We start from the raw sequence: 144,179 nt of genomic DNA, 5'->3' as shown, positions 1-144,179 counted from the left end.
TCTTGCTGCGGCGGTGGGGTGGACTTTTTCTTTAGAGTGTGAATGGTTTTGTGTTGGATCATCCCTTTTTCTTACTGCCCCTGTAGTGGGTTGGGATTCTTCTTTGGTGCATGAGTTCGTTCCTTTTGCTGGCTACTCCTGGAGTAATTCTGTTCTTAGTCCCGGCACTTCTCACAGCCTTATTGCTTTTTTCAGTTGGCTGCCCATTGTTGAGGTCCTGATTTGCTGGCTGTATTGTGGAGGTGGGCTGGGCAAGCTCATCCACTGGTGATTTTATTTGCTCAATTGCCGAGGTTTCCCGGCTTAAAGCTTTGCATACCTCCCATGAGGACGGACCCACATTTATTTTTTGCTTGATGATCGCTTTTAAGTCCTCGATAACCTCCCCAAGGAGCTCGAGTAGTATGCTCAGCTTCTACAGGACTGGGTAACACTTGCATCTGGGGGTAAGTTTCATTTTGAGCTCTTTTGATTAGCTTATTCAGGTCAGCAATTTTGTCATTGATTCTGGACACGTGGGCTGCTACAGTATTCAATACCTCAATTTTTACTACTGTGCGTGCTATCGTCAGCTGATAGCAACTCGAGACAGCTGTCCAGAGTTTTCGGTATCTCTTTCTAGTCCAGAAAAAGAAAAATGCACCCTTCATATGTCCCAGTAAGCTATGTGTCACCAAATTCACCATGTCATGTGTATGAGCTTTAGTTTAAGGTTTATTGACAATACAGCAATGCTTGTTATAAATAACTAAATCCTTTGAATATTGAACTGGATTTGAGTGACATTATAGTTTGGTAGGGTAATAAGATATTATTTTACTTTTTTTAAAACCTCAGCAATTCACTGAAAAAAAACAAAAGTTATAGCAGCGTTATGCTTAGGCGAAAATGTCAGTTAAAAATAAAATCATAAAATAAATAACACTGTTATTCACCAGTTATAGTTTACTGACTTAACTATAATTTGCTCTGCCACCATGAACTGATTATGACCATGAATATTACCTCAAGTGTGACACGTTCAATTACATCATTGATGACATCATTGGGGGAGCATTTTTAGGAAGCACAGAAGTGGTGAAAGGCCTACCTGGCTGGCATCAATTAAAATTACCCCCTTCATTTCAATCACATAGTTCTCACTCACTACCAATGACTTTGGAAGTTTCTTTGGAAAGCAATGGTTAAAATAAAATAACTTTTCATCCATTCCTTATATGATGCTTTACCTAACCTGTTTTACTGATGGCTTTTTAAATGTTTTAAATGCTATGTGCTAAGTGATTTATGGTCAGGACGCAGCGCGTTTATGAATGTTGTTCGACAGGCACGCACCTGTATTGTTGCATGCAGACTATAATTACTCTTTGGGAGGGAGGGAGGGAGACGAGCCAAAACCGAGACCAATTTTTTGTGTGTAAAAGACTGCTTCATAGAAACAGGTGCATATCACAAATTCCTACCTAGGCAACCGCCTTACAAACTAAAATCTCATTATACATCAACTAACTGATGCCCCACCTCCCTCTAGTGTTCAACAGTCAGTGTACATGGCCTTAGTTAGGTCTCTGGGCCCTATTACACGACCAATGCCACAAAAGAACCCCATGGTCTACAAGAAAAGGAAAAGTGCAACCGGAGTCTCCTTTTTAAATGTGGATGTAAGTTTAACATTACACAATAGGCTTTATTAGTGGTGAAAACATATATTCCAAACAATACAATTTTGAAGAGGAGTTTATTCCAGTCATAACCTAAAGTCAACTCAGCTGACTCTTCAATTACTGTCACCAAGCTCCAACATTCCAAACAAGTACAATCAATAGTAAATAAAGGGAAGGGGACACAGAATAAACCAAAATAACAATTAAATTCTAATAACTTCATGAATACACATTACATATAAATAATATCACATTACTAAATTGTGCATAGCAAAAAATATATCAATACAACACATCTCCATCCCATAACCTTTTAGTGGGAAACATACTTTTTGCCCCACGTAGTAGTGGTGACGGATAACACAGGTCACTTCAGGTTGCTCATGACCCTATGAAGAGGTATCATCAAGGACACAGTTTTATCCCATGGTGGCCGCCATACATTTCGAAATTCTGTCTGTACGCCCCACACTTCCATCCTCTAACTCCACCACATTGGTACTGACTTAACTTATTTAAATCAGTTTAGAAAATTCACTGTTTCTGCTTGCTAGACCAACAGGGGGCCTGACCACAACCTGGTCCCCCATCTCCCAGCTTCCACTCCATGCTTCCTATCGTACCTTTGTGTGTACCTCATTTGATGGCTTTTGATATGCTCACTTACTGTCCTGGTTCACGTCCTCAGGATTAGGGTGATGCTAATAATGGTCCACCTCTCAATAGCTCTAAGTCTGACTTGCTTATACCAGTACAGACGATTGAAGTTATTAAGTGGGGGAAGGAAAGGTAGGGTTCAGCAGGGAGGAAGATCTGTAGAAAAAGCAGACACACTTTAATACACAGTCTTAACCTATCCAGAGTGAAACCAAAAAGGTACCTGCAAAATAAAATACGATTCCACCTAATGAGCAAGAGTTACAAAGATTATTGGAGCAATTCGAATAGTGCGCTATATGAAGCTGTGAGGAAGATAAGAACACTTACCATATCCACCTCATCTTGTACCTTGATTCAACTCTATTCTTTCCTCTACTCCCTACATGCCCATAATCCTGAAAAGCCTGACATCACAGGGGAGGTGGAGAAAAGCTCATGCTATTTGTCCATACACAACCCCTTGTTAAAAGGCAAAAGAAATAACAGGACATGCTCAAAAGAAATTCAAGGCTTCTTGTAGGACAAAGAAAAAGATTTATTGTACTATAACAGTTCATTACTTATTAGGCATCATAAGTAATAAGAAAGCTATTAAACTTGGTCACATTCAAAAGTTACCATAAACAGGTGAGTAAATAACTTAGAAAAGAATCCAGTCTTGCTTGGAAATCTCCGAGGAAACAAATGCTCCACAACAATCAGGAAAAATAAATCATGCTTTCACCTCAGTTCGGAATTAGGCATCTTTAAATCTCTTTCCCGCTTGAGTTACCATGGTGAAACTCTCCAACAGGAAAGACGAAGACATAGTCAAGTGGAATACCACAGCTTTACTAACACTGCGGTATACTGGGACAGAGTTCAAAATAGTGCGAGGAAGAACTAAACAGTGCTAACAGCACCCTTACCACACAGGGACCGGAGTCCTCCCACATCTATTCACCACAGGGAAATGTTCAAAATAATCTGCAGCATCCAACGACCAAGAAGAGAATATAAACCCAACAGGAGGACTCGTAGATGCCTGTGTGTCACCTCCTGTTTGTGAAGGCTGAATGGAGATGTAGTTCCTTCCTTCTTCGTAGGGCGGTTAGGTTGTATTGCGCATGGCAGTGTTCCAGCCTGTACAAGGGTCATAACCTGATAGGATTTGACACTTACTTCATCATGGTGGGTTCACCCAACCAATTGGGAAACAACTTTGTACCAGGTAATCTACCTTTGAGCATGGTAAAAGGCTCAACTCCTGTGATTGAGTTTGAAGCAATATAAGACCAAAGCAATTTTTCACACCAGTGTGAACTGGCACTTCAGATATTCGTGCAGACTGAATACATTGTTTTAACTTCCGATTTACCCTCTCTACTAGACCATTGGCTTTAGGGCAATAATAGGCTGTCTTTAACCGGTTCGGTGCAAGTTATGTCCAAGGGACGCCACCGCATAATCCCTCTGCTGAAAACAGCAGAGGGATTCCTTTTTTCCCTCAGGAGGTGGGGAAGAGCTTTCCCAACCTCCTGAGGCATTTATTTATTTCTTTATTGTAATGACGATTGCACGTATGGCATGCTGACGTCATTACATTGAAACAGAAATGAGCAGATCGACTTGTTTCAGTGCTTTGGTGCTCATGGGGCTATCTCAGCCCCCGGAGCACTGAATCACACGGGAGAGTTATTGTTGGAAAGGGGAGAATCTGCCCTTCCATTGGTACCCCTCCCTAGTGGATCCCTGCTTGGGGATCGCCACTGGAGGGTGATCCCCCAGGAGGGATCCACCCACTAGGCATTAGGGAGGGGGGAGCAGTCCCTTGGGCAAGGGCTTTTGCTCACCCCATAATAATTTGTGCATAGTCACTCTTTCTGCACCCCTGGGAGGAAGATAGATGGGGCAGTAGCCCTCAATCTGTGCCCCTCCTCCCTAGGCAGAAAGCACACAGGACACCAAGGATTCTTTTTTTTAATGCATAAGGGTGGGGGCTGCCCTAAATGGGCAATATAATGTCCGCACACCTCCCAAAAATTTGCAACAGTATTTCCGCCCCCCCTGGGATGCAGATGGGGGCAATAGCCAGTGATCTGCCCCCTGGGGGGCAGAGAGTCCAGTAGGCACCTGGGATGTTTTTTTTATATATAAAAGAGGGGTGGGCTGCCCTCCAATGTCCCCACCCTAACACAAAAGGGACAATCTTTCTGCCCCCTCCCTGGATGCAGATGAGGGTTTACCCACGAAATGCCCCCCTAGGGGGTGCAAAGCTCACTAGACACCAGGGATAAAAAACAAATGTATACGTAGGGGTGGGGACTGCCCTAAAAAGGCACTATAATGCCCCAATCAAATATTTGCCACCATCTTTCTGCCCCCCCCCCCAGGGGTGCAGATGGGGGCAATAGCCCCCGATCAGCCCCCGAGAGGCAGAAAGCCCACTAGGCACCAGGGATAATAGTTTTTTTTTTTAAACAAAAGAGGTGTGAGGGCTGCCCACAATGGGCATGCAAATGCCCCCACCCCAAAAACAAAAGCGACAATCTTTCTGCCCCACTCTGGGGACAGATGGGTGTTATTACCCCCGATCTGCTCCCTGGCGGAGCAAAAAGCCCACTAGACAGCAGGGATTTTTTTCTTCCTAAAAGAAAGGTGGGGGCTGCCCATAATGGGAGCCAATGTCCCCACCCACTCCCACAAAAATAGCCCTAGTCCTTCTGCCCTCCCCCCCCTTGTAGGGACAGAAAGCCCACTAGGCACCATAGATATGTGTATGGACATGTCAGGATGTGGCCCCTTAGGCTAGGGTTGCTCCACTCTTTTTTGTGAAGACATTTTGGCTGCTTCTGCCCCCCTTGCGAGCAGACCAGCAATATGTTTAGGCACATCTGCTCCAAAGGGGGGCATAAAACTACTAGACACTAGCAAAGGTTTCTGTTTGTGTGTGTGAACTGGAGTTCGACTGCGGTCTGTTTTTACTTGCGTTTGCTGGCTGTGTGTGAACCTGCAATTTTCTGGCAATGTGTGTGGACTTGTGCTTAGCTGGCAGTGTGTGTGTGTACTAGCGCTTGGCTGGCAGTGTGAGTGGACTGTCACTTGTTAGCGGTGTGCATGGACGACACATGTCTGGCAGTGCGTGTGGACCATTACTTGCCTGGTGGTGTGCATGGAGGGCGCTTGGCTGTTGGTGTGGCTTGCGTGGATCTTCCAGCGTTTTATTACCCAGAATCCCCTGCAAACCTCAAATTTAGCTAACATTTCAGTTTCCTTCCATTTCTGTGTGGAAATTTGTCAGATCACTGCACTAGCACAAACGTCACACCACCCAGCGTTTCCCTCAGTCTACTGAAAAAATGGTACCTCACTTGTGTGGGTGCCCAAAGCAGAGAACCTAAAAACTTATCAAATGAAAAACTGAGGGGGAACCAAAATGGGTCCAAAAGGGCAGGTTTTTTCCCATACATATTTACGCTGACACTGCTTCCGTCACCCACCCAAATGAAGTATCATTTTTATTGGGAGACTGAGGGGAATGCTGGGTGGTGGGAAATTTGTGCCGGCGCGGTGATGTCACAACCATCCCACACAGAAATGTGTGGAAAATTTGACTTTTTAACTAGGTTTGCAGGGGATTCTGGGTAAGACGACGTTGGGCGATCCACACAAGCCACACACCCCTGGACTTACCTGGGTGTCTAGTTTTCAGAAATGTCTGGGTTTGGTAGGTTTCCCTAGATGCCACCAATCCCCAGACCAAAAACGCAAGTGCCCCCATCTATGACAAAACAACCTGTTTATGTAAGGGAGGCATCTGCCTTTTTTGTCTCGAGCTCAGCGGCCATCTAGGGAAATCTTCCAAACCCAGACATTTCTAAAAATTAAACATCCAGGGGAGTGCAGGGAGGTGTGGCTAGCATCGATCCCCCAACAAGTTCTTACCCAGAATCCCTGCAACCCTTAATTTTAGCTACAAAAATCAAGTTTTCCTCATAGTTCTGTGTGGTAAAGTTGTAGAATACCTGGGCCCGCACAAATTTCCTACCACCCAGCATTACCACAGGTCTCCTGATAAAAATGCTACCTCACTGGTGTTGGTGGTCCAAGTGGGAAGAGCCCAAAAAGTATTGTGGAGGTTTCAAAATTATGGATCACAAAATGACCTAGTTTGGCAAGGTCACCTGCGTTTTTGGTTCCAGGCTTGGTGGCTATTTAGGGAAACCTACCAAACCCAGACCTTTCAGAAAGCTAGGCACCTGGGGGAGTTCAGGGAGGTATGATTGCATGGATCCCACAACGTTTTCTTACCCAGAATCACCTGCAAACCTCAAATTTAGCTAAAGAAATCACATTTTCCTCATATTTCTGTGTGGGAAAGTTGTGGGATCCATTAGACGACACAAATTTCCTACCACCCAGCGTTCCCCAGGTTTACCCATAAAAATGGTACCTCACTTGTGTGAGTGGGCCAAGTACCAGCGACAGGGAATTGCCCAAAACATATTGTGGAAGCATCCAAATTAATCATTACAAAGTGGCTTGGTTTTGCAATGGCTTGCGTTTTTGGTCCCTGGCTCGGCGGCAATTAAGGGAAACCTATCAAACCCAGCCATTTCTGAATACTAGACACCCAGGGTAGTTCACAAAGGTGTGGCTTGCATGGATCTGCAATGTTTCCTACCCAGAATCCCCTGCAAACCTCAAATTTAGCTAAAGAAATTACATTTTCCTCACATTTCCTTCTAGAATCAGCACATCAGCACAACCCAGCGTTCCCCTCGGTCTCCCGAGTAAAATGGTACCTCACTTGTGGGGATGGGCCAGGGGCCTGTGGCTGGGAAGAGATTGAGGGGATATCACAGCGAGCTCAAAGCGCTATATTTCTTTTTATATACATTTTTAGGCGATTCTGCATTGGACAAACAAGCAAGTGAGGTATCATTTTTATTGAGAGACCAAAGGGAACGCTGGGTAGTAGGAAAGTGTGATTTGTTTAGCTACATTTGAGGTTTGCAGGCTATTGTGGGTAGAAAAACAAAGGGGGATCCATGCAAGTCACAACTCCCTGGACTCACCCAGGTGTCTAGTTTTGAGAAACGTCTGGGTTTGGTAGGTGTCCCTAGATGGCCGCCCAGCCGAGGACCATAAATGCAAGTGCCTCCCCTGCAAAACCTGCTTTTTGTGATACATAATTCTGATGTCTCCACAATACATTTTGGGCCCTTCCCTGTCGTGGGTACTTGGCCCACCCACACAAGCAAGGTACCATTCTTATTGGGAGAACTGGGGGAATGCTGGGTGGTAGGAAATTTGTGTTGGCCTGGAGATCCCACAACTTTCCCACACAGAAATGTGATTTTTTTTTAAAGCTAAATTTGAGGTTTGCAGGGGATTCTTGGTAAGAAAACATTGATCGTTCCATGTAATCTACACCTCCCTGGACTCCCCCGGGTGTCTAGTTTTCAGTAATGTCTGGATTTGGTATGTTTCCCCTAGATGGCTGTCGAGCCTGGGACCAAAAGAGCAGGTCACTCCTTTGCAAAACCAGGTTGTTTCATGAAAATAATTTTAATGTCTCCACAATAAGTTTTGGGCCATTTCCTGTGCAGGCCCTGGGCCTACCCACACAAGTGAGGAACCATTTCTATCAGCAGACTCGGGGGAATGCTGGTGGGTGGACGTTTGTGGCTCCCCACGGATTCCAGAACTTTCCATCAAAGAAATGTGAGGAAAATGTATTTTTTTTAACAATGTTTGAGGTTTTCAAGGGATTCTGGGTAATAGAACCTGGTGAGAGTCACACAAGTCACACCATCCTGGATTGCAAAAACAACAAGTGATGGACTGAATGTGGATCAATGTCACACACTCCCCCAGTCAAAAGATCTGGGCCCAAATCCATCGTTTTTTTGCACTCCACACCACCCTGGGTTAGACAATGGCGATATGCAAATCAGCTCTGACCCTGTTGCCCCATGGGAACAGTCCAGTCCGAACTACAAAAGCCATGTCCTTCCCAGAACGGAATCAAGCATCCGAGGACCGGACCGGTTTCGAGGTAACACCTCTCTTCAGCCCGGCTAGCTTGACTCCAAGTGGTGTGGAGTGCCTGGGACCCACGTCTGGGCATCCCCAGCGCACTTAGGGCGGCAATTGCAAAAACAACAAGTGATGGACTGAATGTGGATCAATGTCACACACTCCCCCAGTCAAAAGATCTGGGCCCACCATCCTGGATTCCCCGGGGTGTCTAGTTTTAAAAACATACAGGTTTGCTAGGTTTCTCTAGGTGCCGGCTGAGCTAGGACCCAAATCCCACAACTAGGCATTTTGCTAAAAAAGGGTCAGTTTTCTGTGGGAAAACGTGATGGGTCCACATTATGTATTGGGCAGTTTCCTGTCGTAGCCATTAGGCCTACCCACACAAGTGGGGTAGCAATTTTATCGGGAGACCTAGGGGAACACAGAATAGTTGAACAAGTGTTATTACCAGTTGTCTTTCTCTGCATTTCTACCTTCCAAATGTAAGACAGTAGGTAAAAAGGAAGACATTTTGAAAAATGCCCTCTAATTCACATGCAAGTATGGCTACCTACAAATTCAGACATGTTCAAATAACCACGGTTTCTAAACTTCATATCTTGTTCCCATTTCGGAAATACATAGGTTTCCATGATGCCTATTTTTCACTCTTTATATTTTGCCAAATGAATTGCTGTATACCCGGTACACAATGAAAAACTATTGCAAGGTGCAACTCAGTTGTTGGCTCTGGGTACCTCAGGTTCTTGGTGAGCCTATAAGCCCTATATATCCCCGCAACTAGAAGGGTCCCACAGACGTAATGGTATATTGCTTTTAAAAATCTGCCATAGTTAGAAGAGGTTACATGTGAAACTGTAGGCACAAATAGCAGGTTTTTTTAAAGAATATTTTTATTGAAATTTTTGTAGACACAATATACATATAAATACAAACACTTCTAGCATTTCCTGAAAGCTGGGAAGATGGTGATTTTAGCACCACAAACCCTTTGTTGATAACATTTGCAGGTAAAAAAGGATAAGCTTTCTTCTGCAGCACTTTTTCCCATCCCCCCAAAAAACCTATATTTAGCTGTATTTGCCTACTTTATTGGTCCCCTCCAGGGAAATCTACAAACCCCTGGTACCTTTAGAATCCTGAGGATGTTGGAAGAAAAGAACGCAAATTTGGCGTGTATACCTTATGTGGACAAAACATTGTGGTGGCCTACGCTCGAACTACCCCGAATAATCAAAAAGGGCATGTCACGGGGGAGAGTGCCCGGCAGCGAAGGGGTTAAATAAACAATGGATAAATCTTCCAAAAACGTCTTCATTTTTTCAGAAGCAAACTGGACACCATTATCTGTAATGATGGTTCTAGGCATTCCCTCCAACAAAAAAGTGTCTGAAACGAAATTGATCATGTCCTGGGTAGTGATACGATTGACCACTTTAACCACTATCCAACGTGAACAGTAATGCATCATAGATTTTTCATACCATACAGTAAATTTGAGAGGCCCTATTATGTCAAGACCAAGTCTGTCCCATGGTTTTGCTGGCACATTTATTTCTTTTATCGCTCAGTGAAAATGTGACACACTCTTTCACTTTATTTTCCATCAGACAAGTCCTTCCAGGGAACCAATACATTGCATGCACTCTAGATTTAGTGACATTGCGCCAAACCAAAAATTCTTCCCCAAAGCTTGCTAGTGGGAACAATTTTTTTCTCTCTCATAACTATGTAATTTTGCAACTACAATTGAGGTCTTAATTGCCAGTACCATTGTAGGATCTCAGGAAGACAGTTGGATTTAGGAGGCCAGCCTTGAACAATTTTCTCTTTTAACGCAGTGATAACAAGATCGCTACCGAAACACCCAACCCATTCTTTTTTAGACATTCCTGGTTTATTTAGGAGGCCAACCTTGAACAATTCTCTCTTTTAACGCAATGATAACAAGATCGGTACTGGAACACTCGACCCATTCTTTTTTAGACATTCCTGGTTGAGTCGCAAGCAACACAGGTTCCTCATCACAAATATCATTGTTCTCCACCTGTCCTTTACACTGCAATCGAAAGAGGCAATCCACTCCCCAGTTCTTGTTTTCTTGGACAAAAGCAATCTTAAAATGATAACCTTCCAAACCTAACATCCACTTGGTTATACGATGAGTGGAGTGTTCTCTTCCTTTGGTGGAGAAAATATATGTTAAAGGTTTATGGTCTGTGTTAATGTGTGATAGGCTAAAAGCATCCAAGAGCTTCCCTTTCAATAGTTGAGTAATTAATCTCAGCATCCTTCAGCACTCTCAAAGCAAACGCTATTACTCTTGCACTGTCATCTACCACTTGCACTAGAGACCCCCCAACCCTTTGCTACTAGCATTAGTATACAAAATATTTTTACGTGTGGAGTCAAAATTTCTCAGTGAAGGTGCCTTGACAATAGCTTGCCTAATATCAGCAAATGCACTCTTGCAGGTGTCCTACTACACAAAATGGGTTCCTTTTTAGGTCGAGCCAAGGTAGCGAGCAAGCGTTGTCTGCAAGACCTGCTGTAATCGTTACAGGGAGTGTAATCCCACCTGCTACTTGCATTGGTTTACTCCTCCATCACTGGTCTTTGTTGAATTCTGATTGGTTTTCTCTCCGTAGCACCGGCCAACTACAGTTCTGTTATGCTGTAGGTGTATATATGTTCCTTTGGAGACTACTACTTTTATTTCCACACGCGCATAACTTTTCTCCAAACGAGCGCTGCGCTTCATGTTTCAGCACGGTGTCCGTTTCTACGTATCTGTTTATTGTTATTGTCCAGAAGTTGGCTCTGCGCAAGGCCGTCATTCCCGTTGCTAATCTTATCAAACGGTAACTTGATGTTTCAGCAATAAATAACAGCGTTATATAGGCCAAACAAGCCAAGTTTCTCTGTGCAAACAGATCTTTTGGGCACCCCAGGGGAACATGAAATTTGATTTGACCAATAATGGAGCATTTTTTAAATTGTGTACATTTGTTTTGTACTAATCTTAGTGCTCGCTCACTCAGTAAGAAATGGTAGCCGCCTCTTTACACGTCATAGAGGCTGGTGGTGCCTGTGTGAGACGGGAGAGGTGAGGAGGTGCCTGCTGCCGGTGGTGCTTGCTCAAGAAGCACTGGCGGCGATGACGCATCCACAGCACCGGGCTGTACGAAGCAGAGAGAGACAAAGGTAGCGCACGGCCAGCATTCCGTTGTGTTCATGTCCCCATCTGCCTCTGCCCCCTCCTCGCGTGCGTGCGCAAATCACCGGCATCCACTGGCCCCTGCTTTTCATGCAGTCTACCCTGTACATGCACATTAACACGCATGCAACGTAGCGTGCAAATGCTTGCAATCTGCACGCACACACGCTTTCTTGCACACAGTTGCCCTTTCTGTGCCACACATACCCATGGAGTCTTTCATACCCAGGTCCTCTCATACTAATCGTCACTTGTGTCCTTTTACACTCCCATCACCATAGCAGCTGAAATGGAGGCCAAAAAAACACACAAAAGAAACAGCAGAGGTGGTTGGGACTGCAAGCGCATCCTGAAGAACAACTGGCTGCTCATCACCACCAGGGGCGGATTGGCAAGGCGGGCATTCAGGCATGGGCCGAAGGGCCGGTGCCTCAGTGCCCTCTGTGGGCCGTTTTTTTCTCCCCTATCCCAGTCCACAGAGAGTGGACTAGGAAAAGGGGAGAAAAAAAAACGGCCCACAGAGTGCACAGAGACAGACAGAGAAAATGAAAGCAGCCTCGCTGTGCGGCCGGACAGCGATTGTCAGCTGTGGCCTCTCCTTCGCCCCTGCCCTGCCAAGCAATCAAGCTGAGGCTGGGCTGGGGAGGGGTGATTACAAGAATCGGCCTCCCTGGGGGCCAGGTGTTTCTCAGGCCTTTGAGCCATTTTCACCTCGGCCCCCCTGGGGCCCATGCAGCCCAGAAACGGTGTTAGTATTAACACCTCGCCCACAGCCCTTCACATTCAGGGCATAGTGGGCGAGGAAGAATGGGTCTTGCTGTGGGGGCCAGGTGATGTTTGGAATTTTTTTATTTTATTTATTTATGCGAGTTTATATAGCGCGGACTTTACCCGAAGGTGTCAGAGCGCTTCACACTAGGAACAGCAATAATACATGAAGAGAAAAATTACAAGTGGACAAATTACAAAAGCAAACGTTAAGTTACATGAATCAAAAGTGAGAATAGTGAGCAACCAAAATACAAGAGGTAGCAATCGGTACATTACAGGAGGAAAAAGTGATATGTGTGCAGGTTACAAAAGCGTACAAATTACAAGTAGAGGTATAATACTGCAATAAATGGCAGACGCTCCAGCACAAGAACAAACGTTACGTAGGCAATGGTGGCACTTGTGCAAGTATCGAAAGCAAACAAAAGTGAGAGGTAGCAAACAGTGTGATACCAGAGAAAAGTGACGTGTGCAAGTTACAAAAGGGTACCATACACAGGTACAAGGGTAATACTACAGTAAATGGTAAACACTCAAACTGCCAGGACACACTGGGAAGGCACTTCCCATGCACCAGCTTCACCTCAGCCTCCCCCCTGGCTACCTTGGATGACCCAGAAAGCTGTGTTTTGTGCTCCCCTGCCAGGACATTTTCCGGAGGCCTGGAGGGCTGATTAATTTACTAATTGCAGGGGCCTTACCTCTGTTCATGTGCTCCTGAGCTGAAGGTCTGGGGAGGGCTAAGTAGATTACTAATAGCAGGGGCTTTGCTGCTTTTCAGGTGCTCCTGTGCTGGAGGGCTGGAATAATTTTGTAACAGAAAGGGGCCTTGCTATTTTTTTTAGTTGCTCAGCATGTAGGCCATTGTCACTTTGGCCCTGTGTCCTGTGCAAGAACAGTATCCTCCCACTTTCATTCCTTGTCTGTGCAAATGGTGTTTCATGAAAGGGCACACCCCTTGAATGTGGGCCACGCCCCTTAAATATGGGCCACGCCTCTTGAATGTGGGTCACTTTTTTCGTCAGTGCCCGGGCCGAATTGTGATCCCAATCCGACCCTGATCACCACTATAGTGCCAGTGTTGCTTAGTAAGTGCTGCCCCCTCTTCCATCCGTAATCTCTCTCCACAAATCCCACCGACTAACCATTCCTATTTTTAACGGACTGTCAGTGAGAATTATTTTAACCGAAGCCATTTGTCTGTCATTTTGTTATTTTGGGTGACAGGCAATGAAGCGGTGTGTTTCACACTCCAATGGTTGCCCAGGACTTTGTGTGGAGAGCTACTAGGAGTGACTTAAAAGCCCTCAGCCAATCCTAGTACTCGCTGCTCCACTGCAGTACTAATCTGAGCAAGTGAAAACAGCTTTGGTTACCCAGCCGTGGGTTGCTTTAGCTGCTGCAGAGCACTCTTTCAGGGGCACATGCATGACAGTTACATTCTGGGATTACCAAATAGCGATTTTAAAGAAATTGCTATTTGGTAATCAAAAATCCAATGCATCAAAACAGTATGGAAATAGCCATTCTCTAACTGCGATTCCTTAAGAATTGTAAACACAATTAGGGAATCGCTATTTGCTATTGCAACACCATTCTTTCCTGTGGACCTCAAGGCCCAGAGGTGGGGATGGTCTTCATTGCCTAAATTGCGATTACCTAATTAGTAATCGCAATTTAGGAAATGCAAAGGCAAGGGTGCCTGGGCTCCTAAGGCCCCACTGTGGAGCCCCTAACAAAAAACAGGTGCACATTTAAGGCATGTGTGCGCCACAAGGCACTTTGACAAATGCAGTTTTGTGCATTTTTCAAACTATGCACATATTAAAATCAACTTGAAGTTGATGATATTTAGCGTTTCCCAAATGCCCAGTTCGCATTTAGGAAAGGCTTCTTGCATATGTATTAGGAAATCACAAATTGCGATTCCCTATTTAAATTCTCAATGTAAGTAATCGCAAGAAATTGCGATTACCTAAATTGCGAATCTCGAAAACGTTCATGCATTGCAAAAGGCCATTTTTCGATCGCTAATGGCTGATTTTTGCGAATCGCACCGTTTGCGATTGCAAAATACCTTGATGCACGTGCCCCTCAGTCTTTTCGTAACTGGTTTACAGGGCCCGGCACTTTTGAAAGTGCAACTTCGTCTGCAACTGGACACTAAGTTAGCCACGGGCTCCATTTTCCCCTTCAGTCAACTTCCCCAAGGGTAAGTAGAATATTTGTGCTTTTCATGTTTTGAACTTTTACATGTGCGTTTTGTTTTCAGTAGTATGAAGTTTGCCTACGGTCAAAGTGTTTTCTCTCTCTCTGTCGCCCCATGTGTACTTGTTCCTTCTCTCTCTCTATCTTTCTCTTTCCCCATTTCTCTCTCTCTCTCTACTGGTTCCCACTCCCAAAGTAATCATAGCTGTGGCATAAAATATAGTGCACTTTCATTTCGTGGTTTGAGCAATCTGTACACAGAAGATAAAGCAAGCACTTCAGATAGGCCGTGATATAAAAATAAAATAATAGTGGCGATACCATCAAATGCCTGACAGATGTGTGATTGGTGCAATTAGCACATGTCCTGCACCGGTATTGGCTAATTTACTAACAGGATATCATCATATTTGTTTTTCTCAACTCCAGGGCTTGATTTTTTTAAATGAAAAGAAAATGAGAATTACATCCACCTAAACTCACTATACAAATAAGTGCATGTATTATCCCAGCAACAGGATGTATTCACCTGCTTAATGTTTGGCAACAAAAAACGATTTTGTCTATAGGGTTGGTCCAAGCCTACTAGAGTGGACAGAGATTGTCCTATAAAAATACATTAAACTCGAGTTACACCTTTTTAAGTCAGGCAGAGATATCTTTAAATACTTCAAAAACATTGATTGATAATTGCTCTCATTCATGGCCTATGGATGTTTGCTATTGCACAAAGTCATATGGGCCTTTTTTACTGGCTGAGATGAGTTCACATTGTGAGGGGTATTTTTTCTTTGTTTTATATGGAAGAATTACTTTATTTATCGAGTTCTGAAAGCATTATCAGCAAAAGAGGCATGCCAGGTGCACCTCTGGTGCCAGGAGGGCTATGCGAAAAGTCAACCAAATGTGAGACACACCTGTCTGGTAGTTTAGTGGAGCAGATTTATTCATGTCACTTGCTAATCTAGCAGGTCATTATGACTGCAGTAACTTCGGTCATATTCCAGGTGAACCTCTGAAAGACCAGCTGGGATGAAGCAGCCCAGTTTCATATCAGGGACGCACACATATGAAAGACCAGTAGGGCTTGGACATATCCAATCGCACCTCACTTTCACCTTTGCCTGGCCAACAGGGGTTAGGAACAGTCAGTCATATGGTAGTCATAGTTCTGACAGGCTGCTAGTTCAGAGTAAGTCACATAACAAATACGTTTTTTAACAACAGGACGGTTTTAGTCCATGAATGTTTCTAGCCTCTGTGTCTCTCCTCTGCTGTCTATCTTTCGTCCTGCCAGCCTCCGCTTGCCATTAATAGCTGCTGTCTCGATCTAGATTCTAAATGTCTTTGCTGCTAGTCTCTTAGCACTGGACTATCTCTGCTGCCGGTCTATAATGCCGGACTATCTCTGCTGCCTGACTCACTTCTTCAGCATCTTTGCTCCCCTGTTTAACCAATGACTGCTTCTTCTGTTCGCCCTTTGCTTTGGCCCAGGTACACAAATACAGCCCTTAGAGTCGTATCCCGTGTCTCTGCTGCCCGTCTTTAGCCCTTACTATCTCTAGCTCCTGACTCTGCTCTGCACGTCTCATTGGAAACTGGTAGTCACGGGATAATAACCCTGCTTATTTATGTTCTGGCTTGCAGTAATCCTGTTGCCCTGTGAAGCTTAATTGGAAATCACTTTCCAAGCACAGTTACCAGCTATTGTTTATTTTAGTTTGGCCGATAGATTTTACTAAATGTTAATGTATATGCATTCCTTTACGAGCTAGTAACTGTTAACGCCCCTGAAGAAACTGATTTAAATGCTTCAGGATGTGTAATTATCTAATAGTAAACAGGGAATAATTCTTTTAAATCCAATTATTCCACTGTTTGTAGATTAATTAATTGACAAATACACCAATTAACTATTAAAAAAGTACCAATAAAATGCACACTTTACAACAGCGCAAGACATCATTTGTGGTGACTCACTTTAGAAACACATACTACATAACACATAGCATTACATATGACCACAGAGTAGTAGATTATTATTTTCTTCGTTTGAAATTCCAGTTCTATTAGGATCTATTATTGTGGTTAAAATTAAGACAATTTCTAAAGTGTTGGGAAGGCCAAAATTAAAAAACAATTGTTGATTTTATTACCTTCCCATTATCAACACAAAAAACATCTAATTAATAACCATATGAGTACATTCTGTACACAAAAGTGGGTACATACATCAGTATACATTACACTCTCTGTCATGATGTCCCTGGCCCGAGGAGGGTATTGACAGTCTGACTGAGTGGTGGCGTGTACCTCACGAAGAAGGTCTTCTTTTTTGACAACAGGAGGAGCCTTCGGAGTGGACTGGAATTCAATATTGCACACCTTCGCTCCATACTCCTTTCTTGCAACGATACGCCTTTAACTCGGAACTCTCTTATGAAGGCCACGCCCTGGGACCCTACGTCACTCCTCTGGAGCCAATGGGTGAAGCGGACGGACCAGGCTCCGAACTTGAAACGTCGGACCCAGGAAGACGTGGGGTGTTCGCTGAAGCATTGCGAAGGGATGAGAGACCGAATCCCGAGGAGGAAGATGCGTTCCAGACGGCAACACCGGTGGACACTGGAAAACAGGGAGAGCCAGGAGGCCAACGTTTCCGCGCTGCGCCCTGGAGGAACGTGGCTCACCAAGGTACGTGAGCGGCTCACAGGGTGGGCTGGGAGGAGGGAGGAAGCTGGCAAATAGTGCGCAGATTCTAGCATCTCCTGCTTGTTCAATTACCCCCTCACTTACCTCATGACCGCACATCGCTAGAACCGGAATAGAGAACTTGGTGGTCCTTCACTCCCTTTTCCCTACGCGACCGCACAGAGCTCCTCACTGACCATTACCTCCTCGTCCTGTCTCCCCATCCCATTCCTTAACAGTGAGCTGCTAGTCTGCTCCATAGAAACCTATTACCTAGCTGAGGTTTTGCACTTCCCCCAACATGGCATCACCATCACGTGACAATAAAGGGGGAAGTGCCGGAGAGAAACATTCTGTCCGTTTTTTTCTGCATTTGCAGTTTGCCTTCGGTTGCCTAGCTGTGCTGTGGGTGAGTGTTACCTTTTTTTTTCTCTTTCCTTATGTTGCAGCGGCCTGCTTTAGCGGCCGCCTTTTTGTGTTTTGTTTATTTGCCCCCTTGCTGTTGTGCCTTTCGTCGCGCTTCGCTTTAGCGGCCGCTTGGGCTGTCTGCGCTCACCTGGAGGTCGCGGTCTGCTTCAGCTGCCGTTCTCCTCGTTGCCGATCTCGGGTCGCCCTGCTTTAGCGGGCGGGGGGTTGCGGCGGTGTTTTCTACGGCGCATCTGGTCCGTTTTAGATCCTGGGTGCGAATTCAGGCGGTCGGCTGTATTTTGTAGTCCGGCCCCCTTTTCCTTGTCCCATGGGAGCTCGAGTCCTCGGGACTTCGTTCCTTCAAGTTGGGGTCCTTCTTCCATGCCCTCGTCCTCTGAGTGCCTGTTTTTGGTTCTTGGACGCTGTTCTCTGCTGTCATGGACGCGGATGCCTCGTCCTCTGCTGCCCCTCTGGATGCCCTGTGCCTGTTAATTAATGAGGCGGTGGCTGCTGCTTTCCAGGCTAGGGACGCTGCTGGGCCTCCTTCCAAGGTGCCTCGTGGTCATGTGGATCCACAGGCCATTCCGGATGAGGAGGCGGTTCCTGATGAGGATGAGGGTGCCCGGGGGCGCTTTGTTCAGGGTGCTGAGCTCTTTGGCCTCTTCGCCCATGTGCGGGACAATTTGGGTTTCTCTCCTCCTGCTATGGATGTTCTGGAGGATGACTTCTTTACACAGTATCACCAGTCGCCTCCTGACTCCTTCCCGTTGCACGGTGCTGTGCGCAAGGTGCTGGATCACGAGTGGAAGGAGGTGGATAAGTCCGCCTTCCCTCGCTTTTTGTCCAGGCATTACCCTCTGGAGGGTTTTGCTGCTGAGTTTCCTCAGGCTGTGAAGGTCGACAATTTGATGGCTGGTCTTTCCTCTCAGGGTTTGGTCCTCTCGGATGACGCCCTTCCTGCAGACAGTGTGTTGAGGGGGCGGTGAAGCGTTCATATGCTGCTTCAAAATTTTCTGTCCGTGCGACTGCCTATTCTAACATGGTCCAGTCGCTCCTCAAGGATTTTCAGTCTCTGTCCATTCTATTGCAGGACGGTGAGGATGCCACCCCTCTTTTGTCTATGATGGAATTGCAGGTGCGGTACTTGCCGGATCTTTCCTTTGACAATTTGAGTGCGGCGGCGGCTGCTTCTGGTGCTTCCATCTCTGCACGTCGGCATATCTGGATGCGTTCCTGGAAGGCTGAGTCTTCCCATAAGTCGGTCCTCCTTAAGTTGCCCTTTGGGGGTTCCAAGGTGTTCGGTCCTCAGGTTGAGGAGATGGTCAAGCAATCGGCGGAGAACTGCAAGCTTGTGGCTCCAATCCGCCCTCCTTCTCGGGGACGTGGTTTTGGCTACCGTCGCGCCTTTGGGCCTCCTGCTCGGGGCGCTTCGCAGCCCTTTCGAGGCAGGGGTCGTGGCCGGGGGGACCCTGGAGGTGCCAAGTCCCGGGCTCCTGCCAGTGTTGCTGCCACCGCTTCCTCCTCTTCCCAATGACTATCTGCCTTTGCCAGTTGGTGGTCGCCTCCAGTCCTTCCTGTCCCAGTGGTAGTCAGTTCCAGATGCATGGGCGGTTCGGACTGTGTCGGAGGGTTGCCGGATAGAGTTTTCCTCTCCTCCTCCTCCTCCGGTCTTCCTTCTGACTCCCCTGCCCCGTCTTCCTCTGCGGAGGGAGGCGTTATTGGCGGGTGTGCGGCTTCTGTTGGAGAAGAAGGCTGTTGTGGAGGTTCCTCCTCTGGAAAGGGGCGAGGGTTGTTATTCGATCCTTTTTCTGGTCTCCAAGAAGGATACTTCGGATCTGCATCCTGTTTTGAATCTGATCTGGTCAATCGCTTCGTTCTCCATCGTCCGTTCAAGATGGTGACTCTGCAGTACATCCTGCCTCTGGTGCTTCCATGGGCTTCCTGGTGTCCCTGGATCTGATGGATGCGTATCTGCACGTTCCTGCCCATCCGGCGGACCAGATGTTTCTCCGGTTTGCTGTGGGTTCCCGTCACTACCAGTTCCGGGTGCTCCCCTTCGGCCTTTCCTCGGCGCCCAGAATTTTCACCAAGCTTTTGGCCCCTCTGGTGGGTATTCTTCATTCCAGGGGGCTACAGGTGTTTCCCTATCTGGATGACTGGTTGATTGTTTCTCCTTCTTTTTCTAAGGCTCTGTGGGATGAGGACCAGGTGTGTCTTCTCCTGGGTTCTTTTGGGTTCCTCATCAACCTTCGGAAGTCCTCACTGGTGCCCTCCCAGTCCCTGAAGTTCCTGGGGGCTATCTTCCGCATGGATCTGGGCATGGTGTTCCTCTCCCTGGAGCGCCAGTTAACTTTGTTTCGTCACCTTACTTGGCTTCTGTCCCAGTCCCAGGTGTCCGCCCGTCTCTGGTTGCGAGTCAGGGGGAGATGGCGTCCACTTTGCATCTCATTCCTTGGGCCAGGCTACATCTGTATCCCCTGTTGCATCATGTCCTGTTGTACTGGGATCCTGCTTCCCTGGTCTACGAGACTCTGATTCCTGTCTCTCCGAGGATTCGGGTGGATCTCCAATGGTGGTTATCCCCTCAGTCTCTTTCCCGGGGGTTTGATCTCCTTCCTCCTCGGACTGTCGTTGTGTTGTCCACGGATGCTAGTGCCTTGGGTTGGGGTGCCGTGCTGGGTGCGTCCAAGGCTCAGGGTCAGTGGTCCCATTTCGAGTCCCTCCAGTCCTCGAACTGGAAGGAGTTAAGGGCGGTTTGGTTGGCTCTTCGGTGGTTCACTCCTCTCCTTCGGGGTCAGGCGGTCTTGGTGCAGACCGACAACTAGGTGGTTCGGGCTTATATCAATCATCAAGGGGGCATATGTCGGTCTCTGTTTCTCCTCTGCCGGAAGATCGGGCTTTGGGCCGAGAGGTATCTCTTGTCTCTGACGGCGGTCTATCTTCCGGGGACGGTGAATGGGCCTGCGGACTCTTTGAGGAGGGTGTTCCCCTCCTCGGTGTCTCTGTGTCTGTCCCTGGTTCTGTTCGATCAGATTGTCCTCAGGTTCCGCCGTCCTTGGCTGGATCTCTTTGCCTCGGAGGATTCTGCCCTTCTTCCTTGGTTTTGCAGCCACGTTCCCTCCCGGTTGGCGTGGGCGACCGATGCTTTCTCAGTTCCGTGGTCGCCGGGGCTGCTGTTTGCATTCCCTCCGTTTGCCTTGATTCCGCGGGTCCTCCGGAAGATTCGGTTGGACCGGGCGGAGGTTCTCCCGGTGGTGCCGGAGTGGTCTCGTCAGTCTTGGTTTCCCCTGCTGCTGGCCTTGTCTGTTTGCCCCCATTGGAGATTTCCCCTGTGTCCCTCCCCTCTGCGGGCTCTTCTTCTCGGTGTTGCCTCCCTGCGCCGCCTCCGGTTGGGGTTTGGCACTTGAGAGGTTGAGTTTGCTGGGTCAGGGTTGCTCTGTGGAAGTTGCCCGGTGTATCCAGTTGTCTCGGCGCCCTTCCACCTTGAAGTCCTATGCCCAACATTGGAAGAATTTCTCCTCCTGGTGTCTTGGGAAGGGTATCTCGTCTGCCTCCTGTGAGGCTTTGAGGGTGTTGGACTTCTTGAGGGATGGTTTCGTCTTGGGGCTTGCGGTTTCTTCCCTGCGTGCACAGTGGGCTGCCATTCTTGCCTTTCTGGGTTCCTCTGTGTCCTCTGTCTCCCCATTGGTGGCTCGCCTTCTGCTGAGGTTTTTGCTTCAGCGTCCTGTGCCTGCTTGGGATCTTCCCTTGGTTCTCCAGGCCTTGACGGGCTACCCTTTCGAGCCCTTGGACTCTGTGGCCCTGAAGTTCCTCTCTGCTAAAGTTCTTTTCCTGGTGGCCATTACTTCTGGGTGGAGGGTTGGTGAGATTGGGGCTTTGATGGCTTCTCCCCCCTTTTTGCGCTTTTACGCTGACAAGGTCATTCTCCGTCCCAGTCAGTTTTTTCTGCCTAAGGTGTTATCTTCTTTTCACTGTCAGGAGGATATTGTTCTCTCGTTTTTTTTCCCGGATCCTGCCTCTCCTGAGGAGGTGGTCCTCCATTTGTTGGATGTGCTGAGGGCTCTCCGCAACTACTTGGAGAGGACCTCTGGTTTCCGTAAGGTTGATTCCTTGTTTGTCACCTATGGCCTCTCTGGGATGGTTCATCGTCCTTCTTTGTCCACCTTGTCTCGTTGGGTCAAGGGTGCTGTGGTTTCTGCTTACGATTCTGCCCACTGTCCTCTCCCTTCTTCTGTTCAGGGTAGGTCGACCAGGGGCGTTTCCTCCTCCTGGGCCATGTTCAAAGGGGCCTCCTTGACGAACATTTGTAATGCTGCCACATGGGCTGCTTCCCATACATTTGTTTCACATTATCGTCTTCAGTTGGGGATGGCGGCCTCTGCTGCCTTTGGCGCTCATGTCCTGTCTGCCGTACATGGTTTGTAATACGTACTGTTTTCTGTTGATTAAATGGACCTGTTTTTCTCGCACTTTTTGGTCTGTTTTTTCTTACAATCACCATGTGCTTGGGTATGGGCTCACTGTTAAGGAATGGGACGGGGAGACAGGACGAGGAGGTAATGCCCGGTTACTCACCGGTAATATACATTACTCCGTGTCCAGGTCTCCCCGTCCCATTCCTGAGCCCTTCCCTCCCTCCCTGGGTTGCATTGTTTCTTTGGGGTGATTGTTTCGCTTTCTGGGATTGTTTTCTTTGGTATTCTCAGGATGTTTCTCTCCGGCACTTCCCCCTTTATTGTCACGTGATGGTGACGCCATGTTGGGGGAAGAGCAAAAGCTCAGCTAGGTAATAGGTTTCTGTGGAGCAGACTAGCTGCACACTGTTAAGGAATGGGACGGGGAGACCAGGACTGGGAGTAATGAATATTACCGGTGAGTAACCGGGTATTACACTCCTCCTCTTTTATTTACATGAGAACGTCCCAGGGAAGAAATCCGGACAAGAGAAGAAGAACCCGGAGGATGAGACCAGGGTTGTCTAAACCGGATAAGAGGCATTATTCGACAGATGAACGCTGGATCATGTTAAAACGTTGCGTTTGTAAAACAATAAAAGTTAACCCAAGCACCTCCCTTGTGGACCTTGATCCTTGCCAAAAGATTACAATCTCATTACATGTTTAAAGGCAGCCAAAATCACATTGCACTTTACTTATCAGACACAAGTACTCTAGTGTGCACTACTCTCCCAAATACTCTCTCCCAGCTATAGCTTCAAGCATATCCTGGGCTGTGCCCAACTATGCAAGAACATGTACGGCTGGCATTAAAAGGCACCCTTACCTCATCACACCCTATTCTACTGTAAATTATCGAAACTAAAGTATTGTTTTTTTATTTTTTTCTACTATTTGTTTCACAGTTTTTTCTTCCGTATCTGGTTGTATTTATTATCTGTTTGTATGATGGTTGCAATGTAGGAGTCACTGTTATGACCCAAACAAAATCAACATTAAAGTTGTGAAACACTTGTTGGCCAGTGTTTGTTGATAATAAAGATAGCAGTACTGAATTAACAGCAACAAAATGTTACTTTTCCTTTCGCATCAGTATCTTCTGTTATAGACCTCGAATTGAGGTTTGATTTTTCCACATCCTAATTTACCCCATTACAAAAGGACATAGGTCACTGCCAATTTCCTACGCCAAGCACACTAAGAGGACTTCAGCCAGTCCTCTTAGCTTCACTAGGATCTTGTACTCAGGGGATACAAAATTGTTTGTAGCATTGACACCTATTCAGCATAATCCTGTCAGTTTAACATCTTTCCACTCCATTTTTATTTGACCCTATTCCGTCATGGGCCATTTCATCATATCGCTCACCCAAATGTTCATTGCTGGTGCCTTTGGTCTCAGCCAAAGTATAACTCTCCTGTGTTTGGCTAGGATAACTCCCAGACCATCAATATTGCATTTCTGTTTTTTTTTCTAGATAGGAGCACTGCTTCAGCCCTAACTTAGGTGGACCCCTAGAAGTTGCTGTCACCCCTGTACATTAAAACAGTAATGCTACATCAGCTGGCACAGTCACATCATATGTATATATCATACCCTAAGGCCATGTCAACGTGAGCAGTCACACGACCGGCATATACATCTTGCTCATCTTTAGTAGAATTATAAAGGTCCTATATACATAATTAAATTGCAACACTTTAAAAATGCATCAATAAACACTCTTTTCAACACACACATGCAGACACATACAAACCACATCCATGCTTACAGAGTGGCAATTTGCTTTCACTTTGTGCATCTGCCACTCTATTTCGCACAATAGATCCCTAATATAGCTGTCACATTCCATGATTCCCACAGCACCGTCTAAGCCAGCAGATACTGGGAATGTCTGCCGCATTACCACTGTGTGCCATTAACTTCAGAGCTTAATCATAACTCGTACATACTTGTGTCTGTTTTCCGACTTGGGAGTGCATCATTAGATAGCTAGCTATAACTGCCCAGGATCACACTGTTTGTCCAGAGCGGCATAGGAACGGGGCGGAGCCACTTTCTGCACAAAGCTTCTGTTGCGTGTTTATAGTTCAAATTTGCTCATTGCTTGCGATTGCTTTTAATTTGCCTATATAAGTGTCCTTTAAAAATCCTTTTTTGCTAGTTGACAGTCATGCCTCTTTGTCCCTCCTTTTTCTCTTCTTTTCCGTTCACCACTTCGTGCATAAACTACCTATCCTTCTCTATCTTCCTTTCAATCTATTCTGTGCAGCTCTCACCCCTATGTATTCACCATGTCACATATTTCCACTACACAAATACACAAATTTCAATTCAACCCACATAATTCCGCTCCAAACCACATACATCCACTCCACTTCAAACTAAAATGCATAGATATATGTAGAGTTAATTATCCTATTACCAAGAGATTAGTATGTGAGCTGGAATGTCCAGACAGAATATAGATTGTTTAATTCTCAGTATTCTGAGTATGCTCCATTACTGAGACTAGAGGCAGTGTTGTTTAAGGAGCTGCAATGCTGAGGATGTCCATTTGAAATACACTTAACTAAATTACACAAAAGGAGTTGTTTAATTACTACATTTCTTGGCGACTAGTTGTTGGCAAGGGGGCAGACTCCGGACATCCTCACCCCTGGACTAAATAAAATGGTGTCAAAACGAACGATCTACATGCTGGTAAGATCGTTTTAAATTTGTTTAACATTGCTTCCTGAACGGCTTTTACAAGACTTTAAAGCTAAGGTGTCTGAGCAAATTTAACTAACATTGCGGTAGTGAAAGGGGAACTCTCACATTTTATTTCTGAAAGTCTCTCAAGTCACCGTTGGCGCTTGTGGATATTTGAACTGTCTGTGCATTCATGAGTAATGATAGCGCAAGGCACGTCCCGAAGACTAAGGGCCAGATGTAGGTAATCCCAATTTACCTATTCTTAAATACCGAATTTTACCGATTCGTTATTTAAGAATAGGTAAATGGGATGTAGATAAATTTTCGGTAAAAATTACCGAATCGGTATTTACCGATTCGGTAATTGCCATTCATTCCTATGGGCCTGAAGGCCCATAGGAATGAATGCCAATTACCGAATCGGTAAATACCGATTTGGTAAAATGGGGGAAACATTCAAGGGTGCCAGGGTGTCACTTTGACACCCTGTTGCACCCCTGAATCGTGCTTGTGTGCAGATGTGGCACACATACATGCCCTAAGGGCATGTATGTCTGCCACATGGCACAGTTGAAAATGCACAGATTTGCATTTTCAAAGATATTCCTTATTTACCACCAACTTATAGTTGATGGTAAATAACGAATCTTAAAATGGGAAAAGCACTCATTTGAGTACTCCCTACATTGGAAATTCGGTAATTTACCGATTCGGTATTTTAAGTAATCGGTAATTTACCGATTCCTTAAAATAACGAATCGGTAAATTAGCGAGTTTGCAATTTAGGCCACCTACATCCCAAATGCCCAATACCAGTCGGTAACGGCCGAAATTCGGTGATTTAGGCCGTTACCGACTGGTATTGGGCCACCTACATCTGGCCTTAGTGCGGAGACTTTGCACTCATAACTTAATAAGTTGTGTCCCTTTGTGAATCAGGCCCTTAGTTTTGCTCAGCAGTTCTTTCATGCAAAACCTTATGAAAAAGTGCATAGGAAGGAACTAGAGTAGCAGCCTATCTCGAAAAGCAAAAAATACATAACACAATGCAGGGGAAGGAAAAGAAAACTACAGCATTGCAAGGAAAAAATGAAACCTAGCATTTGCATACAGGTGTGCAGCGCCAACAGTGATTCAGAGAGCACCTACTGATAGCTGTCAGCCCCGCTTCACTTACAGACTGCACCAACCAAAAACTCTCTAAGCACTTCGAAGTACCCCTCCCACCAAATGCCCATTACATGCTTCAAAACCCCTCTCAGTCTCATTCTGTCTTAAAACCCGAGCAGCCCCATGGAAAAAACGCTACAGACCTATTGTGTTAGGCCTTGGGTCCAATAAGTATTACTTGGACATGCTGAGGTCAAGGCACTGGAGTAGGGCATGAGCTCCCTTTTATTGACCCAGGGCCAGATGTAGGTAAATGTCATTTACCGATTCTTAAATACCGAATTTTACCGAATCGGTATTCAAGAATCGGTAAATGATATGTAGTGAAAAAATCGGTATTTTTTACTGATTCGGTAAAAATCGGTATCAGATTTTCGGATTTTACCGAATCGGTAATTACCGAATCGGTAATTCCCATTCATCCCTATGGGCTAAAAGGCCCATAGGAATGCATTGGAAATACTGAATTGGTAAATACCGAATCGGTAAATTCCGAATCGGAGAGCAAGCAAAAGTGAAACTAATGAAAACAGCCAATCAGGTGCTATCACCCTCCCCCTCCCTACCAGGAAGTGGCTACACAGGCAGCTGCAACTAATTAGAAGGTTCTGGAGAGGCAGTCAGAGCTGAGCAGAGACACAGAGCAGCAGGAAGAGTTTTTTTGTGTGTTTTCCACAAGAAAAATGGCAAGCAGCAGTGAGAGCCAGAAGGCAGAGAGGAAAAGAAAAATTAAGTTCAGCAGCATGGAGCTGCAGGTACTGGTGGAGGAGGTTGTGAGAGTCCACAAAGAACTATTTGGCAGGCACTCCCTCACTGTACCTGAGTCTGCAAAACATAAGATGTGGCTTGCAATTGGAGAAAAGATAAATGCAGTTGGAGTCACAAGCAGGAACATTGAGGACCTGAAGAAACGCTTTTATGATATCAGGAGCCTCACAAAAAAGAAGATGGCAGAAATCCAGAAGCAGGCTGGTGTCACAGGTGGAGGCAGGAACCCAGCGCCCCCCCCTGACTGACCTTGAGGAGTTGGTGGCCTCTACCATCGAGCCAGACAGTGTTGTGGGACTTGGGGATGTGGACAGCTCAGCCAGAGCAGCAAGAAAAGGTAAGACGCATGCGCAGCATGACACCCCATAGCAACCTGCTTCCCTTTAGCCTCTGTGTACAGGCCAACCCCAGTCCAGTACTGCTAGCACTATACAGGAGCAATGCATTATGTGAAATGTAGTCTGCTAATGTAAGACCATGTGTAACTGCACAGACATCAGCAAGGCACTGAAAGTAATGCAGAAAAACGAAAGTTACATGTGTAAAGCATTTATTGTAGTGACTGTGACACAGTAGCACTCAGTTGACATACGCTTATTTATACCTAGGGGCAACATCAGGCAGTCGAACCACAGCAACAGAAGGGAATGCACCAGCGAGGGAGGAGAGTGAGGCGGCAGGGCCAAGCCATGTAGAAGCCTCGCAGGAGGAAGAAGACACGACTGCCATCAGCCAGGAAGATGAGACAGTACAGACCCCCGTGTTTCCGCACTCCCCACACCTTTCACAATCCCCTCCATTGGTTTTCTCACCATACACCTCCCCATCACTGTTCCTGTCAGCACCTGCAACCTCCCTAGCCAGAAGGAGAGTCGTGGCCCCACTGCCAGTAATGGAGGCAGCAGAGGGTGAGGCTCAAGCCACTGCACCTGTGACTCCTGCTGCACTGCAGTCCACCAACGAATCATTCACCTCACGCAGACGCCAACGCAGACCCAGCAGTGCAGGTGGACCTGGAGATGGCACTGTGTTCCGTGGGCTGGAGGGGAGTATGGTGCGCATACAACGCATGCAGGGAAAATCCATACAGGCCTGCCACCGCCAATTTCGGGTCCTAAATGAACAGATAGGAGACATGGGGAAGGGGATCAGAGACATTGTGGAAACCAATAGGGAGGTAGCAAAAACAAATGCTGACCTAGCAGCAGGAATGCAGCAAATGAGCACTTCCATCACCCAGCTGTGCTCAAAACTGGACAGCCTGGAACACACAAGGCGCAGGGACGCCCGTGTTCAAAATAGGGCCATGAATCGTCTGGCCACTGCCACATCCCAGCTATGCCGTAGAGGCATTAATATGCAGGAGAGCCTCACACAGAACACGGCCGAGGTCACCAGGGGCATGGCCAGGATCACTAGTGCCCTAGAGGCTATAATCATCTCACATACTGCACTGAATCCTGCCCTGGATGTGGCAGAGGGAGACGACAGCAGTAGCCGCAGCAGCTTGTCAAGCGCTGTAGTTGAGCCACGTAGGAGCAGCAGGCGCCAAGCTGAGGCTGCAGGCCTTGCGGAAAGCAGTGACCAACATCCCAGTGCAGGGGTGTGGACATTTTTAAATAATCTACTTGTCCATGGGACAAAATGCAACATATATCTACATGTCCTGTAAGACAATCCACTTGTCCCACCTGTTCCCAAATCAATAATGTGGGATGACACAGAGCCATTAATGTATTTTTGTTTTAATAAAACTGACCAGTGATATCAATGATTTGCAAAAATGTTGAAGGAAATCTTGACTTTATTGCTGAGAAAAGCGATATTCTCCTTAAGTACTGAAACAAAACAATAAATGATCTTCAATAAACCAATCAAATGACACTTGTTAAAGCCCACACCTGGTTCGAAGGTAGTGTCCCAGCGATCTAGCAGACAGTAAAGGAAGGCCAAAGTAATACAAAATTAAGCTGAGTCAAATAGCCAAGTTTTAAGTTGCGTTTTGAAGGCTGACAGTCAATTAACCGTAACTGAAAAGGAAGAATGTCAATAATTTTGCAGTGCGTACAGTAGGGTTGCCGAAACAACGAAACTTCGGACATTTTGGAATCTGCAGGAGTTGACTATTGTTGGCTCTAAGTTCCCTCTTTTGAGTATACAGAGACAGTCTATTCAGGAGATAACATGGGGCCTCACCATGATAAGTGCTGAAAGCCAACGTTAGAGTTTTGAAGTTGATACGCTATACCACTGGAAGCCAGTGCAGATGTCTGAAATATGGAGAGATATTATGGTACCTCGGCACTCTCCTGATTAGTCGTGCCACTGCATTTTGAATTAGCTGAAGTCGGTGTATCAAATATGCAGGAAGACCAAGGTTGAGCCTGTTAAAGTAGTCCAGATGGGACAAAATTAAAGAATGAATTACTGTTTTCCTTGTCTCTTCAGAAACCAGATTAAGAAACTTCTTTATAATTTTCATCTTCATAAGGCAGACAGACGAAATATGTTTAATTTGAGACATAAAAGAGAGGGTGGAGTCAAAGATGGTGCACACATTTCAAGCAGACGTGATATGATTAGGACAGGTGGTTGGCAGGCCACCACCAGATAGAAGGTGGCAGGGGTCATTTTGGTAAAAACCAAAACATTTGATTTGTCAGAATTGTGTTTTAAACAATTTGCATCCATCCAAGTTGTGACTGCTCCAATACATTCTTTGAAGTTGTGAAAAGCTTCCTCCATACTATCTTGGAAGGATCTTGAATAACTGACTTTAGGTATGGTAGCTTCGATATACTGGTCCAAATCACAAGCTGCAACATATTTGCACATCCATCCATGTTGGTTGTATGTGGAAATATCTACTGCAGAAACATCACGCTGTCAAAATATTGAGAACCAAAATATAGAGTCTTGAGTTAGGAATAGTAAATCTTTACTTACCAATTACCTTCTCCAAATTTTGACGCTCAAACGTTTGTATATAATATTCTGGTAGCACGATATACTTATTCATAATTAAGGTGGAGTACCTCAGTGTTGCATTAAAAAATAAATGGATGAGAAATGCTGTGCAGTTGGGGAGGTGCTGTCTGTCACAAAACGTCTAGCCTCCTTCCAGGCTAATTAGTTCTCCCCCTTTCATCTTGCCATACTGACATACTCACTGCACATACACACAACCCAACTGCAATGACACACACACCTGGGACAGTCAGACACCCACTGCACACTCAAACAATGCCATTGCACAGACACATAGCTACACTGCAGATGCATACACTCATACATCACTTAATGGACAGACACACAACCCCATGCAGGACCACGCCCCTATAGACATACCCCCGCGCAGACTTAAGCACACCTCCTATAGATAGGCCCAAACACTTCCTATTGATAGGCAGTGCCTAACAGGAAAGGTTTGCATAACATGTGCTTAACTCCCTGACTGGAGCAGAGATACTGCCCGCAAACATATCCATGGATTTGCAGAAAAGGCTGAAAGAAGCCACTCGTTTTCTGTTCTAATGAAGGACATTCTACAAATGTATGAGAAATACAAATGTATGTTGCAGAAGGGGAAGGGTTTCAAGGAAATTTGGGATTAGGTGACAATGATGTCCAGCATAGGTCCACGAGGGCAGGTCCTAATCCATGGCCAGACTTTCAAAATTACCACTGACTATTCAAATTAGTTCCAATGAGATTAAATTGCTATATGTTTATTTTATGTAATAATCCTGAAAATCTAGTATGGGTTTGGCCCTCCTTGGCACATGTTGGACACCCCTAGTCTCTGGCTGTTTAGGATCTATAGTTTGCCAATGCTTATTTCAACTTTGGTTAGCAAATAGCACAGCTTTTCAGGTTGTTAGGCTCAAAGTGTAAATGTGCACTTGTAAAAAGATTCACTTACACCTACCTTTTCTTGTGAATAAATATTTTCTGAGGTGTGAGAAGAGGGTGTTTCAGGAGGGTATTTCAGGGTCGGTATGCCCTGGGAAGTTTATGCACACCCACAAAATAATGCATTTGGGAGTATTCACAACTCTTTCCATAGCCCATTCTCATCATGGACATGGCCAAATATTTATTCATATCAAAGTTCAAACAAAGTCTGTGTCCAGGGTAAACATAGGAAGACAATTGCACCTAATTTGGTAGGATTGTAGGGAAAGGTCTCACTGCTTGCTTTGTGGTTCATTTTCCATAGAGCATTGGGAAAAATGGAGACAGTATTACTGTTGGGAAAACTACGTGTTGACTCGGAAGTATGTTGATTGTCCAATTCAGAGGTTTTGTGGCAGTTCTCATTGCTCAAAAGGAGTAGTTTCTGATGTGCATTTCTTCACGTCTTCATTATTCGGTTTACTCACAAAAAAATGTCACTCGAGGTGTCCAACATTTGACAGAAGAATGTACACTGAATCCACGGAATTGTCACACATAGCAATAAAAAATCGTCAGCTACGAGCACAACCTAATATAAAAGGCCTTCAAAATGCTGGGCTAAGTGTGTCGCTGAAAGAGCTAAAAGCATAACTCTTAAATCCTAAAAAATACTTTGCCATGTTAAGGGTCGGGGCAGGTTAACTCTTAAATTTCACACATAAAATAACACAACGTCAAATTTAAATACTCAGAAAATATGAAATTGGTAATGCCTAAACACATCGAAAATGTGGCAGCGCCTCTCCCGAACACAAGATCACCTTTCAGCACCTAAATGACAAGGTCTATCCCGTCCTGGCGGCCAATCAGGGTCTCTTGGATCTTAAAGCACCATCCTACTCCACTGCCCTCTTTAGCATAGCCTCGGCCGACCGCTCCAACCCCTGCAGTGCCGCCATGGCCAGTACAGGAGAGAATCTGAGCCAAATGGGACCCCGCATGCCAGAGACAGCCCTCTCCGGCAGCGCTACCCACACAGGACTGTTTCAGGGCGCACCAGTAGTTAAGGATTTTAAATACAAACTCACTCTCCATCATGAGCAATATTCACCACACTTTTGATTTGTTTGGACAACTGCACCAAAGGAAAAAGGAAACGGACAACCAAACAGAAGGAAGAAAGTATTTACCGTGCCTCAGCCCATTTTATATTGCGTTCTAATTTTACACTAAAACAAATTAAAATAACTTTAATGTGCAGATCATTCTTGTATAATTGTGGCAATTACTAAACAAAAAAAATGCAGACACTACGCTTCTAAAGACCCATCTCCTTGCTCATCCCGGTTACATTCTCTTTCTACCGCCTCTTTCCCCTTTATTGTGTGCTTGCAGAGCAAAAGTGTCCACTTTTCAGCACTAGCCACGCAGACATTAGCTGCTAGGAAAACACAAAAACGTGTTTTTAAAATCCTACTAATAAGGCAAATAAATTGTACGTTCTGTATTCGGCATCCCATGCCATCACGCATGCTATGGCATTAGTAAAGCAAATGACAGAGACTTCTGGGGCAGTCATAAGCAGACCATTGTTTTTGTGCGCACTCCTAATACACAAGAGATGCCTGTGTACAGAAGCTACAACCAATAGTGGAAGAGAAGCTGCGTCTGACAGAACTCTACCAGCCCCTCACGGAGCTGCCAGCTGTAGGGGCGGGGCAGAGCAGGGCTATCGCCGTTTACTTAGATTTAATGTCTAGTTGTCCGTTGGACAAAATAGACATTAAATCTTCTTGCCCCTGACAGAAATCAACATGTCTCGGGCGTCGGGCGATATGAATTCCCCACCCCTGTCCCAGTGGCTCTGGGAAGCGCGGGCGCAAGTGACATTGCCGGTGTGGGTGAAGCAACCCGGGACATGCAGTCCCCAAGTTTATTATGTTTAATTTGTTGCACTTCAGTGCATGAACGTTGTGGCAACATTAAAATACGTTCTTCTCATTCACAACCTGTCTGTGTCTCATTACTTACTCAGAAATAGTTGCGTGTAATCTCCTCACGTCTGTATCTGCCATCACTTGGTGTTGTCACTCCAGCAGGTTGCGTTTCAGGCACAACAATGTCGTCGTCATGATCCTCGTAGCCAGACAACTCCACCTCAGTACCCTTCTTAACAGCAAGGTTGTGCAACATGGCACAGGCAGCAATTATCTTACAGCAGGTGATGGGGGTATACTGCCTTGCACCTCCACTCTTGTGCAAGCATCTGAACCTGCTTTTCCAGATACCAAAGGTCCGTTCAACAACATTCCGTGTGCTTTTGTGGGCCCGGTTATATCTCCTTTGGCTGGGGGTTGAGGGGTTGAGGTAGGGGGTGAGTATAAATGAGCGGAGGGCATATGCACTGTCAACTAAAAGGAAAAGGGAATACATTACTCACATGCATACATGTACTACATACTGCAATAGGTATTATGGGGGTCAGACACTATGTCTCACCTAGGAGGTATCCTTCACCAAATTCCCCTGCAGTCAGCCGTGCATAGATGCCGCAGTTTTGAAAAATATAGGAGTCGTCGGTACTCCCAGGGAATTTTGCCACAATGTCAGTGATGGCGTACTTTGCATTGCAAATCACCTGCACATTGATGGTGTGGGTTGACTTCCTATTCCTGTAGATATATTCTGTGGCAGCAGGGGGACAAATGGGAATGTGTGTGCCATCTATGCAGCCAATTATATTGGGAAATCGAGCCATCTGGTAAAAGTCAGATTTTGTTTGCACCAGTTCTGCATGGGTAGCAGGAAAAGATATGTAATGCTCCATCCTGTGTAACATGGCGTCAAGGAATTTGTGGAAAAACCTTGACAGGCTGCTCTGTGTCACCCCACCTACCGCAGCAACCACGCTCTGGTAGCTCCCAGACGCAAGCAGGTGGAGGCTGCACAGCACCTGCACATGTGGTGGAATTGCATGTGCCCTTGGGGTAGTGTGCTGCAACAGTGGTTGGAGGTCCCTGATGAGCTCCAAGATGGTGTCTGGGGCCAACCTGTACCTCTGCAGTATCTCTGCCTCAGTGAGCATGAACAAGGTGACTCTCTGCCTGTAGACCTGCTCCTCTCTCTGCCATTCCCTCTCTCCTTCCTCCTGTAGCCGTATTGCAATGACATAAAATGCCGCCATTGTGCAAACAGAAGTGCATTTTGGGTCCATTTTTATAGGTTCCACCCGGTTACTACCTGATTCCAATCCATGGTAAATACCGACTCTTAAGTATTATTATTATTATTATTATTATTATTAGGGTTTTGTAGAGCGCATAGTAACCCGGAAGCATCCCAGCGCTGAGACCAGGACAGTCAAGAGGGTGGATAGTAGGGAGAAGAAAGGGGAGGGGGGGATCAAGGGAAGAGGTGCGTTTTCAGTAGTTTCCTGAACCGGAGGTGATCTGATTCCGTCCTTAGTTTACGGGGGAGGGAGTTCCAAAGGATGGCTGCGTTCACGGAGAAACGCCGTCCTCCTGTCCGAGCCTTTTTCACTCTGTGAACTGTGATGAAGTGTTCGTGGTGAGAGCGGAGGGACCTTGTAGCCTTGTAAGGTCTGATAAAGTTTTTAAGAATGGGGGGGCCTTTATCCTGCAGGAGTTTATGGGCCAGACAGAGAGCCTTGAATTTAACTCTTTCTCTCACTGGGAGCCAGTGAAGGAGCTTCAGAGCTGGTTTGGCCGAGGATCTAGCCGGGGTGTTGGTGAGAAGCCGGGCTGCGGCGTTCTGAATCCTTTGTAGTTTGTTGAAGGTGGCTTCGGGGGCTCCCAGATAGATGGCATTGCTGTAATCCAGCCTCGATAGAATGAGGCCTTGGATGAGCAATTTCCGGGAGATGGAAGGGAGCAGGGGCAGGATTTTCCTGACTGATCTAAGGAGCCCGAAACAAATCCCAGCGATTTTTTTGGCCTGGGTTTTGAAGGACAGGTCTTTCTCGAGCCAGATTCCCAGGCTCTTGAACTCGGTTTTGGGGCCGGGGGTTCACCAAGACAGGAGGGCCAGATGTTAGGGGGAAGAGAGAGCCCATTTTGCCCAAGGAGCAGGATTTCCATCTTGGACCCGTTGAGTTTCAACGCTGAGTTGTTCATCCACCCCTGGATTGTGGAAAGGCAGCTGTGGAGATTCGCTGGTTCTTGGTTGGGGTGGGATAGGGACACCACTAGCTGGGTGTCGTCCGCGTAGCTGATGATTTTCACACCGAACGGGGTGACTACCTCCTCCAATGGGGACATGTAGACATTAAATAATGTCGGGCTTAGTGAAGAGCCCTGCGGCACTCCACATTGGAGGGGGACTGCTGGGGAGCGGATGTCATTCTCCCAGACCTGGAAGGACCGGTGGTTTAAGAAAGACGCGAACCAAGCAAGGGCAGTGCCCTCTACACCGATGTCTCTGAGTCGCTGGATGAGAACCTGGTGGTTAACAGTGTCGAAGGCCGCACTGAGGTCCAGGAGGATCACTGCCACTGATCCTCCTGCGTCCAGAATGCATCTGGCCTCCTCCACTGCCGCTAGGAGGGCGGTGTCCGTGCCCTGACCTGGGCGAAATCCAGTCTGTGAGCTTCTGAGCAGATTGTTAGACTCCAGAAACTGGGAGAGCTTTGTATTTACTAATTTTTCAGCAATTTTACTGATTCCGGGGAGGAGGGAGATTGGCCTGTAGTTGGCCAAATCTAGAGGGTCTAGAAGAGGTTTTTAAGGGAGGGCCTTGACGACAGCCGCTTTCCAGCTCGGGGGGACCTTACCCTGTAGTAATGACGAATTGATGAGGTCAGTTAGAGGGGGGGCGTTCGTGGGAGCCACTTTCTTGAGAATTCGCATGGGTACCGGGTCACTGGGGGAACCACTTTTGATTGAGGCGAGCGTAGTCAAGACCTCTTCCATGGTTACCGGGCCGAGGGAGTTTAGGTGGATGGTGGTGGGGTCGGGTTTGAAGCAACCCTCCTCGTTGAGAGTGTGATCGACTGGGGGTAGAGTGGCGAGAATTTTCTGGATTTTCTCGTCGAAGTATTTTGCCAGCTTGTGGCATTTGTCCTCAGAGGTGTTGGGATCTGGGAGTTTCCCTGGCCTTGGTTCCGGGACTTTGAGTAGTTCTTTTAAGATGATGAAGGTTTCTCTGGCAGAACAGGAGGAGTTTTTTATTCTTTCGTCAAAGAATTGGCTTTTGGTGTTACGAAGCGCGAGTTTATAATTTCTTAGGGAGGCGCGGAAGGCATCTTTATTGACTGCGGATTTGTCCTTCCTCCATGAGCGCTCAGTCCTTTTGCACTCCTTACGGAGTAGATTAAGCTCAGGGGTGTACCAGGGGGCCGGGTTTACTATTTTGGCTCCATTCACGGTGCTTGTTTTGGGAAGGAGGCCGTCCAGAGAGTGAGTGAGCCAGGAGTTAAACTGCAAATCTGCAGTAACTGGATCGGGGGTTGGGGGGGGAGAGTTATCATGAGTGTGGAGGCCCATTCTTCCGGCGAGAGTTTGTGCCAGCGTCTATCGGTAACCCGGGTCTTGGTTGTTTGGGGTTGTAGGACAAAGAGATGCCAGTTTATGGGAATCAAGAAATGGTCTGTCCATGGTAGAGGGAGGGGAGTGCAGGTTTTGAGGTTGTGGATGTTTGTAAAAATGGGGTCCAGAAGATGTCCTTTGTCGTGAGTGGGCTCTAAATTCACTAGTCGTATGCCAAAGGACGTGAGGTCAAGAAGAAGTTCGGAGGCAGTTATGTCCTTAGGGTCTAGTAGATGGAGATTGAGGTCTCCCAGGATTAGAAAGTTACCGAATTTCAGGCAAATTCGGTATTTCAGAGCTTCCCTACATCTCAATATCCATTTTTTACCACTTCTTATGTACCGATTCGGTATTTTACCGATTCGGTAACTTTACCGAATCGGTAAATTTACCGAATCGCAAACCGGTGCGGTTCGGTAAATTTACCGATTCGGTAAATTTACCGATTCGGTAAATTCACTGATTCGGTAAATTTACCGAATCGCAACGGTTTGTGATTCGGTAAATTTACCGAATTGGTATTATTTCCGATTCTGTATTTTACCGATTCGGTAACTTTACCGATTCGGTAAAATTACCGATTCGGACGATTTTCGGTCTCCTACATCCCGAAAGCTCAATACCGGTCGGTAACGGACGAAAATACCGATTTTCGGCCGTTACCGACCGGTAAAGGGCTTCCTACATCTGGCCCCCAGGGAAGGGATTACACGTACTCCAGAAGAGTCAATTTCAAGCACAAGAGTGTCCACGCGCAAGAGTCAATTTCAGATGCGAGAGCGTCCACGTGCACCAAGAGTCAATTTCTAACGCGAGAGCGCCACCTGCTGACAACTCGCTGAGCACTTAATTACCATTGTAAAAGGCGACCATCACTAGTCAAGAGTACTGTGAGCGCTGTGAAGACTTGAAAGGCACGATATCTTAAGAGTGTGTGAAGACATTAAAGGCACTTCACTAGTACGATAGTGAAATACCGCGAGCTGCCAGATTTCAAGTGCAAATCACGAGGGGAATAGTTATTATTATTCTTACACTAAGATTCTTGGTGAGAGTATACTACTAAATACACGTTGATGCTCTTATCTCTCCCACGTCTGTTTGAAACACTGTGAACAGTAAAGACAAGATAAATACTAGGAACAGGGAAGAAACTATAATAAGAAAAGGAGGAAGAGAGGAATGTACAATTGAGAAAGAGAATATGAAAATAGACTCACAGAATAATCGGAATAATACTTTAATTAATTGGGTTATTCTATTTTGTTACTGTTGTCGATATGACAGCGGCATACCATCAAATCAATCTGAATAAGGATTACAGGCATCTGACATCCTCCGTCACCCCATTAGGGACATTCTGTTATGTGCGAATGCCGTTTGGGCTGGCATCTGTGTCAGCAGTTTTTCAAAGGGTAATGACGAAAATATTTGAAGAGTTAGAAAATGTCTGGTATTTTCAGGATGACATTATGATTGCCGAAATAAATGAATCACACCATGAACAATTGTTAGAAGAAGTGATGAAGCGTTTGGAGGAATATGGGTTTACTGTTAAACATGAAAAGTGTCAATTTAGAAAAAAATGTGTTACATATTTGTGACATGTGATATCATGTGATGGTATACAACCTAAGCAAAGCATTGTTCAAGGGATAAGAGATGCTCCCTACCCGGAAAGTAAAGATCAATTTAAGTCCTTCCTTGGATTAGACGAATATTGTTCAAAGTTCATAAAAAACTTCACTGAAATAGTGGAGCTTCTGAGGTTATTGATGAAAAAGGATATAGTGTTTGTGTGATATAGTGCGTGTGAGGATGCATTCAAGAAAATCAAAGAAAGTATCATTGGAGCTCCTTTCCTAGGCCATTTTGAAGTAACTGGGAAAACCTACTTGATCACAGATGCTAGTGGTGTAGGACTAGGAGCAGTGTTGGCTCAAATTGTTGATGGACAGGAAAGAATAATTGGATTTGCTTCCAGGAGATTGCAAGGTGCCAAGAGATCTTATTCTGTAATAGAAAGAGAAGCCCTTGCATGTTGATGGGGAATTAAACATTTCAAGTATTTTTTAAAGGGATTGCCTTTCAAAGTTAGAACTGACCATAAGCCACTAGTGCATTTGTTCAAGGGTGGCAGAGGGTTAGAAAGGGGAGTTACTCCTCGGATTTTGAGATGGATTTTATCTGTTTTAGAGTACAATTTTGAGATGGAAAACTTAAAGGGATTAAAAAATGTAGTAGCAGATTGCCTATCTCATTTACCTATCAAAAGTCAAATAGTTGAAGTGATAAGTCCAGATATTGATATGAACGATTAGTTCAGGATCCATGAATGTGTGGCGTTAAAGAAAGAAGACTGGAATATGGCCATGGATAATGATTTGATATTAAGAAGAGTAAAGGAGTATATTAGGGGTGGTTGGCAATCTGGTGTGAGTTGTGATGAACTGATAAAGGAATATTGGAATGTTAGAGAAGAGTTGAGCATCCTAGACAACAAGGTGATGAGGAGAAATCGTATTATGCCTCCTGTGGGACTTTGGAATCAAATTGTGGAACTAGCACATGAGGGACATCCTGGGAGGAATATGACCAAGAGGAGGATAAGACAAACATATTGGTGGCCTAAATTGGATAGTATGGTGGAGGACGTTGTTAAGCACTGCTATGCATGTGCAAACCGTGATAAAGTAAAAACGTTAAGAGAACCACCACTTAAGTGTGTTGAGATACCTGTTAGGCCTTGGGAAAGGTTAGCAAAGGATTTTCATGGTCCTATAAATAAGCTGGGAAGTGAAAATAGGTTTATCATTGTACTTTCTGATTATTATACCTAGTGGTTTGTGTATAAACCCATAGGAGTAATTTACTCCAAGGCTGTGTTTGGAATTCTTAGAACAATTTGGGTACAGTTAGTTTCAAGACAAATGAAGGAATTTATGGAAAATTGGGAATTGTTTATGAAAGAGTAGCTTTATTTAGACCACAAGCCAACGGAATGGTTGAAAGAATCAACCGTTTAATCATGGACAATATACAATTGTCGTTAGGCAATGGATTATCTTGGAAGGAGGAGGTGAAGAAATTAGTGTGGGCGCACAGAACTACTCCTCATGGTGTTACTGGCGTTTCTCTGAAGGGTAGAGAACCAGGGAGAAAAGAGAATCCTGGTTGGTTGGTCGCCAAAGATCGCTTGTGGGTAGACCATCAAGCTATTAAAGATGGTGTCGCAGTAAAGCCGAAGTGTGCAGAAGAATATTACAACACTAAGAAAGATGTGAAAGAATCCAACATTGTAGTTAGTGATTGGGTTGTTAAAAAATGTGGTATGGTAATTGAAGGTCGTTGAAGTGAGGCGTAATGTAGTTGTGTTAGAAAATGGTACTGTATGGAGAGCTGGAAATGTTTGCAAAGTGACCGGGCAACTGGGATAAATGTCACTTTTGGTAATGCCATCCTTTTAAACCACTTTTGGTAATGTCATCTTTCTAAACGTATTTCTTTGTGAACTTGCATTGTTGTTAAATAGTTAAGTTGTTTATTGTTTTATTTCCTTTTATTATTTTCATAAGGGAAATGATATGTAGAAGTAATTATCCTATTACCAAGAGATTAGTATGTGAGCTGGAATGTTCAGACAGAATACCGATTGTTTAATTCTCAGTATTCTGAGTATGCTGCATTACTGTAGAGGCAGCATCGTTTAAGGAGCTGCAATGCTGAGGATATCTATTTAAAATAAACTTAACTAAATTACACAAACGGAGTTGTGTAATTACTACAATAACACATTCTCATTTACAATACCCATAGCTCTAACTCCCGCAAATGCTAGACCTATTGCATTGTAAATGCTTGTTTTATTAGGTGTCGTAATTGAGCATTGTAGTCTGCAAAATTCTTAACATATTTGGCCATGTATTCTATCAGACCCAAAAAGGATTTCAGCTCATCTTTGGAGTGGGAAGCAGGAGCATCTTTAACTGCAGCCACCAAATCCAATTTGGGTCTTATTTCTTCTTTGGACACATGATGACCTAAATAGTCTACAGAATCAACACAAAATGTGCACTTATCCAGTCTGACAGTCAGGCGCACATTCGTAAGAATAGTAAGCACACCTTTAAGTGTGGAATTATGACTGTGCACAGATTCATCATAATCAACAAGTCATCCTGAAAGTACACCACATTTTTTGTGTCTTATAGCAACTGATACATTACCATCTGAAATATAGTACCCACAGAAGCCAGGCCAAAAGGCATTCTGCAGAACTTGAAAGCCCCAAAAGGTGTAATAAAAGAAGTGAGGGACTTACAAACTGGTTGAAGACCAATTTGATGATACGGCGAAGATAAATCGATAATGCTAAAGAAACATGCATCACCAATCATAATAATCATGTTATTCATCTTAGGCATGGGAAAACGATCCACCCAAATATTGTGGTTCAAATCACTTAAGCAAACCTTATGGACCACTGGCAAAGCATTCTCTTTTAAAACAATCTTATGTTGGAATCTTTTAGATGGCCAATATTTTCTGTAAATACCTCCTGAAATTCCTCCGCAACTCTATCCTTCAACTCCATTTGTTCTATCACCCTAAATTGTTCACTTTTATTTGGATCTAATTTGATGCCCATATCCTTCTGATATCTACATCCCAGTAAATTAGAACCCCTTTCTGCAACGTACACTTTTCCTTGAGCGGAACGGCCTTTAAAAACAATTACACACATCAATCATACCAATTAAGGGTATGGGGTCTTGATTGTATCCTCCTTGTTTAACATCAGCACTTTAAGTTTGTACCCTTTACTAGCCAATTTATTATCAAAAGTTCTACTATCGATGATAGTGTAAGGCGAACAAGAATCTGCAAACACCATTACTGACACCCCATTCAACAATATCTCACAAGTGGGATAATCCGAACCAGCTGCATCTCAACGAGAAGAAACCTAAAAAATAAATGTGTTAGCATTTACATTGTTATTACCATCTTCAATACCCTCAATCACATGAGCTTGTCTAGTACCTTTTTCCCCACTATTGCACGTGCGTACAAAATGGCCTTTCTTATTGCATTCCCTACATACAGAATGGACTATTTGCTAAATGGTTATAATTACCACAACAATTATATTTACTTCTTTCCTTTTCTCTTAACCTGTCACTATTTTTTCTTTGAATGGTACTTGGGTTTTTCTGGACTGTCTTAGATTGTTTGTTAACCTCTTCATTATTCTTTACCACATGTACTGTTTCCGATACACTGTTAGCTTTCATTTCTTTAATACAATACATATGTTCGATACTCTTAGCCAATTCAATAGCTTCCTTTAACTCTGGATTATGTGCCAATAATTTCTCCAGCACCCGAGGATTCTTGGTGCAACTCGCCACCTGATCTCTTATAAGAGAATTACACAATGGACCAAATTTGCATAAATTGGCTAAACTCCTCAAACAAGCTATATAACGGGTCACTTTTTCTTCTTTACCCTGAATCCTGCAAAAAGATTTGTGTCTTTCCAACACAATATTTATTCTTTTCCTGAAATGATTCTGTAATGTATGCAAGGTAATAAAATACACATCATCCCCCCTCCTTCTTCAGCCTCACTCTCAGAAGAGGGTTCCGCTAAGGTCTCATACACTGTTCTACCATGTACCCATAATTTATGAACCAGAAGAAAACGTCTCCCCTCCTATTGCAATTAAATAAGAATGAAACAATTTTTCCCACTCTTTCCATAGCTACGCCAGCTCCCCCTCCTCATCCAGGAAGGACAGTGGCTGTGACATGTTTGCTGCAGTCACAATGAATTTTGAATCTTTACTCTTCTAAATGTAGGGAATAACCAGAAAAGATATATTTGTTTAAAACATTTAAAAAATATAAACAATTAAACTCACATTATACTGTGGGAATAAATGTTTAATACTGGAAATATTACCTTACGTCAAGCAGAACACAGAAGTGCAGTTGATATCAATCTGAAGCACAAATAACAGGTATTGTAGTTCGGAACAAAACGCCTCCTAGAAAACATTGATAAAATAAGGCAGAATGAAGAAATTAAAGCTGTTCTCTGTTGCTTTTTCTACACACTCTATCGTAATATAGTATTTAATTGTAGGTGATTGCATGTAAACGACGGAAAAAGAGTTAAATAAACTTGCACGCTGAATACAATGGCCATCCAGAAACACTGTCAAATACAGGACTGCAGAGTTAAATCTGCTCTCTCGACTTGCTGTGACTGCCTCCAGAATCGCGTAGCCTTTCACACTGCTGAAAATAACTTGCGCCTCTTCCAGCGTATGTTCCCAGCAAGTTGAACTAGGAAAACTCGTCGAACAAGCGAGTACTTCACCACATCGTGAAAAGTACCTTTTTCTGTTTAATATATTGATCATTAATAAAATATGCGCGGCCAAATTAGAATAATCTCCTCAGGAACACCGAAAATCTTTCCTTGCGCAAGTAGAGCATCTCCACACATTCCATTGAGCAGCTTCCACAAAGTAGAGCGCTCCAACAATCTTAACAGGTTGAATAATTTCCCAGCGCTGTTACTTTCCATACTCACTCTGCGATTGAGCAGCTTCCACAAAGTAGAGCGCTCCAACAATCTTAACAGGTTGAATAATTTCCCAGCGCTGTTACTTTCCATACTCACTCTGCGATTGAGCAGCTTCCACAAAGTAGAGCGCTCCATCAATCTTAACAGGTTGAATAATTTCCCAGCGCTGTTACTTTCCATACTCACTCTGCGTTTGTTTACAAGTTAAAAGAGCAAACCGGTACACTTTTATGCACTGAAATCTCACAATCCCTTGCAGAATGAGAATAGTACTGATTTTACACTACGGTGCACAGCATTACAACACCCTACGTCTTCTCCTTGCGTAAGGACTTAAATATAAAATAAACAGGTAGCACAATATACTTCACCTCAAGAAAGGACTTACTTCATTAGTTTTACCAAACGCATATACTGCATACAGAGCACAATAAGAACCGGAGACGTGCCTTCCATATTCGTGACAACCAAACAGGGATGAGGTTGCAACGCTGTGCCCTGCACAACTGGTTGAATTTCCACAAAATATCTTTGCCAGATTAGAAAAAATATATTCCAAATGATAAAATGTTGAAGAGGAGTTTATTCCAGTCACAACTGAAAGTCGTCTCAGCTGACTCTTCAATAACTTTTATCAAGTCCCAACATTCCAAACAAGTACATTCCATAGTAGAGTAAGGGAAGGGGACATGGAATAAACCAATATGAAAATTACATTACAATACATACTAATAACAGCATGAATACACATTACATATAAATAATATCACATGATTAAATTGTGCATAGCAGAAAGGATGTCAATACAACACATAAGGCGTCCCTGGACCAGGATTAATCACCAAGCTAGAACAGGAGGAAATTCAACCTGCCATAAAGTGAAAAATAGGTTGACCTATTTCAGTCTAATACTCTCAACAGAGGAAGCTTCTGCAAGGTTATGCGTGAACAAAATTATACGAAAAAGGTGATAAAACAAATTGCTATATACAAAACCAGTGGTTGAAGTGGAAGTCCACTTTGTCAGGGATTCACTGGAAGTTCACCTGAAAGAAACAACATGTTTCAAAATGATAACTCAGGTTGACAGCTGTACGCCTCCCAGACAGGGCAAAACCAAAGCCAAATCAGTAAGAGGACCTCACTTAACGGCCTTCGAAAAGCTGGCGGACTCCCTTTTGGAGGATGATGACAATAGTGCTCCTCCTGTCAATGCCTCATCTCCTTCTCAAACATGTGGGGGTACAGATTCTTCAGGTTCCAGTAGCTCTGATGATGAAGACGAGCCAGGTCCCAGCAAAAGAAAGCTAAAAACTCACCAAAGTGAGTCCCAGAAACACCCCAAGGAGCTAGATTTTGAGCCAGGTGACATCATCCACCCTTGCTCCAGTGACTGGCTCCCCGCAAGAGAAGGCTGATTATGTGGAGTTCCACATATGCCTGAGGTGGATTCAACTATGATCACATTCCTTAAGAAGTATTCCAAGGATCCTAGAAGGTGACTGGACAAGGCTTGGGGCAATTGTCAGGATAGATTATTGGGTGTCCCTGGCCCTCTCACTAAGGTCCTGGAATTGCCTTTCAAGGCCAAAGATTCAGCGACTACCATCGACCCGATATTTTAGCTCTAAGAGCCATGTGTCAATTAGGGAGCGCAAAGTGTGCAATCTCTACAGAGCGCAGGCGATAGATCCTCATGAGGATTGACCCCAAACTGAATGAGCTGGCATCTTCTGATGTGGGTCCGGAAGCCCAGGGTCTCCTGTGTGGGGCATATTTTCTTAAGGAACTGGCCAAGTTTATAGCGATATATAGTAGACTCGACAAAGCCCAGGGGTCCCTCAAGAAAGTTTTCATTAATCTCTTTTTGGCAGGGCCTGACGTTTTAGAGAGCGTGTGTAGGAGGCTGGCTTAGTATGTGGTGCACACTTATTTAAGTGAAGCTCTTTGCACTAATCCAGGCAACACTTATTGTGATTTTAGTGGTCTAGACAACCATAGAAATCTCTCTATGTGGTAGCTGTGGAGAGCAGGCTTCAGGATTATCTTGAAGGAGTGTTAAGGAGCCTGTTTTACCAGATCTAATCATGTATAGTAGGTTAAACGAAAAAGAACCACACAGTGTATATATAAAAATATGTCTACTTATTACACAACACTCACTAACCCATTGGTACATCTCCTACCCAGAGATATAAACACAAATACACAACAATATTTCAATTAGAAACAGGTAAGTAAGCACCAATTACAGTGGTCTCCAAGAGAAGACCAAACCATATACTACAAAAAATTAAATGAGAACTGCGACTTCGGGACTGGGACCAGGAGACTTAGAGGAGCTCAGGATACATGGAACCACCCAAGGTAGGTACCCAGGGACCCCACGAAGTCTATGTCCAGAGTGTCCAAAAGTAGTCAACGGGGATGTTGCAGTTTTCGAGAAAAAGGACCATTTCCAGTGGACCCTGAAGAAACCTTGTGAAAGATAGAAGGTAGGAGAGTCACCCCACCCCTGGATACCCCAGGAACCAGGATATCTACCCAAGGGATGCTGGGTGCATAGATGCGAAGTGTCATCGGAAACAACCGTAGACCACAATGGAGGACTTCTGGAAAGATGCTGCTGGAGAAGACTGTGAAAGTCCGGTGGACTGCAAGGGTGGTTTCTTGAAGTGAAGGACCTCAAGCAGAGGGGACAGAGACTATGCCACTCGGAGGTGACCAGAAGGCATGGAAGAACAATGCCCACCGATGTCGGATGGTTCAGAAGTGATGACGGTGACCTTGCTGCTGCAGCTGTGAGGAGCAGGCGGTGCTGAGGAAGACCAGGAGCCGTGCACGAGCTGTCCCACATCAGAAGTCGAGAACCAGTGGGTTGGTGTCCGAAAGGAGCACTAACAAGCCTTGTCAGCTGCTACAGGTGTGGAAAGCAAAGAAGGAGCAATGTTATGATCAGCAAGGTCCAAGGGACTAAACACAAGCAGGAGTGTCAGAGCAGGCCCCGAGCAAGTGGTGGAGCCCACTAAAGCAGAAGAAGACCCTCAAGAGGATCCACAGGTTGAAGGCACAGTAGTTGCAAGAGGACCTCACCCAGCTCACCAAGAAGGAAGGCCCACGGTGCAAAGGATGCAGTGAAGACACTGTACTTGGCAAGAAGAGATGCTTGAGGCTGGACCTTCTTGTAGCCCGAAGATCTCTGGACTGCAGAGCCAACAAGCCTTAGCAATGGCAAGTTGATACAGTGCACACGGCTTTGGTATCAGTGGTTCCGCCAAGGGAAACTGGCTTCCAAATTGCTGGGAGGACAGCTCAGGCCTCAAGGGAGTTGCTGAAACACCACCTGTGTTGCTGAGCCTTTTCAAGTCTATCGGGCATCTGGAACAGCAGACCGGTCAGCTTTATTGTGCTGCCTTCAGGTGCACGGGAGTGAATCCTTTACTCCAAAAAGGTTACTTTGAATGTCCTTGATCCCCACAGGTCTGTTGAAGATCCTGGAAGAAGCACATACACAGATGATGAAGACTTGCAAAACAGGGAGACCAGGAGCAGCAGTAGTCTTCCTTGATGCAGTCTCAGTTCCAGGCAAAGTCCAGCAAAGTCCAAGTGTCCAGACGGTCGAATAGTAGGGTGGTTTCAGGCTTGAGTCTAGGGAAAGGGTTGGAATGACTCAGTGGAGGGGCTGGACACAGAGAAGGATACTCCCATGTCATTTGTCCAGTTTTGGCCGGAGTGGGAGCCGAGGGCTCCCAGAATTGGTTCAACTGAAGTATGCAAGGAGGGCCTCAAATGTGCCCTTCAAAGCAGTCTGGTGGCGCTGGCAATCTCCCCCACCTCAGCTCAATACAAAGTCCTATCTGGGAGGTGGTCACACCTCATTACAACAAGAAACCTATTGTTCTACCTTCTCCTGCTTGAGCTTCGTTCAGCAGCAGGAGGGTAGAATTGTGCCTGTGGCCAGCAGCAGCACTAGCTTGCTGTCTGACCCTGAAAGGCTGAAACTGGGAGTACAGGGGGCTACCCCAAGGGAGCCCCCCGTTCATGGGATCAGACTTCCAACACTGGAATTGCTGTGGGAGTAGGATTCCAGCGTGTTTGATACTAAACATGACAGGGTTCGGTGCAGCCACTATATAGTTAGACATCTCGTAATGACTGATGTCCACTATATGTATGAAAATTGCTGACCGTACTTACAAAGCCTTGAGAATCAACTTCGGGTTTTGTAGGGGTGTCCTGCTTATACAAGGACACCTTCACACTTGTACACAATCCGCTGCCTTCAGGACTGAAAGGCCTGCTAGAGGGGTGACTGTTTTGATTGTGCCTATCAGATAATAATCTTCCACACGGTAGCCCAACACCGGGCGCAGCCATACCTTTAACACAAAACAAACAACACCTTTAGAAAAGGGTTTTATTTTACAAAATGCAAGGACTCTCTCTCATCACCTGGTGCAAAAACATTGCAGCTTAGACTGGGGAAGTAAACAGCCATGACAGGGTTCCCTCTGAGGAAGACGTGTCCGCCCCCACTCAGATTCCAAACTCCTGGTTTCCGAGTCCATAACCCCCAGCTTTAAACACACTAGAAGGTTCGAGAAAGACCTCCCCCTGGGCCAGAGGAATCGTACCAGAACTGGCCAGGTTCCAAGCAAGCATTCCCACAGCAGGAAAGAGCTCTAACGTCCCCTTCTTCAAATCTCGCATGTTCTAGCCTCTATTTTGACGAAGCTTACAAAAGCCTTTCAGAGTACATAAACAATCCCTTACAAAAACAGAAAGACTTTGAACGTGAATAACCTAAGCAACTTGCAAGCGCTGCTATGCACGCAGAAAAGCTGAAGCAAGGCAAAGCCAGGAAACATAAGGCCGTGTCAAAGCCAATAGTAAGAGCTTTATAATTCTCATACAACACTGAGCACATGTGTGCATCGCTGCCCACAACACTGCACTTCGAGACCAAAGAGTACATTCCACACCGCTCTCTCCCTTGCTTTCAAATGTACAACCCACACGTTCTATTCTTGGCAAGGCTGTCTTACTCCGTGACAGCTACCACTGAAAGACAGCAAGATTACAAGAAAGAAGAGAAGCAAGGCATATGCAAGATCGTCGTACATCCAGGCTAGGATGAAACAACACACTAAATTCAGTTAAAATAATGGTAGTCAAAGGTCACCACTCTAGCACTACAGTGACTTATAGGTTTTAAGTGTAGTGTTCTCTGATATAAGAACATGTATATCTGTTGTGGGGGGTGCTAGCACCAACTCACACAGGCTGCAATGGCAGGACTGTAGTCACAGTTTGGGTGGTCTCTCATGGCTGGCACAATACATGCTGCAGCCCATGGGAGACCCCTCACTCGCCCTCACCCTCACTCACCCTCAACCCCTCACCCACCCTCACCCTCACTCACCCTCACCCTCACTCACCCTCAACCCCTCACTCACCCTCAACCCCTCACCCTCACTCACCCTCAACCACCCTCACCCTCACTCACCCTCACCCTCACTCACCCTCAACCCCTCACCCACCCTCAACCCCTCACCCTCACCCACCCTCACCCTCACTCACCCTCAACCCCTCACCCTCACTCACCCTCACCTACCCTCACCCTCACTCACCCTCAACCCCTCACTCACCCTCAACCCCTCACCCTCACTCACCCTCAACCCCTCACCCTCAACCCCTCACTAACCCTCACTCTCACTCACCCTCAACCCCTCACCCTCAACCCCTCACCCTCAACCCCTCACCCTCACTCACCCTCACTCACCCTCACCCTCACTCACCCTCAACCCCTCACCCTCCCTCACCCTCCCTCACCCTCACTCACCCTCAACCCCTCACCCTCACTCACCCTCACTCACCCTCAACCCCTCACCCTCACTCACCCTCAACCCCTCATCCTCACCCTCACTCACCCTCAACCCCTCACCCTCAACCCCTCACTCACCCTCTCTCACTCACCCTCACTCACCCTCAACCCCTCACCCTCACTCACCCTCACTCACCCTCACCCTCACTCACCCTCAACCCCTCACCCTCACTCACCCTCAACCCCTCACCCTCACTCACCCTCAACCCCTCACTCACCCTCACCCTCCCTCACCCTCCCTCACCCTCACCCTCCCTCACCCTCACTCACCCTCACTCACCCTCACTCACCCTCAACCCCTCACTCACCCTCAACCCCTCACCCTCACTCACGCTCAACCCCTCACTCACCCTCAACCCCTCACCCTCAACCCCTCAACCCCTCACTCACCCTCACTCTCACTCACCCTCAACCCCACCCTCACTCACCCTCACCCTCACTCACCCTCAACCCCTCACCCTCACCCTCACTCACCCTCACCCTCACTCACTCACCCTCACTCACCCTCACCCTCACTCACCCTCACTCACCCTCACTCACCCTCACTCACCCTCAACCCCTCACCCTCACTCACCCTCACCCTCACTCACCCTCAACCCCTCACCCTCACTCACCCTCAACCCCTCACCCACCCTCAACCCCTCACCCTCAACCCCTCACCCTCACCCTCACTCACCCTCACTCACCCTCAACCCCTCACCCTCACTCACCCTCACCCACCCTCAACCCCTCACCCTCAACCCCTCACCCTCAACCCCTCACCCTCACCCTCACTCACCCTCAACCCCTCACCCTCAACCCCTCACTCACCCTCACTCTCACTCACCCTCAACCCCTCACCCTCACTCACCCTCACTCACCCTCACCCTCAACCCCTCACTCACCCTCACCCTCACTCACCCTCAACCCCTCACCCTCACCCTCACTCACCCTCAACCCCTCACCCTCAGTCACCCTCAACCCCTCACCCTCACTCACCCTCAACCCCTCACCCTCACTCACCCTCAACCCCTCACCCTCACTCACCCTCACTCACCCTCACCCACCCTCACTCACCCTCACTCACCCTCACCCACCCTCACTCACCCTCACCCACCCTCACTCACCCTCACTCACCCTCACTCACCCTCACTCACCCTCACTCACCCTCACTCACCCTCAACCCCTCACCCTCACCCTCACTCACCCTCAACCCCTCACTCACCCTCAACCCCTCACTCACCCTCACTCTCACTCACCCTCACTCACCCTCAACCCCTCACCCTCACTCACCCTCACCCTCACTCACCCTCACCCTCACTCACCCTCACCCTCACTCACCCTCACTCACCCTCAACCCCTCACCCTCACTCACCCTCACTCACCCTCAACCCCTCACCCTCAACCCCTCACCCTCACTCACCCTCACCCACCCTCACCCTCAACCCCTCACCCTCACTCACCCTCACCCTCACTCACCCTCAACCCCTCACCCTCAACCCCTCACCCTCAACCCCTCACCCTCAACCCCTCACCCTCAACCCCTCACCCTCAACCCCTCACCCTCACTCACCCTCACCCTCACTCACCCTCAACCCCTCACTCACCCTCACCCTCACCCTCACTCACCCTCAACCCCTCACCCTCACTCATCACCCTCACTCACCCTCACTCACTCACCCTCACTCACCCTCACTCACCCTCACCCTCACTCACCCTCACTCACCCTCACCCTCACTCACCCTCAACTCCTCACCCTCACTCACCCTCACTCACCCTCACTCACCCTCACTCACCCTCACTCACCCTCACTCATCACCCTCACTCACCCTCACTCACCCTCACTCACCCTCACTCACCCTCACTCACCCTCACCCTCACTCACCCTCACCCTCACCCTCTGAGGAAAATGATATTTTGCCTGACCAAAAAAAATGTCCACTACATACACCCTATGTTACATTCATGTGCATGGCACCCATGCATATTTCTCGTAGTGGCCTGAATCACTAGGCCTCTGCAAACATGTCCTGCAAGTCAAGTCATCAAAGTCTCCCAAACGTTAAGCTAAAATAAAGGCCCATGTATTTTGCATTCTGCATTGTGCATTTTAAATAAATATCGTACTGAGCCCTTTATTTTATTGTGGTTGAACCACTTTCTGAACTTCTGCCAAGACAGTGTTATGAATAACAGTTATCTGTTTTGCTGTACAGAGTGGCATCCCTGCCCGGTGAGGAAATGTAAACAGAACCCGTTCGCGACAGATAAGGCCTAGCTCTCTGTCTCAGCCCCCATGCAATGAACGGAGAAATATATGCTTTTTCTTTATTTCTAGCGATGAACCTTTGTTTCAGATAAAACATCCCCTGACTCCAGACATCAGTTGTACCAGACGTGCTCAAGTCGCCCTGACACAAGAGATTACTCTGCTAAACCAAAAGTCAGCTCTCCTCCCATTTACACGTCAATTGCACCCCATGCTCAAAGTTGCACAATTAGGGCAGAGTTCCAGCTGGTCATGCAAACTCCTCCCCTAAGTACCCACCCACCTATGACATCTACCTATCATCTACCTATGACTCATCAAGTGTACGCCCACATGCTCTTATCTCTTTCTTTCTTGCTCGGCCTGGAGCGCTCCTCCCTATGTACAAGGAGAAAATTGTATATATGCTGTTCATTGTTATTGAATGTTAGAAGACTCTTCCTGAACCTCAGAGGTGATGGAACATATTCTCCCTTTGACTCGAGTTATTGGAATAAAGCCCATTTTAACTTGGACACCACGGATCCTGTCTCTCATTTGATGCATGATACTTTGATAATGCCTAGAAATTCTGCCGGGGTAATATTTTATTTACCACATTAATTGGCGCCCTTGAACAGGGACATGTCCCTTTCCCCACTCGCCGGAGTTGTGGGTCTAGTCTTTGCCCCCTTCCACAGCCGTGACGGACTTTAAAGTGTACACGCCATTGGGATTACCCGCTACTCCCTCAGGCCCAGGAGGAGGACGGACTGCGACCAGGCATCCATGTGAGGCGGTGAGGAAAGCGGATCGTCTCAACCCAGAGCCCAGCCCGTGAGAGAGCAAGGTCCGAGGTCTCCAGAGGTCCACCTGTTTCAAGGCGCATGCGTAGAAGTCCGAGGCCTTCAAGTTTCAAGATTCTGCTTCCCGGTGAGTACCACTATGGGGAATGCATCAAGATTAAAGACGTGCCCATGGTAAACGTGGGTGCGGTAAAGACGTGTCTCATTCACGTGAGACCGGTAAAGACGTGCCCATGGTAAACGTGGGCGCGGTCAAGACGTGTCTCATTTCTGAGACCGGTATGGTTGTACTGTATTTCAGTGCATAAAGTTTTTCAAGTACATGTTTAGCTCTCTGTATCAGTTTAGGTTGTAACTGTTTTAGTGTTTAATATTTGTTTGTGTGTGAATGATTGTTGATTGTTTCAGTCTATTTTTGTGAATATTGGTTTCAAACATGCCACTGTTTTCAAAGTTACGTCAGATAGGGACCAGAAAAGGTATACTAGAAGAACCAGTTAACATCCCGCCTAGAGACACACCTGGTCATTATATGTATAATAAGCATGGATTAGACGCCATTTTGTTTTTAGATTTATGGGTAGACTACACCAAGGACCTGGAGGAAAAGTATAGATGGCCAATCTCGGGTACATGGGATCCTGAATGTATTATGAGGGTGGAGGAAGCGCTATGGAAAAAGAAGTCAAGACCCTCTCAGAAAGATGCCATCGAATTGTGGCGCAAAGAGTCACATAGGAGAACAGAGAAAGAATTGAATAAAGCAGATAGAACTAGACAAGCTGGGGAAAAAGCCAGAGAAAAGGAACTGCGGGAGGAGGGGGAACGTGTCAAAACAGAACAGACTGATAGGGAAAGAAACGCCGTTGTTAATGGTATTTATCCCATTCTGTCAGAAGAACTAGCTAAAGTGACCACCTCAGAAAGATCCAGTAGGTCTCGAGCGCCACCACCTGTACCATATAGAGTACATAGAATAAAGCCGACAGCATCTGAAGCATTGATTTCCTCGTATCTAGACGAGTCCCTTCCAGACTACGTTAATGCAGGTTTTCCTCCACCCCCAGCAGCAGATCAGCTCCAGCAACTTCAGCAGCAGCTAGCAAAAGATGACGTAGGTCCCGGGGCAGTGGGAGGGGTGCCTACTGTAGATGCAGCCATTCCATTTTGTGTATATGATACAGAACCAGGAAAGGGTTCAATGGTCGTGATTTCACGTAGACTAAGACAAGCTGTTGCATATCTAGAGACATTACCAGACATGAAAGATCACCTAGATAGCATGTATCGTTTTATTAGAACGGGGGAGGGACCAGATAGTATAGCACAAGCCATGGCACAGAGAAAAGTAGGGGTTAAGAACCATGTCTTACGTTTTATTATTAACTGCCTGATCAGGGAACAGGACGAAGGGGACGGAGATGTAAAAGCAGGATTGATAGAATGGAGTGATCACATAGATGCCGGTAGACATGAGAAACAGGGACAGATAGATGCCATGTACAAGAAAATACGAAAGGAAATAATAGAAAGGCACAGAAAAGAGTCTGAGGAAAATGGTGAGTTATCAACAGAAGAAGTAGATGAGCCAAAAGACAAAATGAATTATGTAGGAAAAGCGCGACAGTTTGACAGACCCAAGTGCCTTGATTACCGTAAACAGGGGCCAGCTATAAAAGAAAGGTATTCCCTTGAAGCATTATTCCAGGCTACTGAAAAAGCACTGAAACAATGGATAGGGAGTGAGAGACCTCCCACACAACACGAAATAGAGTTGGCCCGGTCAGCCACCCAGTGGGTGTCCAATGCCAATATATATAGCAGTGATATAGTGGCTCAGACTTTCTTAAGCCTTCCACCGAACGAACAGCGTTTGGCTGGTATTTACATGGTTCAACACTTGATAACGTTGTATAAAAGTCAGCATTCTGATCCTGGTCACTTGCATAAAATACTTGACGACATTTTACTAGATAGATGGACAGGTTTAGGTACTGAATTAATTAATGTAATCCTGGATCAACGACATAAGTACATAGATTCTCTGACTACATACATGCCTCCAGTCTTACACCATGACAGACATAACGTACACATAGACAGACTGAACCCCCTACGAGAGGTTCATCCCGTTAAGAATGCGGCCAATGAGTTACAACGGGTGTATGCTTACACCCCCTTAACGAAATTAGAGATTCTTGAAATGAAAAAGATGTTGCCTTGTCATGATAAAGACCCAGGGGGATTTCACCGTGAATTAAAAGACATCCTCCGCATAGGAGATTATACGTACGCTGACATTCTGAAGCTATTAAAAGTACTGTTACCTGCAGGGATTTATGAAAAACTTAAGGAAAAAGACTGGGAAGTGGGTGAGAAAAAGTTAAGTTGGGATGCATTGGAAACAGAAGAGAAGGGCAGGCTCCCAGGAGTTGGTCTTGGAGATAGAGCTAGAGAACTACCTGAATTCCTGATACAGGTTTTGCCAAGATTATTGATTACTAAAAAGGAAGATTGGGATGCTATTTCAGCATGTAAACAAAAGCAAGACGAGGACACTAGTGATTTCTATTCTAGATTTGAGAAATGTTTTACTATTAATAGTGGCCTTAAGCCTGGTAGCGAGTCATTTCCACATCTTTTTGTGAGCAAATTAGTAGAGAATTCCTTACCCCAGATCAAGAATAGAGTACTGAAGGTTGAGAGTACTTGGCAAGCAAACAGCCCTTCACAAATGTTACAGATGCTACAGTATCATCAGAATAGGATTAGAGAAGAGCAGGATCATGAAAAGAGACGCATGAAAGAGACAAAAATGAAGGTGCTGGTTGCCCAGACGGTACCGGCGACTTCAAACAAACATAACACGACACCTGTCAAAGGGAACTGTAATTATTGCAAACAACCAGGTCACTTTGTAAAGGACTGCACTGTTCTGAAACACAACATTGCTACAGGCAAGACAAAAGAGCGACAGTACACTCCTAGACAGAATAACACGCAACAGAACACGCAACAGACAGTAGCGAATTATCCTCCACCACCGCCTGTTAATGCCACACCACAAATGTATCAGCACACACAGTCTGACTATCCAGAATATCAACAGTTCTCATGAAACAGCCTCGAGAGGGAAGTAGGCTTGCCCCTTATTGAGGTTCCTGTAGATCAAGAGAGTCCGTATGTACATAGTCGTGTTCTAGGTCAGGATCGAAAGTTTCTGATTGACACAGGGGCGAGCAGAACTACCATCAGTCATGACAAGGTTCCAGGGGCACCTCTCTCAGGCTCACAGAATGTTTCCCTGGGATTTTCAGGAAAGCCTATTGTTAATGAAGTATCAAAACCAGTCTCCCTAGGGGTTGGTCCACTGTCACGTACCACTGACTTGCTACTTACTAAGTCATGTCCAGAAAATTTACTTGGTATGAAGACATTAAAAGATCTAGGAGCAGTTATCTGATGTTCTCCAGAAGGAGTACGCCTGTTCTTACGTAATTTTAAGGGACATTATGTACTGACTGATTTTGACCACAGACTCAAGAACGTGCCACAGATCCTGTGGGCACAAGGACCGACTGACGTAGGTTACATGGACATTACGCCTCACCATGTCACACTCAAAGCAGGAGTAGTACTTCCACGTATTAGACAATACAAGTTACCACCTGACGCCGAAACAGCATTACTGAAAATAGTTGACGAATTTATTGCACGGGGGGTAGTGGTAGAGACAGTCTCAAATGTATGTAACTCGCCTGTCATTCCTATCCTTAAAAGATCTGATCCTAGTGTATTGCCAGTGTACCGATTGATTATTGACCTGCGAGAATTGAACAAATGTGTAGTACCACAATATCCAGTGGTGCCAGACATTTCTTCATTGTTGACTGCTATTGATTCAGAGGCTACTTACTTTACTGTTATCGACTTGAAGAACGCTTTCTTTAGTGTTCCCATTCACCCAGACAGCCAGTACCTGTTTGGATTTTCATTAAGAGGTCGTAGCTTTGTCTTTAAAAGAGCTCCTCAAGGTTTTACAGAAAGCCCTAGTATTTACAGTCAGGCACTAAAAAGACAGCTAGACAGCATTCACATGCCTTCCAACACTGCGTTACTACAGTATGTGGACGATATCCTGATTACAGCACGTTCAGAAAAAGAATGTGAAAATGCATCACTGACAGTCTTACATTTTCTGGCTGACAAGGGGCACAAGGTGTCCCCTTCGAAGTTGCAATTCTGTGAAAAGCAAGTAGTGTACCTAGGACACTTGCTTTCCAAAGAGGGGAGACAGCTAACACAAGCACGTATACAGCTCATTGCTAACCTTTCACAGCCCAAGACACAAAAGGAAGTACGTGCCTTTATTGGCCTCACTTCATACTGTAGGCAATGGATTCCCCAGTATGCCTTTCTAGCCAAACCACTCATACAGTTAACTACACAGGAGGCAGGGGGGACTGTCCTCCCTTGGACACAAGAACACACCTTGGCATTTGAGGAATTAAAAAGAGCTTTATGTCAAGCGCCAGTGTTAGCGACTCCATGTTACAGCAAACCTTTCATGCTTTTTGTAACTGAAAGAGAAGGAACAGCGTTATCTGTTCTCACACAAGATCAAGCAGGAAAACACAAGCCTTGTGCTTATTTTTCTAGCACGCTAGACCCAGTGGCCCAGGCTCTGCCTGCATGCCTGAAATCAGTTGCAGCAACAGCCCTAGCCATAAGACAAAGTGATTCAATAGTATTGGGCCACCCTCTGACAGTACAGGTTCCACATGCAGTGGAGGTTCTCTTAAACAGAACACAAACACAACACTTGACTGTAGCAAGACTGACAGGATATGAACTGACATTATTTCAACCACACATAGAGATCAGACGTTGTAATAGTCTGAATCCTGCAACACTTTTGCCCTCAAGTACAGTAAATGCACCATCACATGACTGTGTGGAACTAATGAATATAGTGACGAAACCAAGACAAGACCTGACAGATATTGCACTTTCAGACCCAGACTTAACGCTCTATGTAGATGGATCATGCATGAGAACGAGTGCAGGAGAGTTAGTAGCGGCCTATGCTGTGACCACTGATAAAGAAGTCATAGAGACACAGAAAATAGACACATTGTCAGCACAAGCAGCAGAGCTCATCGCTCTGACACAAGCCTGCATAAGAGCTAAGCACTTGAAAGTAAACATTTATACTGATTCGCAATATGCCTTTGGCGTTGTTCATGATTTCGGGGTCTTATGGAGGGAGAGAGGTTTCCTGGCCTCCCATGGGACCATGATTCAGCATGGCCAGCTTATTCAAGCCCTGTTAGAAGCCATACATTTACCTACAGCCATTTCTATCCTGAAGTGCAAAGCTCACACCAAAGTTACAGACACCATTTCCCAGGGTAATGACCTGGCAGATCGAACAGCTAGACTTACAGCCCAGACACCAACAGACACGGCAAGGACAGAGGTACCATTACTGACAACATGTATGACAGTCAGGGATCCCACTCAAGACGTGCTCGACATACAGACACATGCCACTGCAGATGAGATAAAGAAATGGACTGAACAAGGAGGGGTCCAGACTGACCAAGGTTGGATGACTAAGGGAAAAGGCACATGGTTTCTACCAGATTCTATGGTACAAGTAATCATCAACACAGCACACAGTCCAGCACACTTGGGAGAAAAAGCAATGTTAGACAGCTTACAGAACATCTGGTTTAACAAGCACATGCGTGCCGCAGCGAAGCAGAAAGTACGAACATGTATGATCTGTTGTCAGTTCAATCCAGGTAAAGGCATCCCGGTGGAACAAGGCGGATTTCATCCTCCTGACCACCCTTTTGAGGTTCTCCAGATGGATTATATCCAAATGGACAGATGTAGAGGTTACAAGTATGTCTTGGTGGTAGTGTGTGCACTATCTAGATGGACAGAAGCTTATCCAGTTCCAGATTATACTGCTGTAACAACAGCCAGACAGTTAGTGCGCGAGTATTTCCCCAGGTATGGATTACCTCGGGTGATCTATTCAGACAATGGCCAGCCATTCTCCTCTGAATTAATGAAACAAGTGTCCCTTCTGTTAGGTTACACATGGAAGTTCCATTGTGTCAGACACCCGGAAGCAGCAGGCCTTGTAGAGAGACATAATCAAACCCTCAAGACAAAATTAGCAAAGGTCTGTGCAGAGAAAGGCGTGGATTGGATGGTAGCCCTGCCGGTTGCCCTCTTTTACATGCGTATGGTAGCACATTCCAGAACAGGCCTATCTCCGTATGAAGTGGTTTTCGGTAGACCGCCAAATATGTGGGGTACGCCTATGCCCAGAAAGATAACTGATGTTGACAGTAACATGCTGACAGATTACCTGGCTTCCTTGATGTCTGCACTACTCTCTTGTCGTTCACAGGTTGCTGCCGCCTTCCCTGACAACACACAGGTCAAGGAACACGCCATAGTCCCAGGGGACTTTGTGTGCATCCGGAATTTTGACCGATCAAGCCCCCTTGAGCCGCGCTGGAAGACCCCGAAGTTGGTGCTTCTTACCACGAGGACCGCACTGAGGGTGGAGGGACGCAAGGGCTGGATCCATGCCCATCACGTTAAGCGCTATTTTGGACAATGTGGAACATTCGAAAAGAACATTGACTTTAATGACACAACAGACTTTGTGCCGCCTTTGCTTGAAAAGACCCCTCAGCAAGAGTATAGGTCCAAGCTTAGATCTAGTAAGTCAGACGTAGTTTAATTGTTTAAGCCCACCCGGTGGTGAATCGGTTAGACCAGTTTCTGACATGTATAAGATCACATATGAGAATAGCAAGATGAGAGATTGCAAGACACTGCAGATACTGCAAGACATTACGCAGCAGATGGATTGTTACCTTGATTATTATTTGATTCTGTGCATTGTTATAATCGGTGTTAGTTTATTGCTACATGTTTTCTTTTTCATTTCCTCACATATACATTCATCCAGTATGCATACATGACCAGCAATGCAACTGAGTGCTTGGTATGTGGCCAACTACCCCCTTATCAGAAAACAAAGGGAGTTCTGCCGAAATAGATTCTAAAAAAAACAAAAAAAGATTCTTGGGAAAACATGCCCATTGGATAACATGGCAAATCGCACCTCCGCACAAGACATGCTTTTTCCTCCACTTCCACAGCTCAGATCCTTTTCAGATTTGGCATCACAGTAGTCCAAGCGATGCCCTACATCCTCACCAAAAAGCAGCCGAATCCCTCCACTGGAACGGGTACGAATTTCCGCTCAAAAACACGCCCCCCGAAAACGCCAAACAACGCCAAAATCCCTCAACACCTTGTTAAGCAGCATGTTAAAACAAAACATCTTCAAAACGTTACCTCCAAGCACTTGTAAGAGATCCAGCTCTCTCCTGCCTAACGTAATGACAACATACTCTGCACAAACCATGACCACATGGCGCTATTCACAAGCCATATTTACAAGAAACTCAGCAAGTTATAATAATGACATGCTCTTCATAAACCATATTTTCAAGGAGCTATTTACAGGGAACTTCAGTCTCAGAAGGACTTTCTTCTTTCAAAACGTCACGCCATACCTATTTCATTTGCGGTCAGACAGCTTATGTACATCTGCCCTTAGACTAGGGTGGAACTTGTTATATAGCAGACAGAAACAGCGTGGGAGCAATATACAGATTTCAACAAAGGTTTCTTTTTCTTTGTTGGCCCCGTCCAAAATAGTAAACTGCTACGCAAATTAACAAGAACCCTTGAAGCAGTAGTGAATGTGACTGCATCTGCCCTGGCGACTTGATCCAGGAGCAGTTTGCCATGATACTATCACTGTCTGCAGTGTGGCCTGGCGAAATGATTCTGTATGATCAGCTATACGGTCTCATGAATATAGATGTATCCTGAAGGGTTATGTAGTTGACAAGGAGGGAATGAGGAAAATGATATTTTGCCTGACCAAAAAAAATGTCCACTACATACACCCTATGTTACATTCATGTGCATGGCACCCATGCATATTTCTCGTAGTGGCCTGAATCACTAGGCCTCTGCAAACATGTCCTGCAAGTCAAGTCATCAAAGTCTCCCAAACGTTAAGCTAAAATAAAGGCCCATGTATTTTGCATTCTGCATTGTGCATTTTAAATAAATATCGTACTGAGCCCTTTATTTTATTGTGGTTGAACCACTTTCTGAACTTCTGCCAAGACAGTGTTATGAATAACAGTTATCTGTTTTGCTGTACAGAGTGGCATCCCTGCCCGGTGAGGAAATGTAAACAGAACCCGTTCGCGACAGATCAGGCCTAGCTCTCTGTCTCAGCCCCCATGCAATGAACGGAGAAATATATGCTTTTTCTTTATTTCTAGCGATGAACCTTTGTTTCAGATAAAACATCCCCTGACTCCAGACATCAGTTGTACCAGACGTGCTCAAGTCGCCCTGACACAAGAGATTACTCTGCTAAAACAAAAGTCAGCTCTCCTCCCATTTACACGTCAATTGCACCCCATGCTCAAAGTTGCACAATTAGGGCAGAGTTCCAGCTGGTCATGCAAACTCCTCCCCTAAGTACCCACCCACCTATGACATCTACCTATCATCTACCTATGACTCATCAAGTGTACGCCCACATGCTCTTATCTCTTTCTTTCTTGCTCGGCCTGGAGCGCTCCTCCCTATGTACAAGGAGAAAATTGTATATATGCTGTTCATTGTTATTGAATGTTAGAAGACTCTTCCTGAACCTCAGAGGTGATGGAACATATTCTCCCTTTGACTCGAGTTATTGGAATAAAGCCCATTTTAACTTGGACACCACGGATCCTGTCTCTCATTTGATGCATGATACTTTGATAATGCCTAGAAATTCTGCCGGGGTAATATTTTATTTACCACACCTCACTCACCCTCAACTCCTCACCCTCACTCACCCTCAACCCCTCACCCTCACTCACCCTCAACCCCTCACCCTCAACCCCTCATCCTCACTCACCCTCACCCACCCTCAACCCCTCACCCTCACTCACCCGCACCCTCACTCACCCTCAACCCCTCACCCTCACTCACCCTCACTCACCCTCACTCACCCTCACCCTCACTCACCCTCACTCACCCTCACTCACCCTCAACCCCTCACCCTCACCCTCACTCACCCTCAACCCCTCACTCAACCCCTCACCCTCACCCTCACCAACCCTCAACCCCTCACTCACCCTCACTCTCACTCACCCTCACTCACCATCAACCCCTCACCCTCACCCTCACTCACCCTCACCCTCACTCACCCTCAACCCCTCACCCTCACTCACCCTCAACCCCTCACCCACCCTCAACCCCTCACCCACCCTCAACCCCTCACCCTCACTCACCCTCAACCTCACCCTCACTCACCCTCACCCTCACTCACCCTCACTCACCCTCACTCACCCTCAACCCCTCACCCTCACTCACCCTCAACCCCTCACTCACCCTCAACCCCTCACCCTCACTCACCCTCAACCCCTCACCCCCACCCTCACTCACCCTCACTCACCCTCACCCTCACTCACCCTCACTCACCCTCACTCACCCTCAACCCCTCACCCTCACTCACCCTCAACCCCTCACCCTCACTCACCCTCAACCCCTCACCCCCACCCTCACTCACCCTCACCCTCACTCACCCTCACCCTCACCAACCCTCAACCCCTCACCCTCAACCCCTCACTCACCCTCACTCACCCTCACTCACCCTCAACCCCTCACCCTCACTCACCCTCACCCTCACTCACCCTCAACCCCTCACCCTCACTCACCCTCAACCCCTCACCCACCCTCAACCCCTCACCCTCACTCACCCTCAACCCCTCACCCTCACTCACCCTCACCCACCCTCACTCACCCTCACCCTCACTCACCCTCACTCACCCTCACTCACCCTCACCCTCACTCACCCTCACCCTCACTCACCCTCCCTCACCCTCACCCTCACTCACCCTCAACCCCTCACCCTCACTCACCCTCACTCACCCTCAACCCCTCACCCTCACGCACCCTCAACCCCTCACCCTCACTCACCCTCAACCCCTCACCCCCACCCTCACTCACCCTCACCCTCACTCACCCTCACTCACCCTCACTCACCCTCACCCACCCTCACTCACCCACCCTCACCCACCCTCACCCACTCTCACTCACCCTCACTCACCCTCAACCCCTCCCTCACCCTCAACCCCTCACCCTCACTCACCCTCAACCCCTCACTCACCCTCAACCCCTCACCCTCACTCACCCTCAACCCCTCACCCTCACCCTCACTCACCCTCAACCTCAACCCCTCACCCTCAACCCCTCACTCACCCTCAGCCCCTCACTCACCCTCACCCTCACTCACCCTCAACCCCTCACCCTCACTCACCCTCACCCTCCCTCACCCTCACTCACCCTCACCCTCACTCACCCTCAACCCCTCACCCTCACTCACCCTCAACCCCTCACCCTCACTCACCCTCAACCCCTCACCCACCCTCAACCCCTCACCCTCACTCACCCTCACTCACCCTCACTCACCCTCACCCTCACTCACCCTCACCCTCAACCCCTCACCCTCACTCACCCTCACCCTCACTCACCCTCAACCCCTCACCCTCACTCACCCTCAACCCCTCACCCTCACTCACCCTCAACCCCTCACCCTCACTCACCCTCAACCCCTCACCCTCAACCCCTCACTCACCCTCACTCTCACTCACCCTCAACCCCTCACCCTCACTCACCCTCACCCTCACTCACCCTCAACCCCTCACCCTCACTCACCCTCACCATCACTCACCCTCACCCTCACTCACCCTCAACCCCTCACCCTCAACCCCTCACTCACCCTCACTCTCACTCACCCTCACCCTCAACCCCTCACCCTCACTCACCCTCAACCCCTCACCCTCACTCACCCTCACCATCACTCACCCTCACCCTCACTCACCCTCACTCACCCTCAACCCCTCACCCTCAACCCCTCACCCTCACCCTCACTCACCCTCAACCCCTCACCCTCACTCACCCTCACTCACCCTCACCCTCACTCACCCTCACCCTCAACCCCTCACCCTCAACCCCTCACCCTCACTCACCCTCAACCCCTCACCCTCACTCACCCTCAACCCCTCACCCTCAACCTCACCCTCACTCACCCTCACAACACATATTGTGTTACAATAGGTGTCACATTTGCGAAAGATAAAACTATTGGCATTGTAAATAACAAAGCTATTAATTTCGCTATTTTCAAAACAAGCGCATAAATAAAAAATGTGTGCTTTACAATACCAATAGCTCAAACTTTCCAAATGCGAGACCTATTGCATTGCTGTGCTTCTCTCCCCTGCTGCACTCTCCTGCTCTCTAGAGATGTGGCCTAACGACCAGAGCTGCCATCTAAGTCACGTAAATACAAAACATGTTGCATTCCGAATGCTATAGGTGTCATATTCGCGAAAGTTATAACTATTGGCATTGTAAATGACAAAGCCATCAATTTAGCAATTTTAAAAACCAACAAATAAATAAAATATGTTATTTACAAGACCAATAACTCCAACTTTTCTAATGCGAGACCTATTGCATTTCCAATGCTTGTTTATGCAAAGTGCCTAGCTGTACTTTTTGAACACGAGCTCTGCCGGCACCTAGGGAAACCTAGCAAACCTATACATTTTTTAAAACTAGACACCCAGGGGAATCCAGGACGGGGTGTTTTGACTGGCTCCCACCAGGTTCTGTTACCTAGAATCCCTTGCAAACCTAAAAATATTTCCAAAAAAACACATTTTCCTCACATTTCTGTGGTGGAAAGTTCTGGAATCTGCGTGGATCCACAAATTTCCACCCACCCCATGTTCCCCAAAGTCTTCCGAAAAAATGGTACCTCACTTGTGTGGGTAGGCCTAGTGCCGGTGACAGGAAACGGCGCAAAACGCAACGTGGACACACTTCAATTTCACTGTGAAAAATGACCCTTTTTTGGCAAAGTGCCTAGCTGTAGTTTTTGAACCCTAGCTCTGCCAGCACCTAGGGAAACCTAGCAAACCTATCCATTTTGAAAAACTAGACACCCAGGGAAATCCAGGCTGGGGTGACTTCACTGCCTCTCACCAGGTTCTGTTACCTAGATTCCCTTGCAAACCTAAAAAATTATCAAAAAAACACATTTCTGTGGTGGAAAGTTATGGAATCAGCGTGGATCCACAAAATTCCACCCACCCCGTGTTTCCCAAAGTCTTCCGATAAATGGAACCTCACTTGTGTGAGAGGCCCAAGTACCTGTGCCAGCAAACGGCCCAAAACGCAACGTGGACACACCACATTTTCACAGTGAAACAGACCCTTTTTAGGTCTCGCCTGTCGATGCGCATGCGCATCGAGCAAGGCGAGAGTATTGCGACTTATCTACTCTTTATCCACACTGCAAGGAATCGTGGCGATTCCTTGCAGTGCCCGTGACTTTTAAGCTCAATGCGCATGCGCATTGAGCTTAAAAGCGCGTGCACGTCCGTCTTTGTTTACCCGCTCCGCCCCCTCCCCTTCCCGCCGTGTCGCATTTCTCCTCCCCCCTCCCCTCTCTTCCCTCCGGCTTGTTTGTTTATTTGACCCGCTCCGCCCCCTCCCCTTCCCGCCGTGTCGCATTTCTCCTCCCCCATCCCCTCTCTTCCCTCCGGCTTGTTTGTTTATTTGACCCGCTCCGCCCCCTCCCCTTCCCGCCGTGTCGCATTTCTCCTCCCCCCTCCCCTCTCTTCCCTCCGTTTTGTTAAAGTCCGTCGCTATGCTACTTGCCCTATCCAAATGGCTCTGAAGTGCCAGACAGCGGAACAACTTGAATTAGTCACTGACAAAGTCGATAGGTCGCTACCATGTTCCTTCAAAGAAGTTTTTGCGTGCTTTGCATGTACGTGTGATTCACAAGAGAAATCGGGGCTCGACGGTGCCTAGTTTGCACAAGTCTGCCTCCCGCTGTGGGTCGGCCCGATGAGAAGAGCTGCGCTGATTGGCAAAGTGTCCCCTCTACATTGTTAGTTGAGCCGGAGCTGTTGCGACTCAAGGTAGGAATCTGTGTGCAGCGAACTCTTATGTTTTACTACTTCGGACTGCTGATGCTTATTCTTGGGAATGTCGCACGGCGCATGCAATCTCCATAAGGTTTGGTGCTTTGAAAACTGGTGCCGAATTCCACTTTCATTCTCAGTTGCACTAAAATAGCCTTGCAGATGATGGTCACTTTTCATCTCAAACGTTTTAATGTCCTTCTATGGTTATACATATGTCTGAAAGCTCTGTTGAACTGCCAGTGCCCTTTTGCTTTTATTCTATAATTGCAATGCTTTTTAATTAACACGCCAATAAAGATGTGACACATGAAATTGTTTATGAAAAACAGCCACAGAGCACACGCTAAAAGCTGAGGCAGGCTAGGTTCAAAGTGTTTCCCCAGCAGGGCTTTAAGTGAGATGAAAACACAGGGGTGGTGGTCTCACAGAGGGCCATGGCCAAAGTAATTAAGTGCGTTGCTTAAACACACCTAAGCTAAAAATCTGTGCTTAGCATAGTGTTCCGCCCGACATGTATTTTGCAGCAATTATGGCTTGTTTTTTTTACTTGCCATTGTTTTTTAATGCGGTATTAGATCTCTCAGATTTGGGTTAGGTTGCTTCTTTTACGAGGCACGCGTCCTGCATCCAGTGGTGGTGGCTTCTCTGTTGCACTTCTTGGATGACATCACTGTCTGGCGCCGCTCACTTATTTCCTGGAAATAGAAACGTACTTTCTGCGGAGAGGCAGGACGTGCCCCTGTAAACGGCGATCCAGCATTTCTATCAGATGTGCAACGTAAAACCTGACCAAGGCGAATGGAGGCTCTTTTGGGGGAAATTAGGGCAGAAAGATTTCATTTTTCCAGACTTTTATTTTTCAAGTTCGCCTGACTTCACATTCCTGGATTGCAGTCGCCGAAACAAAGCGGCCAGCTCTTCTTCCCTGAAGCGAATCCTTCTGGCGCTCAACACTGCCGCTGACGTGCTTTCAAAGGGGCGTTTAAGAATGACCCGACAGGGAGCTTGCTCGGATCGTTCCTTTGTTCCCCAATACGGAAGATGGGATGCAGCGACCCTCAACCCCTCACTCACCCTCAACCCCTCACCCTCAACCCCTCATCCTCAACCCCTCATCCTCAACCCCTCACCCTCACCCTCACTCACCCTCACTCACCCTCACTCACCCTCAACCCCTCACCCTCACTCACCCTCACCCTCACTCACCCTCAACACCTCACCCTCACTCACCCTCAACCCCTCACCCTCAACCCCTCACTCACCCTCAACCCCTCACCCTCACTCACCCTCAACCCCTCACCCTCACTCACCCTCAACCCCTCACCCTCACTCACCCTCAACCCCTCACCCTCAACCCCTCACCCTCACTCACCCTCGACCCCTCCCCCTCAACCCCTCCCCCTCAACCCCTCACCCTCCCTCACTCACCCTCACTCACCCTCACCCTCACTCACCCTCACCCTCACTCACCCTCACCCTCACCCTCACCCTCACTCACCCTCAACCCCTCACTCACCCTCAACCCCTCACCCTCACTCACCCTCACCCACCCTCAACCCCTCACCCTCACTCACCCTCACCCTCACTCACCCTCACTCACCCTCAACCCCTCACCCTCACTCACCCTCACTCACCCTCACCCTCACTCACCCTCAACCCCTCACCCTCACTCACCCTCAACCCCTCACCCTCACTCACCCTCGACCCCTCCCCCTCGACCCCTCCCACTCAACCCATCACCCTCCCTCACTCACCCTCACTCACCCTCACCCCCTCACCCTCACTCACCCTCACCCTCACTCACCCTCACCCTCACTCACCCTCACCCTCACTCACCCTCAACCCCTCACCCTCACTCACCCTCACTCACCCTCAACCCCCACTCACCCTCACCCACCCTCAACCCCTCACCCTCAACCCCTCACCCTCACTCACCCTCACCCTCACTCACCCTCAACCCCTCACCCTCACTAACACTGAAACCCTCAATCACCCTCACTCTTATTCTCACTCACACTCTACACCTCAGCCTCACCCTCACTCACTCACCCTCAACACCTCACCCTCACCCCCTCAACCCCTCACCCCCTCACCCTCACTCGCCCTCACTCGCCCTCACCCTCAACCCCTCACCCTCAACCCCTCACCCCCTCACCCTCAACTCCTCACCCTCAACACCTCATCCTCACTCACTCTCAACCCCTCAACCTCACTCACTCACCCTCAACACCTCACCCTCACTCACTCACACTCACTCACCCTCAACCCCTCACCCTCAACACCTCACCCTCAACACCTCACCCTCAACACCTCACGCTCAACACCTCACCCTCAACCCCTCACCCTCACTCACTCTCACTCACCCTCACTCACCCTCACTCACCCTCACTCACACTCACTCACCCTCACTCACCCTCACTCACCCTCACTCACCCTCACTCACCCTCAACCCCTCACTCACCCTCACTCATCATCACTCACCCTCAACCCCTCACCCTCACCCACCCTCAACACCTCACCCTAACTCACAATCACCCTCACTCACCCTCACCCTCACTCACTCTCACTCTCACTCACCCTCAACCCCTCACTCACCCTCAACCCCTCACTCACCCTCACCCTCACTCACCCTCAACACCTCACCCTCACACAGTGCAATAGGTCTCAGAGGATTTTTAGTTAAAGCTTTTACAATTGTTTATGGCTTTTTTGATTTGTAATTCTTTAGCATTGGCTACAAGAAATAAAAATGCTAAAGATTTACAACAAAAAACCCATAAACAATTCTAAAAGCACTAACTCTAATGCTGCGAGACCTATTGCATTTCCAATGCTTGTTCAACAAAGTGCCTAGCTGTAGATTTTGAACCCTAGCTCTGCCGGCACCTGGGGAAACCTATCAAACCTATACATTTCTGAAAACTAGACACCCAGAGGAATCCAGGATGGGGTGACTTGACTGCCTCTCACCAGGTTCTGTTACCCAGAATCCCTTGCAAACCTAAAAAATTGTCCAAAGAAACACATATTCCTCACATTTCTGTGGTGGAAAGTTCTGGAATCTGTGTGGATCCACAAATTTCTACTCATCTCGCGTTCCCCAAAGTCTTCCGATAAAAATGGTACCTCACTTGTGTGGGAGTCCCAAGTACCCGCGACAGGAAACGGCACAAAAAGCAATGTGGACACACCACATTTTCGCACTGAAAATGGACCCTTTTTAAACAAAGTGCTTAGCTGTAGATTTTGAACCCTAGCTCTGCCGACACCTAGGGAAACCTAGCAAACCTCTATATTTTTGAAAACTAGACACCCAGGGGAATCCAGGATGGAGTGACTTGACTGGCTCTCACCAGGTTCTGTTACCCAGAATCCCTTGCAAACCTAAAATATTGCCCCCAAAAAATGTTCCTCACATTTCTGTGGTGGAAAGTTCTGGTATCTGCGTGAATCCACAAAATTCCACCCCCCCCCCGCGTTCCCCAAAGGATTCCGAGAAAAATGTTACCTCATTTGTGTGGGAGGCCCAAGTACCTGCCACAGGCTAGGGCCCAAAACGTATTGAGGTGACATCAAAATTGCCTATCACAAAACAACCTGGTTTTGCAAGGGGGGGGTCACCTCGGATTTTGGCCCCGTGCTCGGCGGCCAGCTAGGGAAACCTATCAAACCCACACATTTCCGAAAACTAGCCACCCGGGGGGTTCCAGGGAGGTACAGCTTGCATGGATCCCCCAACGTTTTCATACCCAGAATCCCCTGCAAACCTCAAATGTAGCTGTGGGAAAGTTGTGGCATCGCCGGGCAGACAAGCATTTCCTACCACCCAGCGTTCCCCAAGGTCTCCCGATAAAAATGTCTAAGGCTGCCACCATAGCCAGGTGGGTGCATTGGCTGTTATTAAAGGCAGGGATTGATACTTCCATTGTTGGTGCCCATTTGACTAAAGGAACCATGGCCTTGATGCCCTTTACGTTAGGGTCATGGCTGGATAATATCCTGAAAGCAGGTGACTTGTTGTCTGAATCTACTTCAAGTATTTTTACTATAAACATATTGTGGATGTTGCTTCAGTGGTGGTGGCACAGCTTTGAGCAAGCATAATCGGAGCCTCAGGTACTGACATAGAATTAAAAAAAAATCCCAGCATACGCTATAAGCATTTTCAGTTCTATTAAGGACACAGAGGCAAGGATTATCCCACCCTAGAATAAGTATGTATATGAATTTATACTGTTTGGATCTAATGATTGATGATGTTATAGGTTCCCACCCTGTTCCATCTTATGGAATTGTTTTCTGATGGCCAGTGATCACAGCTTCAGGTTTTTTTTTCCTCATAGAAAATGATCAGAATAAATGCAAACCAGGATAAGGTCAGGATATTTTGGAAGCTCTTCTTCAGGAGTTAACGGCCTCTGCTGAAGTTTTCGCCTTAAGATTAGGTCTTTGACGCCCAGGAACAAGGGTCTCCGAGTTGGACTCCGGTTAAGTCCTGTGGTTTCTTAGAGTTGGCTGGATGTCCGGTCGTTGCAGGATTTCAGTGTAATGGACAGTTGATTCCCAGGTTTAGGCAAAGAAAGAGGACATAAAATGATGGTTTAATGTTACAAAAGGCTGAAAGCTCTTTGATTGGTGCATGTGACTATGGTATGTTCATTGGAAGTGTAGGGTTTGCAATTTAACGTTTCTTATTGGCTGCTGTCAAAATAAAATTAAGAAAGAGAAGCATAGTCCTTGCCTGTGTGTCCTTAATAGAATTTACAATTCTTATTGTGTATGCTAGAAATGTGGTCCAAAGTTTGCATCTTTCACATGAAGAATATTTTACAATTCCAAAATACCAACGTGTCGGCCTATCTGTTGTCATCAGCCCTCTCAAGTGTCATGGGTCGGGGGTAGACTAATGCATTTTAGTGCTGGTGTCCGCATCCCTGCACTAAAATGCTCAGTCAAGCTCCTTGAATGTGCCATGAGGTGCTGCATAATGTTTTACAGTAAAAGTGCCTAAGGGGCGCTTGCTGTTTTTGCTGCCTGCCCCCAGGCAGTTCAATTAGCTGCGCAGCTCGGCACTCAGCTACCGTCTTCATTGGAATCGGGGCTATGGTGAGTTATCAACTGTGCCTATTATATATTGTTTTCGTAATTGTCGGAGCAGGGCTGAGAAAGAAAACAAGTCTGTGCTGTGATCTGAACCGATCACTGTCTCTGGGACACGTGGATCCAATCTATCTAAGCAGGTGGCGAAGACAGGATCTGCTTTACAACAAACAGCAGCAGCAAGTATGCGCCAGGCCCGCAAGTGCAGTCAGCAGCTTCTTCTGTTTTTTTCCCAGGTATGAAGGGGAGGAGTCCGCAGTTAACGTTCTACATGGCAGATCCAGCCTAGATTCAACTTTTTCTAGGCCTGACAAGTGGCTCTACGTGCACCCATGGTGGTCAGAGTGGGCTTAGCCCAGTTACATCACCTTAAAACACATTGCCACTCTGTGGACCAGCCCCCGGACATCATGGTTTCACCAGCGCGTTCCTGTCCCAGCCTGCCTGTCTCGAGGGTACTCTGGCCAGCTAACAGCTCAAGCAGGGCTTCCACCACTCCAGGCAGCACAGAGAAGGCATCTGCTATCTTGCCAGTCCTGATGGTCTCAAAGCAGCTCAGTTGCATGACACCAAGTAAAAAGTTGCTGCACTTCTGGACACAGTGTCAGGTGAGTGCAGGACTCACTGCTGACATTTAAGAAGAGGGAAGGAGGGAGACTTTAAAAATGTAATTGGCAGACTGTATTGCCTACATTAACTTGTATTGAAGCATGGGCAATTTCAGACGGGAGACTGCCAAAATAAAGCCATTTTAGCTTCTAAAATTGGGAGTCCCCCGCCTGAATCCAGTTTATTGGGATGCATTGCTTTTATTTTGACTATTTTATTTTGGCTACTCTGCTACTCTACTAGTATGCTGTGCTATACATAAATACATACATAAAGTTGACGCACCAGTGTCTAGGGGCACTCTACTGTAAACCAACTTGAATATACATCATAAAATAAAACATTTCATTCCTTAAAATGATTGAAATTATTTTAACACCATGGCATATTTCAGGAAGTGATGGCTCATTACAAGGAAGAAAGGCAGGCAGACACAGTAAACAACAGCCCTGCTTCTGTCACTCTTAGCTTGTATTATACTTGAGGGATACATTTGGAATAGTGGTGACGGTCATGCCAGACAGTTTGTCCTGTTATTAGAAAGTATGTGAAAAAAACACTTGTGGAATGTTCACCTAAGCACAGTGTGTGTACAGCTGTTTTTTAGCAGTCAGGATGCATTCATGTTTATTTATTTAATATTTGGCCGCACTGCTACCATTTACACTGTTATATAGCTGTGTTGCCTTTTTAGTTTCACTAGTATTTTAATTGCAGAATCATTTTTTTGTTACTTGAGAGGCCTTTTTGTGTTTTTATAATGTGTTCAAACTATCTGTCTTGTGTCCTATTTGAACAGGAAGATAATGAAAAAGTACAAAATACATCTGCTAGTAGTCAGGGCTGGAAACGCTTTTTATTGCACTGGGCATTTACCCACAGACCTGCAAAGTACCAAACATCAGGGGTTAGACTAATGCATTTTAGTGCTGATCTCTTCATCGCTGGACTGAAATGCATTAGTCACACAATAAAGTTCCCCTCTGACCACAAGGTGCTCAAGGCTGCCTGGCTACATTTCACAAAAGTAGCCAATGCGTTTTTAGGTCTCGCCTGACCCAGCGCATGCGCTACTCTGGCGAGACTTTTAGTGAGGGCTCAAAAAACGCTACCATGGTCAGCCTAGAGCTACAGTGCATGTGCGCGCTTAGGAGTAGAGGCGCCATATGGCAAACCTCATTCATGCTCATTAAGCACCCACGATCACTTTCACTTTCGCGGAGCCCCTTGAAAACTGGCCCTTTCACTTTTGCGGCACCCCTTGAAAACTGGCCCATTTCACTTTTGCGGCGCCCCTTGAAAACTGGCCCCGTGGACAATGCTTGTTTAGTGTTTCCTTTGACACGCTGTGTTGAAATCTATCAGTTACACTGAGCAATGGAAGTTTGCAGTGAACTGTTAAATTGAGAACTACGACTTCATTCTGCACAGCACGCTTTCAAGCAGCTTAAACGCTCCTACGTCGCATCGTACGCGGTTGTATGTCTAGAACTTGTACACATATGCTCTCTAAGGTTATTCAGTTGTTATTCAGCTGCAACGCAGTAACTCAAACCCCCTCGCCCCCCCTTACTCCACCTCCGTTCTCATAGTAAAACGCGATGGTTTGAAGTATAAAACGTTCAGAAACTCACTGCTGTTACCTCTTTCCGCCAATCATTGTCCTTCTGCAGCAGCCACTTGACGGTCGCCTGCGGGGACTTGGCGCTGCATTCCAGGAAAGTTGTGTTATTTTTCACTCCAAACTGGGAGCTCTCTTCTGTGTTTCTGTACGCTGGGAAATATGGAAGCTGTGTTCAATAATGTACAGGAGTTATGTTTCATTGTTACCAGGAGTCAGTGATGTCTGAACTCGCAGCAGATACTGAGTTGGTTTACAATAGCGAGTGAGCGCGTGCCTGAGCCCTACTCTCCAGCTCGGCAGTTACAAGATCTGAAAACAGCGGCCCCTTTGTTATTGAACCACTGTGCCATTCTGGCACAGTTATGTTCATACTAAGGTGCAACACGTCAAAGATGAAACGACTTGTGATTCAGTCTTGTTACACAAAAAGTATTAGTTTGCGGAGATAACGTGTGAACTACTTTGAAAAATCGCATTTATATAATCAATAACTTGCAACAATTTAATATAAATTGAATGCGGCTGCACACTAAAAACTGTCAGACTAAGGTGACTATCAGATGAACAGAAGAGTGTTCAGAGAAAAATATGAAGACACTTTTGTGGAAAAAAAGGTCTGGCATTAGCTCATACACATGGCAATTGGAATGTTGTACATGGAATCCAAAATGCTCAAGTATGAATTGAACTCGACTAGTCTATTTCAGCCTGTGGTTTGATGCACACTCCCAGCTTTTAGACCTCCCTCTCTAAAAGAACCATGACAGATTACAATGTGGGATTCTGCTTGAGATCGAAACCGGCCATTTCCTGTGTCTTCTCCTCATCCCCCAACCTGCCCAGTGCAGTCGACCTCACCCCCTGATTGATGGTGCATTGGCCACGCCTCTCCGGTTACTTCAGGGACAGGGCAAGAGCCGTGCTTCCCTTCTTTCAACTGATTGCAAACATCTGCTGCCCGATGCGTCCTGAATAACATGGCCAGCCCACACTGAGATCACATGTAATGGACGCAGCTAATGAAGACATTCGGAGTTTGTTTTATCCGTGTTTTTTTGTTCGTGTGTGTGTTCTTAGAATGTGACATTCCTAAGACTTCTTTTTATGGAACACGACTCGCGCATCCCATAGGACTAGCAGACTAATGGGAACACAGTCTACAATGCCGCCCCTTCACTTTGACAGCCAAATGTAAACGGTCGCTGTGGCTGCAATCTTCCATCTCATAGGTCTTTCCGTCCACAGCCATCAGCGCGGAATACCATTACCAACCCAGTATACACTCTGGCATACATGGTATAATATTTTTTGCTAGCCCTTTTCGAGACACTTTGGAACTATAAATCATGCCAATCTTTATCTCAGTTTGCTGCTTCTACCCTAAACCATTAAGAGTAGGGTATCGACGTGAGCTTGATTTAAAGCTCGTCACATTTCTGGTTCATTTCATTTCGGGCCGTGCCCTCTGCTTTGTGCACCAGAATGTTCCTCTTTTTTATGAACCACGGTATCGCTTCATCCCCAGAGGACACTTTGTCTAACATAGATTTGACTATTCAACTACGAGGAATCTATCTATCTTTTGTTCCATATCCAGCAGGATTTTCCATAAGGTTTTATTCTAATACACATGGCTTCCTGATGAAGGCACCCAGCCGAAACGCGCGTAGGACACAGAATCCCATTGGCCATGTTGAATTATGACAGCCATTTGTATTTATGACATGATCACTTTGTCTTTTGATAATTTGAATATTTGAATCTTTTGAACATAATGATGCCAAATAGCAGCAATGTGATTGTCAGAACCAATGACTGATATCAAAATATGTAATTGTTTTATTCAACTGTTTTGTATTTACCGTTTTCAATATATATTTATAGATCTAAAACAAATAATAAAAATATTTTTGATATTACTGTACTGGATTGCATGTACATGCTGTGTACTATTCATGCCTAGGTCCACTTATATTTCCATTGTTCCTAAATGATGATATTCACACACTAGATAATTTCCCTGATTTAGGAACTCATTTCAGGAGTACTCCTATTTTTTCACACACTCCCAGCTTTTAGACCTCCCTCTCTAAAATAATCATGACAGATTGCAATGTGGGATTCTGCTTGAGATCGAAACCGGCCATTTCCTGTGTCATCTCCTCATCCCCCCACCTGCCCAGTGCAGTCGACCTCACCCCTGATTGATGGTGCATGGCCACGCCTCTCCGGTTAATTCAGGGACAGGGCAAGAGCCGTGCTTCCCTTCTTTCAACTGATTGCAAACATCTGCCGCCCGATGCGTCCTGAATAACATGGCCAGCTCACACTGAGATCATATGTAATGGACGCAGCTAATGAAGACATTCGGATTTTGTTTTGTCCGTGTTTTTTTGTTCATGTGTGTCTTCGCGGAATGTAACATTCCTAAGACTTCATTTGGTGAACAGCCTCTGTTCATGACGTGTTGCTCTCTTGGAAGAATATCCAGGTTTAGTACATTTAAAAGTTTAAGAAAAGACTTAAGGCTGGCATGTGAGAGAAAAGCGCAACTTCACAAAGCACGAGACTGCAATAGGCCACGGACAGGAAAACGTTATCAGCCTCTCCCAGCCCATGCTCCCACCCCCCTGCCCCGCTCAACCAAAACACCCCACACTCTCAGACCCCGCCTCCCTTCCTGCCTGGGGTCTGGCAACAGCCCTGAAGCGGTAGGTGGAGGGCTGCAGCGGTTGCACTCAGCTCACTCAGCACCCGGGGAATGAGGTTCGAGGCACGGACACATACATCACATGAGATCTCAGCAGCAGGTGCGAAAACACACTTAGCTACCAGCTCTTGTGAGGTTACAAGGAGAACCTGATTCACACCATGGATCTGATGGTCATTACATATCTCCTGCACCCGCAGCTGACCTTCAGTGGGGAACTGGCCCAGTTTGATAAGCGTGTAATGAGTTGTTTTGTCCTGCCTGGCTTGGGGTGGAATACATATCAGCACTCAATCAATCAAAGCATTTATATAGCGCACTACTCACCCAGAGGGTCTCAAGGCGCAAGGGGAGGGGGGTCCGCTACTGCTCGAACAGCCAGGTCTTGAGTTGCTTCCTGAAGGCGAGGTGGTCCTGGGTCAGGCGGAGGTGGGTCGGGAGGGAGTTCCATGTCTTGGCAGCGAGGTAGGAGAAGGACCGTCCCCCTGTGGTGGCTCTTCGGATGCGGGGGACGGCGGCGAGGGCGTGGCCGGTCGATCGAAGCTGGCGTTTGGGAGCGTAGAAGTTGAGGCGGCTGTTGAGGTATCCTGGGCCTTGGTTGTGTCGGGCTTTGTGTGCGTGGGTGAGGAGACGGAAGGTGATTCTCTTGTTGACCGGGAGCCAGTGCAGATCTCTCAGGTGTCCGGAGATGTGGCTGCGACGGGGGATGTCCAGGATGAGTCGTGCTGAGGCGTTCTGGATCCGTTGGAGTCTCTTCTGGAGTTTGGCGGTGGTTCCGGCGTAGATGGAGTTGCCGTAGTCCAGACGGCTGGTGACGAGGGCCTGGGTGACCGTCTTCCTGGTCTCGGTGGGGATCCATCGGAAGATCTTACGTAGCATGCGCAGGATGTTGAAGCACGATGAGGAGACGGCGTTGACTTGTCTGGTCATGGAGAGGGAGGAGTCCAGGATGAAGCCCAGGTTGCGTGCGTGGTCTGTTGGTTTGGGTGCGCTGCCTAGGGCGGGGGGCCACCAGGAGTCGTCCCAGGCGGAGGGTGAGGATCCCAGGATGAGGACTTCCGTCTTGTCCGAGTTCAGTTTCAGGCGGCTGTTCTTCATCCATTCGGCTACCTCTTTCATCCCTTCGTGAAGGTTGGCTCTGGCGGTGGCGGGGTCGTTGGTGAGGGAGAGGATCAGCTGGGTGTCGTCGGCGTAGGAGATGATGTTGAGGTTGTGCTGGCGTGCGATGTCTGCGAGGGGGCTCATGTAGACGTTGAAGAGAGTTGGACTGAGCGAGGAGCCTTGAGGAACGCCGCAGATGACTTCGGTGGCTTCAGATCTGAACGGAGGGAGACGGACTCTCTGTGTCCTTCCGGCGAGGAAGGAGATGATCCACTCCAGTGCCTTCTCCTGGACTCCGACGTTGCTGAGGCGTTGTACTAAGGTACGGTGACAGACAGTGTCGAAGGCCGCGGAGAGGTCGAGGAGGATGAGGGCCGCTGTTTCTCCGTTGTCGAGCAGCGCTCGGATGTCATCGGTGGCTGCGATCAGGGCGGTCTCGGTGCTGTGGTTGGCTCGGAAGCCAGACTGCGAGGGGTCGAGGGATCCGTTCGTTTCAAGGAAGGCGGCCAGTTGCTTGTTGACGGTCTTCTCGATGACTTTTGCTGGAAATGGGAGCAGCGAGATGGGGCGGTAGTTCTTGAGGTAGGTCGGGTCGGCCGATGGCTTCTTGAGTAGGGCGCTGAGTTCGGCGTGCTTCCAGCTCTCCGGGAAGGTGGCGGTGTCGAAGGAGGTGTTGATGATGTCCCGCAGGTGGGGTGCGATGACAGCGTCGGCCTTGTTGAAGACATGGTGAGGGCAGGGGTCGGTCGGAGATCCGGAGTGGATGGAGTTCATTGTGCGGACGGTGTCTTCGGTGCTGATCGGAGTCCAGGCGTGGAGGGTGGTGGTGGGGGGCGGTGGTTCGGTCGTGGCGTCCGTCGGTAGAGAGCTGAAGCTGTTGTGTATGTCCGCGATCTTGTTGTGGAAGTAAGAGGCGAGGGAGTTGCAGAGGTCTTGCGAAGGGGTGATGTCGTTGTTTCCGGCGTTGGGGTTGGAGAGCTCTTTGACGATGTTTAAGAGTTCCTTGCTGTTGTGTGCGTTGTTGTCCAGTCGTTCCTTGAATGCAGTTTTCTTGGTGGCGTGGATGAGTTGGTGGTGTTTTCGGGTGGCGAGCTTGAGGGCAGTCATGTTGTCCGGTGTTGGGTCTCTGCGCCAGGTTCTCTCGAGGGCTCAGCAGTTCTTCTTGGAGCTCTTGAGTTCGTCGGTGAACCATGGGGCTTTCTTGCTCCTGGGTCTGCTGGGCGGGGTCCTCAGGGGGGCGAGCTCGTCTGCGCAGTCGCTGATCCACTTCGTGAGGTTGGTGGCCGCCTGGCTAGGGTTCGTTGTGCGGGTGGGAGGGTTCATGTTCAGGGAGGTCGTGAGCTGGTCGGCTGTGATCTTGTTCCAGCTCCTGCGTGCAACCTGTTGCTGGTGGTGGTGGATCGTGGTCCTACCGAAGCTGAAGTGGACGCAGCTGTGGTCCGTCCAATGGAGTCCGGTGGCGTGGCTGAAGACGATGTCCTTGCTGGATGAGAAGACGGGGTCGAGTGTGTGTCCGGCGTAGTGGGTGGGGGTAGTCACCAGTTGCTTGAGTCCCAGGTTGGCGAGGTTGTCCAGCAGGTTGGTGGTGTTGCGGTCGTTGTTGTTCTCCAGGTGGAAGTTGAGGTCCCCTAGGAGGATGTAGTCAGCGGAGCAGAGGGCGTGCGGGCTGATGAAGTCGGTGATGTCTTCGCTGAATTGTGTGCGTTGTCCCGGGGGTCTGTAGATGAGGGTGCCTCTGAGGGTGGTCTTGGGGTTGATGTGGACCTGGAAGTGAAGGTGTTCGGCGGTTGTCAGGGTGTCGTCGGTGTTGGTCGTGATGCGGATGGTGTTCCTGTGGACGATGGCGATGCCTCCTCCGGTGTGGTTGATGCGGTCCTTTCGGATGATCTTGTAGCCGTCTGGGATGGCGATGGCGGGCGCTGAAGAGGTGTTCATCCAGGTTTCCGTGAGGAAGGCGACGTCTGGTGACGTAGTGTCGAGCAGGTTCCAGAGCTCGACGGCGTGTCTGTGGACGGAGCGGGTGTTGAGCAGGATGCACTTCAGGTGGTTGCTGCTGTTGCTCGTCGAGGTCTTGAGCGCTGCTGGAGTGGTGCAGGTCCGTATGTAGGTGAACTTGCAGGCGTTGCAGCAGAAGGGTCCATGGTTGCGTCTCGGGGTGGCTCTGTAGCAGCCCGGGATTCGGCCGGCGTTGAGTGCGTAGAGTTCGGTGGCGTTGTAAGTCCGGCGGATGGGCTGGGGTCTGCGGGGGCCAGGGGTCCTGGCACTGGGCGCGGTCCAGGCGCGGACGGGCTTACCTTTGGCGCACCTTCGGCGCTCCCGCTGCGCGGTCGCTCCGGGGGCGTCATAAGAAGGGAGCCGGTAGGGAGGGTCTGCGGGGAGGCGGGAGCGGGCTGACCAATCGGCTGGCGGGGGGGCGGGGCCGCGGGCTGGCAGCGGCGGGAAAATGGATGTCGGGCTTGGCGGGCGGCCCTGCGGCGGCTGGGGCAGCGGCAGTATCAGCAGGTAGGCAGTGGCTTGGCGGGCGGCCCTGCGGCGGCTGGGGCAGCGGCAGTATCAGCAGGTAGGCAGTGGCTTGGCGGGCGGCCCTGCGGCGGCTGGGGCAGCGGCAGTATCAGCAGGTAGGCAGTGGCTTGGTGCGCGGCCCTGCGGCGGCTGGGGCAGCGGCAGTATCAGCAGGTAGGCAGTGGCTTGGTGGGCGGCCCTGCGGCGGCTGGGGCAGCGGCAGTATCAGCAGGTAGGCAGCGGGCAGCAGGTAGGCAGTGGGGGCACTGGTGGCCCTCGCGGGCAGTGGCGACTATTTAAATTGGCATGCACAACTGAAAGGGCATTCGAGGTAAACAAGAAGCGGGATGACTTTTCTTGGCAACGAGCAGTCAAATGAAATGTAGTAAAGCACAGACTCCGGGTAAGAAGGCGCACTGATTTAAACGCTCACTGCTGACATCTTTGGCGATTTGCGTTCTATGGGCTTCAATACGAGCAATGAAAATTGCATTCCTTTAGAAGTACGTTAACCGAAATCCCTTCACATTGAGTAATAGTAACATGTTGTTAAAGTACTTAACATCAGAAGTGCACAATGAAGCTCTACATAAAAACAAGCCATTGGTATCAATAGGCCAATTGCAGTTAGTTCTCTCCGGTTCATGTATTGTTAGAGCTGCCTGAAAAAATTTAAATTCAGTTGATATATGCAGTTAGTGCTAACAGATTTAAATAATAATTTTTTTTGTCTGTGTAAATTTTAATTTATCCAGTGAAGATTCATCATAAAATGTTTATCCGGCATGTAAAAACAACCATTAAAGAACAAGATAACACAGCAAAAGTTACAGTGCAAATATAAAACACATGCGTAACATTTCAATAACTTAAATTTAATTACCAAACATCAGTAGGACAAGATAAAAAACCTCCCATTAGCAGCAATGTATATCATTCGGTCAACAAAGCCTAGACCTCAATATGGCACGTAAAAAAAAGAGGTGATAGCATATAGTACATGGTAATTAGGGAGCAGCTTCAAATACATAAGAGCAGGAAGTACTTGGATAAAAGTCAAGGTGCTTAGCAGAAAAACAATAAAGTGCCTTCTTGGCACACTAAAATATTTGCAAAACATAACATGTAAAGTGTCCTGCGGGTACTGTCCTAATAGCAAGGTAACATGGAGCAAGAGTGAGCCCACCCACTCGGTGATGCCAAGAGATGGTTCAGCAAGTTATTGAACCTAGCCAAGACAAATCTTTCCCTCATATCATGTACCTGAGCAAGGTACGGCTCCATGTCATGTAAGGCCCAGTACTGTTTTCAAGAGCTTATGTCCCCTCGCTTGTTCTCTGTCCAACGATACGCGCTTAAAAAAAACAACAAGCATTGGCATAGCCAATAGGTCTCACCTTTGGGACATTATAAGTGTTTAGCCATGCAACAGTTGATGTTGAACCAAGGATATTGTGCAGCATAACTAAATACTTATAAAGTCCCAAAAGCGAGACCTATTGACTATGCCAATGCTTGTTTGCTTGAAGTGCTGAGCTGCGTGCAGCAGCACTGTGCGCCACTGAGCTGCTGCAGAGCTTCTCTGATAAATTCTGCCATTGTTGAGCAGTGCTGCTTAGGAGGATAGTAGGTAAGTGTCCTTCCATTTCAAGGTTTTCCAGTAGTTTTTAGAACTTCTTGTAGCTCAAAAGGGGGTTTGCTTGGTTTGCGTCGCACAAAAGTGGCACTCTAAGTGTCATGCATTTGGTTACTCATAAGTACACTTGAAAATGTCACACATAAGTAATCTGAAAACTTGGCAGCTATGATTATTCCTGGTGCTTTGCAGCAGTTTTAAGATCTTACAGTTTCTTGTTGCTCAAATGGGTGAAATTTCTGATATTAATATGCTTCCCTCGTCTTCATTGCTTGATTTTGCTCATGAGAAAGTGTCACTCATAGATGCTGAATGTCACTCATAATTCCACGGAAATTATGAAAATGTCACACAGAAGCAATCTGAAACCTTGTCAGCTAGATATCATGTTTTAATGTTATTAATATTGTAAGATGTTTAAATGATGTTAGATACTTCTATGATATGTTAGGTAGGGTTGCCACCTTTCCAGGAGAAAAATACCGACCTTTTGCCCATGCTTCAAGATTCCGTAAGGGTGGGGATGTGATACTTAAATAGTAATTTATATAAAACCCTCTGTATTTATGTCAAGCATGGCTTTTCAGTCACTGCTTATATATTTGACAATCATAGATTTAGGCAACTCTAGAAGACTTTTGAAAGTGTTTTCTATCTATATACGTTTGCTGTTTTAACTATTGATGAGGAGGAAAACATACATGCTTTGGACATGCTCCCATTGTTTAGCCAGTCTGAACAGTAAAATAACTGTCATGGCGGTAAAACATAAAAATCGTTTTCGTGACAACCCTAACCTCAAATAAATTTACGTATAAGTATTTAAAGAGCAGAAAACGACTAAAAAGTGGGGGTGGCGGGAGTGGATCACTACTTGTTCAGTTTGGTAAAAAAAATGCAGTATACGAATATATTAACAAAAAGTGAGGATTTAATTCAAGCACACAGTTAGGTTACTTGACATACGCATGAGAATACGATGAGTACGCGGCTCGCATAACATGCTCCAAGCTGGCTCCCCATTATTCTTCAACGGATCACACTTTCTTCTATTTCCATGGCGTAGTCAGGCAGTCTTTTTAAAAAAATAAAAAAAGTTACCCACAGACGTTCAACGTTGATTCGTCCTGCGAACGTCACTTCCGGTTTAAATACTTCCCACAATTCAACTATTCGTGCCGGGGAGGCTTGTGCTTTTGTGGCCTTAGCCCGTCCGTGCTCAATTTTTTTTGGTTCCGCTCGCTGGGCGTGAACTCTCTACGTATCGCGGCTATTTCTCCACCAATTTAGCTGTCAAAATGAAGCTCGTGAGGTAAGAAATCAAGGGTCGCGGACCTGATTTTGGTGGTTGTGCGTTTACATGAAGATGGTAGAGGATTGCATGTCTAAGTGATGGCGCTGGTCTCGGGGGAGGAGGCACAAAATGGCGGCAGAGAGCGCGCCAGTCTCATGCACTTTGAAACGCCAGCTTCTTGCGCGAAGGACAAAGAATGGATAGGCACACACGGAGGGAGCATCTTCACCTTGAGTCGCATGGGATATCCAGTGGATTGCTTATATTGGGCTTGTTCAAATGTATTATTCCTAATCTCTCTTGTCCCTTGTTCTTCATTGCTATTGTGGTGATCAGTAGGCTAGCTCATGCTGAGGTTGTCGGAAAGCGACTAGACTTTGTAAGTTGAAAGGTGGTGTATGCTGATGCATGTATTTCACAACAGGAAGGAATGATGGTGTCCTTGCAGTGCCGCCTATTACAAGTCGCTCACGTTCTATAGGGTTAACTGTAAGTAAGCGATGTATGTTTGCAGGCTGGTGAATACCATTACTAGAATCGGGGTGACTATATTTTATGGAATGTCGACTAATAGTGGCAACAAGATGCAAAATGTATGTCCGATCTCGGCCAAGCTGAACCGACGGCCTATTGTAAGCAAAGCTGTTCGAAAGAGTTGCTTTCACGAAGATTTGATATGACTGGACAAACAACCTGTTCTCAGGTGCTAATTGCATTCCATTCAAATTTCATGCGAGGCATTGAATCTGATACAACTGCATGGTACTTGATTGAAGTTGCCCCCCCCTTTTCTTGATTAACAAGGGTAGCATGCTTGCAAACTGGATGAACAAACCTTGGGCAGTTCTGCACAGATTAGATGGCCTCCTGCATTGCATGCTGCAAAAGTTGCACAGTAGAAGTTTGTCATTTGTATTTTTTTTTCTCTAGGAGATATAGGCTTCTTATTTTAGGTCTGACCTATGTCGCGCTTTAACGGTTAGCCAGTCCCTTGAAAGTGATGCATTACGGGCCTTTGGGTTAGTCACTGTTATCATTTGCATGGTTGAAGTATTCATTCTCGTTTTGTATCATTCACTGTGGGCTTTGTATTGCACTCCTTCAGGTGTTTCTTTGATTGGATGTGTTGCTTAATTAAGGTCGGGCCACAGGAATTCGGCAGTTGCACTCAGCTCATGGACTGAGACGCTCATTTATTTGCCTTTATGCTGCATCATGGACCAGCTCAACATGGGGCTAGGAAGGTTGTGTGTGTTTCACTTAAAGTCCCTGCTTTGTTTTTGCTTTTAACTTCTCCACTCCTGTGGTCTAATGCTCCAGTGAGCCCCTTGCATTTTCACAGCTCCTCTACTTGGGGTGACCAGGCGTCCCTGTTTTGCCAGGATGGTCCCAGTTTTTAACCAGCTGTCCCAGCACATTTCAAGAATGTAGCTCCTGTCCTGGTTCTTAAAGCGGGTCGACTCGAAACTGTGGGAGGTGTTTTTTTGTTTTATAAAGCAGGGATAGTTAGCAATTGTTTCAAGAACGCAATTTAACAGGCAAGCTACTGGGTTTAAAAGTTGCATTTTATGTATGTGGTTATTGCCTGTTATGTAATTCTCTGCTGATGATGAGCGCTCTCATCACTTGAGGTAAAATTGTAGTCCTTCTATTTTTGTGAAATGTCCCGGTTTTTGGCTTTAAAATTCTGGTCACTGTACCTCTACTTCCTCCTATCTCAGTGCTCCCTTGAGCGTTTCACAGCCTTCATTGAAACTGACCAGTAGGGCAACACGCATGTGCACCTCCTTTTTGCAATCTGGGGTATTTGGGCATTTCAGTGATGCAGTCACTTGTATGACTTCCTATGCAGTGCAGCTAGCGCCCATCCATGTGTAGGGCCAGCACAGTCTTAACAGGCCCTTCCTCAATTTGCATTACAGCTTTGCCCAATGCAAAGAAGGAACGCATCAATCAGGGCTTTGTAGAGCGCACTACTCGCCCATTAGGGTCTCAAGACGATCGGTAGGAGTGTATGTACAGCTCCATTTGGAGTCATTCGAAGAGCCAGGTCTTGGGGTCTTTCCTGAATTGGTGCAGTGTAGGGCTTCGCCCAAGGTGAAGGAAGAGTTTGTTCCAGGTCTTGGCTGCAATGTAGGGGGAAGGACCTTCCACGTGCTCTGTTCTTATAGAGGCGTGGGGCGGTGGCTAGGGAGAAGTTGGCTGAGCAGATGTTTATCTTGGGTCCCGAATGCAGTTGTTGAAGTATTGTGGTCCGATATTGTGGAGGTCCTTGTAGGCGTGCGTGAACAGCTTGAAAGTTATTACTTTTTTATTTCCAGTCAGTGGAGTCATTCACCGTACCTTCCTAAATTGAAGCAGACTGTCCTCCTTTCGCTGTGCGTGCAGTAACTGTCCAGCATTTGAAAAAATCCAATTATTTTATTATGATTTGGAGTTCCACATAAACCATATACAAACCACTTCAATTTACCAAATCAATCACCACTCAATACCAAACAGAAAAGACCTAAAACACCAGCGATTAGTTTTCATAAAATACAATAATCCTAGTTGTATTAAAATTACAGGGGTAGGATGTGATTGCAAAATCAATTTCAGTGTCCTTACAATTACAGGACTAACGAGCAGGGCAAAGCGAATTATACCATCAAATTCTTGGACTACTTTGGCTGTATATTATGTAGATGCTGAAAAGAAAAAAATGCATTTTATTCAACGAAGAGTAAAACACATAGTTTTAAAAGTTCTAAATTGCGGTACACCTTAAGTAGCAGCATACACAATGGCAAAGTGCAAATGCCCTAGCAAGATAACAAATTCAAGAATCCTTGACGTACTGATAATATTCAGGTTTACATGCAAAAAGCCTAACCGATCAAAAAAAAAAAATTCTGGCTAAATGGTAATCAATTGTACATGGCAGTATTCATAGCAGTATACGAGAAGATGCATAAGCGCCAAGGTTGCTGGGCACAGTGCATTCATTGTGATGGGACGCACTGACCTAGTCTAGAGCACCCAGTTACTGGCTCAGGTCACACAATTCCCTCCTGTAGATTGTTTGTCCAGCCCTACACTTGTTTTTATCTCCGCCTACCCTTAAAGGCTCTGTTCCTTTTTCCCCTTACTCATGTGCAGCTTTTGGTCTTCCAATCCTTTGAGCCTCCTTCGGGGATCTCTGCCCCCCCCCCCCCCCTCACACACACGCGCACTGCCCACCCTCCTGCACAGTCTTATTGCTCATTTGAGTTTCTTTGAGCATCAGTGGGGGGAGGTGGGGTGGGTGCGTTGCAGCACAGGTATAAGGTGCAGAAGGATTTGGGCGGAACCGGGTGGGATGACTTGAGAATTGTCTGCACATCTTTCTACATAAATAGAGGAACTAACCTGTCCATCAATTTCAAATCTATTTGATAATACGTTCATAAACAGTGAATCTTGTTTTTCTTATATGTACTTTTAGAGTCCCGCACTATTATGGTCATTATGCTCTTTAAAATCCAAGGCATGCAACAGTACTGGTAAACGCCAGGTGCGAAGCCATAATTAACCTGAAAGAGCAAATATGATCATTGGGTGGTAATAACTTAACCTCCGAGCCAAAGGTGGGATACTCCTCACATCTGTGTCCTTAATAGATTTAAAACTTTCCTTCATGTGAACTAGGACATTTATTTTAGTGTGTGCCAGGACTGGAGACAAGGGCTATGCTAGTAGAAAGCTTACACTCCTCCAGATAAGCCATGTAGATTACCGGCTTGAAGTAAAATGTTCTGAAAGTTCTATCTGAAGACAAGTGTGCTGCATTTCCAATATTTTCCAATTTGGCACCCAGCTTGAAATTTCTATCAGGGTCTCAGATCTCCAGTCAGCTGCTACATCTCCTTTATTGTGGTCACTTGATTGATCTTGGTTTGCCAGCTCACTAAATAGTAAACAGGTCACTAAGGCAGTTCCCAGTAGCACTTTCAAGATTGATTGATAAGATTGGACTGATCATACCGACTGTACTGATTGGCCCCTGAAGAATTTAGCAAAAATCAAACTTAAGAAAATGTTACCAAAGAATCGAAATTTGCCTAGCATAGTAACGGTAAGTTTCAATTCTATTAAGGACACGGAGGCGAGGATTATGCTTTTCTCTCTCCGCTGTTTATTAACAGAAAACACATAGCAGCCAGAAAAGCAAAACTTTGTAAAGGATATGCCATACCACTCAACACTGGGATAAACATATCTCAAAAAACATCAAACACATGGGATAAACTACAACTCCCATCAGTCCATAAACATAGTCCTTCCATAGTGTCCACTGCGCTAAGGTAGGGCATCCATCTTGTGATCCCCTCCTCTTTCTTCGCGCGAGTCACGCCAAATCAACCACGATCCTGTTTAGATTCGTTACCTGGAAGGAAAAAAGCAACAGCGTCAGCGCCGCAAACGTTCATAAGTGACTTGAACAAGGCAAGAAACAATAAATATGCCGACACGTTAGAAGCAAGTACTTTCAAGAATCTTTACTTACACCAATACGGGGAGGGATCTCCGCCGGAGAGTGGGTGGGATAATCCTCGCCTCCGTGTCCTTAATAGAATTGAAACTTACCGTTACTATGCTAGGCAAATTTCGATTCTATGTCGGGACCGGAGGCTTCAGATTATGCTTGTTTAAAGCTGACCGACCACCAAACTCGCAATATCCACCACTGGCTTGAAATAGAACCGTTTGAAAGTGGAATCCGAGGACCAATCTGCAGCACGCATTAAGTCCTCCAAACGCGCTCCCAAGGAGAAAGCTTTCGAGGCCATAGCACCTCTGGCCGAATGAGCTCCAAACTGCTTGGTATCAATGCCAGCCTCTTGCAATATCCACCGTACCCAACGGGCTATGGTGGGAGAGGATACCGCCTTATGCGGTTTTCGCAGTGCGATCAGGAGCTGCTGTTCGCCCGGAGGACGAAGTTCTAAAGTCATATCTTCGTATGCTTTTAGGCACTGGACCACTCATAGTTTGGGAACGTTCACGAAGGCCGGGTAAGATATAGATCTCGTTGCGGACTTCGTTCGACGACCCACCGTGAAGGTAACTCCATCCGGAGAGAACACTCTCGCTGAGATATCCAAAGCACGTACATCGGACACCCTCCGACACGACACCAGGCACAATAGCATGGCCAATTTTGCCGATAGTTCTTTCAGAGAAAGATATCTATTCTGTTGCCAAGAAAGGAAAAGGTTCAGGACCAAATTAACGTCCCAAAGGACAGAATACCTTGGCTCCGGGGGCAAATCAAGACGTACCCCCCGAAGGAGCCTGCACACCAGGGGATGTTCCCCAACCGGGGCACCGTCTATCTGTTCATGTGCCGCCGAAATCGCCGAGCGAACGGCATTAATCGTTCGATAGGCCAAACCACTAGTCGCTAGTTCCGCCAGGAAATTCAGTACGTGAACGACTCCTGCGACCAGGGGATCCAGGTCCCGTCGAAGACACCAACGCACCCACCTGGACCACGCTGATCTATATCTCTTCGTGGTACTGCTGGCCCATGCTTTAGACAAAAAGGAGTCAGCTGCTCCCGAAAGGCCAGGGAGCGACCAGCGTCTCCGGAAAGCCTCCATGCCATGAGGCGGAGAGAACCCTGCACTATCAGGTGATGCGGGTCCCCGTCTGGATTGAGGAGAAGATGAGGGAGCCGGAGGAGTAGGATTGGAAAATCCCAAGAAAGTTCCAGAAGAACCGGAAACCAAACTTGCGACCTCCACCACGGCGTCACCATCACCACCTCCGCCTGCTGGCGGTGAAGAAGGGCCGCCGACCTCATTATCATTGAAAAAGGTGGAAAAGCATACGGGCGCTCCTGACTCCAGTCTTGAAGGAACGCATCCGTGGCCTCCGCTAGAGGATCCGGCCTCCAGCTGAAAAACCTTGGTAACTGGAAGTCGAGACGGGACGCAAACAGGTCCACCGAGAACGGGCCCCAAATGGTCTGTAGCCAATGGAACACCTGTGTGTCCAACTTCCAGAGACTCGAGTCCCGCAGGTACCTCGAGTGCCAGTCCGCCACCTGGTTTGCCCGACCCGGTAGGTACTCTGCTGTCACCGAGACCTGGTGGGCTAGGCAGTAGTCCCAAAAATCCTTTGCTAAATTCGCCAAGGCTTTGGACCGAGGGCCTCCCAGGTGATTGACATAGCGCACCGCTGAGATGTTGTCCATCCGTAGAAGGACGCACGATGACGCTGAATCCTTGGTCCAGCAACGGACCGCGAAAGAACCTGCGAGGAGCTCCAGACAATTGATATGGAGACGCTGCTCCTCTGACGACCAGCCTCCGCCTGTGGAGAAATCGCCGCAACGGGCGCCCCAACCAGATCTGCTGGCGTCCGACTCTATTACTAGATCCGGAACCGACCCGAAAATCGCCCGGCCGTTCCAGGCCTCCATGTGGGAGAGCCACCAGGACATCTCCTCCTTTACCTCTTCGGACAATGGGACCAACTGTTCGTAAGATAGACCTTTCCGAAGGTGGTACGCCTTGAGGCGCTGAAGGGCCCGATAATGAAGCGGACCCGGAAAGATCGCCTGGATGGAGGACGAGAGGAGGCCCACCACCCTGGCGATCTGACGCAGGGACGTGCGCTCCTTGGCGATCGTCTGCCAGAGTTCGTGCCTGATCTTGGCCATCTTCCGTGATGGCAGACTGAGGGAGGCCTGCACCGAGTCCACTAGGAACCCCAGGAACACCATTCTCTGGGAAGGCGTCAAGACAGACTTGTCCTTGTTGACGATGAAACCCAGACCCTGCAATAACGTTATCGTTTGGTTGAGCTGAAGAATCAGCTTGCTGGGACATTGCGCCATTAAAAGGATGTCGTCTAGATAGACGATCATTCGGATGCCCTGACTCCGAAGGACCTCCACCGCTGGATGTAACAATTTGGTGAAACACCACGGGGCCGAGGAGAGCCCGAAAGGAAGGGCTGTGAACTCGTAAACCTGGTCCCGCCAGAGGAACTGCAGGAACCGACGGTGAGGCGGGTGGATGGGCACTACCAAGTAAGCGTCCTTCAGGTCCAAACGGACCATCCAGTCGTTCGCCCGTAGGACGTCCCTGAGAAGATGGATCCCCTCCATCTTGAAATGGTTGTAAACCAACCAACCGTTGAACTCTCGGAGATTTATCACCGGTCTCTTGCCGCCATCCGTCTTTTCCACCAGGAAGATGTTGCTGCGGAAACCTGAAGGATGCCGTGTTGAACGACAGATGGCGCCTTTCTGGCACAGCGCCAAGACCTCCTCGTCGATCAACCGGGCATCCCCTTGGGGAAAAAAGAATGGGCCGTGGATCCCTTAATTGAATCGGGTGATCGTAAAATTCTATGTGAAACCCACGCACTGTCTGAAGAACCCACGCGTCCTTCGTAAGTGCTGACCAGGCCTCCTGGAAGCAGGCCAGTCTCCCCCCAATCTGGACCTGGTCCGCCGGGATTACACTCACCGTGAGAATTGTTGTTGTTTGCGTCATTCCTGAAGCCGCCGCGGCCTCCTCTGAAGCGTTGACCCCTGGAGGGGTAGAAGTTAGTGTAATTAGCTGAGGAGTTGTATTGACCTCTGCCGGAGCCTTGACCCTTATTCGGTTGGTTCTGTCCACCACGGCCGGACGTGAGGCCCCTTCCACGGCCGGCCCCCCGGGAAAAACGCTGGTTAAACACCCTTTTTATGGTGGACTGTGCTCTGTCTAGGGATGAAAAGGTGGAGACAAATTTCCCCAGTTCTTTTATGAATGGATCTCCAAATAGGCCGCCCTGCGCTACTGCTCCCGCCTCTGACGAGGCTAGGTCTCCCAATTTAGGATCTAACTTAATGAGCAGCGAGCGTCTACGCTCTGTTGAAAGGGCGCAATTAGCGTTGCCCAAAAATATCACTGCCCTCTGAGCCCAATTAGAGAGAACTTCCGGTGAAATGGTGGAACCGGAAACTTTGGCCTCCTCCGCCATGTCTAGGATCTTCGTTAAGGGGCCTATTGTATCTAAAAGCTTGTCTTGGCATGACCGCCAGGAACGGTCAATGCCTTTTCGCGGGTCTTTAACAAACTTTGCCATAAAAGTAGCCATTTTCCCGTCTAACTCAGGGGTCAGGGCCACTTTTCCCTCCAGTGTAGGCCGCGGACACTCTCCCCTGAGGCAACTACGTGCCTCCTTCTCCAGTGGCTTGCGCAGACGTCCCGCCACGAACTTCGCGACTTTGTCGCCCGGTGCCCAGGCTGCCGACCTCGGATGGATAATATCGTCCGGGTCAAGCATACCTGAGGCGTCATGAGGCAACTCCGCCGCTGATCCGGACGGGCGCCACGAGCGCACTGAATCTTCGTCGTCATCCGTGTCCGCCGGGGAGAGCCCTCCCGGGGAGGAAGGGGCTGTCGCGGTCGACCCCGAAGGGCCCGGGGCTGGGAGCGACGCAGGGGTGTCAGGCTCCGTTGCCTTAGCCAGGAACGCATCCCGGAGGCGTTCAAAGGCGTCCTTATCCACCCCTTGCGACCCCCCGGAGCCACTATCCCTGCATACCTTCTTGGGGGCAGGTGGTTTAATCTCAGAAGTGGCAGGGGCAGAACCCTGGGTACCCGGTGCCGTAGAGGCCAATTTAGTGCACTCCTCCACAATGCGGGCCGAGAGTCTATCCTCCATAGGCCCCACGATCTCCTGCACACACCTATAGATGGACTGATCTACAGCTTCATAAAATTCGTCATCCCCCAAGTATTGGTGGGTTTCCTCCTCCACATAATATCCCTCTGCCATGACTAAGTCCTTTAGGGCGGGGGAAGGAGGGTTAGACTGGCCCAGGCACCAGCATTGTGGGCTAACCAGAGGTTAGCAAAGGCTTTGAATATCTGGCACACCAGACAGCAAGAGGCAGCACTCCTCGTAACGCGCTGACCCTCTTAATCAAGACCGGGTCTCAAGCCGCCCCCCAGCGCGCTCATAGAACAATATGCAAATCACGCCGAGTAAAATCGGCAAGTGCTGAACTAAATACCGCCCGTAGGCGTCAGCGCGGTAAACCGCAAGTACAGACCCACAAACGGGCGTCAAGATGCTGGGGTAGTACAACCCTGGTCGGGCGTCACGGTGGGGCAGCAGTCGAAGGCTCTGGCGCGATCGCTCTCCTCAGCGCGGCTCCCGATGAAGGGAAAGACGCGCTGAGGAGAACGAGACGCGGCAGCGCCCTCTAGCGGCAAGCGAAACGAGCCGCAATTCCGGGGACAGTCGCGTCAGGGGCGAAACGTCCCCGCGACAAAGGCAATAAACACGGGCTCTGTAAGGGAAAACAAAACGTTTTAAAACCCCCACAACAAGAGCCCACACAATCGTATTAACACACGCAGTACCAAAACCCCCAAACGCTCTCACCACACCCAAAAACGAGGGAGAGAACAGGGAAGGCACTTAACTGGCTGCGCAGCAGCGAAGAAAGAGGAGGGGATCACAAGATGGATGCCCTACCTTAGCGCAGTGGACACTATGGAAGGACTATGTTTATGGACTGATGGGAGTTGTAGTTTATCCCATGTGTTTGATGTTTTTTGAGATATGTTTATCCCAGTGTTGAGTGGTATGGCATATCCTTTACAAAGTTTTGCTTTTGTGGCTGCTATGTGTTTTCTGTTAATAAACAGCGGAGAGAGAAAAGCATAATCTGAAGCCTCCGGTCCTGACATAGAATTTGCAACCCCAGTGGTGTTAAAAACGTCTCCACACTGCCCGGCTTGCAGGAAAGGATGGATGGGTCAAACACGGATGTCCTGCAGGCTGCTCAGGGGCAGTAAATTCAAATAGCCTTGTTGGGCTCCTGCTCTGAAAATGTTGAATTGGTGGAAATGGTTGAGCCAAGTGATATTCTTGAATTTGTTGAACCCATGGCTCCTACTGAGAAGACCGTGTGGGATGGAGAAGATTTCATGTTGAGGGAGTCTCCAAGACTAGAGAAAAGAGCAAGGTGGGTATTGGAAGAGACTCCCGAAAAGATCAAATTATCAATACCCACTATGTCAATCTTGCTTCGTAACTTAGTGAGAGAACGTTTCAAAGCCATAGTTACTGCATCTTTTGAAAAGGCCTATTACAATCTTGAACAGTGCGAACATACATTTTCACCCTAATAAGTCTTAAATGTCAGCATAGTACAGACTTTGTCAGCAGAGGTTGTTGCATTTGTTCCTCCTGAAAAGATTTTTGCAGGCTGGGAACTTGTTACAGCTACTCCCCAATCCTCTGCAGTAATGAATTGGATTTGTGATCAGTCACACCTAATATTGCTGAAGTAGCAGCAAATACAGTTAATGTGGATTCCGATTCTTATTTTAATCCCTATTCTTTGTCTGGGGGGGGGGGGGGGGGCAGGATATCAAAACGTCAGACTGTATAGTAAGGGTGTGGGCTGCCAGGGTCTCTGGTAAGGTTGAGGTACTGGAGTTTTACCAGATGAAGGGTTGGGGAAGGAAAATCTTCTTCTTTTTTTTCAAACACCAATTTAAACTCTAATTTTAATCTCGTGTAGGTGATGTTAATTTATCCCAGTTCAAAAAAGTCTCCTCTGACCCTTTGTTATAAATCTACTTACTCTGATGCAGACTATTTTCTAGAGAATGTTAAAAGTACTTGTTTCCGCAAATTCACAAGGATAAGCGGATTAAGCTCAAATTTGAAAGAAACCTTTATAACTAAGGATGAGCGTAAAATTGGGTGGTATGGTTGCAGTGATTGGGTCGGCCCAACTGAACACCTTTTATACCCTGCTGTCCCAGTTTAATCTCTAAGCACAGTAAACGTAATGGCAAAAAAGTTCTTTCAAGATTATCTAGTTCAAAGATCATTAAGGAAAAGGGTTACCCTGCCCACTTGGGGAAGAGGCAGAGAACAAACCTGGTTCTCTAAGAAATAAGTTGTACAGCTTGGGAAAAAGGAAGGAGCTCAGTCTAATCTGACCCGCATGGTGGAAAGGCAAGGTGTCACTCCCAAAATAAGGAAAACTTCTGTGAAGCTTAGGCAGGCAAAATCGAAAATTAAATACTCCTCAAAGAGGAGTCTCTTCTCAGCGCTACAACAGGGGGACAAGGTAACCATTTGCCTAGAGGTTAGGAGGAAGAGCTCACCAAGATATTGTATTTTTAAAAAAAATATATTTTTATGATAATAACACAAGAGGAGAAATATACATATCGGGTGTCATGAAACTAAACACAGCACAGCTGTGGACGGGCAAATGAAGTACAGAAACACCATACAGTCACGAGCAGCAGAAAAATCAATATCCATGAAAGCTGATTCGTAGCAGTTAAATACCAATGACCGCAGGCATCCCCCCCACACCATCCACCCACCGGAACTACAGGATATACGAAGCATACATGTGACACCCAGATATGATGGCGACAAAACAGGAGAATACGCCACAGCTCTTGTGAAGAGGGGGAAAAGGGAATAGAATGGTCATAGAAAATAACAAACAAGAAAAAAAACAAAAAAAACACCCTACATCCCTGCAGATGGCTACGACCTAACCCCACTAGCAGTGTGCCTGTCGCCCCCCCAAACTACACCCCAAGGAAGGGGAAAAGGTGGAGGAGAATGTTACAATAACCATACGAGCTCCCAGACTCCCATCCCCCCGCCAAAGGCAGACACCCCCTATCGTAAGAATAGCAAGTCATAGCAATCAAGAGACAGGCTGTAGGGGAGCCGCAAACAGAAAAAAGAGAGGAACATCCCGTCCAACCCCCGGCACCACAGAAATAGCAAACCCCGTCTCAGGCACATCAGAAAGACAGCAATCAGAATAATCAGATGCACAACTGGCCCCGCTCCCAGATACAATCCAATGATTGAAGGTGGGTGACCCAATATACCCTTGCGAGATTGGGATAATGTTGTCATGTAAAAGTGCTGACAAGGGAATTTGTTCAACAGGTGATTAACAGGAGGTTGATCTCTCAAGTATAATTGCACTATTTGATCAACAAAAATGAATCTTTACCTGTCAATATTATATTTTTTTCCGTTCATAAATTGGAATACAGTAATTCAAATACTACAAACGAAAGGCTAAACGGATTTTAGAGTTTTGACAAATTCTCTTTATGTAAATTTGTTAAAAAAGGGTACTGTTACAAAGAAATCAAATTATATCAAACAAATGGACAAGAAAAAATTAATTGTTCTACACTTCCACTTGTGTTACAGTCCACTCTTGAGACAGTAGATAACAATGAATCTCAAATGATATAAGGTGATGATTCAAATGTAAAAAATTATTCAAATTAAAAGAGATGGACAAGAAAGTCGACGTTTCGGCCTTGTAGTCGTTAAATCCTTAAGGCCATCCTCAGGACAATTCAATCTTTACAGAGTAGAGACCCCCTGTCATTCATGAATATCCACACAGTATTCGAGGATTTAGATGAAGCGATTTTTTCAAAAATTTTTCCTTCTTATTATGGATCTAAACATGAAGGTAGTGGGGCCAACGTATTGTGTCTGCGTCTCCACACCGTATTTGTTCGGATATTTGTCTCACTCGAATCAAAGGTTCGTCACTGTCGATGCGTAGTCTCGCGAGAAAAAAATCGTTTTTTCTCGCGACAGGGGGTCTCTACTCTGTAAAGATTGAATTGTCCTGAGGATGGCCTTAAGGATTTAACGACTACAAGGCCGAAACGTCGACTTTCTTGTCCATCTCTTTTAATTTGAATAATTTTTTACATTTGAATCATCACCTTATATCATTTGAGATTCATTATCTGTCTCAAGAGTGGACTGTAACACAAGTGGAAGTGTAGAACAATTAATTTTTTCTTGTCCATTTGTTTCTGATATAATTTGATTTCTTTGTAACAGTACCCTTTTTTAACAAATTTACATAAAGAGAATTTGTCAAAACTCTAAAATCCGTGTAGCCTTTCGTTTGTAGTATTTGAATTACTGTATTCCAATTTATGAAAGGAAAAAAATATAATATTGACAGGTAAAGATTCATTTTTGTTGATCAAATAGTGCAATTATACTTGAGAGATCAACCTCCTGTTAATCACCTGTTGAACAAATTCCCTTGTCAGCCCAGATACAATCCAGCAAAAACAAAGGGAACATTGGATCGATGCCCAATCAAGTTCAGCCCAAACCCTCGCGATCCATCACGTAGACCCCTTCCAGCACAAACAGGTCGCCACGTTGGTTACATCCATTCGAACCGCCATCACACCAAGAATATCCGAGAATAGTGTCAAAGTCAATTCGAAAGGAGGAAAGGCAGGATAAACGTTCAAAAGTCAGAGCAAGTCCACTGCCCACCAGCGATAAAGCATCAAAGTGGTGTTGAGCGCTCACCGAAAGAGGCGAAGGTGTGATTCGGTAGTCGTAGGAGAAGGCACACTGTCTCATAAAGGTAGCCACATCCATCTCGGGCGGTGTCGATATAGAGCCAAACACGCATCCAGTCTTTTCGGCTTCGATCGCCGCCATCTTAGGGTTGCGGGAAGTTTCAAAACCAACATTCCGCACGGGGTCCCCGGTGTCGTTCAAGACGTTATCCGCGGGTGGAGTGTCTCGGCTTTCCAGCATCAAAGGGTCGGAGTCCGGTCTCAGGCTGATATGGTCAACAGTCACGACCATCCCCTGGAAGGTGGCGGTGAATCGTTTGTGGAGCTCCAAAATGGCGGCCATTAAAGTGCGTAGCGACGGTGAAGTGTCAGCCCGCTCCATCGCCCCTCAATGAGTGACCGGGCGGGTATCAAAACCCCAGAGGTCGACTTCTCCGGGGCACAGGGCAGAAGCAATGTAGAAATCACTCGCCGCCCACGAGGAACAGAGAACCACCGGGAGCTCAACGGGGCCTCCGGGCAGGGGATCCCCGAACAAATAGTCTGTACAAACAGGCCACCATAGGTGCAGGGCAGAGCTGTTGCCGGAGCACCGTCCAATAGGGAGAAGAAAAAGGGCCACTTCGGGAGACCGGCTCCACCCACTTCTACAGCCGATGTTGTTCGACTCCCACCCGGCCAAGTTGAAACTCGAGGCCCCGGCGTCAGATCTGGGTTAGGCCGAGAATGGCGCACGGTGTATCTTCGCCGTCCGTGCCGCTAGAATCTTCGGGGTTGCACCTTTCAGATCAGGCGCAGTTCACCTGCACAGGAGTCCGGCGGGAAATCAGAATGAGAGTCAGGATTTATGAGCCTCTGGCGGAGGTCGGCGGAGCTGGGAGCTTATGCGGCCATCTTGGTTACGAGCGTAGCTCCTCCTCAAAGATATTGTATTTTAATCCTCCAACTACATCAACACGCATTTACAATGCAATGGTCTCGGCAGCTTTAAAGGTAGAGCTATTGGCATTGCTCATGATTTTCTTTTTTTAAATCATAAATAAATGGCATTGTCTTTTACATTGCCAATAGCTTCATCGCTTGCATATGCGAGACCTATTGCATTAGCACCCACACACAGAGTAAGTAGTAGAGTGAGAAGTTGATAGTGAGTAGGAGAGTTATTAGTAAAGAGTATTAGAGAGCGCATCAGAGCTGTATGAATAATAGCTGTGAGCCCCTGCCTGAGGTGCATCATTAGAGCTGTGTGAATAATAACAGCTGTGAGCCAATTATCACATATTCCATTTTTAACGTGTACTGTCTCTAAACACATACCAGCGCATGTTGTCTCAGTTATGATTGTCATTTGCATTTCAAAATGTAAAATTCACGATTTGGTGACTACGCTCTTTAACGGGAAGCCCTGTGCTCCTTTTCACTAGAAAGAGTGCTGCAGAATGGCGGCGACAACAGAGGGGAGGGAGGGAATTCCGCTTCTCTTAAGTCTGCCGGGATCCCTCTGTCCTCCCCATGAACCCCTGCGCCTGTGAGCTATATAGCAATGTCTTTGTGAATTGTACCGTAAGCACTTAACTGTAACGTGGTATTTTCAGCCAGTGGATGTTAGTTTGGCTGCTGGCAAACCACAGTGCTGTATTGATGCTCCGGTCGAGGTGTAACTATCGATAGTTAAGTGGAACACATGAGTAACAACTTCCCGAAAGAGCAGCATTAACGCGCTAAGGAAAGGCAGCGGTAATGCGGGGGGTTTGTGGCACTATAAACCATCCCTTTTAAAAGTTGGATTAATGATGCGGCGCAAATAGGGTTGAAATACCCGCTACAGGCCAATATATGCATTTTACTTTTTATGATCATGCGTAGTGGCGTTAATAACTTGTCGTAAGCCAACATTAATACGGTGGCTTCATTACTTATGACCTAGGTGCGGGTAGTACAAATATCCTGGATTAGGCAGTTTTAACAATACTCTAATGCAGCAGGGCAGTATCAATAAGTAAGTGTGAGGCAGTACTCTGTGTGTGTGTGTGTGTGTGTGTGTGGCATAGTAACACACGGCATAAGGCAGCAGTAGTAACCCTAAGGAAGAGCCCAGGGTCCTTCACAGCTGCACACAACCCCTTGTTGTGCTGATTGGAGTTTCCTTCCCCCTCTGTCTGTGCAGCATAGGCCGCGATGCCCTGTCCTCTCCTCCCCCGTGTGTATGTGTCTGCGCTCCTGGGCCGCTCAGCATGCCGGGACTTGTAGTGCGATTGTGGATCTTGCAGTTTTCCGCCTTCGGCCAGCTGGTGGCGCTGAACTACATTTCCCGATAGCGTTACGGGGTGCCTCTTGTACTCTCTCGGCTGCTTCGCTGCTGTTTCCCAGTGTCTCTGCAAAGCTCCTCTGGCAGTGGCGCGAGGAGCGCGCCGAGCAAGAGCGGACAGGGCACCATCATGGCAGAGGAAGATTCCGACACGTGCTTTAGGTCGCACGCGTGAGCTGTCTACGTTACAAGCTCACGCGCGACCCAATCCGAAAGTGCGCGTGTCTGAAACCGCCTCTGCCATTGACCATGCTGGGCGCGTGGTCAGCTCTTGTCTCCACTCGTTGTCTGCTGAGCCGCCGACTATAGTTCTCTGGCGAACGCGCTTCTAACAGAGACCCAAAAAGGAAGTCAAACATGCACCCCTTAAACCACTTTAGACTCCTAACTTAAAGCAAGTTCTTGCACGTCATGGGCTGATTTTAGGTTGCTTCCCCAGGTGTAATTGGTGGTTGGCATGTTCAATATGATCATATGAGTTTCTAAGAAACTGCTTATTGGTGTGCTCAAAATTTTTATATACCCCAAACTATAAAGTTTGAACACATCAAGCTTTTCCAGTTCTTCAATCTGCAATGCTGTTTCCCATCAGTCCTGTTTAGGTGCAGGTGATACTAATTTAAGGATGTCTCTTTCTAATTGATTACCTCAGAGCATATGAATTGCTAGAAGATTCCTATGGTTACCCAACACTACAGTAATTGGATATGGCAGAAGTAACCAGGTTTTGAACACTGGGGTTCACGGTTCGATACCGTATGTCTGGTTAGAACCTTGTGACTGTGCAATAGCTCGCTTAGTCTTCATGACGGCACAATCGCTGGGACACCTCGCCTGATGTAGCTGTGCACTTTGCAAGTGCTATTATTTAAAAGTTCTAATATGTATTTAGTCTTCTTGAGCAGTTTAGATCCATTTGAGGATTTTAAGGTGAAGGATTTAGGGCTAAGCAAACATTGGTTATGGAGTCAGTACTTTCTGGCTGGCATTTTAGACATGACAGAGTGTTTCTGTCTTGAAGTGCTCTATAACCATTTGTTAAGGGTGAATATCACAGACCAAAACCGTACAGAACTTTCAAAGATTACAATGGATTTTATAACCTGATGAGTGCTTAAACCATTAAGTGGCATGAGTCATTGATCCAACAAGCACTAGTACATCTGCAAGATAATGGCAGGTTTTAAGCACAAGGGATTGGGCAAAAAAAATCCCAGAGTGGGTGGTTGGAGGAAGAATTAACAGAAGCCTGAAGTGCTGTGAATACATTATTAACTCGACACAAGGATGTCCTTGTTTTAGTGGGTGCAGAGTCTTGCTTGAGTGTATAGACAATTACTGGACAATAAAAAAACAATTATCTCCGTTGGGATGGTATGATGGAGGCTATATCTGAAAATAATTCCAAACGCTTCTGGCGTTTGGCAAATAGTTAAATGGTGTGCTCTGTCCAATTTGGAAGCCCAAGAGACTGAAATGCATTGGACAGAATTTATTTCAGTTTGATCACTGATTGGCCTACTCAGATGGATTGAGTTATGGACCCTTTGTTGGAAAATCAACTAACGTCCCAAGGGGTCGAAATGGTCTTGTAAATAAAAACAAAAAAGAATCTTGCAAACTGCCCATTACTTAGCGTTTGGCTTTATAGTCCCTCATTTCCTTACTTTCTGTTGGTCATTGCATGCAATGTTCCCGTTGGTTACCGATCTATCTACGTGTTTTGGTGCTTTCTCTTGAGCGTGGGCCTTTTTGAGTGTTTATCCATTGCTTTCAGTGCTGGGGCTACTTGTTTCTTTGTAAACACTTTCTGCTATGCGTATTTTTCGTAGATGTGCTTCACCCGGTTGTCTCTTTTCTATTCTGTACTTTGTCTTTTGTGGATTAGGGAATTGGTAAAGCCAATTCTTAAGAAGGGCTCATTCTTACCCTGCAAATTGTAGACTCTGAGCCCTCCTGGACATCCTCCAAGATCTGTGCCCAAACCCTTTTGATACAATTTGAGTAATGGACATTAAGAACAGGAATTTTCATAACTGATCACGAGGTTCTCATACGAAACAGATAATTGCTTTGTCCTATGACGTGGCTAAAAACAGACTTTGAGATCATTTATGTCGTATTTAAAAACATCCCTGCAGTAGGATGAGTATAAATATCTTGGACATCTGCCTGCAAATTGAGGGGTCCTAGTGATATAAACTACAAACACACTGCAGCCGTTTGACAGATGTTTTAGAGGTTATACATTCAAACCTCTTAGGTTACAGTGGGCAAACTTCTTCCCCAGGCACTTTATGCTCTGAATTATTAGCTCTTGATCTACTTGTGGATTGATCATTTTTAGAGAATCACAGCTTAAAGACCGTTATGGATCTACCCAACAGCATGATGAATTAGGCAGGAATTGTTTTGACTCCTGATCTCTGCAGGCAAGCCCATCAGCCTTGATTTTTCGATGCTGTACTATCCGTTCAAGCAGTGAGGGAGAACAATTCCACTGTTACGCTGAAGAATCTATTGACCTGTAAAAACATTGAATTTCATTCATTAATTCAAAACTAGGTTTAGACATTTGAATGGCCATAGTCTGCTGTCTAAAAAAAAAAAGCCTCCAAGGCGAATTTTGCAATTCTAGATAGTGTATATCTATAGAGGCTATCAATAGCACTGATGGCAGCAAATCTTGGAGAAGCTGGGACCTGTATGCATGTATGTCCTTCCCAGTTGGGAGCATTGCTATCTAAAGAAAATACGTTTGCTTACAATCCTTGTGTTGGGCGCTTACCTACAAGGGCAACCAGCATTGGCATAGCTAAAAGGTCTCGCCTTTAGGACCATATAAGTGTTTAGCCCTGCAACAGTTGATGTTGTTGCACCAAGGATATTGTGCTGCATAACTAAATACTTATAAGGTCCCGAAAGCGAGAATTATAGGCTCTGCCCCATGCTGCAATTCAACATAATCTGTCATCGTCAGATTCAGAATGAGAGGCATTGAGGCTGAAAGTGAGAGAGTGGAGTAAACCCAAGTGCAGCTGAGAGTAAGTGATTGTAGTGAATGAGACAGAGTGGAAATGGGTGATAAAGACTGAGTGCAAGCAAGTGTGCAAGAACCCCTAGAATAAGTTGGGCTTGTTCACTGGAATTCAATTCAAGGACCATGCCCCAACACGTATCTCCAAACCCCCCCCCCCCCCCACCCATATTTGGCACGTATACAAAACTTAAAAAGATCTGAAATTAACCCCCATTCAAACCGAATGAAATAAATGGCAAAGTTCTTGGGAACAAACCGCTGTAAACACATTGTTCCAAACTCATCCACAAAAGTATTCTTCCAGCCACTACCCTATGTAGACACCGTAAATCAGGAAAAAATTGAACTCTAAACAATATTGCTGACCTCTAAACAATTTGACGCACAACCGAAATCAAAGACCACATTGACAAAGCAGAATCCAAGAACTCTAAAGGCTGCCGAGCTTCAGAAAATGCTAGAGGACCATGTAAATGGTAGAGAAGCAGAACGTGTAGCATAAAAAGAAAAAATACCCATGTAGAGGATAAACTGCACAATGAGAAATATGAAAATCTGTGATGGATCCCAGTTGTCCTGCCGGAATTTTTTTTGATGCTATACAATTATTTTATCTCCCAGAGCCACCTTTTTCTCCATTATCACATAATGGAGCACCTTCAAATACACAAAATCATGACGTGCACCGAACAGAATAGGCTTGTATTTTTTTTAATAGAGTATAATGTTGCTCCGTGCATAATGCGAATGTAGGCTATATATAGGTAATACATGACGCTAACTTCCCTCTTAGTCAACTAATGGCATTGACTTCAGGGGCAGGAATGTTTCTAGGTATATATGCTTAAAAATTATCATTTATAATAATCAGGTGGATATAAAATTGATGTATACTAAGGTGAAAGGATTCTGTGTGTTAAACAAATGCACTGCATTGAATTTTGACGAGAATTTGTCATATTTTTGCAAAAGACTTCAAACTCCCCAGCCTCAGATGAGCCGTGACCCAGTCTATTAACTCACATGCTGAGCGTTCCGTAGAACAGTTTAATGGTTCATTCTCAAGGTCCGGCCGAGGCAGGCACTCTAGGCCTGGCATCGCCGGGCTCTCCCTCGACTGTCGGAGTGCCTTTGAACACACCCCTTTTTAACACACCTGGTAACGGAACCGAGTGAAAACAAATGGCTGGAATCATAGAGGCAAGTACACGAGCAGAATAGACCTCTTTCAAGCGCAGAGGCTGGTCCGTAACAATACCAGCATTTAAAAGTGGAACCCTCTATTTTATTTACCATTCCGTGCCTTTGTTTCGCTTGTTACACCTGTACGTGTGTGTGCATTTATATTTGAGGACACCCATTAATCAGGCTGTATGGAGGTTACAATGCTGTTAAAACTATATTTCAAAATAACTGTACTTCAAAATCAGCAAACTGCATGTTAAACAAGGGCAACATCCTGTGAGAGGTCTGTGCGTCTGCCATAGTGTAACATAAGGAGCCAGCGCCATTACCAAAGCAGCCAATGGTGTGCGTGCGCAGCTCTGCGATGAGCAAGAAAGCATTACAAGGACAAGACTGGCGCAAGATGAGAAGGGAGCTGCTGATGGGAGAAACTTAATACATGCAGCTCCATGCGCCCCTCAGAAAATGTATGCTTGGAGAGGGTGACACTAAGCTCCATGTTGGAATGATATCTTAAAAGCGTAGTACATATCTTGCTCACCAGAAGTTTGTGAACAAACATGGTCCATAAGCAGTAATGACTACAAGATAATTCTTAACTGAAGGAAAAAAAAGTGCGGCCCGATCAAGCCAAGTAAAGAGATAAGGAAGTACAGAATGTTCTTGACATCTGAGGGAGTTGTAGTTATTCTGAATGCACCAGATGCCACTTCCATTAAAGTGCTTAGAAAGACTTGGTGGATGGATGTTCGGATTCTTTTATAATGTCCACAAGATCTTGTGGAAAGTGCAGGTGACCAGACAAAACAAACAAATGGCCCTTGCGTGTGCCGCTGTTTAAAACAAGCCCGGCAGTGGTGCGTGCGCAGTCTGCTCTTTTTGGAAGCACATACTCGTGCTTGTGGCGTGCCCCTGCTCGCTCCCGCAAGGTGGATGCCTCCACAAGCACGAGTATGTGCTTACAAAAAGAGCAGAGCGACCTCTAAAGGTCCTCCTATGCAGCGCATGCGCGCTGCATAGGCAGACCTAACAATCTCGGCTGTGTAGTGTGTGGTTGGAAGGGTGTTTGTTGTCTTAGGATAAAAAACAATGTGGAAAGGTATTTTATGCCTTTTTGATGCGGTGTGGTTGTGTTATGGGACACCGTGCTTAGTAGTATGGTGGGTGAAAAGGTGCGATGTGCACACAGCTCTGCGTTTTTTTAATGCTTTTTCTTAAGGTCAGTCTACTTTGGTGGTAAGTGCACTGGGTTGTCCAACTTGAAAGTTTGCAAAGCAGGCATGGTTGGAGGGGAAGATAGTGGAGGAGCTAGGGTGGGCTTTTTTACTATAATCTCATGTCTGAATTTCCTTGCAGAATATAAAGTGGTCAGTGTGTAGCTAGTTGGGACTTGCAGTGGAGGACTAGTTTAGTCTGCTCAGATTGGCCTGCAATGTGAGACTGATCACTTCAGATAGTCCTTGTATGTTCAGGAGGTGATGGCTCGTTTATTTGATGGTACTGTACTGTGATAGACTACAACCGTAGCATATTTTATTACCTTTAGTTGGCTGCCTACTGCTGAGTGTTCTGGTATTAGCATGGGTCAGAAGACTTGTACAGGCTAATCCTAAATTGTTTTTTATTTTAACTGTATATAGTCGAGCCACTGAAATTATGTTGCAGGGAGAACCCAACTTGTGCTGCAGAGTTGCATAAATTATGCGGCTAGAAAAGACACGTTATGCGATGTAATGCAGATCATTTTCTGATAGTATTACTGCATTACTTTTTACACTGTTTGGGCATTGGGTGCACCTTATTAGTACTAGTTTAACACCCAAATATAGCAATAAGCAAAGAAAGGTGACCCGTCAACCTTTGCAAAAAGCCTCCTAGTGTGCTGGAACATGTGTTGCTGCGTTTTTTTTTTTTTGTGGAACATTTGGCCCATTTCAGCTAGAAACATTTTTTTTATTTAATCCCTGCAGATTATGCAGCAGGTGATGTATTATGTTGCAAGTCTGTAAATTGTAACAATCGCATAATTCCAGTGGCCCTGGATGTGGTGTGCTGATTGGGGTATAAATGTTCATGTGCCTAGATGCTTTGATTCTTGGCTGTTGGTTCCAGACCTTGGGAACTTGTACTGTTTGAGGCCATTCTTCATATTACTCATTCAGAGTATACATGTTGGGAGTAAATTGTCAAGACTTGCCTAAGCAAAGCTGAATAGCTGCAGTTCCATACACCAAATCTGAATCTAATGTGCACGAGAACTGGAATTCCTCTATACCAAAGTCATTTAGTCCCTCTGGTCAGACTGTGTTCTCTTTGTAGGGTACTCAAACAAAGGCTTAAACAGCAAAGATTTCTTTCTTGTATGTTACTCGCCTAACATCGTTCAAATAATTTAGTTTATGTATAGAAATGCTGATGGTGCTTTTATTCCCCTCCAGGTTCTTGATGAAATTAAGCCATGAAACGGTTACCGTAGAGCTGAAAAATGGAACCCAAGTTCATGGAACAATTACAGGTATTTTTCTCAAGCGTTTATTTACTAAATTGCTAGCTGGTCACTTGGCTGGAGGGTTTGAACATTCAGGTTGTTGCTTTGAGGTTAATATTTATGGGCTTCCGCTCCTCAGATCAGGCTTCTTCACAAAGCAGCTTATGAGCTACTGGTAGCTCTCCAGCTACCTATAAGTAACTTTCCTGTGTCCATGTAAGCCTACTAAATTGAAAGCTTTTAATCTCAAAATGGAGTGTATTTGAAGTTAAAATGTGTGTATTTTCAGAACTCGATAGCTGATGTTTGGATCTATTTAAAGTTGATTTTGAGTGATAAGTTGTGGTGTTGGGAGACTTATTACCAATAGTTCCTAGGTACCAGGTTATTGCAGTTATGGCTCTTATGTGTTACCCATGTGCCATGGTTTCCAAGTTGAAATAACTTTCTTTACCGTACTGCTGACTGCCTTGCCTGATGCTCTGTGCTGACTACAGTAATCTTGCATATGGTGGGCACTAATGTAATTTTGTCTGTGGTTATTTTACAATACTAATAGTAGTTCGGGATGATTTTTATTGAATGTAAGTAACTTTTATTAAAGAAATGGCTGAAGGCCCCTGCCTTATATCAATCCGATTGATTTGCTTGTGTGTCCTGATTGCAATTTGTGACGTTGCCCGAGCATAAATACTTGAAAGGAAATCCATAGAAGATCTGTAAGTAATTTGTGCTACAGTGTGGATTGTCATGACATATGAATTTAATACCACAACCTAAGTGAATTATTCAGGCTATGGCAATAGCATGAAACAAATGAAGAATCCTTTCCCGCACTGCTAACTTAATAACTGTAATGCCATTAGTTACGGGCGGAATTACTTATTCTGATTATTGGGTCTCTGGCAGCTCTGCTGTGGAAATATCTTGGTAGTGTTTGGGTGGGGCATAAGTCTAGCATGCACTTCTGATTGCTGGTAGTGGAGCGTTTGCTGTGGCTTTGTGGGATGGGTAAAGATTTCGCCAAGCCACAAACAGCTGTGTCCTAGGGGTGGGTACCACGGGACATTTTAAAAAATGTTTACTTTTTTTTATTTTACAGAGTTTTATATAGCGCGAACCTGACGCAAAGGTATCTGGTATCAGTTGCGTTACATGAGGACACATTCATTTTTAAAAAAAAATTTTTTTGTTAGACAGAAGCTGGTTATTTAAAAAGAAAATGGCCGAGAGAGGTGGTGGGCCTATGGCGGTCCTTTACTTCCCCCTCACCCCCCTTACAAATTGATTTTGTCATCTGTGGAGGTGATGGTCCCAAGAGGCCCCCCAATAATGTTAGCCTCTGGGAAAGTGGAGGTCCTTGGGGCATGACCCCCTTTTTAGTTTTCGCCTGGCGTCCGCTGCGCAGCAGCATTCACGCAGGTGAAATCTTTTGAGAAGCAGTACGGGGGCTTTGTCCCGCCTGCTCTTCCATTGGCTAGCTCCATAAATTGGGGCTAGCCATTGGAAGAGATATCTGTCCGTCATTGCCGGAGCAGATTCGTGGGCGTTCCGGCGTTTTTTTTTTCCCCCGCTCTCCGCCCCTTTGTGACGTCATTCCGGCGGTTTTTCTCTGTCAATGTTTGCTTGGTTTCATTCCTCCGAAGATGGCGCCGGGGCCCGTCGACTTCTCGCATCTACTGGTATGTTTGTGTATTGAGAGAAGGTAGCCGTGTATACCCCAAGCCAGTGGTTCCCAAACTTTTTTGACCTGTGGCTCCCTTGACCTAATCGGCAGTTGGCCGTGGCTCCCCACCATTTTTAGGTCTCGCCCTGCGATTGCAGGCCAAAGGCCTGCTGTCGCAGAGCGAGACTATTGTTATCATTCCGGCTTTCAAGGACTGAAAGGGAGAGGACAAGAGACTGGCACGCGCACACAAGCAGCAGCCTGCCAGGATCAGGTCGCGCGCGTCAACACGCGCTCCGATTCCGGCAGGCTCTTCCCAACACATGCACAACACACATACAGCCCCCCCCACGCATACACACACACATACATACATACAGAACCCCCGCATACACACACACACGCACACACATACACAGAGAACCCCCGGCACTTACACACACATCCCCTACCTCATCTCGGCGTCTTCGCGCTCCCTTGCCCCCGCTCTTCTGGTGCGCGCGCACCACTAGTTTCGATTCCCGCGTCGGCTCCTCTGTGGTGCGCGCGCACCACAGGTTTCTATTTAAACAGCCAATCAGGAGGCAGAACTCCTTTGAGACATGCTCCCTCTCTGGTCCGCTATCATTTTGAACTGCACGGTGCGTCGTGGCCCCAGCAAAAACGGCAGCATGGGCCAATCACCTTTGTTTTTGCTTATTATTTCCGTAGGCAGCTTTTGGTTATGCGCAGCCCACGTCACTACAGAGACACTTTGTAATGAATGGGACATAAGGGCAATCATGAACATTACTGGTGAGTAACCGAGGGATTTTAGCTATAGCTAGCTTTATTTTTTGTGCGTGTGGTTTTCTGTCTTTTTTACCTCGTGCTGGACCGTTGCAGGTGCTTAGCTGTTTGCTGATTCCATTATAGAAGAGGGAGAGCGCTTCCACAATGTAAGGCGTTTTTTTCAGGATTTTTTCTTTTGTGTTGTTGTATTATATATGCGTTTCTTTTTAAATGTGTTTTAAATATCTTTTTGCTGGCGGAACGGGGTTGGGTACCATCATGGCCATACAGGCTGCTCTAATTCCCCATTCCCAGCTGGTGCCCCTGCAGCCGCGGCACTCTCTGTGTGCTCCTCTAGCTCTTCGTCCTCGTCCACCGCCTCTTCCTCGCCCTCCCCGCGCCTGGCCACTCCGGCCACAGCCCCTCCGACCGCCTCCAGTGCAGGACTCCTCCTGCCAGAGCCCTTACTGCCAGCAGCATCCAACTCCCCCACCCCTGGCAGCGGCGGCGCAGGGAGCAGCATTAGCACCAGCTAAGGCGGCAGCAGCCCCAACCTCCTCCCGGGCAGCTGTGGCATCAGCGGTGGAGCCTGCATCCCCGGGCTGGCCGTGGCCATCAGCACCACCTCTGCGGCCAGCATCGCGAGAGTACTTTAAAACTCATGCTCACATCGAAGTCTTCTGAAAATCAAATTATCCTGTCGCACATCCCCCCTCCCCACTTCCCGAACACTTACTGTACAACTGATCCCCATTCCCGTCTGAAAACGTACCCTGCAGCCATACCTCTCTAACGCTCCCACCCTAGAGAGAAACTTTCCAGCAGCCTGGCCCGAGGACACACATGCGAAACCACAAAACTCAACTCACTTGTGCACCCCACCCCCCAAAGCTGAACACACCATCGCAGACATTTAACTGTCTCCTACCAGTCACGTGGCACCACTTTGTATTGTATTGTAAGGGGTGCTTATAGAGCGCACTGACACCATGGGTCATTGTGATATTATGTTGTGTGTGTTTGTGCAGCGCTAAATGAGGTGATACAAGTGCACTTGTGATCAGAAACTTGGGCTCACACTTCTCAGGGCATGATTAAAAGTGTGCACCTCGGCGTCTGACTCTTCAGATCATGTTTGGACATTGTCACGTACATACATGATTCCCTTTAGTCTGCAACTGTGGGCCGTATACAACTTAAAAGATAAACAAGCACAACTGGCAGCAAGCTCTCCGCCCGAGGATCACTTTGTATGTGTGTGTGTGTGTGGGGGGGGGGGGGGGGCGGCGGGGGGGTTGTTGAGCCTGCCCGGGATTCGGCAGCGAGCATGCAGGCGCGTTAAATTGCTAATCGGAGGCCGGGGAGTTGGGAGAGGTGTCTGGAGGGAAATCCTGAGCAGGGAGAGCACAGAGTAGCGAAGTGGGTCAGAGGGTGTATGCATCCGAGCTAAGAGGCGGGAGTGGAGGCCCGGGGAGGGCTGACTGACGGTCCTGGAGCCCTCATAGGAGGGCAGGCGGTTCTGCCTCACCCGGGGAAGGCTGTAGTGTGACCGGGACAGAGAGAGGCCAGGGTAGACCATGCACCCCATCCTCTCAGGACTGGTGTACTTTCAGGGGGACTGGGGTGAACTGATAAGACGTTAGATTGCAGAGCCCTCATACAGTTGGTCCGGATTCATGGCATCACCAAGTAAGCAGGACTTGGGAAGGGTTTCAACCCACTGCCTCCTTCCGTGCAGCAGAGACATCCCCTAAACTCTGGAGGACTTTGGTCAAAGGGGGGGGGGGGGGGGGGGGGTGGGGGGGCACAACTGCCGCCATCCGAATCTTTGAACGAGACACGTTGGAAGATCACTGAGATGCGAGTTCCCTTCATGTGGGGAAGTGCAGGGCACAGTTAGTATGTGAAAGAGATTGTGGGAAAGGTGCAGGAAACACCCGATCATGTAGGCATTTACAGGCTATAGCTGCATTTGCCTACTTAGTAGTAGCAGCCAGCAGTAGATATCACAACTCATACGCACACACTACATTGATGTGTTTTTAGGGAGTAGTCACGGGGTGTTCTATGTGTGGTGTCAAGTGAATGACAACACAGCTGGTCTGAGGGTATATGAGTGCAAACTGATTCCCGTACCTTGCAGGTTGCCTGAGTGAGCGCTGCGGGCTCTTCCCAGCACCACCACCTCCCCCCCACCCCAGGGGCTGTGTGGAGACGTCCCTCCCTCTGCTAGCTTTAGATTCGGCACCAAGCATTTATATGAAGACTTCTCTCTCGGGTAGCCAGCATGGCTGCAGCCGGGCTGCGCATGCCGTGCAGTGCATGCCGTGCAGTGTACTGACATCAAGGACACACACTCCATGGAGTGCTGGAGCCTCCGAGACGCCTGCCTGACGCCACTGCATGGCTGAGGGTTTCCGTTCCTCGAGGGAGTCATTCCCCTCGGGGTGTCCTGACGATGTTTCCTCGCTCCTCCTGTGGGAGAGGGCCGTTACAGGTGCAGGGTGCGTGGAGTACGGGGCTCCCCAGTCCCTTCTGGAAGAGTAGGTGGAAACAGGAGCAACGGTGAGCTCCTCTCTTCCAAAGGTGGTTTTGTTTAAGGAAAGGGAGTTTCTCTAGCCCCCGAGGACCCCAACTTAAAGGTCATTATTGAAGGGAACTAAACAGTTACCTATTTGCCACAAAGTCACGAACACACCACTGAAGTGCTTCCAAAGACCAACAGGGCTGATGTTCATGGTGGGCACGCTTCGGGCGTGTAATCCAAGCCTGGATGCGAGGAGTACCTCGGGCAACATCAAATGCTGGTAACGAAAGCACCAGACGCAGTAATGCTTTCAGCATTTAAAATAATAATAGGGTGTACTACCAAATCAAACATACCACGCAGTTTGCAAGCAGTCCCCACCGGCTATAGAAAATGTCTCGGGTAGAATCGTCTCTGAAGTACACGTGCACCAGTGACCCGGAAGGAACACGCAGAAGACAGAGTGTCTCTTTAGATGTAACCTTTCCTTCTGAGGGAACAGTTCCATGGCCCCACTCGGCCTCCATACACTCTGCCCCATGGTGGGCGAGAATCAGTGGCCTCCGAGAGGTGACCCCCTCTCATTCGGAGGTGAACTTCTGTGCCTTCCGACAGGCCAGTCACTTGCTCCCCACTGAGCCCCGAGACACACATCCACACAGTGGGCAAGGTTCCAGGCCTCTGAGAGGCCAGTCTCCCTCCCACACGTCTCATAGCCTTCTTGGGGCAAGTATCCCCTTCTGAGAGGTCATCTCCACAGAGCCACGAAATACAAGCACGCATGCACACACAGTGAGTAAATACCAACCACCTTGTCACTGAATTGATATGAAAGAGCACAATTTCGAACCTAGTTTATCACTTTCATTAGTTTCTTTTGAGAGTTTATCTCACATAATTTGCACAAAAAAAGTTCTAATCCATTTCAGGACTACTGCAGGTATGTTCGAAGTCCTCATGTTTAGGGTGTGCATTCGAAAAAAAGATACAACTGGTGGGATTCCCACTCCTGGTCATGGCATACTTTCCGTCAGGCTATACAAGGTACATAAAGGACCCTTGATTTTAGCAGGCCTCAGAATGCCGAAATTCTAGGAGTGTGACACGCCATCTTTAATTCTTTCCCACAATTGCAACAGGGACTGACCCCTCAGTGTTCGAATGCCCCTCCCCAACCCCTCCCAGGCACTCAGGAGTTAAAAGACGCGTAGCTTTAGATAATGGATAGTGACAAATGGCGGCTCGTTCTCACATTGCAGGCAGAGTGCGGTCACCAGCTCCATATGTGATGCGATTGTCAAGCACACGTGGTGTCGCCACTGTGAAACACTGAATATTCACACAATTATTATATCTACATTAGTTGTTTCCGCTACAAGGCAAACCCGCTGTTTGCCTGGCCTGAGTAAACTAAACTAGATTGTTTCACATAATTAATCGTACAAGCATTAGGTAATCGTATTCCATAAGGCTGTGGCACCTTCCTGCCGCTGTACACCAGTGATGGGGGTTGTGATCCCAGTCTTACAAAACTGATAACAAAAAAAACACTGCAAATTTCACGAAACAAAAGATGATATTCCATATTTTCCATGAAGGGGGCACCAGAACTAAAATACCCAGAATAGGTCAGGTGCTTGAATCTTTAGATCATAGAGTAATTTAACATAGAGCAGCCTAACATCACATAAAACATGCCACAACAAAACCTAACACATAACTTAACACAAGGTAATATAATAAAAATGTTATATTCCATAACTGACCAGGCAAAATTTATATAGCTTCATGTTAAACTATTGCATTTATGCAGTTCGAGCTATTGGCATTGTAAATGACAATGCCCTTTATTTATGTTTTGGTTTTCAAAACATAAATAAAAGGCATTGTCATTTACAAGGCCAATTGCCTAAACCCGTGTAAATGCGAGACCTACTGCATTGCAAATGCTTTTTTTTATAGGTTTTTTTTTTGTGCTCATTCTGTCAGACTTTAATCATATTTATTTTGGTATATGAAATATAACGTTGTAGCCAATATAGTTCGACATATAGTTAATTAAAGTGAACTCCCATGTGGAGCAGAGGTCAAGTAATGCAACCCATTTCATGTATACTACAAATACATGTTGATATCTACAATTATTTAAGATTTAAATTATTTTTTGATCATGCATGCTGTTTTTGTGCAGAGATATTAACTGACCTTGTACAAATGGTATGTTAGTGAATTAATTTGTTGCACAGGAAAGTCTTGCATATATATATATATAGATATATATGTATGCACATGCCTTGGAAAAGTCATATCAACCTCTCATTTCCCTTGGTACAGAGGGAACATAGGACATGTTTACTATTTCACTTGGGGATTATCCCCTCTCTAATTACGTTTCACCGGTAATCTCAAGGCATAAAACGCTCAATCTTGAAACAAATACTCTTTCACTTTTACATTTTATGTCGGAAATTTTTTGCAAAGGTGTATTTACGTTTTCTTGTAATGATCAGGTTTCTTGTAATGCTAACATGAATATATTTGCTAGGCATCTAAATTATCTAGCATACACGGAGAAGGTCTTGGCAGTTGATGGGATGCTCAATTTTTCTCTAGTTATGATAAAAGGCATTATCTTGTATTTACGAGAATTCAAGCTATTGGCATTATAACTTACAATGCCATTTATTTATGTTTTAAAAATGAAGACCAACATAAAAGGCATTGTCATTTACAATGTCAAAAGCTCAAACTGGTGTAAATGCGAGACCTATTGCATTGCAAATGCTTGTTTTGACCGGTGGGTGGTATCTACCTCCTGTTATCTTCCTTAAAGTAATTGGGACGCATTCTTTCCCTCATCCAACCATCCGTTCACTCATCCAGCCATCTGTTCTCTCATCCATCCACCCTTTCACTTCACTCATCTATCCATCCTTTTGTCCATCTACCCCTTTCACTAACTCATCAATTCTTAAATTCACCCTTTCACTCATCCACCATTTCACTTATCAATTCATCCATCCACCCATTCACTTGCCCATCATCTACCCTTTCATCCATCCTTTCACACACCCATCCACACTTTTACCCATCCATACTTTTACCCATCCATCTACCTTTCCACCCATACATCCATCTACCTTTCCACCCATACATCCATCTATTTACCTTTTCTCTCATCCATACTTCCACTCATTCACCCTTTCTTTCATTAGCTATCCATTCCCCTTTCATTCATGCATTCATCCTTTCCACATTATGAGCTGAGCCTTTGTCTGCAGAGTTGCAGGCAGAAGAGGCCTATCAAGAATGAACTACAGCAAGGGGTGGGGTGCGGTGGGGGAGAGTTCACTATGCCCCTGCACATAGGCAGACTGAAAACGTAGAAGTCATGAGTCACACATAATGCAGTGCCAGGATGTGATGTTACTGTAACATGGTGTTGTTTCCAGGGCTTTAAGCGGTGTAAAAAAAATGGGGGGGGGGGGGGCGCTCTTCAAAGGGGGTGTTGGATGTAATTTTAACACCCCTGACTGCCCCATTGTCATTCTGTATGTGGCAATCAGCCCCATACAGAATTTCAATGGGCGGGAGGGGCTGCTCCTGGAGGAGTGTGAGGCAGCTCCAGCAGCGGGGGTGAGGCCTCTCACAGGGGAGCAGCGCTGCTCCCTGTGATGGCCCTGGAATTTACGGACGGTTGGTCACCCTAGCTGTGCGCGGCGCCCCTGGCACCTCATTGCGGCACACTGGGGAGCCGCGGCGCACAGTTTGGGAACCACAGCCCCAAGCCCGCCTCCCCACCCCCTGCTAGAGTACACAATAAACGAGCACACACGTTTTGAAGTTCAAATCCCCATGTGATTAATCTGTAGAGGTTACAAGCATAGATGCAGATTGTCAGTAGTGTGTCCATGATTGCTGAACGCCGTTGAGCTATGTCTTTCACTGACAGCATTTTGAGCATTTGCCGGTCCTTTCGAAGCCAAACAGTGGTGCTCATCAGAGTAAACGTGCGAGATTCAAACCCTGGGCAGGGGTCTTCAGTGGCGGGGTCCCTGGACATTATGCACCCTTTTCACAGCTGCATGTAGGCCATTGCTTTCTAGGAAGCCTGTGCCCTACTCTTCGTGCCCTTCGTCCTTATGTTAACACGAGGCCCCAGGGCTGCTTCGGAGAAGTCAGCGGGCGAGTTATTTTTCGGCCTTCAGCACCGGGCACAGCTGGGCTAAGAATAGTGTCCCTGGGCTTGACTAATATGGGGAAGGACAGTGCCCTGACCGAAGCGGCCGCCTGCACTTCGGTTACAGGCACAGTATTTAAAGCGACAGGCCTGGTTTGGGGCGAGCTTCGCAGGCCCAAACATGGCCAACTAGGAAGCGGCACAGAGCACGTCGGGCCTTCGGGCCAGCCTTGCTGCCTCCAGCAGGAATCGGCGTGGGTCCACATACTTGGGTCCTGCACTACTGCCAATGCCAGATGTCACTTTCTTAGCACTCCTAAACTGTACTTAAGTAACTGAGCTCGACGGCATACATCGGTCGAGACTGCATTGTATTTGTTGGTAGTCATTGCTGGTAGTGCAACTCTTGTACCTTCAGACTTGAGCCAGGCTTGTCACACAGGAAGGCCGACAGATGGGCCTGCAGCTGAGGGCCCTGTATCTCTGGCACAGGGCTTACATGGGACACCCCCATGTGACTGAGACGCCTCTCTGATCCCAGCCCTAGTGCCCTACAGAAGAGGAGGTTTGGGTTTCTCAGGAGAGCCTTGGAATTTCACAACTGTTTGTGTCTTTAAGATCTCTTCCGGTCTACAGTGCCTCAGTATTTATAATCCACTAACTGTTCTCTTCTGTATAACTGCTCAGCAGTTTACAAAAGCAGTAAGTGGGGGTTCAGAGTGCACAATTAGGCACAATCAGATGTTTTATGACAAAGAAAAATATATATTTTGAAAGGTTTAGTCTAAGCAAAACGTTGATCCTAAGCCACGAACTTTGGAGCTCCTTGTGTGTCCGCTTTGTCGATCTTCCCTTTATGGTACAAAACAGTATTTGTTCTTGTAGGTCGAAGTGGCAGTTTCAGTACAACAATGTATTCTGTAGTTCGTTGCTGGTGAATTCACCTTAGTGAAAGTCGTTGAAGGAATTGTTTTGTTCTGTATTTATAAGTCTACATTGATAGCACAGCATTCGCTGGACCTCGTGCTAAACTAAAAAGCTTCTAGAGTACTGCTGAGAAGGGGGGCTCTGTGTGTGTGGGGGGGGGCTCTCTGTGGGGGTGGCATTTGCGAGAGATTAAGCTATTGGCATTGTAAATGACGATGCCACTTATCTGTTTTCAAAACCAACATCTAAATAAAAATGTTGTCATTTACAATGCCAATAGCTCTAACTTTTGCAAGGGCGAAACCGTTGCATTGTAAATGCTTGTTTTTCTTGGCTCCCGCTTGAAGGATCACCCCAAACATTCAAGACGGCAGCAGTAAGCAGCAAACTAGTTTGAAGATTTCGCAAGGAGTTATCAAATGACACCAAAGTTATTGGCAAATGTTACCAGCATTTGCAATGCTATAGGTCTCATTTGTTAGATTTAGAGCTATTGGCGTTTTAATGAAGAACTGGTTGTGGTGCTGAATTGTGTTGTGTATTTGTCTAGTGAAACTGATCTTGTGAATAGATAATGGTGAGAGCTATAGAGGATAGAAAGGAAGAATTAGAGGTGTGTGTGTATATATGTATGTGTGTATGTATGTATGTGTATGTATGTGTGTGTGTGTGTGTATGTGTGTGTATATATATATATATATATATATATATATATATATATATATATATATATATATATTTTATGAAGGTGTACGTTGTGAGAGAATGAGAAATCGTGTTTGCGAAAGAAGGGGTGCGTAGGTAATAGTTGGTTACAGAAGTATTTTAGTTTTTTGGAAGATGGGTCAAAAAAAGATTTGTTTTATTGAGAACGTCTAAAAATGCTTGTACGAAACTGAAGAATTGTAGTATGTTGATGTGGTGATTGTGTATCGGATAGTGAGATGTGAGTAGAAGAGAAAGAGGTATAAGTAAAAGGGGTATATGAAACTGAAGAATTGTAGTATGTTGATGTGGTGATTGTGTATTGGATAGTGAGATGTGAGTAGAAAAAGAGGTATAAGTAAAAGGGGTATATGGAGGGAGGGGGGAATGGAGGTGGATTAGTGTGAGGTTTAGGAAGGTAGCATTTGTTAGTGCATAGTATAGAGGAGATAGGTAATGTGATGGAGGAATGAGAGGATGTAGTGGTCAGCGCTTACATATTAAAGTCACGAAGTGCTAGTAACACTATATGTATAAAACAACAAGACAGAAAACTGTACCAAAAGCAGATAATGCAAATTATAAAAAGCACCTCAGCAGAATTTCCTCTGATTCGTGGCATAGTAGTGTACTCAATCATAATTCATCCAGCAAAGGCCCTCGGTGACTGTAATTACTGTTTTTGTATGCAAATAAGAAGGCTGAGTGCTCTCCGAAGTTAAAGTGAATGTTGACCGAGCTTTTTGCTTTTGGATGTCTTCCATCCTGCAAAGGTGTTCATGAGGAGTAGAATTGTCACATTTGCGGGCACATAAGAGTCCGGAGTTTATTCAGAAATTAAAGTGAATGTTAGCCAAACATGCTACCCTTCTTTTTTCGGTATTCCGTGCCTGTGTTCAAGCTTTTTAAGAGTCACTTGATAAAATGTTTTGATCATCGATTCTAATACTGTGAAATGTATCGTAACTTATTTGCTGTCCTGCGGAGGTGTTTACCCACATGATTCGTTTTTTAAAAATCTGATAGTAGTGAAAGTACATGCAGCAGGGCCCTGAGGAGTGCAAAATAGGCAGTAACCCAAAACTAGCAGGAAAGTAAAACGGGCGCCATACTGAAAGTAACACTATGTTGCATGTAATTAAAGTAATGGAAGTGGGCAAATCTTGCAGAACAAGAGAAATGCATGGCCACCATATTTAAAGATAAAACTAGTGTGCTGCACTGCAATAATTACAAAAGAGTTTGCAACAGCCAAAGAATGCAAGTGGAAGGAAACTGTAGTTGGGGAGGTGCTCCTCTCCGAAAAACAGAAGTGACTTATCGCCGCATGAATCGCTTAGGAGGCCGCAAAGAAGAGCAACACTGGACTACACCAGTGGTAAGCCGCAGGCGGGAGCAAAATCGTTTATTCAATACATGTCTTATAGACCGCGCATGCGCTTCTTAGGCTGGACTTAACACCACCCTTCCTACAGAAACTACATCCTAACTAGAGCTACCTAGTGGTGACTGCATATGTGTATATATAGTATGTGTATATATATTCACTGGAAAAAAACACCGGTTTCAGCGGCGTTATAGTTATGAATTGTGATTTAAAAAAACCTTAAAGTCACGCAACAAACCACAGGTTACAGCGGAGTTATAGTTAGGCTGACACTTCTCGTGTACAAAGCCTGTGAAAATCAGGCGGTATAGCTTTCTTTTTTTTTTTTTGTTAAAGACTTTTATTCAGTGTTACAAGTCAGTACACCGCTATTCAGTCAACAACCCGGAGGCAGGCAGCATCAGTATCATCAATGTGACCTCCTCATGTGGTCGCGTTTTGTATACATTTGTACATATCGTGCAACATGAATATTGTAAAAAACATATACAACAAAACCAACAACGCTTTGTGCTTCGTCACGTGTAATTTGTCAATACAGAGAGTAATGTGTCACCATCACAGGAGCGATTCTCGGTAGCTTTCGTCGAAGGGGGGGGGGGGGGAGCATCACAACAGGCAATTCACATCAGTCATCCCACTCAGCCGTCAACACGCATTCACATGGCCAAGGTCCCTCCTCACTCAGTCTCATCATCATCCAGTCTCCTACCCTTTAATCTGACCCCCATGGCGTTCTGACCTTCATGTTTCCGTCAATCCACCATCTCCATGCGCTCTCATCACCGCACCACCCACTTTACTCATCCATCTCTTCCCCAGCCAGCCAGGTCGTCAGGGGCTGCCAGATATCAACAGGTCTAGATCTCAGTGGTAGGAGTTCCCAATATGTGGTCAGTTGATCTCGACAGTATAGCGCAGAGTTAATCCAGCCCACAGCCTTTGGAGCCGCCCCTTGCTTCCAATGTAGTGCAATCTGCCTTTTCGCCAGTAGGAGCAACATAGCGACTAATTTCCTTGAGGCACTGGGTACGCCGGCCACAAATCCCAGTAAAGCCACCAGTGGATCAGGAAGTAACGGCTCCCCTATTTGTCCCAGTTTCGAAAACACCTCTACCCAATAGTGCTGCACGGGAGTGCATTTCCATGTGAGGTGAAAGAAATCTGCATCTACAGCACCGCATCTGCAGCACCGAGATTCAGCTAGTAACCCTATTTTGAAGAGCTGTACCGGCGTGCGGTACGTTCTATGCAGGAAATTAAAGTGTATTAATCTTAGCCTGTAATTAGGTGACAAGCTTTCTAATTGATTGCAGCAGAACGTCCATTGTTTGTCCGTTATGCTTATTCCCGCCTCTGCTTCCCATTGCGATTTCGAACTAGGTCTTATCCACGGTGCTGTGTCTTGTGTTATTTTATAGATCCGGGTAATCAGTTTGTTCGGGGAGCTGTTAGTATGTCTTCCAGCGCCGAAAGTGATGGTGGCACTGCCGGAAACATCATGTATCTGGCCTTGCATGCCGCTCGCAGTTGGTAATAGAGTAGCAATTCAGATGCCGTAGGTACCTCCGACTTGCAGATGTCCCCCAGCTCCACAAATGTGTCGTCTGGGTAGAGGTCACTTGCAACCATCAGACCGCACTTGCGCGCCCTTTCAGTTATCGCCGCGTCCTGCAAAGGACCCAGCAGTGGATTGCCGCCCAGCGGCATGGATGGGGCGTATAGTTCAGTAATGTCTGCCCGCTTTGCTATGTTTTGCCAGGCCCATCTCACTGTTTCCACCGTGTACACATCTTCCGGTGAACGCTTGTATTTGTGGTAGAGCATCGTAGTCCAGGGGGTGGGTGCCGACGCATCTTTCTCGATCGCCACGTGTGGCTGATATGGGATCGGGTGTTGCCAGAAGTGCAGGTATTGGGCCTGGGCGCAGTATGCATATAGCTCAAAATCTGGGGCTGCCAAGCCACCTTGACGAAAAGGAAGCGTTAACACCCTCCACTGCACTCTGGGCTGTTTGCCCGCCCACACTAGATCCAGTAGCGCGGAGCGTATGCGTTTAAAGAAGGATAGTGTAAGCGGCAGGGGTATGTTCGCAAACAAATATAAGAATTTTGGTAGTACAACCATTTTAGTTATGGCTATACGCCCTGTTAGTGACAGCGGCAGGGTGACCCACTTTTTCACCTTGTTCTCGAGCCATTCCACTGCTGTGCCATAGTTAAAAAGCCACAGGTCCTGTATCGAGCAGCTTATGTGAATTCCCAGGTATTTTACCTCCTCCTCTACCCAGGTGATGGGGAATTCGGTGTGACATTGTGCCGTGCCGTCCGTCAGTGGTAGTATTGTGGACTTAGACCAGTTAATGTTAATGCCCGTCAAACCACTGTACCGCACTAGCTCTCTCATGAGGGGGTTGAAATTTTCCGCTGGGTTCTGCATAAAAATTGTTATATCGTCTGCGTATAGAGACCCTAACAACCCTCTGGAAGTGAACCCTATACTTTGCTTTGTGTTGTCTTAGTCTTGCCGCTAGCGGCTCCGTGGCGATGGCAAATAGCAGCGGCGAGAAGGGGCAGCCCTGCCTGGTCCCTCTAGTGATCTTTATAGGCTACGACACCTGCCCATTTACCTTCACTCTCGCCGTAGGACAATTGTAAAGGATGCAAATTTTCTGAATAAATAGCTTGCTGAACCCCATTCTTGTGAACAGCGCTTGTAGAAACTTCCACTCGAGTGAGTCGAATGCCTTAGTGGCATCCAACAAGGCAGCTGCGGCCTGGACTTTTGGGTCCAGGTAATGAAGCGATCCAAATAATGTGCGCAAGTTGTGCGAGGTGGATCTTCCCGTCACAAATCCCGACTGATCAGATAGTGCTATCTGGGGTAGCATTGGTTTCAGTCGTTCTGCCAAGAGTTTAGCATAAATCTTGGCATCCAGGTTTATCAGGGACAGCGGCCTATACGAATCCGGACACGTAGGGTCTTTGTCCGGTTTTAGGAGTGTAATGATCATGGCTTCACGAAGCGACGGGGGAAGGCTCCCAGCCTCCATCGCTTCCATGTACATCTTATGTAACCTGGGGACAAGGATATCGCATATTCTTTATAGAATGATGCCGTGAGACCATCAGGTCCTGGCGCCTTACCTGAGGGCATGCCAGCTATGGTCACCCGTATGTCATCCTGCGTTATTGGTAAATCCATGTATTCGCGAGCCCCGTTGTTGAACCACGCTAGCGCTATTGTGTCTAGGTAGTCCGTTATCACCTCGTCCCCTGGTTGTACTTTGGAGGTGTACAGGCTCTCATAATAAACTTCCATAGTGTGCAAGATATCGCTCGGCTTCCGGATAGATTCGCCAGTCTCAGTGGACAGTTCCAAAATATATTCCGCACCCCTAGGTTTTCTAAGCATGGCGGCTAGCGTTCTGCCAGGGCGGTCTCCCTCCCCATACCTCCGAGCCTGAGCGTATTTATGCAAGAATTTCACTTCCCTCTCAGCTTCTTCTTGATACTGGGTGAGTTTCGCCCTGAAAGCTGCTCGGGCCCCAGTCGTAGGTGATCTGGTCAGCTCGATCTCCAGAGCTGCCAATTCTTTTTCGAGCGCATCTAGTGTGTTTCTGATGGATCGTAGTACTCCCGTTTTGAGCGCCATACAGTGTCTCCTAGTTACCACTTTGCAGGCCTCCCAGAGTGTTCCAGGCGAGTCTACAGTCCCTTCATTGAGCGAAAAGAACTCCTCCAGCTTATCTCTCAGCTCTTCCCTAAACACCTGATCTACTAAGGCCTGCGACGGAAATCTCCAGCTAAACGGCTGTGTGTATTGTGAGGGGGTGGCTATCGTCACTCCCACCGGAGCGTGGTCTGACAGTGATCTCGGCAAGTGTACCGCTGCCAAGACCGAGGCATGTAGGTCCCTGGACAGCAGCCATTAGTCAAGTCAAAAGGCTTTATTTCGATAAAAGAAATTATCATAAAAGCAGCAAATAAACACAATACACAAATGATTTAAAAACCAATGGAGCACATGTAGAACATTTTTACAAATATGCAAGCAGTTCATTTAAAGAATAACTTATTTAAAAATCAGATTAAACAGTTGATTTTAGCCTTTTGATACGAATGGACCAGGCCCATGATAGAAATTTAGCTAAAACACAAGCATAGGTGGGACGGCTGTCAGACATTAATATCCTGATTGCAGTTACATGACTCTTGGTGCCTAACTGCCGACATAGATTTTTAAACCAGACCCTCCTTGGAATTGCATACTCCATGCATTCAAACAAAAAATGCGCCAATGACTCTGGTTTGGTTGAACACGCTGGGCAAAGCTCTGACAATTGTACGTGCGATTTCCAATTTGAAGTGAAGGAAAAAAGGGGAAGGGTTCCTGCTCTGAATTTAAAATATAGAGCCCTATCAAAGGGTTTCTCGATAATGTCAAGATACACTTCTCGTTTGGGTTGGTCTTTAAAGGACAGGAAATCCTCAGTAAGTCTGCCCATGGTAGTGCTAGTATTTCTTTTTGTAGAGATCCAATCCCAGTAGAGTTTCTTGAGCATTGACTTCGGGGGAGAGGATCGATTTGTCCATGCCTCATTTAGGCCCAGGTTTGTTAGCAGCAGCCTCATGTCTCTTAACCATTTAATTTTGTGCCACCCAGGTAGTGACATGATTTCTGCAAGGCCTTGGGCATATTTACTAAGTTCCTCCACACGCCAGAGCCGCGCCCATAGCAGGAGTGGTCGGAATTTTGCGAGATCATCAATTGGGCGACATCCTAGGTCCAGCAATAGCGGGACCGTGGGGGTTCCCTGCGGTAGAGACATAAGCGCTCTACAAAATTTCGTCTCCGATCTTGGTAAAGCATCAGAGATAAGAGCCCCAAAGTTCGGCCCCGTAAAGGGCAGAGCTGACACCCTTGGCCGAGTAGATCTCTAGGACAGTAGCTATAGGTCTTGTTTTGCAGGAGCGATGTTGTTTCAAAAGAGCTCCTGTAATCCTCTTGTGAGTTAAAAGCATTTTGTCCAAATGAGGTGTCCAATCCATTTTATGTGAGAGGCGTATCCCAAGGTAATCAAAAGCTTCAACCCTTTCCAGCGGTTCAGCGTTCAAGATAGGAGAATGGACTGGTTTTTTGGGAGGATTCAGAACAAGATATTTTGTCTTGCTTGTGTTGATTACCAGGCCGCGATTTGCAAAGAAAGATTGGAAGTTATTTAGGAGTTTTTGGAGACCAGTTGGGGTTTTAAATATTAAAAGCGTATCATCCGCGAAGAGAAGGGTTGGTATGCGTTCGCCAGCCAGGGATGGTTCGTCTGAAGGATATTTCCGGAGGTGCTTGACCACCCCATTGATATAAAGGGAGAAAAGGGTGGGAGCCAGGACACATCCCTGGCGCACACCTCTCTCTACCGGGATACTGTTAGTTTTTTTCCCCCATCTGGGCCCCACCTAATCTGGGCAAAACTATTTTCGTGCAGCCTGACGAGCAACAGAAGCAAATAATGCGGTAACCCCATATCGGCAAGTACGCTCCATAAGGTCTCCCTGGGTACAAGGTCAAAGGCAGTCTTTAAATCGATAAACGCGAGATAAAGACTGCCCTTGCCTATGACCACGACCTTCCAGTAGACCATCATGAGCCTAAAAGCTTGCTCGATTGTTCCAGTCCCTGCTCTAAAACCCGCCTGGTAGTCAGTAAGGATTTTATTTTCTTCTACCCATCTTAGAATTCTTAGCAGTAGAACCTTGCCCACTACTTTTTGGCTGGTATCCAACAGGCTAATGGGCCTATAATTTGACGGATCTTCCCTGGGGCCTTTTTAGGTCTCGCCTGTCGATGCGCATGCGCATCGAGCTTGCGAGACTATTGGGGCTTAACCACTCTTTAACTAACTTGCAAGGAAGCGTGGCGATTCCTTGCAGTGCCCGTGACTTTTAAGCTCAATGCGCATGCGCATTGAGCTTAAAAGCGCGTGCACATCAGTTCCCTCAGCCGCACTCCAGGCCCCTGCTGCTTTCACACCCTCTCCCCGCTCCGCCGCCCGCCGTGTCGCATTTCTCCTCCCCCCTCCCCTTATTTTTTTACCCGCTCCGCCCCCTCCCCTGCCCGCCGTGTCGCATTTCTTTTCTCCTCTTTGCTCCTCCAGCAGTTCTGTCACCTTTCCTTCTCTCCTCCCTTGTCCACCTTTTCATTGTTTTTGCCCTGTTTTTTGCATTTGCAATTCAGGCTCCGCCAGCTCGTCGATTTATTTTAGTACCAACCAATTGACATGTTCCTGTAACTTATTTAAAACTACCATATTTTATAAAACACAATTACGCCCAAATTATTTACTCATCACTTTCGCGGTGGCAAGTCTGCAATTCATGAAAGGGGGAATGGGAAGTCACCAAACATATGCTTTACTTGAAGTTTGACTTATTTTACTTAGCTTGGGGCTGTCGATTATTTGACAGTGAGCGCGACACGCATGAGAGGGTCTCCTTGAAGGAAATTCAGTTTCTTCAACAGGCACTCTGCTCAGCACCCCACCCTTCCCACACACGTGACTGCTGCCTTCTTTTAAGCTACAAATGAAGCGTACTTACTAACACTCAAACCTTCCTGCCTGAACAATTACCTTAACCGGCATATTACACCAGGCTCCAGCACGTGTGACGTGTGGAGTTCAATCTCTTACCTAAATGTCATTTCAAAGTCACATCTGAAAAGAGCTTGCTTATAATGTATAATGGCGCTGACGCATGGCTGATATAGTTCACGTGATAAATAATGATAAACTTGTAACTTTCATTGTTTTACACACAATTTCCGCAGGAGCATGATACAAATTAAAACGTAGGATTTTTTTAGGCTAACTGATCTATTTCACCCTCCCACCTCCAATTGATGGGCCAACAAATGACTATTAAAACACGGACTGAATTATCTCATTTTGTATAATTATAGTCACAATCCAAATGCTGTATTTAATGCGAGCAGCTTAACAAATCTACAAGAACCGCATTTTCGAATTGGAGTAGTGGGTCTCAATTTCGCATATGCACTAAAGGCACAGTGCTCACAAACTCTCAAAGGTTATCACGAACAGTAATAATCCTAATAAATATGAGGTCACAAGGGGAAATAGGAAATGGGGTCCTTTTCGTTCAGTCATTTCTTTCTGGCTGGCTGGCCTGCACTACAACAGTACCCAGTTCTTTTTAAGTCCTGCTAATAATCGTTTCCACGTGCTAACTTTAACTGATGTGCAACTTCACATGAGTAAATGGAACACAGCTGTGCAGTTGCTCATTAAACATCCACCACCACCACATCCACCATCAACTCCAAATCCACCTCCACATGCACCACCACATGCACCACCACATCCACAACCACATCCACCATCACATCCACCGCCACATCCACCGCCACATCCACCACACCCACCACCACCACACCCACCACCACTACATCCACCACCACCACCCTATCCACCACCACCACCGCATCCACCATCACCACATCCACCACCACATCCACCACCACCACATCCACCATCAACTCCAAATCCACCTCCACATGCACCACCACTGCCACATACACTGCCACATCCACAGCCACATCCACCGCCACCAGATCCACTACATCCACCACCGCATCCACCACCACCACATCCACCGCCACATCCACCGCATGCACCACCACCACATCCACCGCATCCACCACCACATCCACATCCACATCCACCACCGCACCCACCACCACCGCACCCACCACCACCGCACCCACCACCACCGCACCCACCACCACCGCACCCACCACCACCGCACCCACCACCACCGCATCCACCACCACCGCATCCACCACCACCGCATCCACCACCACCACATACACCACCACATACACCACCACCACCACTTTCACCACACCCACCACCACCACTTTCACCACATCCACCACACATCCACAAACACATCCACCAACACCACCGCATCCACCACCACTGCATCCACCAACACCACATCCATGACCACCACCGCATCCACCACCACATCCACCACCACCATATCCCCCAGATCCACCACATCTATGTGTGTGTGTGTGGCGTGTGGCTCTGTGTGTGTAGGTGCAAATGCAATGTGCTTGGATTTTCGTCACAATAAAATACACTGAACATAATCTTCACAAAACTTATTTACAAACGTTTAAGGTATTGCCATTATAAATTAAAATAACTTTTAATTAAGTATTAATCATTTACAAAAATAAAAGCCATTGTGATTTGTAATATCAATACATCTAAGTCACGTAAATATAACACACATTGCATTACAAATGCTATAGGTGTCACATTTGCAAAAGTTAAAACTATTGACATTGTAACTGACAAAGCTATTAATTTTGCTATTTTAAAAACCAACACATAAATAAAAGTGTCATTTACAATAACAATCGCTCAAACTTTCCTAATGCGAGACCTATTGCATTTCCAATGCTTGTTTGTAGATAGGGACCACCTCCGCACCTTTTTAGAGGAAGGGACAGGGGCGCCCCTGCAAATAGCGACAAGTAGGGAATGAATGAGTTTTCCCCACTTCAAGGTGTCAGATCTTAAAAGGTCACCAGGGATGCCATCCGGGCCAGCCGCTTTTTGGGGCATGATAGTGCCTATTGCATATTCATCCTCCTTGATAGTGAAATCAAAATCGCTAGGCTGGATATTCCAGACTTGAGGGAGCAATGAAGGAACCGCAACCCCCCCTGGGGAAACGTTCATCAGCGATTGATCAGCTTGGCGGGTATATAGCTTGGAGAAATGTTTAACCCACGCCTGGCTAGGGATATAACAAGTTATTAAATCACTGTCTGGCCTGTTCCGAGCTCTAATAGCATCCCAAAAGCTTTTAGAATCCTTCCTGAAGCTAGCTTCTTTAAGTGTGAGCCAGTAGGCCTCTTCCCACTCCTTTTTAGCTATAGCCAGTGTCCTCTTATGTTCTTTCCTGGCTAGCTGTATTTGGGGGTGGGATTTGCCTTTAACGGCTTCAATTAGTCGGGACTTAGCTTTCCTAAAAGCTCCTGTGTACCAGGCATGCATTCCTTTAAGTTTATTCTGGGGCCTAATCTTCCCTGCGTAGCCCTTAGCCCAAAAGGCTTCCCCTATGGTCTTGACAGCAGCTTCAAAAATAGATGTTACTCTATCCGCTGCCGTGGCTAAGTCGATGGAATCAAATTCTGTTTGTGAGGCCACAAGAACCACCTCTATGTTGGCAAGTTTGACGGGGTTACTAACAACTTTATCCGACTTTAAGTGCCTTCCACAGGAGGCAACAGTAACCTTGTGCAAGCATTTGGAAGGTGCTGGCAGTGCTACATTGACCCAGGGATTCGTGATAGTTAAAGCGAATTATGATCGCTCTCAACAGTAGGAATGATTATCATGTCCTCAACCCGGCTCCAAAGCCTCAAGTCCAACAGGATATAGTCAATCCTTGAGGTATGACCAACCCTGTTGAACGTCGGGGCACCCATCCGATCAGAAGGTGTACGACCATTAGTGGCTCTTAGCCCAAACTCTAATGTCAGTGCATTAAGCTGTACTGCACTGCGGGTCCAGCGCTTGATCGGAGGGATGGAGAGTGAAGGGATGCCCCATCTGCTATCCTCTTCACCCAGGTCAGGGATACCATCTAGTGGGAGTGGCTCATAGGTGCAATTAAAATCACCTGCCACTAGGGTATGGTCAGCTTCTTTGCAGTCCCTGAGTTGCACCTCAAGATCTGATATTACAGTTGAGGTGTACCCATTTCTTGTACCTCTAGCATAGACATTGTATAGAGCTAAAGACAAAGCTCTACATGGATTACATAATAGAATGCCTAAGATATCCGGACTATTTATCTGTTTAGATGTTGTTCTACAGTTCAAGGAGATGCTTACCCAAGTAATAAGACCCCCCGATGGACGCCCCTTCCCATTCATAGGTTTTACTGCTGGAATAAAGAAGGTGACAAACCCAACCCGATGGAGTGGTTCTGTACTCCAGGTCTCTTGGAACATGCAGATCTGGTGTGCTTCGACCAGATCACTCCACTCAGGTAGATCCAGTTTCCTATAGATGCCCGCAAGGTTCCAACTAAGGATTTTTATTTGTTCCTTACTGGATACTCCTCTATTGCCAACGGTGTCTACAAAGCTAGGGGATTCTATACATTCCCTCTCAAGGGCAGGGGATGGTGGCTTAATCAGAGTATTAGCTGTCACAGTTGGAGGTTTGGGGCATGACAGGTAAGACATAGCATGTAAGCCCTCCTCCTCACCCTTATTGGTGACAGATTGCATGGGGAGAGCTTCATTGAAATTAAGTCAGTCCACCTCTTCCAGCGCACTGAATCTATTCCAGTGGGCAAACTGAGATACAAAGGGGTCAAAAGGAGGAGGTGGACCTTGCCATGGATGCTGCCACTGGTGAGTAGTATGATGTGGGGCATGGGTAAAAAATAGGACACGGGGAGGGGGTGTATTTGGGAAGCCGGCCCACTATTAGGTGAGTTGCAGATATAGTTCACAACCCCTGTGTTCCTGAAATTAATAGTTATGACATCACCTGCTATGGTCTTAGTATTTCTACCTACCCAATCTCCTCTTCTGACTGCGTGTATTTCACCACACATGTTATTGGGCAAGGGTTTATGCAGGTCAAGCCACTGGGCACATTTATTTTTTAATTCAGCCAGGGTTTCTCTTTTTCCCTCCTTCAGTGGTGGTACCCCCGTAAGAACGACCACAAAAGGTGAGACTTCCGGCGGCAAGTTAATTGACTTAAAACGAGCCGGCCTGAGCTTGGGGGTCATCTGCCTTATTAGTTGAAGCAGTTGCTGTCGAAGTAGTGGCTAAATTATTGGGCCCCTTAACCACTTGGCTGCTAAGGCACCTCTGGCCCCTCAATGTAATTTCCATTGAAATCAATGAAAACTCCATGACGAGTTAACCCCTTCAGTGCTAATGACAAGGGTAACAGATTGATTGGGCCCTTTTTTGGAATCAGATGGTATTTGGGGCTTTGTGATAGAATCTGCACCACTAATAGTTGGTCGGGGTGCAGGAGCCTTTTCCCCCCTTTGGGCCAGATGGTGCGTTACTGCTTCTGGTTTGTCCGATGTAGATTTGTCCTTTATGATGGAATCTTTTGGTAGATTGCTATTAATGGCATTCGGCATGGGCAATTCTTGGGTTTTCCCTTGAAACTGGGTGGGCACGTTTCCACTTGCCTTACTAGGCCATTTATTATTGATAAGAGATGTTAGTCTATCAATTTTGGACATTAAGGGCTTGATTTGGGCCGATATGGAGGCTTCAAGATCGGATTTTAAGTCTGCTACCATATTTTCGACCCAGCAGGGTATGCCTGATGTTAAAATTGGGGCTGGTGCCACGAGGTTATGATTTCTAGTATTAGTTTTAGAGTTTTTCTTGGTCTTAGGCATATTCCTTAGTTCTAGCGATACGGGAATGCATCCTTTCCTTGGATCCTGGGAACAATTATCTATAGTGGGCTCTGGCCTTTTGGGTGTTTGGCAAGCTTCAAGATCTGGAGTAGACTCTAGGTCAACAAATGATGGATCGGACTCTAACTGAGAGACTGATAAGTCTACTAGGTTTGGTACGGTAAGTGTACCAGCAGCAGGTTGAGATAAAGGAAGAGAGCGATTGATTACAATTTGCTGGGGAGGTGAGCTTACAGTTGATAAAGGGCCCAAGGACGAGCGTTTAGCGTTCATAAGGTCCAATGACACTCTACGTTCCAGTAAAGAAATACTGTGATCAATTGTCTCGTTGACCCGGGATATAAATTGGTCAATAGGCCCAGTGATTTGGGCTACAGCCATGGCAGATTTAGTTTTACTCCTGGTTCTCCCAGGCATACCGGACATATGTGGAGACTTATAAGATGGATATGGAGGCAGTGTAGGGAACCAAGAGGGGTGGCCCGGTCCGGTCTCTGCCGGTCACTAACGGGCAACAACGGGCCCGCCCTTGGCCCGGGCTTCACCCCGGGCTACGACCCGCGCGCATCCCGCGATGCGCGTAGGGGGCCTTGCTTAAGTGTCTGCAGGGAGAGAGGGGGCGGGGCACTGGGAGGGGGCGCGGCTCACGCGGGAAGAGGAAACAGCTGATGTTGTTGGCGCTGTACCTCGCAGTCCCGGGGCCGCGCCTCTCACCTCCTCTGCGGCATCGCTTCTCCTCCCTCTGGGACACACTGAGTTGATGAAGGCTACTCCTGTAGCAAGGTCTGGTCAGAGCGTGGCAAACACTGGAACAACCTCTAAGGCGAGCGGCAGCCATTAGTCCAGTCTCGACCATGTGGCCCTGTGAGCCGTTATGCAAGTTCCTGCCCGCGTATTTGGGTGTAGCAGCCTCCAGGAGTCAACCAGGGATGCTTCCATGATATTGCCCCCCCCCCCCCCCGCCCCCCCAGTGCCTCAGCCGCTCTCGGGTGGTGTTCCCAGGCAGAGCCCTGTCGATCCACAGCGTCGGACAGCACTACATTGAAATCACCCGCCCACAATATCGCTGCATCACCAAATGGACACATTTTATCCCACAATCTCTCTTAAAAGTCAGGATTATCGTCGTTCGGGCCGTAAACATTCACCAGCAGTATCTGGACGCCACACAATGCTCCCAGTATTAATATGTATCTTTCATCCTCCTCTCTCAGCACCTGGTGTGTCACCCAGTGTAGGCCTCTTCGGATCAGAACCGCCACCCCTCTGGCGTAATTAAAGTAGGGGGCATGCACCACCTCCTCCCCCCCCCCCATCTAGTGTGTTTGAGTTGTGGGGCATCCGTGGTATGTAAATGTGTTTCTTGAAGCATACATATATCCACTTGTTTCCTTGACAAATAGGCCTGCACCATTCTCGCTTTCCTTCTGTCATTCATTCCTCTCACATTCCATGATAAGCATGTTATCGATGCCATTGCGACATGCACACCAGGGCATTTAGTCTCTCCAGATTTTAAGCTATCATTAGCTTCCATATCAATACCAAAAAATAAAGGTGCAAGCGGAGCAGCAGAGCGCTCAATGCAGTCCGCCGGTGGCAATGAGGCCCCAACCCTCCAGTCAATTGTAAGAGCAACCACAACCATCCCCCCCCCTCCAAGCATACCGCGTCAGCGTCCGTGAGTACCATGCGAGCAATCTTTGGTGACATGTGAGCAATCTTTGGGGACATTTGCAACGGAGCGCTTTCATAGGTGAACAATGCAAACCTAACCAATCCCCATCCCTCCCTTCCCACCCGCTCCAACCCCCCAATTAGGTCGTGCAGTCATCCCCCCTCGTACCATTCCAACAGAACCAAGTAACAACAATAGTAGATGGGCTAACCACGTTTTGGGATACATCCCTTGGGGTACGCAGGTATGTGCCTACTAACCCTGTACTTTTGACAGGGCGATCGAGCGCAAATCTGACCCTGTACGCTTCAGGGCCTCACGAACCTCAAGCCAAACGGAGTAGCAGTTACTCAGTATTGGGGATCTGAAATAGTGAGTGATTAGTACTATACCTCCCCACTCAAGCAGTTCGCGCCTTAACACTTTTTAGTTGCATGTTTGTGTTTTCCCTCCCTCCGTAAAGGGTCCCATCAGTGCCAAACTCAATAATACAGAGCATTATTCAACCTCACTTAGCTGTTCAGAGTCACCCCGCTTTTCCGCCTCTGATTGTTCCTTCTGGTCTTTGGCAAGCTGTTTGGCAAATTTTAAAGCCGCTTTCGCGTCCGTGAAGAAGGTGGGTTTACCCGGGCCTTGCACCCTCAGCTTTGCCGGGTAAATTAAGGAGTATTTCGTGCCGGTTTGCTGGAACACCTTCTTTGCGGGCAAAAATTCCCGCCTGGCTGATTGTACTTGAAGCGTGAAGTCAGGGTACATAGCTATCCGGTTTCCTTTGTATTGCAAATCCACCATATTGCGTGCCAGTCGCAGTATAGAGTCTGTCTCTACAGTTCAGAATGCGGGCAAGTATGGGCCGTGGTTGAGCTCCCGGCTTGGGCACTGGTCCCAACGTGCGATGTGCCCTCTCCACCAGGAACATTGGTGACAGTCACTCTCCAAATAGATCTTTCATCATCTGTTAAACGTAGCGTTCCATATTTACAATGTCCGTCGATTCTGCCACTCCGTGATGCGCACGTTATTTCTTCTGGACCTCGCTTCCAAATGCTCATTCTTCATTTGAATCAGGGATAGCACTTTGTCCATTCCTCGCAGCTTCTTGTCAAGGTCTGACTGGCATTCCTCCGTTTCAGTCACGTGCGTTTCCAGTACCCCAACCACTCCTTCTTGCTCTTCCATTCTCCTTATCATGCTGTCCATCCTAGCAGCCAATGCGTCCATCTTACCATCTATGCCTTGCAGACTCGATTTGAGATCTTGAAACATGGCCTTGATGTCATCTGCTGGCAGCACAGGTCGGGCTTCCCCTGATGATTCCTGCCCCGGTGCATCTTGGCATGGTGGTTTCTTGGTCGTCTTGTCGAACGTGATTCTGGGCTGTCGCGTGTCCGGCTTGCCCATGGCGATGTCCGGTCTCTTCGCGTCTACCAACGGTCTCTCGGGTTCACCTCACCTCCGCTTACACCAACCAGTCCGGGCAATTAGTTTGGCAGCGGTCGCAGCGCTTGACCCCTGTGTGGCACGTTATATTTCTAGTTGCAGACAGCGTGATATGGCTTTGCGATCGGCCTCCCCAGTCAGCAAGCGCGACGCTCAGTAGCACCTTGTATTTCCTTCCAGCACTGCGATGGCCGACTTAGGGGTGTCTCAGTTAGTGTGCCCATACAGTTCGACAGTGGTGCACTTTATAGCCAGCCAATTCGCCACTGTAGTCAAGCAGGATTATCTTTTTGCCCCGTCGACACCTCCAACCGCCGAAGCGTCAGTTCGCAGGCACCAGGACAAAATGGCGGTTCGCGCCCATTCTCCCTTATCCTGCGTCCGATGGCAATTTTCGCTTATGTGGGTCTATGAACGCTTCGCGTTTCAGAGTCGTTCTCCCTTTACTAGATGCAGCCGCGGCCAGGCAGCGCACCGGACACCCCACTCACTGTGTACTGGTGTTCGCGTGTCTTCACGTCCTCCGCCGCGCGTCTGCAGCCTCTCACTCCTCTGGTCCTCGCAACGAACTACTCAGCCGCCTCGGTCTCAGCGTCCGGAGCAGAGGCGTATGCTGCCGCCGCCAGACTCCGTCTCGAGGCGTTCGCCAGCCAGAGGGTGCGGTCTGAGCCTCCAGCCGATGAACCAGGCGGCACAATCTGCCTGCGGGTTGTCAGGCAGTCGGTTACTTCCAGCCGGCCAGCATCAGCGCAAGCTCCCGGCGCTCCACGTTGCAGCGGGCCTTACAGCGTCCTCAGGGCAGGGAGGCCGGTCTCTCCTAGAGCTTGGGCACACTTCTGCAAAGCTGTCGCGGATCGAGGTGGGGGTACTCCGCTGGTTCAAGGGGGACGAGCCCCAGGGACAGTAGAAGCGGATTTATGGCGGATTAATTTGCTCGATCGGCGGAGCTGTGCTTTCAAGCAGCCATTCCGCTCGGCAGTCAAGCCACGCCCCCCTTCAGCCGGTATAGTTAGCTGAGCTAACTAACACCCCGCAATGCACTGCTGATTATGTTGCATATTGCATAACTCATGACACAATCCGTGTCATCACTGACATCAGACATCATCCAGTGACTGAGTGTTTCTAAAAAGTCAAGGTGTATTGAATGAATGGGTTTAAGTCTGTATGGAGTATTCAATGGGTGTGTGACTGTATAAATGATTCTTAGTCAATATATGGGTGAGTGACTAATCTGTATGATTGTAATTTCTTTTCAGTGATTTCTAAGGTTATGTAACTAGCAGAGTTTTGGAGAAAAGGTGCTGGGCCTCCTACGCCGCAGAATACCTGAGGGCTGGTTGGACTTACAGAAGCTACCAAGAGGGCTTCTTGGCCCCAAGGTCCCTCTGGAGTAAAGTGGACTTGATTCCCCCAACCAGTGCCAGGAGGCACATTTGCAGAGTAGGGAGAAAGTTTGGCGTGGCCTCCAAAGACCTCTTAGCAATCACATTGTGTGGGACTTACTGGAGGTAACGGGATGGGTTGTTGGCCCCCAAGGACGTCCTTGGGGTCATATGTTCTGAGTTCTCCAATAGCAACAAAGCACTTTCAAATTTGCTGTATTTGTTTCTTCCAGTTGATCACTTTATTAGATTTTACACTTAAGGAAGAGGATGTGGCGTTGCAGCCAGAGCTGCATACTTTGCAACTTGGAAACTAGGTTTGAGTTTCAGCGTCAGCGTGATCCTCTGATTCTGGGCAAATCACTTAATCTCCCCATGCCTAAACCCTTGTATAATATAACTGATGCTCATTTAAAGCTCTGCTAAACCTTTGGGGCAAGTTTGTGCTGTATAAACTGCAACAATACAATAAAGGGTTTTGCACACTGCTGTCAGTGGGCTACATTTGTGCTCTTTTTTTTTCCGGTGGCCCTCTTGGGGGACCTATTTGTTATGAAGCTCCCTAATTTCATCATTTACTGCATTATCTTCAGTAGAAAATGATTTTGGTTTTCTACTTTAATTCCATCAAATTGGCGTTCACATGTGCCACACCTGTGGCATAAATTCAGAATGTTAGCACTCCAGTTGCTCATTAGAACACTGTAGTAAAACTGCTGCTCATCAGGGAGTTAACTGGCAGTCTGCTGCTGGTATTGAAATTGCATGTTTCTGTCTACATGTCAGAATGTTCTAATGAAATAGAGGAAAATATTGGAGATCACTTCAGTGTCCAAAATTCTTTCTACAGCACTAACCATAATTTCTATGGCAAACTGCCCCCCCCCCCCCCCCCCCCACACACACACACACACACACACACACACACACACACACACTGTCTTTCTAAATTAAATTTTTTACGTTTCACCAGTTTAAATCAATCGGCATGGTTTCAGGTGTGCCATACTTTTGTCATAAGTAATACTATTGGCGTTCTAGTTCTTTAGAACACTGGTAGGCTGTAGTTGAATACAAGGGAATCCACTGTCAGACTTCATTTTATATGGCTGAGAAAGATTGTGAATTTACAGAAAATATGCTTTAATTTTAGCTTCTGGAGCACCTTCCACAACCTCGATGGGTAAATCATGAGAGAATCGTTTCTCTCAAACATGATTTTTGAAATCTCAGCAGAAGGCTTTTTTCCACAGGATAAAATCACCTTAATACACCTCAATTCCTAAAATGAGTATGGTACCATCAACAAATTTATATTGCAACTAAAATCTGTTCTAACCCTTTGTAATTTCTCCTTTTTAAGACCTTCAACAAAACCTGCCATTCTCCAATATATTTCAATTGAGTGCTATCATGTATATTGGTCTCAAGATGGCTGACGACTTCCTTGTTGAAGTGTTGGCAGCCAACCTACTGAACAGATTTACACCAAATCACAAAAACCATGCTTTCAAAACCAACAATCTAGCTTTCTGCCAAATTTGGTGTAATTCTGTTCAGCGGTTCGGGCTGTAGTTCAAAATATGAGAAATCCCCATAGACATAACATGGGGGAAACTTGTTTTGGACTTTTTTTTTTCTCGGCCCGCTTGACAAATCACCCTGAAACTTTAAAAACAGCAGCTGTATCAAAACGAGCATTGGCATAGCCAATAGGTCTCGCTTTTGGGACCTTTAGTATTTAGCTATGCAGCACAATATCCTTGGTGCAACAACTGTTGCATGACTATACACTAGACCTATTGGCTATGCCAATGCTTGTTTTTTCTTACTTTAAACCATGATGCACAGCGGCCGTGCAGTAAAGCGAAATGGCTCTGCCGTTTTTCTTTGTCAATAGAAAAAGAACTGACAAAGCAGAATGGTAGAGCTGTTTGGCGTTTCCATGTTTATTGCTATGTTGTACAGCAGTGCAGCTGCTGTGCTGCATAAAGTAGTAACTTTTTAAAAAGGAAAACGTTGGCCATGTCTTGGCATTTTTTTTAATGTTCAGCCAAACTGAAAAGCAACTGCACTGCTTTTCAACATGGCAACAAATTGACAAAGCCAACAGCTCTTGTATAAACGGGTCCTATTGGCTTTGAGAATGTTTGCTGTTTCTTCACATTACCAGATACGCACACACTACAAAACGCAATCCACTTTCTAAGACTAGCAAGTGTTGTGCGAGCCTTTGAGCATTACATGTTTGTATGTCCGTGTTAAGCAGACCACTCTATCCAAAACTAACGGGATTGTGACTATCTCCATATTTCTTACACGGTGAGGCATGCCCCTGAACTATAGGTGTACAAAGTATAGCCTATAAAGAGTCATAAAACACGAAATTACATAAGCAATAGACCAACGCACGCCTACAGTTTTCAAAATCTGGGATATGCTTCTCTAAAATTGACGTCCTGAGTAAAGCGGATTACTAGCAAAAGGATATTTTTGAGATTCTGTAAAGCGAGTGAAAGCAACAGTACGGAGCACAACCGTAATGTTTCTAACTTCCCAGCTGAAAGCAATTTCAAACAAGGGAAGCAGTGGAACTGATCTGGGACCAAATGGGTTAAAAAAATGCAACCACAGACTGCAAAACAGTGTTCCCAGTATGCACTGCCCTTGATGCAAGCAGGCTGGTTCCCATTTAGAAGCTGTAAAACTGTTCCATGCTGTAAGAATGCGAACTAAAGGGGGGCAAACGGAGGACACAGTAAGACAAAGTATAGCGGCCGAAGAGGAAGCCTGGCATTATGTGATTTACTGCAAGAATATGCACGCTGGCTGGGCAGGACGAACACAATTCTACGCAAGTGTGCCTGGTGAGTGATGTGTGAGCGCTGTAAGGGTGCCCGCGAGCGATCCCCTTAATGAGCCATGACAGGAAAGCAAAGTGGCGCCTATGCGCGTAACTGTACGCTTTAGGCCACACCAAGCGTGTGGTCAGCTTTTTGATGCCCTCTTATTAAAAGTCTCGCCAGAGCTGTGCATGCGAGACCTAAAAAGTGAAGTTTTGTGAACATTCCGTGAAGATTCATCAATCAGCGCCAATGTTATTGACAAAGCTTTTCCTGTGGAAATTTTGGTCCTATCTATAACTACTTACTGGCTATTGCCAGGAGATGATGTAACTCTGTCGATCTGAAAATACATTTCAGGAAAACAGTAAAATTTCATCCCGCCACACAAGATATTCCGTCTGGTAAAAGTTGGGCTGCTGGGCCCTCCACTTGCAAAGCAAGTGTTTCCAATGTATGTTCTTGGAACTACTCATTTTAACACCTATGCAAGTCATTGTTTCCAATTCATTAAAACATACACCGAGGGGGGCCTTGCCGCCTCAGACGAGTGTTTCCCCCCCTCCTTTCAGGCTATTTGCGATTTGGAGTATTCTTCAGCCTTCCAAGAATTGCTTCCTTTGGAATGCCCAGGGTACTGTTGCACCTCTAAAAAGGACACCTGACCCTCAACCTGTTTGCCACATTCACTTGTTCATCTATACACTTTTGGTTGTTGTTGCTACTTTCCCCTAACGGTGACAAATCCAATGGATACTCTTATTTAGTGATAAGTGTCATTTGTGTTCACAGTGCTCGTAAACTGGATTTGACTGCCTTTTTCGTGTGTGTGTGTGTGTGTGTGTGTGGTAAAGTTTGAGGATGAAGCCGCTAATCATTGGAGACCAGATACTAGATGAAACAATATATTAACCATAGATTGTGTAGTAGTGCAGTTTTCTTTACAGTATTCTCATTTTGAGATGTAGTATTGCTATTAAAGCGTAATTGTAGGAAAAATGAGTTTTGCTCATATTTGCACAATTGTTGTTCATGGGTCAGAATCCAATGCACCTGTTTATCTGCTAGCTACTAGACCTATCCTGGGAAAAGTTGATGGGAGGAATGCTTTCAATTTGTCAAACACTGGCACTCACTCAGGGTAGCATCCCAACCCATCGCCATTTGGCTCACCATGCCACCTCAGTTTGGAATCCGCCATTTGCAAATCGGGCTGGACTGTTCCATGTGGATCAGGGTCATGGCTGAAATGCCTAGCCACGTCCTTACCGAACCAGAACACAGACAACCTAGGATGGTTCAGCTCTGTTCAGTTGGGTGTAGGAGGACTTTTGTAAAGCATTTATTCACCCCATGTTACTGGCAAGGCAATGTCTATTGTGTGTTAACTGGTGGTGTTAATCCATTTTAGTGGCCCATACTTTTTATTTTTTTGAATGTGTCAAGTATTATTTGATACTTCCATGCCTTCATCCATTAACTTGGGTTTACTTGCACTGCCCCCCTTCCCAGCAGCTCTGCTATGAGTTATTGTCTCAGTGGAATAAATCACTGCAGTGTCAGTTAAGCCAGTGGACTTGATGTCTGTAAACTTTGTATTTGCTGTACTTCTCACCATGTTAACATCTCCTCCTACTTCCTATTTAGGTGTGGATGTGAGTATGAATACACATCTTAAAGCTGTGAAAATGACCTTGAAGAACAGAGAGCCTGTACAATTGGAAACATTAAGTATTCGAGGCAATAACATTAGATACTTCATTCTGCCGGACAGTCTCCCTCTTGATACACTACTGGTTGATGTTGAACCGAAAGTTAAATCCAAGAAAAGAGAAGCAGGTGAGTTTCTGTAAGATGTGGAGCTACAAACATGAATGGCTATACTTGATATTCTTGTAATTTTCAGTGGTGCAACGTTGCGATTTGTTAGCAAAAAGGCACTGCAGGTGTATGTTCCTTTGTAGACATCTAAAAGGAAATCTGGCAGGGGTCAAACATCCACATTTCTTTAAACTGTGTTCATGGAATCCGTTATATGAGAAAACGGATAACTGAGACCAATTCTGGAATGGCTCCCAAATCCATGGTCATAAGTAATCTAGTTGTGAAGACTTGGCAGTCGTAACGTAGAAGAGTTGTGCATGAAGAGTGGGCTACGTCATGGCCTGACCTTTTATGCATCCAATTAAAATGGTGACAATGCCCACAGACTCGTCACAGGCAAACTGGGGAGACCCCATGGTAGAGCTCAACAGATGATACTAGGGCAAGCAGAGGAAGCAGTCTAGTACATAAATGTCCTCCACTCAAGACAGCCTTCCTGGTCTTAAAGGTCTTCCAAACACATGTCTGGGGAGAAGACTGCAAGTCCAAATGGACACCACACCAAAATGTTTTTCCGTAACAAACCACAATCCTATGTACTAACAAGCCCAGCCCAGGGAATTTGGAGACTGGCCATTGAGAGAAGGATAAACTTGATAGCAATACACCTGTTGGGTATAGTAAATCAGAGAGGGTAAGCAGACGAGCAACAGGGGGGGAGAAGGGGGGGAGGGGGGGGAGAAGGGGGGGAGGGGGGGGAGGTAGTGGAGATTAAGCAAGCTATTGCCCAGAGTTGCAGAGTGTGAACCCGTGATTCGAGTAGGCACCGAAGCGAGAATTATCGGGTCCGTGGACATTTTGGGCTCAAGACCCTGCCGCGTCGGGAATTGGACCCTGGTCCCGGGTCTGACCTCTGCTTCAGGGTCTGCCTCCTCTAACCAGTGAGCCACACTTCTCCACTGGACCATAGGAACAATGATGTATAGGTTTTGTGACTTTGTTAAAATATAGGAACAACTGGACAGATTCTCAGACTTGGCAAATGGAGGTGATCCTGGTGTCACCCTAATATGTATATGTATAATCCTACCAAGAATGGCTGTGTAATTTTAAAGCAACTGTTACATTTTAGATTAAATTATCTATATAATTTGCCAAAAATAAAATGTGTGCTGATTGTGCTGGTATATAGCAAACACAAAGATGGACAGATCCTTGAAACTTTTCAGACAATCACCCTCCGTCACAGATCTGGCTTGAATCCATTGCTTCGCCACCTCACCCCAGTTCAGACCGGCCATATGCATATCAGTCTTCACCCTGTTCCTCATGGTAGTAGTCCAACCTGAACTGCCAAGCCAGGTCTTCCATTGACTGGAAATGAGCAACCTGGGACCAGTTGTGATGATGATGGATTAATCCCAGATCTGTGACTAGGGGTGAGTGAAACGTTTCTGCGCTCCATACTTCCATCATCTCCTTGTGTTTGCTTTGTTTGTCCTCCGTTTGCAGGGTATGCCCAGACGTGAATTCCTTGCTCTCTTTGCCACTGGATTCAAGCTAGTCTGGCTGATGGGTGACACCCCAAAACTGGGGTGCTTGTTTCCGGTCCGGGGAAGACCTGGCTTGGCAGTTGGGTTGTTACCATGAGGAACTGGGTCAGAACTGGGATGGAAAAGTAAGCTAAACGATGATGGATTAAACCCAGATCTCTGGGTGCGTGTCTGAAACATTTCAGCACTCAGTCCATCTCATTGTGTTTGCCGTGCTAGTATATACTCAGTCTTGCTTACTGGAATTCTCTGCTCCTAAATAACATTTTCAGCTTTATTAATTCATATCACAGCATTCTTAAAGCATGTGTTGCAGTTGTAAAGTACCTTTAGCAACCACATTGTAAAACCAAAACTTAAAAGAGCCAGTTAACACCAAGGCTTTAAGTAATTTTTTGAAGGGAACTGACTCCACTTTTTCCAGTTATCCATGGGAGTTAATATAAACTTGATCAGTAGGTCAGAGTAGTAAATGGTTGTGGTGAAAGTAGACACTTATTACAGATCCATTGCCCTCTACCACCACCCCATCCTTCTTTGTCGTGCTCCCCTGCCTCTCAACAATAAACGTTGTTTGAACGAGAAGCAACACTAAAGGACTTTGGCTTTAGAACTGCCATCTAGTATGTTTAGTTTGTAGCTGAACCACTGATGTTGAACTTTAGTATATTCAACGCACATGGTAGATAAAATCTATAAATGTCTGCTTTCTAATTTAAAAATGTATTATCCATTTGGTATCAGTTAAATATTACAACCTAATTAACTTTTGATTATGTAAATATTCATGTTTTGACATCGGTCTGAAAAAATAATTGCTACCTTTTTTGATTCACAGTTGCTGGGAGGGGCAGAGGCCGAGGTCGTGGAAGAGGACGTGGCCGCGGAAGAGGCAGAGGAGGACCCAGACGATAATTTTTCACACAAGTTACAAATGTCCAAAAAAATTGAATGTTTTGTACAGGTTTTGTTTTTTAATAAATGGGTGTATGCCCACAACTTGCCTCTTGTTACGGTCCACCGTTTAATGTATCCATTAAGTTTTCTTTCTCCAAGACATGGCCCTTTTTGAGTACACTCATTTTGCCACTTAAGACAAAACTATGACTTCACTGTACCTCAATACTTGCCTTCCAGCTATTCAACAATTATCTTGAATATGTAATGTTTCACTACATGACAAACCTTATTTATATATACATTCCTATTTGAGGACCTTATTTTGAAGTTGGAACTGAAAGTATGTTCCCGGTCGCCATTTATTAGTCCCCTCGTTCTGGCTGTTCCCATTATGTAAAAGTGGAAAAAATTAAGTTTTTTTCCCACAAAGTTTGACATGTATTGTCATCCGGCAATGCTTAAGTGAAATAAAGGCAACTTTGATAGATATGTTGGGTGAAAAGTGCCTATTGATTTCCAGTTGATATTTGATTTGTCAGCATTTTTTACTTTAGTCACATTTATCCAAAGCACACAAATGTTTATTTTTTGCTTGAGCAATGTTTGAGTTTTGTTCTTATTGCATGAGTCTGTCAAGGAGTTATCTTGTGTGGTTAATCCAAACTCAGTTACTTCACCAGCCAGCTCCCCAGTCCTACACCGACCTGCAAGACAAACTAAACAGACTCCTGTGTGAATTCTTTTATGGAAAGCGTATTGGTGACCATCTTGCTTTGTGTATTTTTTCTTGTCTCGTTCTCTGTTAAATTATTTTAGGGTCTTTATTAGAATATGTATTGTATTGTAAGGGGCATTTATAAAGCGCGCTGACACCATGGGTTTCCTGGCGCTGGCAGACTACTGGGGGACTGGGAGGGTTTAGGCAGATTGAGGGAAGAGCCAAGTTTTTAGGGATTTACGGAAGAGAGTAAGGGAATTGGAAGTTTTGAGAGAGATGGGGAAGGAATTCCAAAGTTTGGGGGCCAGAAATGCGAATCTCCGGCCTCCGGATCTGCAGAGTTTGACAGGGGGAGTGAGTAAGAGGTGCAGGTGAGAGGATCTCAGGTTCCGAGAGGGGCTGTAAGTCCTGATGAGAGATTTCAAAAAGGCATGACAGGAACCAGATAAGGATTTAAAGGTAAGGCAGCCGATCTTAAAGGCTGCCCTCGAGGCGACGGGGAGCCAGTGCAGTTTTAGAAGGAGGGGTTTGGCGGATTGCCATTTCGGACTCCCAAAGGCCAATCTCGCCGCTTGATTCTGAACGAATTGTAGTCTGCAGAGAGGTTTTGGGCAGACCATGATAGATAGCATTCGAGAAATCTAAGCGGGAGAGGACGAGGGCCATGATTACTTGCAGGAGAGCTTCAGGGGTGAGGAGATAAGCCACCTTCCTGATCCTGCGCAGCTGGAACATGCAGGAGGAGACAACTGTCCCCACCTGAGGCCCGAGGGAGAGACCGGAGTCAATGGTAATCCCTAGACTTTTTACCGAGGCCACAGGGGTGGGGGGAAGGCCAAGTTCTGCCGGCCAAAAATGCGGACCCCAGTGGGTAGAGCTCTTACCAGGGAGGAGAAGCTCCGTCTTTCCGGGATTCAGCTTAAGCTGATTTTGGCTCATCCACGATAGGATGTGGGACATGACAGCCTGAAAGTTGGGGATAGCAGAAGGGGAATCAAGAGGGAAGATGAGTTGTAGGTCGTCCGCGTAATTGAAGACGGTGACGTCCCACTGCCTCAAGGAAAAAAGGGGTCGAAGATAAAGATTGAAAAGAAGAGGGGACAGAGAGGAGCCCTGAGGGACCCCACAGGGCAGGTGCTCCCGAGGAGCTCTAAAAGTGCCCAGGCTAAGGGTCTGAGACCTCCCCGTCAGGAAGGATTTGACCCATGCCAACGCCAGGCCCTGGATGCCAGCTTGCTCGACACGGTGGAGAAGGATGTTGTGGTCCACCGTGTCGAAGGCAGCCGACAGATCTAATAAAACCAGGGCCTGGGAGGTACCCTTGTCAGCACCGTCTCTCAGGGCATCCAGCACGGCCAAGATGACAGTGTCCGTAGAGTGGCCGGGTCTGAAGCCGGCCTGGTTAGTCTCAAGAAAGGTGGAGTTCTCAATAAACTGTGAGAGGCAGGTGGTGACATGGGCTTCCAGAATTTTGGAGAAAAATGGCAAGAGAGATGGGGCGGTAATTCGGCGGGATCAGCCCCAGGCTTCTTCAGTAGAGGCACCAACACGGCCTCCTTGAAGGAGCGGGGTACCGTATGGCACATTACAATCTCTGTTATGCCTCGTGTATTGAATGAAGCGATCCTGTATTAGGTCAAATTTCCTTGTGTTAACTCAAATACTGTTTGGAGTGTATGTTCTGTTTCTTGTAAGCCACCACATCAAGATCAGTTTGTACTTTTACCCTCATGGTAGTGTAAGATTAAGGCATCTTGAGTTCCCTCTCCTACCAGGATGAATAAGCATTGGTAAAGCCAATAGTTGTCTTATGTGACTCATTAGCTCTGCCAATGTAGTCTTCATGCTCTACATTGTCAAAATAGATGCTAAACGGCTTTACGGAAAGATTAATAATGGCACTTAATGAAGCATGATGGCTCCGTTTGGCTGTCATTTTGTAGGTGCATGCAATGAACACTTATGCTCGCACTTGCAAAGTGATGCTGCTCGGCAGCTGCCGGTTTGTGCTTTTTTTTGAGGGGTGGGGGGGGGGGGGTATTTACTAAGGTCTGGGTAGCTGAGGGTGGTGGAGGTTGGGGTGTGAGGTAAGGAGAGGTGCAGTGGGAGAATCACATTACCAAGGGGCCAAAGATGCGCATGGTGTATTTAGAGCAACAAGTAGGGGGACAGAAGCAAAAGCTAGCCTGGCTGATGAGGGGGGTTACTCCAAAAGCGGTCCCAGGATGCTTGTTTTCCGGTCCAGGGAGGACCTGGCTTGGCAGTTGGCTGGACTGTTCCCATGAGGCACAATGTCGAGACTGCTTTGCATATGACTGGGTCTGAATTGGGGTGGCGAAGTGAGCTAAAGAACAATGATGGATTCAACCTTGATCTGAGACTCCGGGTGAGTGTCTGAGAAGTTTCAGCGCTCTGTACATAATCTCCTTGTGTGATCAGTCAATTATTGATTTATGGTCCAGTCAGGATGATTCATGGCCCTGTAATGGTTTATTGCCCTGTCGCATTAAATATTATTTAAGTCTCCTTGTTTTCAATTTTTACAGATTATTCAGACTGAACCATTTATTTTCTGGTCTGTCTTTATTTTTATATGTGGATAGAAACTGAAATTTTGTGCTTTTTGCGTGATTCTAAATACACTTTGCCATGACTGCCAGGGCAATAACTGGATTGCCTATAGGTAACCGGTTTCAAAAAGTAAGTAATTTTAGTAAAGAGGCTTAAACTGCAGTAGCTATGCACAAGGCTGATAATGAAATGTGCATATTTTCATATAAGTGCATTGATTTATCTTCTGCTGGTGTTCATATTATTACTATAACTTGGCAGGCATTCAAGCATGGCTCCATATTTATTGGTTAAATAAATGTGGAAATATACCAGTTTCATCTTTATTTTTATTTCACAAAAACCCATAAACGTGGATAAATACCGATAAATTGGACAAAAAATAAGGAACATTAGACCAATGTAAAAAATAAACGGGAGCCCTAATAATTGGCCACTGATGTATCATGCATTTTATGTCATGCCTTCATAACTGCTAAATAAAACTTTGGTCAGGATTTCCCACAAATAACAGACTCTTCTGGTGCAAGTTTATTCAGAAAAAGTATGCACGATATGAAATGCATAAAAGGTTTGAGCGGGCCAAGTGCGGGGGGTTATTGCAGTAACCCTTCTCATGAATGTTTCTTCACCCCAAGAAATCCTCTGCTCTTTTCAGCCCACTTGAAGTAGTGGCTATTCTAAAAGAAACCTTTTAAGTTAACAGCCCATATACTTGGTCTAGCTGTTTAACTGTCGTCTTTTATTGGCAAATAGTTTCAACGGTGCACAAATAGATTCTCATGGCTCTTGTCCGGTCTCGTCCACCACGTGATCAGGACAGTTGCCCCTGTAACTTCTTGTAATTGACATTTTTTTAATTGTTGTTTTGTAGAGCATTACAAACCAGAGTGGAGAATAAAGTGAAAAGGACAACAAAAAATATGAAAGAGCAAGTTGCGTTGCGGGAGAACGCAGCCGGTTTCAGTGGTGGAAGTCTTGTATAATCACAGCGTTTACAAACGCATTGGGTGGTCCTTGATCATGGCTAAGCAGTAAAGACCCAATGATATAGTGTCCTATAATACAAAATAGTGCCAGTAAGGGAGATTGATTAAAAACAGTGTCATTTAGCATCACAAGGAGAACCAGTAACGACAGGAGGAGGACTAATATCTGGCAGGTTAAAACAACATAGTACCTCGTGACCTATCACAGGTCACAGTATTGGTTCTACATGTTATGTCCGTGCCCCATCCAGCCTGGGGGCCAAGCAGGACTCTGACCAAAGGCTCTCCATCAAGGGCATGAGCCACCATATACTGATGCAGGGGATGCCCTATATGGGTCTAGAGGAGGGGGGGTGCTGTAAGGAGGTATATGTATTGCTCTGCCACGGTGAACCCGATCTCATTCACACCTGTACTGTGGGAACCAAGACAGCACACAAATGTAGGAACACCTGTGTATATCCTGATCACAACTGGGAGCAGCTCAATGTGGCCTAACAACGACACGAGTGGTGACAGTCACTTTTATCCCAATCATTTCAGATGTGATCTTAAATACCTAATCCCAAAAGGCGGCTATTAGCACACGGTGGTGGATGCGTGATGCATATCTTTGAAGTGCAGGAGTTTTCAGTGATTATTTGAGATCAGTGTGGTTTTCTTACAGCAGAAATGTCATGGCCCCTCTCTCCTCTGGGTATGCTTAAATGAGAGGGCGTGGTACAGTCGCGAGACAAGGTGGGTGCTATCTGGGGTGGAAATCACTAGCTAAAATTTGCGGGGCTCTGATGAGGCTGTCTGGACTGTGGCACGAGTAGCAGCATGTTGGTGTAGAATAAACCTG

At 46.7% G+C, this 144,179-nt stretch overlaps 1 protein-coding gene across 2 annotated transcripts; it reads left to right on the top strand.

Moving 5' to 3' along the window:
* The first annotated feature begins 81,226 nt into the window (after nt 1–81,226).
* Nucleotides 81,227–139,544, top strand: LOC144829234 (small nuclear ribonucleoprotein Sm D1-like). 2 transcript variants are annotated; one of them, XM_078688166.1, is made up of 4 exons: nt 81,227–81,391; nt 103,724–103,800; nt 136,428–136,619; nt 138,996–139,544. In XM_078688166.1, the coding sequence occupies exons 1-4, from the start codon at nt 81,378–81,380 to the stop codon at nt 139,070–139,072; spliced, it is 360 nt and encodes a 119-aa protein (XP_078544292.1). In that variant the 5' UTR covers nt 81,227–81,377; the 3' UTR covers nt 139,073–139,544. The 2 variants fall into 2 exon arrangements, with proteins under 2 accessions (XP_078544292.1, XP_078544291.1); XM_078688165.1 differs by lacking the exon at nt 81,227–81,391 and having other exon boundaries at nt 103,701–103,800; nt 138,996–139,160.
* The last annotated feature ends 4,635 nt before the right edge of the window (nt 139,545–144,179 follow it).

Source organism: Lissotriton helveticus, chromosome 4_1, assembly GCF_964261635.1.
Source record: "Lissotriton helveticus chromosome 4_1, aLisHel1.1, whole genome shotgun sequence".
In the NCBI taxonomy this organism is placed as follows: domain Eukaryota; kingdom Metazoa; phylum Chordata; class Amphibia; order Caudata; family Salamandridae; genus Lissotriton; species Lissotriton helveticus.
This window is presented reverse-complemented; position numbering and strand designations above follow the sequence as displayed.

Excerpts from the sequence above, each read along its gene's own strand:
- LOC144829234 (XM_078688165.1), top strand. The coding sequence starts at position 103,701 with ATGGTGCTTTTATTCCCCTCCAGGTTCTTGATGAAATTAAGCCATGAA. Across the intron at positions 103,801-136,427 it reads AGTTCATGGAACAATTACAG|GTGTGGATGTGAGTATGAAT; the intron begins GTATTTTTCTCA and ends CTTCCTATTTAG. Across the intron at positions 136,620-138,995 it reads ATCCAAGAAAAGAGAAGCAG|TTGCTGGGAGGGGCAGAGGC; the intron begins GTGAGTTTCTGT and ends TTTGATTCACAG.